Below are 144,179 nucleotides of genomic sequence, written 5' to 3' on the forward strand. Positions count from 1 at the left end.
TATACACGCAAAAAAATAATTCTTTCCTCCCAAACGAAATTTTAGACAAACAAAGTTCGTTTCTCATTTGCTTTTCGCTGTAAGGAAGTGTATTTGGAAGAAAAGTATATACTTTTTGTGATAAACGTTTATTCTTTTCCAGGATGTAAAACAATTTCATAAAGACTAACTCAAAAAAAAAGTTTTCTTGCTAATTGCATTTTCCCTCACATCTTTCTCACTTCCACGAGGTTTTTTAGTTCTTAACACCTTTTCCTGTAATACCAACAATGTAGAAGAAATTATACGATTTTATAAATTTTTAAATTTTTTTTACCTTTCGCCTGGACGGAGAATCGAACCGCGGACCATGCACTTTGTACGCCAACACACTAACCACTGAGCTATGTACCTGTTATGGTCATCAATAGATAATTATCCATATAAGTTATATTTATATAGCATAGCTTGCGGCGCCCACGAGCCGAATAAACAAAGTTTATTTAACAGAAACAAACAGTTAGTTTGGCACCGTGGAGCAGTGGTTGCTACGTCTGACTTGCATGCCAAGGGTCGTGGGTTCGATCCCTGCTTCGACCACAGTTTTTTTTTTTGTTTTTTTTGTTTTTTTTTTTTACATATATTCCAGATATGTTCGGAAGATTCCGAAAAAAGTTTGAACATTACATTGTACTATATTAAATTTTGAACTGTGAAATGTGTCTTATTAAAGACCTAAAGTCACAAAAGAACAGTGTTTGATATAAACGAAATGGACTGTGTTGTTGTTTCAAAAATAATTTTTTTTATTGAAAAAATAAAAATTTTGTAACAAACGAATTTTTTTGGTGACAAAAGTTTAAAATTTTCGAAGCAATTCAAAAAACTCTAACAAAAGAAAAACGTTTTCGGTACACGTTTTCCAAACGTTTTTTTTCTTTGCGTGTACCGATCGGCTTAGTATTACATTCTGAGTCTATTTAGCGATATCCATCTGTCTGTTTGTCTATCTGTCTGTCTGTTGATGTGTTTTTGTGTGCAAAGTCCAGCTCGCAATTTAAGTCCGATCGTCCACAAATTTGGCATAGGGTCTTTTTTCTCAAAGACTCAAAGACGATCCCTATTAATTTTGGAAAAAATCTGTTCATATTTAGATATAGGTGTCATATATATTTATAACCTATCTGGTCATAAATGACGTATTTATCAACACATCTTCTTTAAATTTCATATTACCGTATATGTTGTGAGTATCGTAGATTTTGCAATATATCAATCAAATCCGTTCAGATTCAGATATAGCTCCTATATATAGCTTTCGCCCGATTTATACTCCTATGGCCGCAGAGGCCAAATGTTTGCTCCTAGTTACGTGGAATTTTGCACTGGGAGTAGAAATAACATTATAAATATGCGTACCGAATTTGGTTGAAATCGGTACAGATTTAGATATAGCTCTCATATATAGCTTTCGCCCGATTTAAAATCCTGTGACCCTAGGTGCCAAAGTTTTACCCCGAGTTACGTAAAATTGTACACAAGGAGTGGAACTAACATTATAAATATGCATACCGAATTAGGTTGAAATCGGTTCAGATTTAGATAAAGATTGATATTTTGCACGGAGAGTTTTACCTATACTCTAATTCTTATATATCGACCTATAAATCATAAATGAAGATTTGCGAAATTTTATGCAATTTAAAAAATATTTCCAATATTTTTATACCCTGCGCCACACTGTTGAATAGGGTATTATAAGTTAGTGCATATGTTTGTAACACCCAGAAGGAGACGAGATAGACATATGGTTTATTTGGCAATAATGCTCAGGGTGGGTCCCTGAGTCGATATAACCATGTCCGTCCGTCCGTCTGTCCGTCCGTCCGTCCGTCCGTCCGTCCGTCTGTCTCTGAACACATTTTTTGATCAAAGTCTAAGTCGCACTTTAAGTCCAATCGCCTTTAAATTTGGCACATGTTCCTAATTTGGGTCAGAATAGAACTCTATTGATTTTGGAAGAAATTGGTTCAGATTTAGATATAGCTCCCATATATATGTTTCGCCCGATATGCACTAATATGGGCCCAGAATCCAGAGTTTTGTACCAATTTTGTTAAAATTTTGCACTAAGAGTACAATTAGTAGTATAGTCATGTTCGCCAAATTTGATTGAAATCGGTTCAGATTTAGATATAGCTCCCATATATATATTTCGCCCGATATGCACTTATATGGATCCAGAAGCCAGAGTTTTATCCCGATTAGCTTGAAATTTTGCACAAGGAGTACAATTAGTAGTATAGTCATGTGTGCTAAATTTGATTGAAATCGGTTCAGATTTAGATATAGCTCCCATATATAGCTTTCGCCCGATTTACACTCATATGACCACAGAGGCCAATTTTTTGCTCCGATTTAGTTGAAATTGTGCACAAGGAGTAGAATTAGCATTATTGCTATGCGTGTCAAATTTGGTTGAAATCGGTTCAGATTTATATATAGCTCCAATATATAGCTTTCGGCCGATTTACACTCATATGACCACACAGGCCAATTTTGTGCTACGATTTAATTGAAATTTTGCACAGGGAATAGAATTAGCATTGTTGCTATGCGTGGTTGAAATCGGTTCAGATTTATACATAAATCCCATATATATGTTTAACAACATTTGTAAAAACGCTACTGCTTAGTCGAAAAGTTGTAAAAATGACTCTAATTTTCCTAAACTTCTAATATATATATATATATATATATATATATATATATATATATATATATATATATATATATATATATATATATATATATATATATATATATATATATATATATATATATATATATATATATATATATATATATATATATATATATATATATATATATATATATATATATATATATATATATATATCGAGCGATAAATCATAAATAAACTTTTGCGAAGTTTCCTTAAAATTGCTTCAGATTTTAATATTTCCCATATGTTTTTACTAACATTGTGTTCCACCCTAGTGCATTAGCCGACATAAATTTTGAGTCTATAGATTTTGTAGAAGTCTATCAAATTCCGTCCAGATCGAGTGATATTTAAATGTATGTATTTGGGACAAACCTTTATATATAGCCCCCAACACATTTGACGGACGTGATATGGTATCGAAAATTTATATCTACAAAGTGGTGCAGGGTATAATATAGTCGGCCCCGCCCGACTTTAGACTTTCCTTATTTGTTTTTGCTGGGATTTGGATTGCAGAGCTCTTTGAAGGAGCAAATTTTATCGGATTCGGTTAAAATTTACTATTATGCTCTCTAACAGCTGTGCAAAAATTGGTCCATATCGGTTCATAATTATATTTCCGGATTATGATTATGATTTCCGCAGTTTCTTCGAGGTTCAAAATTCATCCAATTCGGTTAACATTTGTTACATGATGTCGATATACGAGTATGGCCTCTAACGTAATGCCATTATATCCATAATTTGGAACGTATCGGTTCATAATTATATATAGCTCTGTTGCAAGTCGAACAGGAGAAAAAGACATGTGATTTTGTTTAAGTAAATATAACAAGTGGAGTGATTTTATTGAATGAACATGGATGAAAGAAATTACAAATATAATATAAGAAAGTTAGGCGGTGAGAAGACAAATGTAACATAAAACTTAATGAATAACAAGTATATACGGCCGTAAGTTCGGCCAGGCCGAAGCTTATGTACCCTCCACCATGGATTACGTAGAAACATCTACTGAAGAGTATCATCCACAATCGAATTACTTGGGTTGCGGTAACACTTGCCGATGGCAAGGTATCTCAAAACTTCCTAACACCGTATTAAACTAAAAAAGGCCGATTAAATACGTATATAATTAAGTTTAAAGTTTCTATAGAAATAACATTTTGACAACATTTTCTATAGAAGTAAAATTTGGAAAAAAATTTCTAAAGAAATAAAATTTTGACAAAATTTTCTACAGAAATAAAATTTTAACAAAATTTTCTATAGAAATAAAATTTTGACAAAATTTTCTATAGAAATAACATTTTGACAATGTTTTCTATAAAAATAAAATTTTGGTAGATTATTTTTGGCTCGAGTGGCAACCATGATTATGAACCGATATGGACCACTTTTTGTGTGATTGGGGATCGGCTATATATAACTATAGACCGATATGGACCAATTTTGGCATGGTTATTAGCGGCCTTATACTAACACCACGTTGCAAATTTCAACCGGATGAATTTTGCTCCTCCAAGAGGATCCGGAGATCAAATCTGGGGACGGTTTATATGGGGGCTTTATATAATTATGGACCGATATGGACCAATTCTTGCGTGTTTGTTGGAGACCACATTCTAACACCATGTTCCAAATTTCAACCGGATCGGACGAATTTAGCTCCTGAAAGAGGCTCCGGAGGACAAATCTGAGGATCGATTTATATGGGGGCTATATATAATTATAGACCAATTCTTGCGTGGTTGTTAGAGACCATATACTAACACCATGTACCAAATTTCAGCCGGATCGGATGAAATTTGCCAAATCGGGGGATCGCTTTATATGGGGGCTATATGTAATTATGGACCGATATGGACCAATGGCTTTTAGAGACTATATAGTAACACCATGTACCAACTTTCAGCCGGATCGGATGAAATTTGCTTCTCTTAGAGCAATCGCAAACCAAATTTGGGGGTCCGTTTGTAAAAGTGGACCGATATGGCCCATTTGCAATACCATCCGACCTACATCAATAACAACTACTTGTGCCAAGTTTCAAGTCGATAGCTTGTTTCGTTCGGAAGTTAGCGTGATTTCAACAGACAGACGGACGGACTTACGGACATGCTCAGATCGACTCAGAATTTCACCACGACCCAGAATATATATACTTTATGGGGTCTTAGAGCAATATTTCGATGTGTTACAAACGGAATGACAAAGTTAATGTACCCCCCATCCTATGGTGGAGGGTATAAAAACAACTTGACAGTTAATGTAACATTGCACTTGTCGATAAATTTATGGCATACTTAATCTGCGCAGTGGTTCCAACTGCCCCCATAATTTGACTCATGGTTGAAAAAATTTCACCCAATCCGATTGAAATTTGGCTTTAACTCTCTAATATCGAAAATTGATATTGGATGGCAGACTTTAGTAGAACTTTCTATGCAATTAATGAACGGTACGGACCCAAGGTACGAGAAATAGCAGATTTATTCGTATTTCACCATAAACGCTTTTGGTTTTACTGGCAAATATAAAGCAATTACACTATCCCGCTGAAATGCCATCACGAATAACTTTATTTCTGAATGCAATACAGGTTGGCTGATAAGTCCCCGGTCTAACAGAGAAAAACACTTTTTTTGTCCAAATTCGTTTTTATTATTCAACATAGTTCCCTTCAAGAGCGATACAACGATTATAACGACCTTCCAATTTGTTGATACCATTTTGGTAGTACTCCTTCGGTTTTGCCTCAAAATAGGCCTCAGTTTCGGCGATCACCTCTTCATTGTAGCCAAAGTTTTTCCCTGCGAGCATCCTTTTGAGGTCTGAGAACAAGGAAAAGTCGCTGGGGGCCAGATCTGGAGAATACGGTGGGTGGGGAAGCAATTCGAAGCCCAATTCATGAATTGTTCTCAATGACTTGTGGCACGGTGCGTTGTCTTGGTGGAACAAAACTTTTTTCTTCTTCATATGGGGCCGTTTTGCCGCGATTTCGACCTTCAAACGCTCCAATAACGCCATATAATAGTCACTTTTGATGTTTTTTCCCTTCTCAAGATAATCGATAAAAATTATTCCATGCGCATCCCAAAAAACAGATGTCATTACTTTGCCAGCGGACTTTTGAGTCTTTCCACGCTTCGGAGACGGTTCACCGGTCACTGTCCACTCAGCCGACTGTCGATTGGACTCAGGAGTGTAGTGATGGAGCCATGTTTCATCCATTGTCACATATCGACGGAAAAACTCGGGTTTATTACACCCAGCTGCAAACACCGCTCAGAATCATCAACACATTGCTGTTTTTGGTCAAATGTGAGCTCGCGCGGCACCCATTTTGCACAGAGCTTCCGCATATCCAAATATTGATGAATGATATGACCAACACGTTCCTTTGATATCTTTAAGGCCTCTGCTATCTCGATCAACCTCATTTTACGGTCATTCAAAATTATTTTGTGGATTTTTTTGATGTTTTCGTCGGTAACCACCTCTTTCGGGCGTCCACTGCGTTCACCGTCCTCCGTGCTCATTTCACCGCGGTATTTTATCAAGGCGCTCTATCTCACAAACTAATTGACTTACAGACGTCAAATTTTGACACGAATCATTTGAAGGTTGGTACTATATAAAAATAATATGCATTTAATACTAGCAACGCCATCTATGTGTCAGGCCGGGGACTTATCAACCAACCCGTTAGATCAAAATTCTTTGGCAAACTTGTAAGTAATAGAACTAACAGTCAATGGAATAAATCTGTAAGCTGACAAGCGGGTTACAACTGATATCGACCTGAAATTGGTTGCTATACATACAAGCCACACTATATTGCATGTAGATATATGAACCCATTTCCTCATTAGGTCATAGAATCATCATCTTTTCTCGATATCCCTATTACTTCGAGTTTGCTTATTCTGTGTGCATTAGCGTAGTTTTAGCTAGGGGGGGGGGGCTATAGCCCCCCCTAGCTAAAACTTTATAGACTGAACTTATAGGTTCAACTAATGTTTTATTTCATAAAATTGAATAAAAAATAGACATCAAACTAACTCGACAATCAATTTATAATAAAGCAACTAAAAGTACCCTACGGAAAATTGGTGCAAATTGCCACTGACGTACCTATCACAGAACTTGTACCTGAGCTTCAGTTAGTTGCAATTTTCACATTTATTGAAATAAAATTATCAGAATAACCTTTTGTTCGACATATTTCAAAAGTTTTTATTATACCCTCCATCATAGGATGGGGGTATATTAACTTTGTCATTCCGTTTGTAACACATCGAAATATTGCTCTAAGACCCCATAAAGTATATATATTCTGGGTCGTGGTGAAATTCTGAGTCGATTTGAGCGTGCCTGTCCGTCCGTCGGTCCGTCTGTTGAAATCACGCTATCGACTTGAAACTTGGCACAAGTAGTTGTTATTGATGTAGGTCGAATGGTATTGCAAATGGGCCATATCGGTCCACTTTTACGTATAGCCCCCATATAAAGGGACCCTCAGATTTGGCTTGTGGAGCCTCTAAAAGAAGCATATTTCATCCGATCCGGCTGAAATTTGGTATATGGTGTTGGTATATGGTCTCTAACAACCATGCAAAAATTGGTCCACATCGGTCCATAATTATATATAGCCCCCATATAAACCGATCCCCAGATTTGGCTTGCGGAGCCTAAAAGAGAAGAAAATTTCATCCGCTCCGGATGAAATTTGGTACATGGTGTTCGTATATGGTCTCTAACAACCATGCAAAAATTGGTCCACATCGGTCCATAATTATATATAGCCCCCATATAAACCGATCCCCAGATTTGGCTTGCTGAGCCTCAAAGAGAAGAAAATTTCATCCGATCTGGCTGAAATTTGGTGCATGATATTGGTATATGGTCTCTAACAATCATGCAAAAATTGGTCCATATCGGTCCCTAATTATATATAGCCCCCATATAAACCGATCCCCAGATTTGGCTTGTGGAGCCTCTAAGAGAAGCATATTTCATGCGATCCGGCTGAAATTTGGTACATGGTGTTGGTATATGGTCTCTAACAATCATGCAAAAATTGGTCCACATCGGTCCATAATTATATATAACCCTCATATAAATCGATCCCCAGATTTGGCTTGCGAAGTTTCCAAGAGAAGCAAATTTCATCCAAGCCGGTTGTAATTTGGAACATGGTGTTAGTATATGATCTTTAACAACCGTGCCAGAATTGGTCCATCTCGGTCCATAATTATATATAGCCCCCATATAAAACGTTCTCCAGATTTGACCTCCGGAGCCTCTTGGAGGAGCAAAATTCATCCGATCCGGTTCAAATTAGGAACGTGGTGTTAGTATATGGTCGCTAACAACCATACCAAAATTGGTCCAATCACACAAAAATTGGTCCATATCGGTTCATAATCATGGTTGCCACTAGAGCCAAAAATAATCTACCAAAATTTTATTTCTATAGAAAATTTTGTCAAAATGTTATTTATATAGAAAATTTTTTCAAAATGTTATTTCTAGAGAAAATTTTGTTAAAATTTTATTCGATTCATAATAAAATTTTCATCATTTTCAAAATTTTATTTCTATAGAAAATTTTGTCAAAATTTTATTTCTATAGAAAATTTTGTCAAAATGTTATTTATATAGAAAATTTTGTTCAAATTTTATTCGGTTCATAATCAGGGTTGCCAGTCGAGCCACAAATAATCTACCAAGATTTTATTTTTATAGAAAATTTTGTCAAAAGTTTATTTCTATAGAAAATTTTGTTAAAATTTTATTTCTGTAGAAATTTTTGTCAAAATTTTCTTTCTATAGAATATTTTGTCAAAATTTTTATTTCTATAGAAAATTTTGTGAAAATTTTATTTCTATAGAAAATTTTGTTAAAATTTTATTTTTGTAGAAAATTTTGTCAAAATTTTATGTCTACTTTTTCAAACTGAATTATATACGTATTGGATCGATCTTTTTTGATTTAATATATACCACGTATGGACTTACATACAATTTAGAAGATGGTATTAGGAGGTTTTAAGATACCTTGCCATCGGCAAGCGTTACCGCAACTTAAGTAATTCGATTGTGGATGGCAGTGTTTAGAAGAAGTTTCTATGCAATCCATGATGGAGGGTACATAAGCTTCGGCCTGGCCGAACTTACGGCCGTATATACTTGTTTTTTATTTCGGGTTCGATTAGGAGCCCAAATTGAAAGAGATTTCTAAGAGTTTGTCCGAGACTGGTTCCTGAGGACCTGTTTATAAGTTGCTCCTGCTAAATTGTCCCAGGACGTGTCCTTTGGGATGAGTCCAAGACGCGTCTTAAAATGTGAGTTTACTCCGTCAATGACAAACCGATGTTAAAGTGGACGGTCCCTTCCATACGTTTTGACCAGAAATGGGACTGGTCCATACACAGTTCTGTGGTTGATCCATTTCCCGTAGGATAGTTCCACACTTTTCCCAACAAAAAATTGGGAGTTGTTCTAAAGGCACAACTTTAAAAGCACTTCCAAAAATGCCCTCACAAAGAAGTTAACTATTTTAACTATACAGGAAGTTTTTTACTTCACTTTTTTATATTTTAATGCGTAATTTTTTGTTTTCTTTTTTCAAATAGTTTAAAAAAAGAGTAAGAATAAATAAAATGGTACAAATTATTCTAATTTGCCACAAAAATGCTAAATCCATTATAGAAAAATCGATAATATTTGAAAATATTCGAGGAAAAACGTTTCAAACAAGCGTTAGAATGCATTAAAAATCATAAAAATTATAAAAATTATTTATTTGGGAAAATATCACAAAATTTTTAATTCACATTCAAAACACTAAATTCGGATCACACCTTAAGAAGTGATGCAAATTCATTGCATATTACATTCATCGCTTCTCCGCCAATTTTGTACCACTTTCAGACCCAAAAAGAACATTTTCACTTCTTTTTTGGCGACGCTTTTTTGCAGCATTATTAAGATATTAATTTATGAAAGAATAGTTTTAATATCAATTACTATTTTTTATTCAACTAAATCATAAGTTCAACCACAGCTTTATTTCATAAATATCAGACTTCTACCACAACCAAAGTAATTCGATTGTGCATGAAAGTCTTTAGTGGAACTTTGTGCGTTGTACGAGTATATACTTGTTTAATTTTTATAAAAATGTAAAATCGTAAATAGGTTTTCAAATTCTGGAGGGGGGAGGGCTAAAATTTTTCTGGGGGGGTCTAAGTCCCCTCCCCAGAGGCCTTCCTACGCTTATGTCTGTGTGTCTATCTAATTTATTTAAATTTTCGACAATCGACCAAGGAAAAGTTCTGAAATAAAGCAGCCCAAACTTTGAGTGTTAACCTCCAACTACAACAAATATTAAATTATGTCAGTGGGAGGCAATGTTGACAGTTGTATGTTTTAATTAAAATTTTATAAAAGAACAAAAAAACCAACGAGTGCACAACACTGTTTATTTTCAATGAAAAATATGGATTATGAGAAGACAAACAAACCTACATGGAAATCGAAATTATGCATATGTATGTGTGTGTAGGTGAAATATTATATTTCACACACACTATGGCACAATTGTACAAAAAAGAGCTACTGTTCATTTATTCATTTTTTAATGTTTTTTTTTCACATAATTATGATGATATATCATTTTTCCTTATTCATATTAAATAAAATGACTGACTTTAATAAAACCTCTCTCTCTCCTCCTTAAAGTTATTGTAAAAATTTTCCATCAAGCTCAAAAACTTTTTTTTTTGCAAATGCAATGTTCATTCATTGCTTAATTTTTATATGCTTTGTTGGGTAGAATTGTTTTAATGTTGACCACAATAACATATTCAGCAACATTCTTTTGTTAACAACAATGCCGTACACGGCCGAATTCAACTGGAAATTACAAAAGTGTTAAAATTTTACATTTCGTTTTTCTTGGCCAAAATAATGCAGTGATTTTACATATCCCGGATATGTGGAAATTGCACAAAAGCGGCACCGCTGGCAGCTAAGCAAGCGAGCTAGTGTGTCCACATATGTGGAGCGCGGTATATGTTTGAGTATTCCTGCGAGCTGGTTCAACCTCATTTTATTTTTCAAATTTGTTGCATGGAATATGCAAAAATGTTAAACAATACTTTTGGATAGAAGGATTTTGTTTTTTTTTCGCATGAGAGAAGGTTTTTAAAAATTTTTACATAATGCCCACCACAAACAGCACAGAAAAGGTTAATGTGGTTTTTGGGGGATTTTTTTCTTGTCTGTTGCATTTATTTCAAGTGCGAAATTTTCATGGAAGTTCAATGGTATTGTGTGAAATATATGAGATATTCTAATAAAAATACCTACAGTCACAAACATAAGTATTGGCACACCAAACAATTTTGATAATAACCACATGCTAAAAATTATATGAAGCTATTTTAAATTAAAAAAATATTTTAATTCGGATTGTAACTGCGTTAAGTGTCTATACCATTTTTATACGCTCCACCATAGGATGGGGGTACATAAACTTTGTCATTCCGTTTGTAACACATCGAAATATTGCTCTAAGACCCCATAAAGTATATATATTCTGGGTCGTGGTGAAATTCTGAGTCGATCTAAGCATGTCCGTCCGTCCGTCTGTTGAAATCACGCTAACTTCCGAACGAAACAAGCTATCGACTTGAAACTTGGCACAAGTAGTTGTTATTGATGTAGGTCGGATGGTATTGCAAATGGGCCATATCGGTCCACTTTTACGTATAGCCCCCATATAAGCGGACCCCCAAATTTGGCTTGCTGGTCCTCTAGGAGAAGAAAATTTCATCAGATCCGGCTGAAATTTGGTACATTGTGTTAGTATATGGTCTCTAACAACCATGCAAAAATTGGTCTATATGGGTTAATAATTATATATAGCCCCCATATAAACCGATCCCCTGATTTGACCACCGGAGCTTCTAAGAGAAGCAAATTTCATCCGATCCGGCAGAATTTGGTACATGGTGTTAGTATAGGGTCTCTAATGATCATGCAAAAATAAGTCCATATCGGTCCATAATTATATATAGCCCCATATAAACCGATCACCAGATTTGAACTTTGGAGCCTCGTGGAAGAGCAAAATTCAACCGATTCGGTTGAAATTTGGTATGTGGTGTTAATATATGGCCTCAAACACTCATGCAAATATTGGTCGAAATGGGTCCATAATTATATATAGCCCCCATATAAACCGATCCCCAGATTTGACCTCCGGAGCTCCTTGGAATAGCAAAATTCATCCGATTCGGTTGAAATTTGGTACGTGATGTTTGTACATGATGTTTAACAACCATGCCAAAAGTGGTTTATATCAGTCCATAATCATATATAGCCCCCATATAAACCGATCCCAAGATTTGGTTGTGGAGCCACTTAAAGGAGCAAATTTCATCCCAGTCAGTTGAAATTTGGTACATTGTGCTAGTATATGGCCGCTAACAATCATGCCTAACTAGGTCCATATCGGTCTATAGTTATGTATAGCCCTCAGATAAATAGATCCTCAATCACACAACAATTGGTCGATATCAAGTTCATAGTTGTATATAGCCCACACATAAGCGACCCCAATATTTCAATTCTGGCTCTCTACGTACCGTGCAAAAGTCCATATCGATTCGTAATTATTTGTAGACTTACCTATACATACCTTTTTTGTCCACGTATGGACTAACTCACAATTTAGAAAACTATGTTAAGAAGTTTTAAGATACCACAACCCAATTAATTCGATTCTGGATGACTGTCTTTCGTAGAAGTTTCTACGCAATCCATGGTGGAGGGTACATAAAATTCGGCCTGGCCGAACTTACGGCCAGGCCGATAAGTAAACAATTCAGTTTGACAAAATTTTCTATAGAAATAAAATTTTGACAAAATTTTCTATAGCAATAAAATTTGACAACATTTTCTAAAGAAATAAAATGTTGAAAAAATTTTCAATAGAAATAAAATCTTGACAAAATTTTGTATATTAATAAAATTTTGACAAAATTTTCTATAGTAATAAAGTTTTGGCAAAATTTTCTACAGTAATAAAATTTTGACAAAATTTGCTATAGTAATAAAGTTTTGACAAAATTTTCTATAGTAATAAAAGTTTGACAAAATTTGCTATAGTAATAAAATTTTGACAACATTTGTTATAGAAATAAAATGTAGAAAAACATTCTATAGTAATAAAATTTTGACAAAATTTGCTATAGTAATAAAATTTTGACAACATCTTTTTATAGAAATGAAATGTAGACAAAATTTTCTATAGAAACAAAATTTTGGTAGATTATTTTTGGCGATCGGCTATATATAACTATAGACCCATATGGACCAATTTTGGCGTGGTTGTTAGCGGCCATATATTAGCGTAATGTACCAAATTTTACCACGTACCAAATTTCAACCGAATTAGGTGAATTTTGCTCTTTCAAGGGGCTCTGGAGGTCAAATTTGGGGATCGGTTTGTATGGGGGCTACATATAGTTATGGACCGATATGGACCAATTCGTTCATGATTGTCGGACACTATATACTAACACCATGTACCAAATTCCAACGAATCGGATGAAGTTTGTACATCCATGAGGATCCGGAGGTCAAATCTGGGGATCGGTTTATATGAGGGCTATATATAATTATGGACCGATGTGAACCAAAGTTTGCATGGTTGTTACAGACCATATACTAATACCATGTACCAAACTTCAGCCGGATCGGATGAAATTTGCTTCTCTTAGAGGCTCCGCAAGCCAAATCGGAGGATCGGTTTATATGGGGGCGATGTGGACCAATTTTCGCATAGTTGTTAGAGACCATATAGTTACACCATGTACCAAATTTCAGCCGGATCGGATGAAATGTGCTTCTCATAGAGGCTCCGCAAACCAAATCCGGGGATCGGTTTATATGGGGCCTATAAATTATTATGGTCTGATGTGGACCAATTTTTGCACAGTTGTTAGAAACCATATACTAACACCATGTACCAATTTTCAGCCAGATCGGATGAAATTTGCTTCTCTTAGAGGCTCCGCAAGCCAAATCTGGGGATCGGTTTATATGGTGACTATACTTAAAAGTGGGGCGATATGGCCCATTTGCATTGCCATCCGACCTATATCAATAACAAATACTTGTGCCAAGTTTCAAGTCGATAGCGTGTTTCGTTCGGAAGTTAGCGTGATTTAAACAGACGGAGGGACGGACGGATCGACTCAGAATTTCACCACGACCCAGAATATATATACTTTATGTGGTCTTAGAGCAATATTTCGATGTGTTATAAACGGAATGACAAAGTTAATATACCCCCCCCCCCCCCCCCCACCTGTGGTGGAGGATATAAAAAGCCAAATTTTTCATGAATAAAATTATTGGCACAGGTAGTTCTGAATTAGTTTTTTGGTATATTTAGTAAACTAGCATAACATTTGACAGCATCAGGCCGTCTACACGGACGAAAAAGACTGGTTTTCATATGTTTTGGTGTAAAAATTATTTGCTTTCAACTCAAATTTTTTAACATTTTATTTTTAAGTGCAAGCATATAATGTTCATATACTAGCATAACATGTTTGGGACATATATGTTAATATGTTAGAAAATATTATGTTTGGAACATAACATCTTTGTAAATATACTATGTTTGGATGCAAAAATATATTAATTTAGAAGTAGCCTAGGTTAGGTTAGGTGGCAGCCCGATGTATCAGGCTCACTTAGACTATTCAGTCCATTGTGATACCACATTGGTGAACTTCTGTCTTATCACTGAGTGCTGCCCGATTCCATGTTAAGCTCAATGACAAGGGACCTCCTTTTTATACCCGAGTCCGAACGGCGTTCCACCTTGCAGTGAAACCACTTTGAGAAGCTTTGAAACCCTCAGAAACGTCACCAGCATTACTGAGGTGGGATAATCCACCGCTGGAAAACTTTTTTGGTGTTCGGTCGAAGCAGGAATCGAACCCACGATCTTGTGTATGCAAGGCGGGCATGCTAACCATTGCACCACGGTGGCTCCAGAAGTAGCCTATAAAAATATATGTTTTAAGAGAGATCTAGAGAGTACGCTGCAAGTAAAAGAATGGAAGTCACCAATTTGCGCCTTAGAAATATATTTACACAAAAAATTCCCTTAAACACTTATTTCTACCAGTGTATGCCTAAGGTAAAACATAATATGTTTAAAAAATACAAACGATATTTTGTTTAGGCCAATCCTGAAAATATATATATGCTTGAAGCAGAATGTATTTGGGGAATTTTTTGCGAGGTTGTAGGCATTGAATGGACTAATTTTTATACCCTCCACCATGAGATGAGGGTATATTAACTTTGTAATTCCGTTTGTAACATATCGAAATATTGGTCTAAGATTCCATAAAGCACTTATATTCTTGGTCGTGGTGAAATTCTTAATCGATCTAACGATGTCCGTCCGTCCGTTTGTTGAAATCACGCTAACTTCCAAACGAAACAAACTATCGACTTGAAACTTGGCACAGGTTGTTGTTATTGATGTAGGTCGGATGGTGTTGCAAATGGGTCCCATCGGACCACTTTTACGTATAGCCCCCATATAAACCGACACCCAGATTTGGCTTGCGGAGCCTCTAAGAGAAGCAAATTTCATTCAATCCGGTTGAAATTAATAAAATTGTCTTTAAATTTATTGTCTTTTTGCATCTTGACTACAAAGCAAACAAGTATATACGGCCGTAAGTTCGGCCAGGCCGAAGCTTATGTACCCTCCATCATGGATTGCGTAGAAACTTCTTCTAAACACTGCCATTCACAATCGAATTACTTAAGTTGCGGCAACGCTTGCCGATGGCAAGGTATCTTAAAACCTCCTAACACCATCTTCAAAATTTTATGTAAGTCCATACGTGTTATATATTAAATCAAAAAATATCGATCCAATACGTATATAATTCAGTTTGACAAAGTAGACATAAAATTTTGACAAAATTTTGTACAGAAATAAAATTTTAACAAAATTTTCTATAGAAATAAAATTTTCACAAAATTTTCTATAGAAATAAAAATTTTGACAAAAAATTCTACAGAAATAAAATTTTAACAAAATTTTCTATAGAAATAAACTATTGACAAAATTTTCTATAGAAATAAAATCTTGGTAGATTATTTTTGGCTCGAGTGGCAACCATGATTATGAACCGATATGGACCAATTTTTGTGTGATTGGACCAATTTTGGTATGGTTGTTAGCGACCATATACTAACACCGCGTTCCTAATTTGAACCGGATCGGATGAATTTTGCTCCTCAAAGAGGCTCCGGATGTCAAATCTGGAGAACGTTTTATATGGGGGCTGTATATAATTATGGACCGATATGGACCAATTCTGGCACGGTTGTTAAAGATCATATACTAACACCATGTTCCAAATTACAACCGGATTGGATGAATTTTGATTCTCTTGGAGACTTCGCAAGCCAAATCTGGGGATCGGTTTATACGGGGGCTAGATATAATTATGAACCGATGTGGACCAATTTTTGCATGGTTGTTAGAGGCCATATACCAATATCATGTACCAAACTTCAGGCGGATCGGATGAAATTTGCTTCTCTTTGAGGCTCCGCAACCCAAATCTGGGGATCGGTTTATGTGGGCGCTATATATAATTATGGACCGATGTGGACCAATTTTTGCACGGTTGTTAGAGACCATATACCAATACCATGTACCAAATTTCAGCCGGATCGGATGCAATTTGCTTCTCTTTGAGGCTTCGCAAGCCAAATCTGGAGATCGGTTTATATGGGGTCTATATATAATTATGGACCGATGTTGACCAATTTTTGCATGATTGTTAGAGACCATATACCAACATCATGTACCAAATTTCAGCCGGATCGGATGAAATTTGCTTCTCCTTGAGGCTCCGCAAGCCAAATCTGGGGATCGGTTTATATGGGGGCTATATATAATTATAGACCGATGTGGACCAATTTTTGCATGATTGTTAGAGACCATATACCAACACCATGTACCAAATTTCAGCCGGATCGGATGAAATTTTCTTCTCTTTGAGGCTCCGCAAGCCAAATCTGGGGATCGGTTTATATGGGGGCTATATATAATTATAGACCGTTGTGAACCAACTTTTGCATGGTTGTTAGAGACCATATACCAACACCATGTACCAAATTTCAGCCGGATCGGATGAAATTTGCTTCTCTTTTAGGCTCCGCAAGCCAAATCTGGGGATCGGTTTATATGGGGGCTATATATAATTATGGACGGATGTGGACCAATTTTTGCATGGTTGTTAGAGACCATATACCAACACCATATACCAAATTTCAGCCGGATCGTATGAAATATGCTTCTGTTAGAGGCTCCACAAGCCAAATCTGAGGGTCCCTTTATATGGGGGCTATACGTAAAAGTGGACCGATATGGCCCATTTTCAATACCATCCGACCTACATCGATAACAACTACTTGTGCCAAGTTTCAAGTCGATAGCTTGTTGCGTTCGGAAGTTAGCGTGATTTCAACAGACGGACGGACGGACGGACATGCTTAGATCGACTCAGAATTTCACCACGACCCAGAATATATATACTTTATGGGGTCTTAGAGCAATATTTCGATGTGTTACAAACGGAATGACAAAGTTAATATACCCCCATCCTATGATGGAGGGTATAAAAATCGTTCAAATATAGGACACGTTTTTCAACACTTTGTTTTAAAGACGTTTTTTACTTGAAACACAGCATAATTTCGACTGGAAGTCCGGTGTGAATTTGGAAAATAAAGTTGTCTTTAACTTGTTTTTAAAGGACTTTGATAGCATATCAAGAGAAAAAGCGAAAAATTAAAATTTGGTTCCTAGAGTCAAGTACACAAAACCCAATTTTAAAAGACAAATGTGTCTTAATAGTATCCTTACTTGTATTCTCCGCTTCTTTTGCTCGGAATCAATACCAAAATTGTTAAAGTAAAGACAAAATCTTTGGAACCGGGCATGTTTTTTTGTCAGACTACTACCTAGTATTAGTATATGGCCTTTAACAACAATGGATAACCTCCATATAAACCGATCCCCAGATTTGACCTCCGAAGCCTCTTGGAGGATGAAATTTCATTCGATTAGGTTGAAATGTTGTATTCGTTGTGTTGGGGTATGGCCAGTAAAAACTATGCAAAAATTGGTCCATATCGGCCCATAATTGTATATAACCCCCATACAAATCTATCCCCAGATTTGGTTTTCGCAGCCTCTTGGAGGAGCAAATTTCATCCGATTCGGTTGAAATTCGGTACGTTGTGTTTGTATATAAACCGAACCCCCCATATCTAACTTTCGGCTCTCTAATCACCGTGTAAAAATTGGTTACTATGGGTTCGCAATTATTTATAGACTCCCCTGTATATACCAGTCAATAACTGAATTATATATGTAGATATTTAATCTGCCGTTTTTGTCTATCATATACACTGCGGTTCACTTTAATAAAGGCATGCTAAAATTTTTGAAATAAATTGTTTGTGCTTACGAAAACCCTTCTAAACGCAAGTAACATTTCCGAAAATGTGTGATATGGATATTTTTCTATTCGACAATGTTCAATTCAATTCAAAATATCTTTTTACTTACCCAATAACTTAAGTTAGACCAAATTTATGAATTAAATAAAGGAAAATATTGGCTCATATAAATAAAGGCAATACAGAAAATTGGTTGAAACGTTAATTTTATTAACTTTTTTATGACTTATTCATAAAGATGAGTTTAATTAGAAACTAAATATTATATTTAATAATGTGTGTAGCCTCCATGTTGGGAAATTGTTTCGAAAATTCGGTTCGGAAGAGATGTGTATAATGCCTTTAAGTAATCCAGGGATATTTCCTCCCAAGCAGATTTTATGCCTATAATGAGCGATTCTTTATCTTCGTATTGTTTTCCTCCTTCATATACTTTCCGTGAAAGCCATCCCCAAGCATTTTCAATTATACTTAGGTCTGGGGAATAAGGCGGCCATTTCAATAACTGCACATTTTGGCTTTCAATGAATGATTTTACTTGTCGGGTTGGTTTTTTCGTGCAGAATTTAATGGAGGCTTTTTGACCAATTTCAAAAGTTTCAAGTGTCCAGCACTCAAAATTACTCGACGTACGGTGGATTTGCTAGCTTGAACGCCGACTTCGTACTTAATTTTTTAAATTGATTTTCCCGAATTAGAAGCACATCGGATGATACGCCGTCTTTCTGCTGCTGATGTTGCTTTTGATTGTCTTCCTTTATAATTTTTCCCATAGTCACTTGGATTTTTTATGTAATTGTCAACACAAGATGGACTCCGACCAATTTTTTTTCGATTTTACGATTTGTGTACCCCTCTGAATGAAGCACATCGATTTTGGTTTTCTCCACCACTGTCAAGGCTTTTCCTTTGCCCATTTTCAACAAAAGCTTGTCCTACTGACTTCATTAACTTAAAAACAGTCTTAAAATTATTTTTTTTTCACAAAAACACTTTAAACTAGCTGAAATAACCACTGCATTTATTCAACTGAACCGCTTATATAGCGTCTGTTTTCGACATTTTCTTTCTCTTGTCTTTCGAAGTACCGTTACCTTAAAACAGAACAGTTGGTAGTTGCCACATCGCTTTGGAAACTATCCAAAAAGTTCTAAAAACGTGATTTTAAAAAAATATGTGCAGAATTTTGAGGTCAAATTGCCGAAATGTACAAAAACTACCCTGCCTTTATCCATATGAACCAGAGTGTACCTCATATGGAAAGACTAAGAATTTAGAATACGATGTTAAGAATTTTTAAGATACCTTGTCATCGGAAAGTGTTACCGCAACCCAAGTAAGATAATTCGATTGTGAAATATAGCCTTTAGTAGGTTTCTACGAAATCCATGGTGGAGGGTACATAAGATCCTGTCTGGCCGTACCGGCCGTATATACTTGCTTTGTGTTATCTGTACATATATTCCCCAATTCTTCCATTGACATTGTACCAAATTGCATTAAAATCGCCCGGAATACTGCGAACCACAAAAACATGGACAGACGGACGAACAACAAGGGCTACACCGACACTGGAGGTGATTCTGAGTCGATCGGTATATATTTTATGGGGCCTAAAACCAATATTTCTAGTAGTCATATTTTCTTGCAGATACTATGTGGTTTAGCGTATAGTGAAGTGCTGTGCCAATACTTACGTGTGAGACTGTATCAACGGATTATGTTCGGCCGGGCTGAATCTTAAATACCCACCGCCATGAATAAAATATAATTGTTTTCTTTTAAAACTCTTCGTCTAGCGGACTACATGAAAATATATAGAATATATATATACACAAAAAAAAATAATACATTTATTTTATGAATAGCGTTCACAAAAATTTTCCAAACACGGGATTCATAAATTATATGAAAACAATTCATAAAATAAAAAATACAGGTTTTCATTGGCTACGAATGTATACATAATATGAATAGAGTTTTTAATATTATAAATGAAGTATACATATTTTTCGTCATTGAAAAATATGTACTTTTCCATTATATATAATAAAAACGTCATGCAATACATGTAACTTTTCCTTTAGATTTTTCCCATGATTCTTAATGCCTGCATAATTGGTCAAAATGTATGAACCCATTTACTAAAAACAGCATTATAGTCCAACCAGTAAAGAACATAATTTTAAAATATTATATATTACTTATGAGCACCAACGTTTCCATTTAATATTGTTTTTTTGTCAATTTTTTACAGCAATAAAAATTCTTCGAATTGCGACGGCGACTCAAACTGTACTGAAAAATTCAAACACACGTGTTGCCTTCAAAGCATTATGTTTCGTTTTTTTTTTGTCTCGTATTATATGCTTGTATTGTTACGTATGAGAGTAACTCTATGTTGTGGTTCTCTCACGCTAAGAGAAAACCAGTATTTTTTTATATATTAAGTAAAGTTTCATTGATTGTATGAAACCGTCCATATATATTATTAAAAAATTCATAATTTCACAACAAGTATTTACGAAAACAATATATTATGTAGGTGCACATATTTTTTATGGAAAAGTCCATAAATTTATAAAAATGTACAAATTTATGTACAAATTCATATTTTATTTTTTTGTGTGTATATATATATAGAATATAGAATATACGGTTAAAATTTAATACGACGTGTCAGTATAAGCCCTATGGAGATTATACTAAAATTGGTTCATATCGGCCCATAATTGTGTATAGCCCCCATATAAACCGATCACATGTTTTCGTATTAAATTTTCCAACATTGCATTCCCATTAGATACTTAAATGAATAATTTCGAACGATTTGTCTTTATAGGAGCCATATAATTTTTTGTGCCCTTTTTCCATTGAATGCCTCATATTGCCCAAATTTATTTTTTTTTTTTTTTTGGTTTACTCTTTTTCAATTATGTTTACGTTTTCAATAATTGAATTTAGTTTCATTTGCTGAAAATCTATTTCGAAGGCTAATTAATATTTCTGCCCATAATTTTCCATATGAATTCAAATGGAAATACATTTCATAAGTATTGTAGAGTTTTACCTGATCATTCCTGTTTTTAAAACGACTAATTAGAATTTTAATTTGGTCATTTGATTTTTATAAATTAAGTAAATCGAATCAAGCCACATGAAATAGACACAAAAGGTAATATTGAAATAATACATATTTCCTAGGGGAATAATAATCGGGTTAGGGTAATGTGGTTTTATCGTCAGCTAAGATGATGATGAGATGAGCTCAGTCGCTTTCTGGGTCCACATATCGGCCCACTAAATCTTTCGAAATAAAAACACAAATTTGTATATTTGTCGAGAGAAATATTTATTGATAGACACAATTTTTAAATCAACTTTGTGTGATATATGACAATCTCTCTAATAAGATAAGGATTCAAAGTTTGCGAAAAAGTTGGGAATTGTTTTTTTTTTTCTTATATGAAGTAAGTTGATGGAGAATTCGGAAAAGTTAAATTCGTTGGTCGGTTCGTTGATGAGAAATGCGGTTGCGTAATGGTCAGTAGTGGATAACGAACTGAGATCGTTAACGATCGACAGCTGAAGAGAACTTTAGTTCGTTGATGAAAAATTCTGTCGATGATGAAAACTTAAATTGTTTGATTACATGAGTTTACAAAACATTTTTTTTTTCATGTACATTTGATGAGATATCACTTTTTTTATATTTTGATCTGCTGAATAAAAAAAATTGAAATTTAAAAAAAATTTTTTATGGAACAGTTTTTGAGATATCCCGTTATTTTTAGTTTTTCGCTCCTTCTCTTACTAAACAAATTATATATAGAGTTAGTTTAGGTTAGGTTAGGTTATGTGGCAGCCCGATGTATCAGGCTCACTTAGACTATTCAGTCCATTGTGATACCACATTGGTGAACTTCTCTCTTATCACTGAATGCTGCCCGATTCCATGTTAAGCTCAATGACAAGGGACCTCCTTTTTATAGCCGAGTTCGAACGGCGTTCCACATTGCAGTGAAACCACTTAGAGAAGCTTTGAAACCCTCAGAAATGTCACCAGCATTACTGAGGTGGGATAATCCACCGCTGAAAAACTTTTTGGTGTTCGGTCGAAGCAGGAATCGAACCCACGACCTTGTGTATGCAAGGCGGGCATGCTAACCATTTCACCACGGTGGCTCCCATGATATGGTATTAAATGATCGACGAATAAAAGTGCGTGAAATTGCTAATATCATGGGCATCTCAAATGATGGAGTCCATTTAATTTTGCATGAAGAACTACAGATGAGAAAGCTTTCTGCAAGATGCGTGCCGCATTTGTTAACAGTTGATCAAAAACGCATAAGAATGAAAATTTCTCAAGCTTCTTTGGATCGTTTTAAGCGAAATAAAATGGATTTTAAGCGTCGTTTCATAACTGTTGATGAGATATGGATCCACCACTATACTCCAGAGACAAAAGAACAATCCAAACAATGGACTGAAGCTGGAGAAAGTGCCCCAAAGAAGGCAAAACCAATTCAAAGGTATTTTATTGATTGACTATCTGCAAAAGGGTAAAACAATAAATTCAGAGTACTATTGCAACCTTTTGAAATTAGAAATTGGTCAGATTCCGGCTATATTGACCAAGATATCACATTTTGACAAATTTGTTTATAGCTATAAAAATTTGACAAAATTTTTCATAGCAACAAAATTTTGACAAAATTTTATAGAAAAATAAAATTTACAAAATTTTCTATATAAATAAAATTTTGTTTCTATGGATAACTGTCAAAATTTTATTTCTATGGAGAATTTTGTCAACATTTGGTTTCTTAAAGAAAATTTTGTCAAAATTTTATTTCTATAGCAAATTTTGTCAACATTTTTTTAGTTAGAAAATTTTGTCAATATTTTATCTCAATAGAAAATTTTGTCAACATTTTTTTTAGTTAGAAAATTTTTTCAATATTTTATTTCTATAGAAAATTTTGTAAAAATTTTATTTCTATAGAGAATTTTGTCAACATTTTATTTCTTATAGAAAATTTTATCAGCAATTTATGTCTATAGATAATTTTGTCAAAATTTTATTTCTATAGAAAATTTGGTAAAAACTTTATTTCTATAGAAAATTTTATCAAAATTTTATTTCTATAGGAAATTTTGTCATAATTTTATTTCTGTAGAAAATTTTCTTAAAATTTTAATTCTATAGAAATTTATGGCTGTTTGGTAAGATTCAGGCTATATTGACCCAGAAATCACATTTTGACAAAGTTTTTTATATAAAAAATTTTTAAAGTTTTTATATGAATAAAATTTTATTTCTCTGGATAACTTTGTAAAAATTTTATTTCTCTGGATAACTTTGCCAAAATTTTATTTCTTATTTGTCAAAGTTTTATTTATTTTGTCAACATTTTTTTAGTTAGAAAATTTTGTCAACATTTTATTTGTATCGAAAATTTTTTCAAACATTTTTATACCCTTCACCACTACTGTGGTACAGGGTATAATAAGTTTGTGCATTTGTATGTAAGGCCAAGAAATAGTGGTCATAGACCCATCTTTTAGTATACCGATCGGCTTAGAATTAAATTCTGAGTCGATTTAGCAATGTCCGTCTGTCTGTCTGTCTGTATATGTAATTTTGTGCACAAAGTACAGCTCGGAATTTAAGTCCGATCGTTCTCAAATTTGGCATAGGGCCGTTTTTTGGGACAGAGACAATCGCTATTGGTTTTGGAAAAAATCGGTTCAGATTTAGATATAGCCGTCATATATATTTATCCCCGATTTGGTCATAGTTAGCGTGTTTATCAACCGATTTTCTTGAAATACCGTACATCCAAATATTTTATGAATCTCGAAAATCTTGCAAATTATCAGCCAAATCGGTTCAAATTTCGATATAGCTCCCATATATATCTTTCGTCCGATTTAGACTCATGTGACCACAGAGGCCAAAATTTACTACCGATCTTCGTGAAATTTTGCACAGAGGGTAGAATTGACATTCTACCAACGCTTGGTAATTTCGATTGAAATCGGTTGAAATTTAGATATAGCTCCCATAAATATCTTTCGTCCGATTTGAACTTATATGGCCACAAAACCCAGAGTTTTGCCGTGATTTGCTTCAAATTTTGCACAAGGGGTACGTTTAATAGTATCGTTAAGTGTGTCAACTTTTGTTAAAATCGGTTCAGATTTAGATATAGGTTAGGTTAGGTGACTTACTTCAAATTTTGCACAAGCGGTAATTTTAACGATACTATTGTATGTGCCAAATATGGTCAAAATCGATTCAGATTTAGATATAGCTCACATATATATCTTTCGTTTGATTTGAACTTATATGGCCTCAAAATCCAGGGTTTTGCCGTGATTTGCTTGAAATTTCGCACAAGGAGTACGTTTACTAGTATCGGTAATTGTGCCAAATTTGGTTGAAATCGGTTCAGATTTAGATATGGCCCCCATATATATCTTCCGTCCGATTTGCACTCATATGACCAGGGTGGGCAAAGTTATACTGCCATTTACGTGAAATTTCACATAGATAGCAGAATTATTATTCTAACTATACATGTCAAATTTAGTCAAAATCGGTTCAGATTATATATAGCTCCCATATATACGTACACCAGAGTTGAGGAAATATGTTATGGTAGACTGTTACACATTTTAGACCAATTTTCAATGGAAGAGGAAACAATTAACTGGATAGTGTTAGCCGATTTAAATTTTAATTCTAGAGATTTTGTAGAAGTAAAAAAATTGTCTCCTTTATATAGCTTCCAGCAAATGTGAAGTAGTTGAGATGGTAACACAAATTTTGGCCTACGTAGGGGTGAAGGGTATAATATAGTCGGCCCGCCCGACTTTAGACTTTACTTACTTGTTTTACATAGAAAAGTTGTCAATATTTTTTTCTATAGAAAATTTTGTCAAAATTTTATTTCTATAGAAAATTTTTATATGTGTGTAGGAAATGTAATTAGAATTTTATTTATACAGAAAATTTTTTCAAATTTTTATTTCTATATTTTTTTTAAATTGTATTTATGTAAAAAATTTTGTCAAAATTTTTTTTCTATAGAAAATTTTGTCAAAATTTTATTTTTATCAAAAATTCTTCCTATAAATAACTTTGTCAAAAATTCTTTCTACAAAATTGGTCAATGTACATCGAATCAGACCAAAGACCCATAGAAAACTGCAGAGACAAAACAAATGTTTTTGAGAAAAGAGATTATATCTAAAATTTTCTTTGAACTTTAAGAGTTATTTTGTAATCCTCATTAATTTCTCACATGTGGTGCAAGTATAACCCATCATCCTGACTATCAGAGGACAAAGTAATTTTCTGCTCAATTTACTAGAAAACATTTGTGGCAACCATTAGTAGTTTTGAAGAGAAGATAAGACAAAAAGTAACTTCTTCATTGACATATAACATTTGAGAAAAATTTCCAATAACTGAACATAGAGGTACCCACGACCATAAGCTCTCACACATCAAAGATATATCACAAAAGCGTAACGATACACAAAAAACAAAACTCAAAAGGAGACAAAAAACAAAAACAGGATACGAATTACATGTCTAAAGGATAACCACAAACATTAAAATAGATCGAAGAAATAGAGAAAACTCCAAAGAATTACATACTAACCATCCCAAAGAACCATGGACCATTTAAAGTTGTATCCTTTTTGACGATGACGATGATGATGGTGATGATGCAATGTGTGGCAGTTATGTAAAGCAAAGAGGTATGGCCTCGTTTTAGACATCACAAAGATAACAAGGTTTAATTAATCCTTTTGTCGAAGCGATCCCTGTTGTTTTAAATATGCTTAAAAATGTTTCGCATAATAAATGAACAACAATACATAGCCCCTCCCCCTTTCCCTTTCCATCACAGCCAATACCAAAAGGATAGAAATTTTTCAAACAAATAGAAGCATACAGACCAACTCATACTAATCATAATTAGCCAAAGGATGGAGGGCAGTGGTGTACGAAACTTCTTGGATTTATACTTCAAGTGGAAATTGCCTTCTTGGTATTCTAGTGATCCTAACTACATTCATTCCCATACTCATATGGCTGCTGCTATAGCTTATGCATCTTAAGAACTTTTGCCTCGGTATTTGGTATTCCCTTCAACAAAAAGGAAGTGGGCATATTTTCTTCTTCTACTTTTTTATGGAGTTGTCTTTCAAACATGAATGAATGTTGTTGGCAACAACTCAAGATGTAACAATAAAATGCCTAATTAAAAATTCTATACATTACTTTCGCTTTTTGTGAGTAATTTTCACTTATCCTTCAGAATCTTTATGAAGAGTGAAAGAGTTCTACTAACAAACACTCACGCAAACTCAAAACATATGAAGGAATTATAGCTAACCAACCAACCATTCATTCATCATCGTTGCATTTATACACAAATACACGTACGCACACACACACTCGTTAACACATTCATATTTAAGGACACACATGTACATTAACTTGAATTTTTTGTTTGTTTGTGGTATTTTTTATGTTCACGGTGTGTGTGTATGCGTGAAACCCCTTTCACTACACTGTTAGAAAAATATGTTTTTCATATGTTCCGATATAAACAAAATGTGTTTCGGGCACAATTTTTAAACACAATATAATTAAGTGCAAACATGTAATGTTCCTAAACTAACACTAAATGTTTGGGACACATATATTAATATGTTAGAATATATTATGTTTGGGGCATGAATGTTTCATAAAAATAATATGTGTAAATGTAAACATATATAAATTTACAAATTTCAAGTAAACATATATATGTTGTGATATTTCATTCATTTTATTTTATTCAGAAAGAGTATAGAGCAAGAAATGGAGATGGAAACCGGAAGGGTTGACGAAAGATATCAACATAACACGGCAAGAGAATCAAAAGAGAGCTATTTGTGTATGTTGTTTCGGAAAACTGTTTTATGATAAGGCCAAACATTTGATATGCTTAAGTCTAAATATTATTTAATTTGAATATTAGAATGAGTATGCGGAGTAAAGAGAATAGACATTCGGAACCAATATACATTTGAAAAAAAAAGCATGTGTTTTCGACTTGAGAGCAGCATTTTATGTATGTGTGAACATATGTTTTGTTTACCATTTTGACATTATGGGCACAATTTTTTTTCTTGGTTCCTTAAAAGAAATCGGAACGTACAAGGAGTAAGTCAAAATATTCAGGCAAAGGAAATTAAAAAAAACCGTGGAAAATATACAAAAATTACAAAGGGATCTTCATAAAAATAACGAAAGGGTACTATATTATTTTTAGAGTTGGGGCAGTAAAATGAAAAAAGGAGGAAATAGTGAAAAATGAAACAGTAAAATGTATAAAGACAAAGTTTAGTTCCTCTTTATTAATAAGTAGTCCAAGAGGAGTTGACGGACACCTTCAGATATAAAAGCGGGTATTAAGTTCGAGTTTTGCAGCTAAAGCAATTGAAAAAGTTTATTTTCTTTAAAATGAATTATTAAAGAAAAGTAAAAGGCAACACAGCGTCATTCTAGAGCGATAATGCCAATTTAATACCGGCCTTAAAGATAAAATTGAAATTAAGTACAAAACACGACAAGTTTTAAATGTAATGGTTTTAAATGCTAGTAAACAAATGTTCACGCCTAAATAAATTTATGTGTATATTATAAAATTATTTATGTATGTTTATACTCGACTCCACGTTCTTCTTTTGTTAGAGTTTTTGAATTCCATTCAAAATTTCAAACTTTTATACCAAAAACAGTTTTTTGTTACAAAATTGTTATTTTTGCAATAAAAAATAATATTTTATTCAAAAGCTCAGTCCATTTCGTTTATATCAAGCACTGTTCTTTTCTGACTGTAAACCTTTAATAGCCCACATTTCGAAGTTTCATTATAAACATGTAATATAGTATAAATATAAATGTATAAATTAAGAAAAAAAAAAAAAAACAAAAAAAAGGTGTTCGGTCGGGGCAGGGATTGAACCCACCGCCCTTGGCATGCAAGGCAGACATGCTAACCACTGCTCCACGTGGCCAACAAATATATGTTTTTGTTAAATAATATTATGTTTGCATGGGCTCGTGGGCGCTGCAAACTATGCTATATAAATGTAACTTATAACGATAATTGTCTACTGGTGACTATAACAGCTACGTAGCCCAGTGGATAGTGTGTTGGCTTACAAACTGTATGGTCCTCGGTTCGAATCTCCGTCCAGGCGAAAGGTAAAATTTAAAAAAAATCTAAAATTGAATAATTTCTTCAACATTATTTGTATTACAGAAAAAGGTGCTAAGAACTAAAAAATTTCGTGGGAGTGAAAATTATGTGAGGGAATGAGCACAATCTTCTTTGGGGAAAATTCTTCCAAGCATATAATATTTTTGGGGTGAAAATGCTTCCAAATATATAATATGTTCACATAAAACAAACATATTAATGTTTTGGCAGTATCCAATAATATATGTGCTTCCTGCAAAATATGTTTGGAACATATGTTAAAGAAGCGATTTTTTTTGAGCGTGTACTACCAAGTTGTTGCTTCAGTCAGGTATGCGTCTGCACAGAAAGGGTGTCTGGGGCATTGTGTGATAGAAATTCTAGAAACCAGACTATTATGCAAAATTTCGTTACCTTTTAATATATACAGGATCAAGTCCAGGACTATGACTATGAAACATACATGATTATACTTCATCTCAATAATAAAATTTCATCGTTCCCAACAACGCTCTTCAAAGGCCACACCCAAAAAAAGTTTATTTGGATCCAAATATTTTGACCTTCCCTTAAGTATTTTGGTATTGAATCCGAGCCAAAAATGCGGCCTTTTTAAAATAAAGACATTTTTGACAACCTATCAGGCTTTATATCTAGGATCAATAAAATTAAAAGTTGGATGCAGATCTCATTTATGGAATTTTCGTTTTCTATACAGGTTATATTAACAGGTTGGCTGATAAGTCCCCGGTCTGACATATAGATGGCGTCGCCAGTATTAAATGCATATTATTTTTACATAGTACCAACCCTGGTGCAATGGTTAGCATGCCCGCCTTGCATACACAAAGTCGTGGGTTCGATTCCTGCTGCAACCGAACGGTGAATTATCCCACCTCAGTAATGCTGGTGACATTTCTGAGGGTTGCAAAGCTTCTTTAAGTGGTTTCACTGCAATGTGGACTCGGCTATAAAAAGGAGTTCCCGGACTCGGCTATAAAAAGGAGGTCCCTTGGCATAGAGCTTAACATGGAATCGGGCAGCACTCAGTGATAAGAGAGAAGTTCACCAATGTGGTATCACAATGGACTGAATAGTCTCAGTGAGCCTGATACATCGGATGCCACTTAACTTAACGTAACCTCCAAATGATTCGTGTCAAAATTTTACGTCTGTAAGTCAATTAGTTTGTGAGATAGAGCGTTTTTTTTTTGAAGCAACTTTTGTTATTGTGAAAAAATGGATTTTGATAAAATACTGTATTCTGAAGGGGGAAAAAAACGGTGGAAGCAAAAACTTGCCTTGATAATGAGTTTCCGGACTCTGCCCCAGGGAAATCAACAATAATTGATTGGTATGCAAAATTCAAGCGTGGTGAAATGAGCACGGAGGACGGTGAAAACATCAAAAAATCCACAAAATGATTTTGAATGACTGTAAAATGATGTTGATCGAGATAAGCAAGAGGCCTTAAAGATATCAAAATAACGTGTTGGTTATATCATTCATCAATACTCGGATATGCGGAAGCTCTGTGCAAAATGGGTGCCGCGCGAGCTCACATTTGACCAAAAACAACATGTTGATGATTCTGAGTGGTGTTTGCAGCTGTTAACTCGTAATACACCCGAGTTTTCCGTCGATATGTGACAATGGATGAAACATGGCTCCATCACTACACTCCTGAGTCTAATCGACAGTCGGCTGAGTGGACAGCGACCGGTGAACCGTCTCCGAAGCGTGGAAAGACTCAAAAGTCCGCTGGCAAAGTAATGGCCTCAGTTTTTTGGGATGCGTATGGAATAATTTTTATCGATTATCTTGAGAAGGGAAAAACCATCTACAGTGACTATTATATGGCGTTATTGGAGCGTTTGAAGGTCGAAATCGCGGCAAAATGGCCTCATATGAAGAAGAAAAAAGTGTTGTTCCACCAAGACAACGCACCGTGCCACGATTGCAAAAATTCATGAAACCACCCACCGTATTCTCCAGATCTGGCCCCCAGCGACTTTTTTTTGTTCTCTGACCTCAAAAGGATGCTCGCAGAGAAAAAATTTGGTTACAATGAAGAGGTGATCGCCGAAACTGAGGCCTATTTTGAGGTAAAACCGAAGGAGTACTAGCAAAATGGTATCAAAAAATTTTAAGGTCGTTATAATCGTTGTATCGCTCTTGAAGGAACTATGTTGAATAATAAAAACAAATTTTGTTAGACCGGGGACTTATCAGCCAACCTGTTATATAGGAACTATATCTAAATCTGAACCGATTTCAACCAAATTTGACACGCATAGCGACAATGCTAATTCTACTCCCTGTGGAAAATTTCAAATAAATCGGAGTAAAAGATTGGTCACTGTGATCATATGAGTGTAAATCGGGCGAGCAATATATAACATATGGGAGCTATATCTAAATCTGAACCGATTTCAATAAAATGTGGCACACTTGACTACACTAGTAATTGTACTCCTAGTGCAAAATTTCAACCAAATTGGGGTAAAATTCTGGCTTCTGGGACCGTATTAGTCCATATCGGGCGAAAGATATATATGGGAGCTATATCTAAATCTGAACCGATTTCAATAGTACTAATTGTTCTGCTTGAGCAAATTTTTAAGCAAATTAAGGTAAAACTCTGGCTTCTGGCCATTCAATTTTTTTGACTTTTTTTGCAGGAGAATAAAGTATTTTTATAGCTTACGTATAGACATGGTAGAACCATTACAAGGTCGTAACGACCAGTTTTAGTCCGATTGTCTTAAAATTTGGTATAGGGTCCTGTTTCCTCTCAAAGACGAAAGAAAGATTTAGATATAGCTGCCTATATATTTTTCACCGATCTGGTAATAATTGGCGTGTATATCAACCGATCTTCCTCAAATTCCGTACATCTGAATATTTTATGAGTCTCGAAGAACTTGCAAAATATCAGCCAAATCGGTTCAGATTTAGATATAGCTCCCATATATAGCTTTCGCCCGATTTACACTCAATTGCCCACAGAGGCCAATTTTTTGCTCCGATTTAGTTGAAATTTTGCACAGGGAGTAGAATTAGCTTGTAGCTATGCGTGCCAAATTTTGTTGACATTGGTTCAGATTTAGATATAGCTCCCATATATATGTTTTTCTGATTTCGACAAAAATTGTCAAAATACCAACATTTTCCTTGTTAAATCGCCACTGCTTTGTCGAAAATTTGTAAAAATGACTCTAATTTTCTTAAAGTTCTAATACATATATATCGAACAATAAATCATAAATAAACTTTTGCGAAGTTTCCTTAAAATTGCTTCAGATTTAAATGTTTCCCTTATTTTTTTACTAACATTGTGTTCCACCCTAGTGCATTAGCCGACATAAGTTTTGAGTCTATAGATTTTGTAGAAGTCTATCAAATTCTGTCCAGAACGAGTGATATTTAAATGCATGTATTTGGGACAAACCGTTATATAGCCCCCAACACGTTTGACGGTATCGAAAATTTAGATCTACTAAGTGGTGCAGGATATAATATAGTCGGCTCTGCCCGACTTTAGACTTTCCTTACTTGTTTGTTCTGCATTTTGATATATGGTATAATTTATTTTTATTGGCAGTTACATGATTTCTGCGTTGGTACATTTGATGGGCAAGAGGTAAATATGGAATAATTACTTATTGTTGAAATTGAACCAAAATAGAGTGTGTAAAAATATGTGAGTTTCCTTGCACAACATTATAAATACAAATAAGCAATGAATTAGTTTATAAATAAATAAATAAATAAATAAATAAAGTTAATTTTGTGTTTTCTTTTCTCAAGTGGCGTCCTTTTTTCGACGACGAAAAAAGTTTTTTTCATAAAGATCAAAACATTTTAGGTTGTCACCATGTTCTTTTAACTGGAAGAAAAACATGTTTGACGAATACCATAAAATTTTAGATCGTGACCATTATCTTTTGATTCCAACAAAATTCTTTTTATCAATATAATAACATTTTAGATGAGGACAATTTTATTTTTCTTAGAACCATGTTCACTGAGCCAACATGGTTGCAGGTGAAAATGTTACATGGTCGCCGCAAAAATAGCTCTTATCGTATTATTTTGTTCTTCGAATATGATTGTGACAATCATGTTTCTCTGTGTGTTGGCATCACCCATATATATATAATTGTAGAAACACCGACTGGCCCATACATATTTGTTTTCTTTTTAATCACCTATCCAAATTGATTACCCTTTTGCACAAACGACACCTTCTTCATTTTATTCTTTAAATTGAACCTTACAAATTGTTAAAGTGTGAGACATATAACATATATCCTTTTCTCGAAGTAACCACTTGAGACAGTGTTTTGTCAAATTTTATTCTGAAAACATCCCAAAAATGTTTGATATCCTCTTTGGGTAAGAATACCAACATGTGAAGGTGTAAGCTTAAGTGCTAAGGTCTTTTGAGATCTTCGTCTTTTAAGCCTTTTAAAAATTAACCCGTTCATTTGTTGTTGCTACTTTCTTTGAAATTTTTCTGGAAACTACGAGTACTTAAAAGTGGTGAATATGTGTGTATATGTGCATGTATTTTATAAATGATGGAAGAGAGTTCAGAATATTTTATTTGGTATCTTCGTACGTGTCGCATGTTCTAAATCCCATGGCGACCGCATGTGCTAATGAAATCTACACTTGTCATTAGGCTGCTTGAAACCACTTTAATAAATTTTTATGAAACATCATTAAAATTAACATTAACTCCTTTTGCTTCTTTGACTTACACTGATGATAAGGATAAAGGTGTTAATATGAGAAATGAAATATTTCTTAAGGCTGAAGATGTATAAGGGTTTTTTTTTTCATATGTGAACATTATGAACAAAGGTTATGTAAATATTAATTATGAAAATTAATTTATATATTATTTTATGGATTAAGATTCTTTTAATTGTGTTCATTTTTTGGAAATATTATATCATTAATATTGTTGAAGAAATGTCTTATAATTAACATGATGATGTAACTTAACCATGACTATGTAGTACAATATTAGCTTTTCCCTATCAGACTTAATAGGGTGGAAAATTTTATATCCGATCAACAAGTTTCTGTTTTAAAATATATATTACCGTACCAACCTAAGAGGACAGGGCTTCACAAAGAATCCTAAAAAATATAAAATAAAATATTATGAATAGGTTAGGTTAGGTGGCAGCCCGATGTATCAGGCTCACTTAGACTATTCAGTCGATTGTGATCCAACATTGGTGAACTTCTCTCTTATCACTGAGTGCTACCCGATTCCATGTTAAGCTGAATGACAAGGGACCTCCTTTTTATAGCCGAGTCCGAACGGCGTTCCACATTGCGGTGAAACCACTTAGAGAAGCTTTGAAACCCTCAGAAAAGTCACCAGCATTACTGAGGTGGGATAATCCACCGTGTTCGGTCGAAGCAGGAATCGAACCCTCGACCTTGTGTATGCAAGGCGGGCATGCTAACCATTGCACCACGGTGGCTCCCAAATATTATGAATAGGTCAGTTAGAGGTGAAATTACTCCATTGGAGAATGGAAACATTTTTTTTTTGTTCAAAAGAAAGAAATTTCGGAAATATGTTAAGATCCAATATTCAAGACAGTTTAAATTTGTTCAAATTGGTTACCTTTGACACGAATTATGACCAACACAACCATCATATGCTACACGAAAGAAGCGCTGCGGAATTTCGACCTATTCTCGTCGAAGCGTTGGCTTGAGATGACACAAGGTTAGTGCCAACCTTACTCTCCAAAATTACCCAGGTGCAACAAGTCCAATGGATTGGGATCAGAAGATTTTGGGGACCATTGTGGGTTAGAAATGAAGCGAGGAACATCCTTTAAAGTCATCCTTGGTTGACACGAGGTGGTGCTAACTTCTGTTGGAATGTCCATGGTCTGCGTTCGAAATGTTTGTCTGTCCTGTCAATACTGTCCCTAGGATAATATTCGCCATTGACGCCACGGCCATTGAATAAGAAGGGGGAGCGACCATCACCCGTTATGGCAGCCCACAACCCATAAAGTATATAACATATTCTCGATTGTTGTGAAATTCTGAGTCGATATAGTATTGTCCGTCTATACGGCTTTCCGTCCGTATTCTGACTTCCAAACGAAACATGCTATCGAATTGAATCTTGGCACAGGTAGTTGTTATTGGTGAAGGTCTGGCGATGTTGCATATGGGCCATATTGGACCACCTTTAGGTAGGGGCCCCATATGAACCGACCCCTAGATTTGGCGTGTGAAGCCTCATGGAGGAGCAAATTTCCGGTTGAAATGGTTACATGCCACTACACCCAGAGAAGGAATATGATCACCTCAAACATGTTTTAAGAGCAAAATGTCATTTTTGGGTGGTGACCATGTAACATGGTTTTCTCGGAAATCATGTATCTGATTTCGGCAAGCAGGTTATATTTGACGAGAAAATAACATTTTAGTGACAAACATGTTACATGGTCACCATACAAAAATAACATTTTGCTCTTGAAACATGTTTGAGGTGATCATATTCCTTCTCTGCGTGTAGGCGAAGCAACTTCTCGGCTCCTTTCAGTCTAACAATTAGTTAACCGGTGAGCCCTTATACTTTTTGGTTATTCAATGGCTTTCGAACAAGCTTAATTTTCAATATGTATTACATCAGTTCAATATTTGTTGCGATTGCGGTTGCCACTCGTGCCAAAAATATGCTACCAAAATTTAAGGAAAATTTTAATAAAATTCAAACAAATTATTTCTATAGAAAATTTTGTTAAAATTTTTTTTTTTCTATAGAAGATTTTGTCAAAATTCTATTTCTATAGAAATTTTTGTCAAAATGTTATTTCTATAGAAAATTTTGTCAAAATTTTATTTCTAAAGAAATTTTTCTTCAAATTTCATCTACATACAACATTTTGTTAAAATTTCATTTCTATAGAAAATTTTGTTAAAATTTTATTTCTGTAGAAAATTTTTACCAATTTCTAAAAAAACAAGTAAGGAAAGTCCGACTATATTATACCCTGCACCACTTTGTAGATCCAAATTTTCGATACCATATCACATCCGTCAAATGTATTGGGGGCTATATATAAAGGTTTGTCCCATATACATTTAAATATCACTCGATCTGGACAAAATTTGATAGACTTCTACAAAATCTATAGACTCAAAATTTAAGTCGGCTAATGCACTAGGGTGGAACACAATGTTAGTAAAAAAATATGGGAAACATTTAAATCTGAAGCAATTTTAAGGAAACTTCACAAAAGTTTATTTATGATTTATCGCTGGATATTTATGTATTAGAACTTTAGGAATATTAGACTCATTTTTACAAATTTTCGACTAAGCAGTGGCGATTTTACAAGGAAAATGTTGGTATTTTGATCATTTTTGTCGAAACCAGAAAAACATATATATGGGAGCTATATCTAAATCTGAACCGATTTCAACCAAATTTGGCACGCATAGCAACAATGCTACTTCTACTCCCTGTGCAAAATTTCAACCAAATTGGGCTAAAACTCTGGTTTCTGGGACCGTATTAGTCCATATCGGGCGAAAGATATATATGGGAGCTATATCTAAATCTCAACCGATTTCAATAAAATTTGGCACACTTGACTATAGTACTAATTGTTCTTCTTGTGCAAAATTTTAAGCAAATTAGGATAAAGCTCTGGCTTCTGGGGCCATATAAGTCCATATCGGGCGAAATATATATATGGGAGCTATATCTAAATCTGAACCGATTTCTTCCAAAATATTCTTCCAATAGGGATCTATTCTGAGCCAAAACACATACTTGTGCCAAATTTGAAGTCGATTGGACTAAAACTGCGACCTAGACTTTGATTACAAAAATGTGTTCACGGACAGACGGACATGGCTATATCGACTCAGGAGCCCACCCTGAGCATTTTTGCCAAAGACACCATGTGTCTATCTCGTCTCCTTCTGGGTGTTGCAAACATATACACTAACTTATAATACCCTGCTCCACAGTGTGGAGCAGGGTATAATTAAGTTTATTTTTGCAAAGTTTTCATTTCTATAGAAAATTCTGTCTAAATTTTATTTCTATAGAAAATTTTTTCAAAATTTTATTTCACAAGAAAATTTGTTCAAAATTTTATTTCAAAAGAAAATTTTGTTAAAATTTTATTTCCATAGAAAATTTTGTCAAAATTTTATTTCTATAACCAATTTTGTCATAATTGTATTTCCAGAAACATTTGTAAAAATTTTATTTCTATAGAAAATTTTGTCAAAATTTTATTTCTATAGCAAATTTCTGTCACAATTCTATTTCTATAGAAGTTTTATTTTTATTTCTACAGAAGATTTTGTCAAAAGATTTAATTTCTATAGAAAATTTTGTTAAAATTTTACTTCTGTAGAAACTTTTTACCAAGTTTAAAAAAAAACTAAGTTTATTTTTGTCAAGACTTCATTTCTATAGAAAATTCTGTCAAAATTTTATTTCTATAAAAAATTTTGTCATATTGTTATTTTTATAGAAAATTTTGTCAAAATTTTATTTCTAAAGAAATTTTTCTTCAAATTTTATCTAACATGCATACATTTTGTTAAAATTTTATTTCTATAGAAAATTTTGTTAACATTTTTTTTCCATAGAAAATTTTGTTAAAATTTTACTTCTGTAGAAACTTTTTACCAAATTAAACAAAAAATAAGTTTATTTTTGTCAAGATTTCATTTCTATAGAAAATGCTGTCAAAAGTTTACTTCTATAGAAAATTTTGTCAAATTGTTATTTATATAGAAAATTTTGTCAAAATTTTATTTCTAAAGAAATTTTTCTTCAAATTTTATTTACGTAGAATATTTTGTTAAAATTTTATTTCTATATAATTTTTTTTAATGTTATTTCTGTAGAAAATTTTTACCAAATTAAAAAAAATTAAGTTTATTTTTGGCAAGATTTCATTTATATAGAAAATTCTGTCAAAATATTATTTCTATAGAAAATTTTTTCAAAATTTTATTTCAAAAGAAAATTTGTTCAAAATTTTATTTCAAAAGAAAATTTTGTTAAAATTTTATTTCTTTAGAAAATTTTGTGAAAATTTTATTTCTATGGAAAATTGTGTCAAATTTTTATTTTATATTTGTTGTTTTGATCTCAGCTTAAAACCATTAAAAACTACAAGAGTAGCTTAACAGAGAGAGGAAAATTTATTTTGGCAAAGTCCTATAGACTGTAAGCTAAGTTCACTCAAATCGATGATTTGACAAGGATTTTTTTTTTGATAAAAGCCGAATATCAATGACCATTTTTTCAGAAGGTTCAAGTGTGGTTCACTTTGGGTTTAGTGAACTATTCGAATTTATTCTGATAATTGGTTGATTGTTTTACTGCAAGTAGAGGATGCTGGTGAGGAATGTGGTAATTCCGAAGCCATACTCTAGCTTTGTCCATCTGGCTGTTATTATTGCTCTATTACCTCCAGTTATGCAGCTATTGTCATGAAATTTGATACTGACTCACATTTGGTCTTAGGCTGATCAAGTTTCAAGATGGTCTATATATTTGTATTTGAAGATATAGCCACCCCATAAAGGCGATCGCCCGACATAAATTCTTGATATCGTCAGAGATGGATCAGTTATTTATATGATCGAATCTAGCAAAAATTCTCATTACCAAAATAATATTGGATGTAAGTTAGTTCGAAATTGATAAGCAATTACTATTAAATGCCCCCATGACTTATGGGGAAAGTACTTCTTTGCAGCATTTTCAAGAGCTAAATGGTAAGCGCGGACGAGATGTATGGTTACCGAAACTGTCCCTTGATGATAAGTCGTTATTCCCACGCAAATGGAAATGCGGGGGGTATGAAATAAATATTTACTATGCACTTTTTCACCTCAACTACTTACCCAGTTTTTTACTTACCAATTTTGTCTAAATTATACTTCGTTTAAATAAAAGAATCAAACTATTATTTCAATGATACATAGATTCATCATTATCATTTTATTTCACATCATATTCAAGTAGATAGTAAATAAGTTTTAAACTCCGATGTTCACTGTTTTTCTTCTCACATTGTTGACTTTATATTTCTTTTTTTTTTTTAATTTAATTGTAGCACATTATTATTATTTTATTTTAACATCACCGACAAAGAAACGACTTTTGTTCTTAAAATAGGTCATACAATGAATTGGTTTTACATTTGCAATGTGATTTCTTTTGTATTTTTCTACTTCTAAATATTTCGTACATTTTATTTTCAATAATTTGTTTTATGTTTTAAATTTAAAGTAAAATCTAAAGTAAATGACTATTATATTTAATATTGACTAGATGTTGTTGTTTTAAATAGTGTTTAGTTTTTATGAAATTCCTTTTTTCTGTATTTTATTAAGAATTTAAAATTTGCCTTTAGTTTATATACAAAGTAATTTTTTTTTTATTTTTTTCATTGTCTTTGGTTTTCTTTTGACTACATGTAAACGACATTTATGTTTTTGTTATTCTTTAAATTTTCCATAGTATTTTAGATATTATATTTTTGTTATTTATTATTTATTTATTTATTTTTTTTTAACAAATAATAATTGCACATGTATTACATAAAGGAAAATATTGCAGCGTTAATTTATATACGTTTTATATATACATTTATTAGATACAATAAGAGCTAAAATCACGATTTACGAAATAAATGGGTGAATACGTCAATGCTTAAAGTTTTCGATTTTTTTTTTTTTTCAAAATTTTGGAAAATTTTACTTTTGACCAAAAAGGCCATATTTTGACCTTTTAAAAATTTTTAAAAATCACTTTTCACATTTGTGATTGCTAAAAAGTATACTTTTGACTTTTGACTTTGTGATGAATTTTTAGCATAAAAAGAGCAAACTCTCATTCCTATTCTTTCTAATTCAATTTCAATTTTTTGGTGGTGGAAAACTTTTTATATTGGTTTTACAAGTCTAGCAACATGTGGTCAAGCGTTATTGTGCTACAAAAGCAATTTGCTGTGGCCGCTTGTAACGCAATGCTCGGCTCAAACGCATCAATTGAGTTCGATATAAAGATCTTTCCGCTTAATTTGAGCAGCTCATAGCACACCACACCCATTTGGTTCTACCAACTACACGGCCTAAGCTTGTTAAATGGATATTCGGCTTTGACGTCAATCGAGTCAAAACAATGTGGGCAACACATACTGAAAATGAAACCTATGGTCAGTATTGTCTGATGCGTATATCCCGAACTATGACATCTATTGCCAATTCCGCATTACTAAATTGCGCATAAAATATTTTTTTATATTTTTTTTCACCATAGAATGGTTATGCGGTATAATAAGTTTGCCATTCCGTTTGTAACACATCGAAATATCGATTTCCGACTATATAAGGTATATATATTCTTGATCAGGGAGAAATTCTAAGACGATATAAGCATGCCCGTCTGTCCGTCTGTTGTAATCACGCTACAGCCTTCAATAATGGCGCTATCGTCCTGAAACGAGGTATTTTGGGACCATAAAGAGGTGTGTCGAATATGGTCGGTATCGATCCATGTTTTGGTATAGTCGCCATATAGACCGATCTCCCGATCTTTATTCTTGGGCTTCTAGAAACTGTACTTACTATCCGATTTGCTTGAAATTGGAAATCTAGAGGTATTATAGGACCATAAAGAGGTGTGTCGAAAATAATCCGTATCGGTCCATGGTATGGTATAGCCCCCGTATAGACCGATCTCCCGATTTTGTTTATTGGGCGTCTAGAAACTGTATTTTCTATCCGATTGGCCTGAAATTGAAAATCTAGAGGTATCTTAGGACCATAAAGAGGTGTGTCGAAAATGCTCCGTATCGGTGCATGTTTTGGTATAGTCGCCATATAGACCGAACTCCCGATTTTTATTCTTGGACTTCTATAAACTGTATTTATTACCCGATTTGCCTGAAATTGGAAATCTAGAGGTATTTTGGGACCCCAAATATGTGTGCCGAAATTGAGGTATATCGGTCCATTTTTGGTATAACCCCCATATAGACCGATCTCTCGATTTTACTTCTTGGGCGTCTAGAGACTATATTTTCTAGCCGATTTGCTTTAAATTTAAATTCTAGAGATATTTTAAGATCACAAATAGGTGTGTCGCAAATGGTGCCTAATGGTCCATATTATGGGGGCTATTCCCATATAGACAGATCTCCCGACTTTATTTCTTGGCCTTCTAGAATCCGTAGTTTTTATCCAATTTTCCGGAAATTAGAAATATAGACGTATCTTAGGACCACAAAGAGGTGTGTCGAAAATGGTCCGTATCGGTCCATGTTTTGGTATAGCCCCTATATAGACTGATCTCCCGATTTTACTTCTTGGGCTTCTAGAATTCGTAATTTTCACCCAAATCATCTGAAAGTGGAACTCTAGAGGTATTTCAGGAACATATAGAGATGGTGAGTATTGCTCCATGTTTTGGTATAGCTCCCAAATAGACCTAACTTCCGAATTTATTTCTAGGACTTCTGGAATCCGGCTGACCACAAATAGGCTAGCCGAATATGGTGTGTGTCGACCCATGTTTTAGTATAGCCTCCACATGGACCGATCTCCAGATTTAACTCCTTGGGCTTCTGGAAACCGTAGTTTTTATCCGATTTGCACAAAAATGTAATTATACTGGTATTTTAGACCCTCAAAGATCTGTATCGCATTTATTTTTACCGGTACATTTGGCAAGGCATCGATATAGACCGATTAAGCTTCTTTAGGGTACACCCAAAAAAAAATATTTTCCTCCTGAATGAAATTTTAGACAAACTAAATTCCCCTTTCGTATAAAGTATTTTCGTTTAGAGCAAACTAATCCGAATTTTTGATATGTTATGTTAACGACTGTCTCTAAAATTTGTGTCAAAAGAAAACTTTGCTTGTCTAATATTTCGTTCCTCAGAAAAGAAACACTTCTTTCAGGGTATAGCAGGCGCACTGGTCATGAAAATTGTTGCAAACTGAATGTAAAATTTAAAGATTTTACTCATCGTATTCATTTAAATAATGGGGGAAAATCTACAGATTTAAGATTTCAAATCCAGGCATTATTTCATCATATACACGATATGTTTATGATTTCTCTAAAACTTAAACAAAATTGGTTCTCATAAATCCAGAATCTGTTCTGGTCTTCATAGGTAGAATCTTTAATTTTTTTCTTCGGGAAGCGTACTGGTTGAACTGATTTGCTTGGGAGAAGATTTGTCATCAAACCCCCTAAAATGCTATATATTATCAAGTAACCCGCTACGACGAAGAGTTTTCAAAGTAAACTATTATATTTGATTCATGGTGGTGAGTATTTAAAATTCGGCCCGGCAGAACTTACTGCTTTATATACTTGTTTTAAGAAAGCTTGCTCAATGAAACTAACACAGAAAAATATAACGAAAACAAGTTATGATATCCTGGCCACTATGTGGTTTAGGGTATAAAAAATTAATGAAACTAAACCTGATGGATTGATGAAAGCTCCAGCAAGTAAGACCTAATCGACTTTTTTGTTTTAATGCCCTAAAGCACATAATGGTCATGGTATAATAAGAGTGATCTGCCACAAAATGTTCCTACCAGAAATATTGATTTTAGACCCCATAAAATATATACCGATCGAGCTCATTTACTCATTTACTAACCGATCGTCGTCAAATTTACCACAAAGTAATCTAATTCACCACCCTTTAAGCGTGCAATATTTCATCGAAATCGGTTCAGATTTAGATGTAGCTCGCATATATATTAGAGGTGTGCACGTGACACGAAATTGTCGTGACTCACGTGTGAGTGGTGAGTCCCACTCATGTCAACGGCGTGAGTGTGTGTGAGCGTGATTAACAAACCAAAATGTCGTGTGTGAGTCACAAAAACAATATCTTTGTGAGTGTGCGTGAGTAACGAATTACGCTCACGAAAATAATCCCGTTCTCCAACATAAAACGCTTAAAAGTTAAGTTCATGTGCAATTCTAGTGGCACCTAGGATGATAGGAGTTTAAAAACGCTCTCGATTTTAATCGCGCTCATAATTTCAGATACGTCCCTCAGGTAAATTACTCATAAAATTATTCGTGAGTCACGGTAGTTTTCGTGAGTCACGACATTTTTCGTGAGTCACGGTATTTTTCGTGAGTCACGACATTTTCGTGCGTGAGTGTGCGTGAGTACAAATTTTCTTTTCGTGAGTGTGCGTAAACGCGACACCTACCAAACAATATCGTGCGTGAGTGTGCGTGATTAAGATTTTTCCGTCGAGAGTGTGCGTGAGCGTGAGTAAAATATTACCTCTAATATATATGTTTCGCCCGATATTCCCAAATTTGGTCATAAGTCAGTAATTTATCAACCGATCTTACTCAAAGTTGGCTTGCCGTAATCTTCTATAGTACTAATTATATGGGCAAAAAAAATATGGAAATCGGTTCAGATTTAGCTATAGCTCCCATATATATGTATCGCCCGATTTTGCCAAATTTGGCCATAAAACCCTTATTTATCAACCGATCTTAATCAAAGTTGGCCAAATCTAATTTTCTGTAGTACTTAATATTTGTGCAAAAAATCATGGAAATCGGTTCAGATTTAAATATAGCTCCCATATATATGTATCATCCGATTTGGCAAAATTTGATCATAATAGCTTTATTTACTTTCTTACTCAAATTTAGCACAAAGTAACCTTCTGTGGTATCAACCAAACCTGAAAAATTGCATCCAAATCGATTGAGATTTAGATATAGCTCCCATATATATGTGTGTCGGCCGATTTTGAAGAATGTACCCCTTATAACCTTATTTTTGACTATAGTGGCTTCATTTATTAACCGACCTTACGTGTAGCTCTTACTCAAATATGATTCCCTAGCTTCACAAATTTGGATTTATTAGCCACACTAATTGAGCGATTTCCTATTTTCTTATAATGGGCTTAATATAAGTGGCATACTAACTCTGTAGGTGTAAAATCAAATATAGCTCCTAATATCAGACATTTCTGTCTGGAAATAATTGAATAAAAAGTCGAAAATAGCGACGACAAAAGTTGACATTTCAGTAACCGCGAAATTTAAAAACATCTAAAAATTAAATTATCGACCTTTCCAAATTTCGAAAAGGACCGAAAGACCAATTTTTTCAAAAATCGGCTTTTTTAAATTTTGAAAAAATTTAATAGTCGAAAATATGGATTAAAAATTGTTGAAAAGCCGACTTGTTTTGTGATATGAAATCAATTGATCGACCTTTCCAAATTTGAAAAAGACATAAAGTCGATTTTTTTACAAAATCGGCTTGTTTAAATTTTAAGTCGAATTTTTTACAAAATCGGCTTGTTTAAATTTTGAAAAAATTTAAAAGTCGAAAATAGGAATTACAAATTGTTGAAAAAGTCGACATTTTCGTGATATGATTTCCTCCTCAAGAACTTCTAAATCGTGACAACAGCTTCTAGATAGATTTTTTTTGCTAAGAACTTAGAAAGGAATATGTAAAGGATTACATTCGTAGGAACTTAGATGCGCTCTATAAAAGATTTTGCAAAGAGATTTGGGTTTATTATTAGACGAGGGTTTTACAATTTTGGGAAATTTATAACATTGAATTAACAATTATTTTCATAATATTATAGGATATTTTAAAAAACATATGTATACAATATAAAATAATTTTAACTAAAATCTTACTCTCGGGCAGGGGTTTTCTTTTGCTATTGGACTAATTCATTTATAGGACAATTCCTTTTATTATAATATTCACATATTTACATTTAACAACTCTCGCTCTCTCTATTTATCTCACTCTCTCACTCACTCGTTTTTTTGTTTTTAAATCTCACCACTTTGTCTCTCTTACCAGTGCTTGCTCTCAGTACCCACAGTTCCAGCAGTATTCTCTTCCTGGGGATTCTCGTAACACTATAGGACTGCCGAGCCGCACCATAGCACCTGACCTCAATATGGCCTCCAAACGCTTCCATTGTCCCCAGGATTATGATGACCACGATGAGCAGCCAAAGCGGTGAGTTGACGATTGGTATTACCATCTTCAATATTCCTTACCGAGGCTCCACAGTTGCCAATTAAGGTCAAATCTCCAGGATGAGTTCCCACACCGCCAGACATGATGTTATGCTGCTGACGTACCCCAACATTGCTGATATGGTCCATGACACTTTGTAGTTCTCCATGTACCGTGGAATTGGGCGATGTATGAGAGGGTAGGGAATGTGAATGGAAACCATGCGATTGATTAGCTGCTGTATACAATTGAGAGTATAACAAACTGGCGGGCAAAACGGGATACAAGGAACCATTGCAACCCGCCCCAGTGGCTCCACCATGACCTCCTCCCACCCCAGCACCAGCAGCAGCTCCATAACCAGCCGGATTTTGACTTTGATTTACAAGATTTGTAAAATTCGGATTTGAACCAACCAATGAATTATTAGCTGAACCATTGGAATTGCTATTGGCTCCACCATTTGTGGCTGCATTACCATTTGCTCCACCTAAATTTGGGGTATTTGTTGACAAGAGATCTTCTTGGACCGGTGATTCTGCCTGTGACGAATCACTTAAACTCCGGGGACCATTTTGGCTGGAGTGTACATTATATTCGTTGTTCGAATTATGATAACGGGGCACTAGAATTGAATTGGCTGTGGCTCCTGCAGCACCATTTACAGTCGATGATATTGCTGTTTGACCTGTGGATCCCAGTAGGCTATGATGTGTCATTTGTCCCGTTGTGGAGCCTACTAGACTGCTTAAATGTTGATCCAAATCAGAAGCAGTTGAATCCGGTAACACTGTAAAAGGGAATTGCCAAAAAACACACCGAAAAATCAATATTATGTGGAAAGAAAGTATGGTTATAGAAATCTTAGTTTTTCTTCAAAATTGTATTGCATACTTTTAGGCTGGTAAATAGAGTTTTTATTATAAAACTACCATACATCGATATTATTAAGGAAAAATCCGTTTTTGATGCTAAAAATAAAAAAGAACTTACTATAGTGTGGTCAATACTGTAGTGATTTAACGCCAATTAGTTTTTCTTAAGTTTTATTTCGTTTTTGTTTTTATAAGAAATAAAATTTTCGTAAATGGTCACTAAAAATCTAAAAATGTCTGTAAAAAAAAACAACATTCTTTTCCATTTGTGAAGTAATTGATTTGAATTAGATACTCGTAATTACAAAAAAATCTTAAATCTTTTTAAAAATTTAATAGCACACTTTTAGGGTTATTAAAAAAACGTATCAAATTTATTAGTCGTCAAAAGTTTATGTATAACATTGTCTTCACTTTCAATTTCCGAACCATACATTTATTGAAGATGGTATCGATTGTTTCAGATTGTTTCAGGTACTGATTGTTTCATGTCCGCCTTCATTAAAGTTATGATGCTAAAATTTGACTTGTTAAAAAAATTAATAATAAAAATGATCCGCCCCTGGTGAGAGTTACAATTGTCATTTTATTTTTATTCTGATAATGTCTTATTTGCATCTGGACGTCATGCAAATTTGGTGTAAAAGCAATGAATTTAGCATAGGATTATCAACGGACGGAAACCCCATTTAACAGCCTATGCCAATTTATTAAAATAAAACAAGTATAAACGGCCGTAAGTTCGGCCAGGCCGAATCTTATGTACCCTCCACCATGGATTGCGTAGAAACTTCTACGAAAGACTGTTATACACAATCGAATTACTTGGGTTGTGGTATCTTAACCCTCTAATGCCCCAATTTTTTGCCAGCTGATTACATTTTCAATGTTAACGATCCAAAAGCAAGAGAACTAAGCAAGAAAAATGTATACCGTAAAATTCTGCATATGCTGTAAAGCCTCTTGAATAGTTTCAAATAAGTTTTCTTTTTATTTTGCCTATTTTGGTTGTCTTAAGGTGTGTTTTACTAAAAGCTTCCTTATTAAATGAAGCCCGCCTAAAGGGTAAATCGTTTTGTGAGTTAGTCCACACGTGGTATATATTAGACAAAAAGGTATGTAAGTCTACAAATAATTAAAAATCGATATGGACTTTTGCACGGTACGTAGGGAGCCAGAATTGAAATATGGGGGTCGCTTATATGGGGGCTATATACAATTATGAACTTGATATGGACCAATTTTTGTGTGATTGGGGATCGATTTATATGAGGACTATATATAACTATAGACCGATATGGACCTAGTTAGGCATGGTTGTTAACCATAGGATGGGGGTATATTGACTTTGTCATTCCGTTTGTAACACATCGAAATATTGCTCTAAGACCCCATAAAGTATATAAATTCTGGGTCGTGGTGACCTGATTCTGAGTCGATCTAAGCATGTCCGTGCGTCTGTCGAAATCACGCTTACGAACGAAACAAGCTATCGACTTGAAACTTGGCACAAGTAGTTGTTATTGATGTAGGTCGGATGGCATTGCAAATGGGTCATATCGGTCCAATTTTACGTATAGCCCTCATATAAACGGACCCACAGATTTGGCTTGTGGAGCCTCTAAGAGAAGCATATTCCATCCGATCTGGAATTTGGTACATGGTGTTAGTATCATATTCATATCGGCCCATAATTATATATAGCCCCCATATTAAGCGATTCCCTGATTTGACTTGCGGATCCTCTAAGAGAAGCAAATTTCATCCGATTCGGCTGAAATTTGGTACATGTTATAAGTATATGGTGTCTAACAACCATGCAAAAATTGGTCCACATCGGTCCATAATTATATAAAGCCCCCATATGAACCGATCCCCCGATTTGTCTTGCGGAGCATCTCAGAGAAGCAAATTTCATCAGATCCGGCTGAAATTTGGTACATGGTTTTGGTATATGGTCTCTAACAACCATGCAAAAATTGGTCCACATCGGTCCATAATTTTATATAGCCCCCATATAAACCGATCCCCCGATTTGGTTTCCGGAGCATCTAAGTGAAGCAAGTTTCATCCGATCCGGCTGAAATTTGGTACATGGGGTTGGTATATGGTCTGTAACAACCATGCAAAAATTGGTCCACATCGGTCCATAATTATATATAGCCCCCATATAAACGGATTGCCAGATTTGGCTTGCAATGCCTCTAAGAGAAGCAAATTTCATCCGATCCGGCTGAAATTTGGTACATGGGGTTGGTATATGGTCTGTAACAACCATGCAAAAATTGGTCCACATCGGTCCATAATTATATATAGCCCCCATATAAACCGATTGCCAGATTTGGCTTGCGGAGCCTCTAAGATAAGCAAATTTCATCCGATCCGGCTGAAATTTGGTACATGGGGTTGGTATATGGTCTGTAACAACCATGCAAAAATTGGTCCACATCGGGCCATAATTATATATAGCCCCCATATAAACCGATTGCCAGATTTGGCTTGCAATGCCTCTAAGAGAAGCAAATTTCATCCGATCCGGCTGAAATTTGGTACATGGGGTTGGTATATGGTGTGTACGCTTATTTAACCCCAGAAGGGGTTAAATAAGCGTAAAGCTGGCCAATGTCATTATGAACTCATCTATAAAACTTAATGCTAAAAGGGCCAATGTCTACTTTGGCCCTTTTATAAACGTCAACTGTGGACATTTAACCTTACCATCTACCAAACGATGGGAAGAAAATCATCTTCTATATGCTACGTATGGAATGAAACAGTGACCGCTGTAGTTAAAATAGTTTTTGTTAAAACATTCAAGTTCAATTATCTCAAAACTGAATATTTTGACATTGGCCTTTTTGGCACCAAGCCACAGATATGGTCTCTAAAATCCGATCCGGTTCAAATTTGGAACGTGGTGCTAGTACATGGCCGCTAACAACCATACCAAAATTGGTCCATATCGGTTCATAATCATGATTACCACTCAAGCCAAAAATAATCTACCAAGATTTTATTTCTATAGAAAATTTTGTCAAAATTTTATTTCTATAGAAAATATTGTCAAAAGTTAATTTCTATAGAAAATTTTGTTAAAATTTTATTTCTATAGAAAATTTTGTTAAAATTTCATTTCTATAGAAAATATTGTCAAAACTTTAGGAGGTTTTAAGATACCTTGCCATCGGCAAGCGTTACCGCAACCCAACCAATTCGATTGTGGATGGCAGTGTTTAGAAGAAATTTCTATGCAAATCACGGTGGAGGGTACATAAGCTTCAACCTGGCCGAACTTACGGCCGAATATACTTGTTATTATATATATTTTTTTTTTTGTTTATGTATTTTATTTTTTATTTACATGTTTAACTTGGTTAGTTTTTGTTTTACCCTATTTTATACACCATTCAATTTTTTTTTATAATATTGTAATTTTTATATCAAGTTAACTTGAATCGTATATTTTGAGTTTTGATTTAACTACTTCATATTTTATATATTTTTTTTTTTTCTAATTTTTTTCCCTTTTCCATTTTTATATATGTTAAACTTTTTCTTCATGGAACTTTGGAATCTTAATATCAAATGTAAATTTACCAAAACTTAGGTATATAATCCCAGCAAAAAAAGCGTCGCCAAAAACGTAATGAAAATGTTCTTTTTGTTCGGAATGTTCGGAAGTGGTGCAAAATTGACGCAGATGCGATGAATTTAACATGGGCTTGTCATAGGCCGGAAGTCCTCCATTTTAACAGCCGTTGCACTGAATTTGCGTGGTGTGATTCGAATTCAATGTTTTGGATGTAAATTAAAAAAATTCTGTGATATTTTTTGTTAAATAAATAATTTTAATTAATTAATTTTTTCTAATTTTCAATGGATTCTAATGCTTGCCGGAAACGTTTGAACTCAAATATTTTTAAAAATTCATAATTTTTTCAGATTGGATTTATCATTTTTTTTTCACAAAATTTAAATGATTTGAATTCTTACTCTGTTTTTAATCTATTAGGAGCAAAAAAAATTAAAATTACCCAATAAAAGTATGAAAAAACCAAGTTATTAAAAATTGAATTAAAAGAACTTCCTGGTGAGTTAAAATATAGAACATCATTGGGAGTGCATCTTCCGGAAATGCTTTTAAAGTTGTGCCTTTGGAAGAACTTCGATTTTTTTGCTGGGATGTTAATATTTTATATTAAATAGATAACTGTAACCTGTACTGTTATTATAAGAATAACTTCAATAAACTTTAACACTTTCAAAAACTCGAAATTTTTCTAGAAATAATAGATCATTTTGTGATTTTTTTTGTATTAATTTCATTGAGTGCTTGAGTCATTTCCTTGGATCAGGTTTTAAGACAACGATATCCCACTTTCTGACCTTTATAATCCAGATCCAGCTTTCATTAAAAAATATATTTGATATATTTGTTTACGATTTTCATTACATTGGATTGTTCGAATTAAACCGCTTGTTTTCCCCTTAGTTTCAAGGGTATGTAAAATATTAAGTTTTATTGATCCCAAAAGTATGCAATATTTTTTGTATTGAAAATATTTTCATTATCAAATTTTGATCATCGTATACTTACTTGGCACACAATCCCGATTTGAAGCTCCTGTAAAATCTTGATTATTCGCCTGCTCATTTGATGAACACGAGAAGCCCAATGCTGGATTATTAAATTGCGCTGATGTTGGTGTTGTGCACGACGACAATCCACTGCTGGCCAAATAGGGTGAATATGCTGTAGCCGATCCATATCCCCAATGTGTATTACTGGCACCTAAAATAAATTGTGAGATATCTAGATGTGTTAAACATTTTATTTTGTATGTTTTAAATTTATAATATTGAATATTAAGGTGTAGAATAATTTATATTTAATATAAATTGAAAACGTCAATTAATAATGGAGTTTAAAATTATTATAAAATATAATAAATATATTATTATTTATAATAAAAACTTTGTGAAAATAATAAGTAAAATTGGTAAAAAAAATGTCTCTTCTTGGGATTTTTTTATAATTTTATTTCCATTGGATTGCTTCTAAGGCTATGCAAAGGATCCGAATACTTAATTAATAATGGAGTTTATAATATAATCAAAAATGTTTGTTTTTCACTCTTTATTAAATATAAAAAATAATAAGTAATATTGGAAAAAAATGTTTTTCTTGGCCTTTTTTATAATTTTATTTCCATTGGATGGCTCCTAAAGCTATGCAAAGGATCCGAATACCCTGTACTCTCTTCCCATGACAAGCCCATGTAAATTTCTTTGGAGATAATGCAAATTTAATATCCTTGCACCAAAACCACCCCGGAAAGGTACATTTTGCTTGGAAATTTTGTGCTTTTATTTTTCGATGAAAACACCATATTAATATTAAGGAGATGATTTTTTGTTTTGATCTGAGATAATTTGTAGTAAATAAATAAATTGGTATAAAAAATTTGAGTGTCACAGAAATTCTCATTAAATTTAGAACATTTAAAATAATTTTCCACATTAAATTTGTTTTAAGTCAATAAGAATATTAGAGAGTCATTAGATTCACCATGCATACATAAAAACATACAATCATTACAATGCATCCATGCAATCATAAATGCCAAAGTCCTATAAAATATTCGAAAATGATTTTGCATACATAGGAATATCCTTACTAGTATGTATGGGTGTATATATGTGTGTATGTGTTTGTGTGCTTTTGGGATACGCATTGTATTTATAGATTCTCGTCTACGGTCGTCAATAAAATAAATGTGGGCCGCTAATTATGCCAATATGGTGTACATACTGGACAAGCTACTATGGATATGGTGATGTGAGTGTGTGTATGTGTGTGTATCTACTATGGTCCTGTATTTTGTGTAATTTTAGTGTAAATGAATGACAACCATTATGCGGGTTTTTGGCTACTGATTGGATACAGACGAAGGACCATAAACATATAGGGGCACACACGCACACACACACATAAGGATACAGCATTCATGTGCAGCTTAAATGCAAATGCACTAATGTAAGTGTATGCAAAACATTATTCTACGCATTTTTCCAAACGGATATCTATGAATATAAACATGGCCATGACCAGCGACTGTTTATAGTATATCCTAATGGCTGATGCAGCATTTGGCTTTTGTATTTTTCTATCGAGAGAAACTAATTGGTTGGCAAATTTACTAGAATGGAAGGTGGAGTAATGGAAGGCTACATGCAGCTACAATTGATATGCTACATTTGTTGTTTAAACAGGCTAAAATCTTGTGTTTATTTTAAATCGTTTATTTTTTTTTTTTGTGCAAATTACCATCAACATAGTGAATGCTTAAGCCATTCGCTTACTTCGATCGTAGGAGATATTTTACACTCAAAAAATTTTATAATTATAAATAATCCATTTGGAGAAATATGCCCATATGCAAAACAATTTATTGACAGTTTATCGAATGAATTTGTATGGCAAAAGTAGGCTTGAAATTTTCTTTAACTTTTTTGCATATGGGGATTAAACTCTAAAGTTAGGGAGAGCAAATTAAAAATGTGGGATTTTCAAATATTTGAGAATATTATATTGTCCATCGCTAACTTGTACTTTTCCCCATCTTTTTGGCAACGAAAAAACACACGTCTTTTGGCTCAATTCACAAATCGACCCAATTTTTCGCTTCCGCATGCGTCATCCATCAAAACCAGTGACAATCAAAGGAGCAATGACTGGGCTTTGCAGACGGTGGGTTAGAGCAACTCAGGTGAGTTTTTCCAAATAAGTTTTTAAGGTTTTCACAACAAATGGTCGAACGCTATCGCATTGAAAAAAAAAAAAATGCCCGCTTCCAAATATTTTGTCTGATGATTTTGGTAGTGATTCCGAGCCAAAGAAGCGTAGAATTGAAACAAGGACACATTTGAGACACAATTATCTTTTAAATTTGAATTTTGAGTACTTGATTCTTGGAAACAAATTTAAATTTATTAAGTTATTCAGATTTATTAATGTGCTACTACACTGAAAAAAAAGCATGCCCGGTTCCAAAGATTTTGTCTTTACTTTAAAAATGTTGATACTGATTCCGAGCCATAGAAGCGAAGTATACAAATAAGGATACTTTTAAGACACATTTCTGTTTTAAATTTGGGTTTTGTGTACTTGCTTCTAGGAAGCAAATTTTAATTTTTCAATTTTTCAGCTTTTTATACCCACCACCATAGAATGGTGACGGGGGTATAATAAGTTTGTCATTCCGTTTGTAACACATCGAAATATCGATTTCCGACTATATAAAGTATATATATTCTTGATCAGGGAGAAATTCTAAGACGATATAACGATGTCCGTCTGTCCGTCTGTCTGCTTGTATGTTGTAATCACGCTACAGTCTTCAATAATGAAGCAATCGTGTTGAAATTTTGCACAAACTCGTCTTTTGTCTGCAGGCAGGTCAAGTTCGAAGATGGGCTATATCGGTCCAGGTTTTGATATAGTCCCCATATAAACCGACCTCCCGATTTGGGGTCTTGGGCTTATAGAAATCGTAGTTTTTATCCAATTTGCCTGAAATTTGAAATCTAGAGGTATTTTATGATCATAAAGAGGTGTGCCAAAAATGGTGAGTAGCGGTCCATGTTTTGGTATAGCCCCCATATAGACCGATCTCCCGATTTTACTTCTTGGGCTTATAGAAACCGAAGTTTTTATTCAATTTACCTGAAATCTAGAAGTATTGTAGGACCACAAATACATGTGCCAAAAATTTGAGTATCGGTCCATATTTTAGTATAGCCCCCATATAGACGGCTCTCCCGATTTTACTTCTTTGGCTTATAGAAACCGCAGTTTTTATTCAATTTACCTGAAATTGGAAATCTAGAGGTATTGTAGAACCACAAATACGTGTGCCAAAAATCCAGTCCAGGTTTTGATATAGTCCCCATATAAAACGACCTCCCGATTTGGGGTCTTGGGCTTATAGAAACCGTAGTTTTTATCCAATTTGTCTGAAATTGGAAATCTAGAGGTATTTTAGGACTATAAAGAGGTGTGCCAAAAATGGTGAGTATCGGTCCATATTTTGGTATAGCCCCCATATATACCGATTTCCGATTTTACTTTTTGGGCTTCTAGAATCCGAAGTTTTAATGCCTCCATATAGACCGACTTCACTTATTGAGGGTGTACAAGGCGCACAGATCATGAAAAATGCTTGAAACTCAATGTAAAATTTCCAGATTTTACTTCTACAGATTTAAGATTTCAAATCAAGACGTTATTTTATAATTTTCTTGCACACTTACAAGAGACGTTAATGATTGCTCTAAAACTCAAACAAAAATGGTCCTTATAAATCCAGAATCTGATATAGTCCTCATAGGTGAAATCTTTAAAATTTATCTTCGGGTAGTGTCCTCAAATCCTCAAGCCCTCCTGAAATTTCATGGTGGTGGGTATTTAAGATTCGGCCCGGCCGAACTTAGTGCTTATATACTTGTTTTTCTTCATATACTATAAAAGTCCTTTAAAAACGAGTTAACGACAACTTTATTTTCCAAATTAAGACTCGACTTCCAGTAGAAATTATGTTATGTTTCAAGTAAAAACGTATTTAAAATAAAGTGTTAAAAAACATGTCCTATATTTGAACGATTTTTTGCTTTGTAGTCAAGATGCAAAAAGACAAAAAATTTAAAGACAATTTCAATAAATTTCAAGAATTGTTCTGAACGATTAAAGTCAAGTTGACCTTAGCCTAAATATTTTTTCTTTCATTTTAGCATACTCATTTTTAAGTGAAATCACTTAATTATAAGGACAACACGAATTCATTGAAAAGTTTATCGACATTTTGGACAAGGAAAACAACTTTATATTATAGAAATGCTTCCTCTATGCTAAGCAAAATTTGCATTCGTATTTTAAAGATATGAAATCTTTGACCTCACGACAATATTTTTATCAGTGTATGTGGCATTATACGCATGCCAAAACTAGCTTGGAGAACGTCCCTTTTTAACTGGTTCTATACAGTGGTAATAATACCAACAGGAACATGCGGATACAACGTCTGGTGGACCATTACAAAGTGAAACACTGAACTCATCAGGAAGACAAATTTTGGTTAATTTTAGAAAATTTTCAGCAATTTTTAACTAAAAACAATTTAATTTCTATAGTAAATTTTGTCAAAATTATATTTCTATAAAAAAATATGTGAACATTTTAGTTCTTTACAAAATTTTGTCAAAATTTTATTTCTATTGAAAATTTTGTCAAAATTTTATTTCTATAAAAAAAATTTGTAAACATTTTAGTTCTTTAGAAAATGTTGTCAAAATTTTATTTCTATACAAAATATTGTCACAATTTTATTTCTAAAAAAAAAATTGAGAACATTCTAGTTCTTTAGAAAAGGTCATCAAAATTTTATTTCTGTAGAGAATCTTTTCAACATTTCATTTTTATAGAAAATTTGTCTAAATTTTATTTAATCATTGTTGTTTTTTTTATTTAAGCTGGAATCAAAAAAACAACAACAATGATTACAGAACAAAAACCAACAATAACAAAACAAAACCGATGAAAAAAATAAATTTTATTTCTATAAAAAAAAATTGTCAAAATTTTATTTCTATAGAAAATTCTGTCAAAATTTTATTTCTATAGAAAATTTTGTCAAAATTTTATTTCTATAGAAAATTTTGTCAACATTTTATTTCTATATAAAATTTTGTCAACATTTTATTTGTACAGAAAATTTTGCAAAAATTTTATTTCTATAGAAAATTTTGAAAAAAAATTTATTTCTATAGAAAATTCTGTTAAAATTTTATTTCTTTAGAAAATTTTATTTCTATAGAAATTTTTGACAAAATTTTCTTTCTATATCACATCTTATCAAAATTTAATTTTTATAGAAAATTTAGTCAAAATTTTATTTCTATAAAAAATTTTGTCAAAATTTTATTTCTATAAACAATTTTCTCAAAATTTTATTTCTAAAAAAAATTGTGATTATTTTAGTTCTTTAGAAAATGTTGTCAAAATTTTATTTCTATAGAAAATCTTGTCAAAATTTTATTTCTATAGAAAATTTTGTGAACATTTTATTTCTATAGAAAAGTTTGTCAAAATTTTATTTCTGTAGAGAATCTTATCAACATTTCATATTTATAGAAAATTTTGTCAAAATTTTATTTCTATAGAAAATTTTGTCAAAATTTTATTTCTATAGAAAATTTTGTCAAAATTTTATTTCTATTGAAAATTTTGTCAAAATTTTATTTCTATTGAAAATTTTGTCAACATTTTATTTCTATAAAAAATTTTGTCAAAATTTTATTTCTATAGAAAATTTTGTCAAAATTTTACTTCTACAGAAAATGTTATGAAAATTTTATTTCTATGGAAAATTTTGTCAAAATTTTATTTCTATAGAAAATTTTGTAAAAATTTTACTTCTTTAGACATTTTTGTTAAAATTTTATTTCTACAGAAAATTAATTTTCAATATAACTGGCAAATAGAAATTATTCACAATGCCATAAATGAGATATGATATCAATTACACAGAAAAAGTAAGCTGCAGAGAAAAAAGTAAAATGGGGGGTGGTGAACTATTTCGTACGAAAATTTAACTATATTGTGAACCATAATACGTTGTTAAAATAAAAAAAAATTTACATTTTTATATTTCAACTGCCTTTCAAAGGATTCGCCCTTCTCATAAAAAAAACAAATTATCTAAAAGTATATTATAGAAACTTAGGGAGCTTTGAGGAAATAAATTTATTATAAAGACTTTCAAGAAAATTTGGTTCTGAATTCGAAGTTAAATTTGAAATTTATAACATTATATTTTAGGTCGGTTAAATTTCTTATCTACACAGAAAAAATCAAATTTCTTACTTTCAAACTAATTGATCCAAATAATTTGTAATTGAATGTTTCAATTACAAATTTTAATTTCAATTATTTAATTAAATTTCAGTTATAAAATTAATGGTTCCAATTAAATATTTAATTGATTCATTTAACACAAACAATATAAAAAAACATTTTTTATCTTCAATCACGAAATTAATTGATCCGTAACTTTCAGTAGGTTAAGCTTTCTAGGGTTAATTGGAAAATTTTTCGTGATTTTTTTTTTTTTTGTGAAGGGGCTATATTAGAAAAAAACACCAATATTAATAATATATGGCAGTTTTTTATATCGAAACGTTAACAAATAAAAATAACATTTGGCATAGCTCTTTTTGGATCTAAAATCCCGTATGATTCCATACCCTCAAGGAGTCAGATCGAGAGATCAGTATATTGTGGGATATTTCAAAACAGGGTTCGATATTAAACGAATTTTGCAATTGTCTTCATGGACCTAAAAAACCTGTAGATTTTGAATTTCAGGAAAATCGGATACAAATAGCGGATTTTATATTTTTCGATTAATTCAAGAAAACTTATTAGACGTAATTATTTATTTATTTATTTTTTTGAAGGAAACAATTTCATATTTATAGAAAATTTTGTCAAAATTTTATTTCTATAGAAAATTTTGTCAAAATTTTATTTCTATAGAAAATTTTGTCAAAATTTTATTTCTATAGAAAATTTTGTCAAAATTTTATTTCTATAGAAAATTTTGTCAAAATTTTATTTCTATTGAAAATTTTGTCAAAATTTTATTTCTATTGAAAATTTTGTCAACATTTTATTTCTATAAAAAATTTTGTCAAAATTTTATTTCTATAGAAAATTTTGTCAAAATTTTACTTCTACAGAAAATGTTATGAAAATTTTATTTCTATGGAAAATTTTGTCAAAATTTTATTTCTATAGAAAATTTTGTAACAATTTTACTTCTTTAGACATTTTTGTTAAAATTTTATTTCTACAGAAAATTTTGCGAAAATTTTATTTCTATAGAAAATTTTGAAAAAAAGTTTATTTCTATAGAAAATTATGTCAACATTTTAATTCTTTAGAAAATTTTATTTCTATAGAAAATTTTGTCAAAATTGTATTTCTACAGAAAATTTTGCCAAAATTTTTCTTTCTATATAAAATCTTATCAAAATTTAATTTCTATAGAAAATTTTGTCAAAATTTTATTTCTATTAAAAATTTTGTTAAAATTTTATTTCTAAAAAAATTTGTGATTATTTTAGTTCTTTGGAAAATGTAGTCAAAATTTTATTTCTATAGAAAATCTTGCCAAAACTTTATTTCTATAGAAAATCTTGTCAAAATTTCATTTTTATAGAAAATTTTGTCAAAATTTTATTTCTTTAGCAAATTCGGTTATAATTTTATTTCTATAGAAAGTTTTGTCAAAATTTTATTTCTGTAGAAAATCTTATCAACGTTTCATTTTTATAGAAAATTTCGTCTAAATTTTATTTCTATAAAAAATTTTGTCAAGAAGTAAAATCGGGAGATCGGTCTATATGGGGGCTATACCAAAATATGGATCGTTACTCACAATTTTTGGCACACGTATTTGTGGTCCTACAATACCTCTAGATTTCCAATTTCAGGCAAATTGGATAAAAACTACGATTTCTATAAGCCCAAGACCCCAAATCGGGAGGTCGGTTTATATGGGGACTTTATCAAAACTGGACCGATATAGCCCATCTTCGAACTTGACCTGCCTGCAGACAAAAGACGAGTTTGTTCAAAATTTCAGCACGATTGCTTCATTATTGAAGACTGTAGCGTGATTACAACAGACAGCCAGACAGACAGACAGACAGACAGACAGACGGACATCGTTATATCGTGTTAGAACTTCTCCCCGATCAAGAAAATATATACTTTATATAGTCGGAAATCACCCGTCACCATTCTATGGTGGTGGGTATAAAAAAAATTGTGAACATTTTAGTTCTTTAGAAAATGTTGTCAAAATTTTATTTCTATAGAAAATCTTGTCAAAACTTTATTTCTATAGAAAATATTGTCAAAATTTCATTTTTATAGAAAATGTTGTCAAAATTTTATTTCTTTAGAAAATTCTGTCAAAATTTTATTTCTATAGAAAATTTTGTTAAAATTTTATTTCTATAAAAAAAATTTGGGAACATTTTAGTTCTTTAGAAAATGTTGTCAAACTTTTATTTCTGTAGAAAATCTAATCAACATTTCATTTTTATAGGAAATTTTGTCAAAATTCTATAGAAAATGTTGTCAAAATTTTATTTCTATTTCTTGTCAAAACTTTATATCTATAGAAAATCTTCTCAAAATTTCATTTTTAAAGAACATTTTGTCAAAATTTTATTTCTTTAGAAAATTCTGTCAAAATTTTATTTCTATAGAAAATTTTGTCAAAATTTTATTTATATTTCTGGATAATTATCGTTGACCTTTTTATAAAAAAAAAATTGGGAACATTTTAGTTCTTTAGAAAATGTTGTCAAAATTTTATTTCTATAGAAAATCTTGTCAGAATTTTATTTCTGTAGAAAATATTGTCAAAATTTTATTTCTTTAGAAAATTCTGTCAAAATTTTATTTCTATAGAAAATTTTGTCAAAATGTTATTTTTATAAAAAAAAAATTGGGAACATTTTAGTTCTTTAGAAAATGTTGTCAAAATTTTATTTCTTTAGAAAATTCTTTTAAAATTTTATTTCTATAAAAAATTTTGTCAAAATTTTATTTCTATAAAAAATTTTGTCAAAATTTTATTTGTATAGACAATGTTGTCGAAATTTTATTTCTATAGAAAATTTGGTCAAAATTTTATTTCCATTGAAAATTTTGTCAAATTTTTATTTCTATAGAAAATTTTGTGAAAATTTTATTTCTATTGAAAATTTTGTCAAAATTTTATTTCTATAGAAATTTCTGTCAAAATTTTATTTCTATAGAAAATGTTGTCGAAATTTTATTTCTATAGAAAATTTTGTCAAAATTTTGTTTCTAAAGAAAATTTTTTCTAAATTTCAAAATCTACCAAACAGTAAAAAATCTACCGTTATTGCTAGGATTCTACCAACTGTGGCAACCATGGTTATAATGTGGATTTTTAAACTGACTTTTATTTATACACTAATGGCTTTGTTCATATATCGCGAAAAGAAAATGAAAATTCGATAAATGGGACCTTTATCCAAATTTCAATTTTATAGTGCCTAGATCTAAAGCTAGATTACTCTCTTAAAGAAGTCGCATTTTTGGTTCGAAATCAATACCAATCATAGGTATGGTCAAAATCTTTGAATCCAATTAGACCTCTTTTGAGTGCAATGTAATGTTGCCATCGAAATAACAAAAATTATTTGTAACGTGTACCCCTCAATCGAAACCTTCATCACCACTACTACAGAAATTCTTCACTGGGCCTTAGTTCATGTATCGTCATTACACATGGGTTTTGTACAAATCCTTGATATACAGTGTCGCCACCTATAAACTGCAGGCCTCTATGTACTAAATTGAATATGTGTGTAAATTTATGGCAGATATTGTTTTTCTCTACATTTTATATTTTTACTAACATATCATAATATAGAGGAGCAAAAAAATCTATAGCATATAAGTACTGGGTATAATCATAGCAAAGCATACATAAAATATGAGCTAGCCATCCAGTTATCCAGGCAACCATGATAAAATTGGCCATACCAACAGTGGCCACTTACACGCACGTTTGCAACTACAAAATCATCATTTACACATACGAGTATGCATATACATCTGATTTCATATGGGTGTAAATATGTGTGTGTGTGTGTGTGATTGCGTTTGTATATAATAATTAGGCTTAATTAATAGACCATTCGGAAATTATTAATTAGTTTTTATAGGCGAGCGCGCGGTACCAGTTTAAATGGTGAATATTGATTTTGTGGTGGCTTTATTAATGCTATTGGCTTAAACATTTTCTACCTCCTTTAATTATGTGGCTTTGTTGTTACCAAACAAAAACACTGGCATTCACCAAAGCTCTCCCAAACACACGCACACACACGCACACACACGCACACACACGCACACACACGCACAAAGCTCTCTTGCCAGTAAACCAGGGTAATAGCAATGGGTGTTGGGGTTTTTAAGTGTACGTGTGTGTGTGTGGGTAAACATTCATATTTTGTTTAATATTTTGATATTCGTCGTGTGTATGTATGTGTGTGTGTTTATTTTTTGCACAAATTTCCAATAAACAAAATCTGTTGTAAATTCTTTTGTGTGCATATTGAACGGGGGAGAAATTGAACATTCATTTACACATTCTGATATTAATAAAATATTTTTTTGTTTGATTTTTGTTTGCGAATGTATGAGTCTGTACTGAGCAGCACTTCGTTTGCTGTTGTGGTGGTTGGTAGTAGGATTAATTTCAATAATTATGTTCATATTCGCATATTCACATTCATACATTGGTGGATATGTATCGGTAATTAAGTCATGTGGGTTTAGCTTAATAAAATATTTAAATAAATTAAAAATATCAATTTTGATTTTTCAATGTTATCTCTCAATTGGTTGCAAATCACAGCTGTATGATTGTTAAGGGTGTTGTGGAATATAATTTAATTTTCAATATAACTGGCAAATAGAAATTATTCACAATGCCATAAATGAGATGTGATATCAATTACACAGAAAAAGTAAGCTGCAGAGAAAAAAGTAAGGGGGGGGAGGAACTATTTCGTACGAAAATTAAAAAAAAAAAACACATTAACTAAAAGTATATTATAGAAACTTAGGGAGCTTTGGGGAAATAAATTTATTATAAAGACTTTCAAGAAAATTTAGTTCGGAATTCGAAGTTAAATTTGAAATTTATAACATTACATTTTATGTCGATAGGAAAATTTTTTGTTTAATCTCTAGGAGAGGTTAAATTTCTCGTCTACACAGAAAAAATAATTCTTAGTTTCAAATTAATTCATCCGATTAATTTTTAATTGAATGTTTCATTTATTAATCTTAATTTCATTAATTAATTTTGTGTGAAAAGTTTTTTCTGTGAAGATTTGTGATTGATTTTAATTTTCGTTAAAACAATTGAAGAAACTAATTATTTATTTAATTTTTTAATTGACAATTTTTTCCAATTCAAATGCAATAGCGATAATTGAATAAAGTTTTGAAGCAAAACAAGTATATATGGCCGTAAGTTCGAATCTTATGTACCCTCCACCATGGATCGCGTAATAACAGCCGCTGCACTGAATTTGCATCACTTCTTTAGTTGTGATCCGAATTCAATGTTTCGGATGTAAATTAAAAAATTCTGTGATATTTTGTCAAATAAATAATTTATATAATTATTAATGGATTGTAACGCTTTTGGAAACGTTTGACCTCAAATATTTTCAAAAATTCAAAATTTTTTCAGATTGGAACTAGCATTTTTTTCGACAAAATTTAAACGATTTGTACCACTTTATGAAGTCTTACTCTGTTTTTAACCTATTTGAAACAAAACATGTAAGGAAAGTCTAAAGTCGGGCGGTGCCAACTATATTATACCCTGCACCACTTTGTAGACCTAAATTTTCGATACCATATCACATCTGTCAAATGTGTTGGGGGCTATATATAAATGTTTGTCCCAAATAAATACATTTAAATATCACTCGATCTGGAAGAATTTGATAGACTTTTACAAAATCTATAGACTCAAAATTTAAGTTAGCTAATGCACTAGGGTGGAACACAATTTTAGTAAAAGACAAGTAAGGAAAGTCTAAAGTCGGGCGGGGCCGACTATATTATACCCTTCACCACTTTGTAGATCTAAATTTTCGATACCATATCACATCCGTCAAATGTGTTGGGGGCTATATATAAAGGTTTGTCCCAAATACATACATTTAAATATCACTCGATTTGGACAGAATTTGATAGACTTTTACAAAATCTATACACTCAAAATTTAAGTCGGCTAATGGACTAGGGTGGAACACAATGTTAGTAAAAAAATATGGGAAACATTTAAATCTGAAGCAATCTTAAGGAAACTTCGCAAAAGTTTATTTATGATTTATCGCTCGATATATATGTATTAGAAGTTTAAGAAAATTAGAGTAATTTTTTCAACAATTCGACTAAGCAGTGGCGATTTTACAAGGAAAATGTTGGTATTTTGACCATTTCTGTCGAAATCAGAAAAACATATATATGGGAGCTATATCTAAATTTGAACCGATTTCAACCAAATTTGGCGCGCATAGCTACAATGCTAATTCTACTCCCTGTTCAAAATTTCAACTAAATCGGAGCAAAAAATTGGCCTCTGTGGTCATATGAGTGTAAATCGGGCGAAATCTATATATGGGAGCTATATCTTAATCTGAACCGATTTCAACCAAATTTGGCACGCAAAACTACAATGCTAATTCTACTCCCTGTGCAAAATTTCAATTAAATCAGAGTAAAAGATTGGCCTCTGTGGTCATATGAGTGTAAATCGGGCGAACGATATATATGGGAGCTATATCTAAATCTGAACCGATTTCAACCAAATTTGGCACGCAAAACTACAATGATAATTCTACTCCCTGTGCAAAATTTCAATTAAATCAGAGTAAAAGATTGGCCACTGTGGTCATATGAGTGTAAATCGGGCGAACGATATATATGGGAGCTATATCTAAATCTGAACCGATTTCAACCAAATTTGGCACACATGACTATACTACCAATTGTACTCCTTATGCAAAATTTCAAGCGAATCGGAATAAAACTCTGGCTTCTGGGTCAATATAAGTCATATCAGGCGAAAGATATATATGGGAGCTATATCTAAATCTGAATCGATTTCAACCAAATTTAGCACGCATAGCGAAAATGCTAAATCTACCCCCTGTGCAAAATTTTAACCAAATTGGGTCAAAATTTTGGCTTTTAGGACCATATTAGTCCATATCGGGCGAAAGATATATATGGGAGCTATATCTAAATCTGAATCGATTTTAACCAAATGTGGCACGCATAGTTACAATGCTAAATCTACTCCCTGTGGAAAATTTCAACCAAAACTCTGGCTTTTAGGACCATATTAGTCCATATCGGGCGAAAGATATATATGGGAGCTTTATCTAAATCTGAACCGATTTCAATCAAACTTTGCGCACTTGACTATACTACTAATTGTACTCCTAGTGCAAAATTTCAACCGAATTCGGCCAAAAATCTGGCTTCTGGGGCCATATAAGTCCATATCGGACGAAAGATATCTATGTGAGCTATATCTAAATCTAAACCGATTTCAATAAAATTTGGTGCACTTGACTACACTACTAATTGTACTCCTAGTGCACAATTTCAACCAAATTGGGGTAAAACTCTGGCTTCTGGGACCGCATTAGTCCATATCGGGCGAAAGATATATATGGGAGCTATATCTAAATCTGAACAGATTTCTTCCAAAATCAATAGGGTTCTATTCTGAGCTAAAACACATTCTTGTGCCAAATTTGAAGTCGATTGGACTAAAACTGCGACCTAGACTTTGATTACAAAAATGTATTCACGGACAGACGGACAGACGGACATGGCTATATCGACTCAGGAGCCCACCCTGAGCATTTTTGCCAAAGACACCATGTGTCTATCTCGTCTCCTTCTGGGTGTTGCAAACATATGCACTAACTTATAATACCCTGTTTCACAGTGTGGCGCAGGGTATAAAAACGCTATGCTGTATTAAATTTCATAAAATTTAAATACGTACGAATTTTTTTCCTGGTTTTATCTTAAAAGATGCAGTGCGCATTTAATGGTTAAAAGATTATTCCTTTAGTTAGTGCTATAGGTTAACTTCTAATCTCTATTCAAAATATATTAACATAAATAAAGAGGTGAACTAACTATAACATTATGTTATTACACAACCTAATATTGATGAGAGATGTCATAAAAAAAAAAAATAATAATAATAATAACAACCATATCTACAATTAGATTCCTCTAACTCATGTGTATACTTAAATATCTAATAAATTCCCATAAAACTTCAAAAGCAAATGGCATTTAAATTTCCTAAAAAAAAATGAAACAGCCATTCTTATTTTATGGGAAAATATGGCCAATAATATTAACGATATGTGACCACTATCCTTCGATTTATTATTGAGAACATATAATACGCGGGAAAAAAGGCACTCATAAAAGCATCAACAAAATGACAACAATAATTTTTATCATACTCCTACTAAACCTCCAGATAGTACTTAAATTAATTCATAAATTATTCCTACAAAAAAAATTAACTCAAACTTATTTAACAAACAAAAAGAAAAAAAAAACAACAACAAACAAATGGTTTTTATGTGGATTTTATGCGGCTTTCTGAGGTTCGATTTGTGGTGTCTGACAGTGGTATTTGATATGGCAGTTTGTCCATGAGATTTAGTTGTAGTTGTTGCTATTTTTGTATGTAATTCTGTTTTTTCGCAAATAGTTTATTAAACATATCTAACTCATATAAAAGGGCAAACACTTTAAATCAATTTGTTATTAATAATAATATTATTAAAAATATTAAAATTAACTTTACAATAAAATACGAAATGAAAAAAAAAAAAATAAAATAAAACCATACATGCAATTATATTTTATGAGATTTGTTTAAATTTTTTTTTTGTATTGCCAATAGAAAGCTTTTGCTTTTGTTAATTATAATATTAAATGTGTGTGTTTTTTATTTGTTTTTTTTTTCGTTCTATACTTACTTTGACAGTTACCAATGGGCGGCATGCGAAAACCCGATAAAGGATCCGTGGAAAAATGGAACGGTCTTTGGCCAAAGGCAAAATGGAACTGCTGTTGTTGTCCTAAAATAGATAACACTGTGTTTTGAATGCTTTTTTAATTGGCTGTCCTTAATTAAGTTACGAATGGTACTGTAATGTGAATGATAAATTGTGGTTGAGATTTGTGTATTTTTGGGGTAAGGGGTTTGGATTTTATAGTAAAAGGAATTCATTCAGGCTGAGGATACTATAATGTATCATTGGATTTCTCATAGAAAAGGCTCATTTACGTACAGTGAAACCTCTCAAAAGTGGACAGCCACGGTCGCCTAACTTTTGTCCACGTTCGGGAGGTGTCGAGTAATCAGAGCTTTTTTTATTGTGTTAATTCAGCAATCGTCTCACGACAATTGTCCACTTTTGAGTGGTGTCCGGTTTTCAGAGCATCCAAGTTTGTGAGGTTTCACTGTATTTGTTATTATTATTTTTATACCCTCCACCATAGGATGGGGGGTATATTAACTTTGTCATTCCGTTTGTAACACATCGAAATATTGCTCTGAGATCCCATGAAGTATATATATTCTGGGTCGTGGTGAAATTTTGAATCGATCTGAGCATGTCCGTCCGTCCGTCTGTTGAAATCACGCTAACTTCCAAACGAAACAAGCTATCGACTTGAAACTTGGCACAAGTAGTTGTTATTGATGTAGGTCAGATGGTATTGCAAATGGGCCATATCGGTCCACTTTTACGTATAGCCCCCATATAAACGGACCCCCAAATTTGGCTTGCAGATCCTCTAAGAGAAGCAAATTGCATATGATATCTAACAACCATGCAAAAATTGGTACACATCGGTTCATAATTATATATAGCCCCCATATAAACCTATCCCCCGATTTGGCTTGCGGAGTCTCTAATAAAAGCAAATTTCAGTCGATCCGGCTGAAATTTGGTACATGGTGTTAGTATATGGTCTTTAACAAACATGCAAAAATTGGTTCACATCGGTCCATAATTATATATAGCCCCTATATAAACCGATCCCCAGATTTGGCTTGCGGAGCCTCTAAGCGAAGCATGGTGTAAGTATATGGTCTCCAACAACTATGCAAAAAATGGTGCATGCCGGTCTTAATTATATAACCCCCATTTAAACCGATCCCCAGATTTGACCTCCTGAGCTATTGGAGGAGGAGCTATTGGGTTCGATTCCTGCTTCGACCGAACACCAAAAAGTTTTTCAGAGGTGGATTTTCCCACCTCAGTAATGCTGGTAACATTTCTGAGGGTTTCAAAGCTTCTCTAAGTGGTTTCACTGCAATGTGGAACGCCGTTGAGACTCGGCTATAAAAAGGAGGTACCTTGTCATTGAGCATAACATGGAATCGGGCAGCACTCAGTGATAAGAGAGAAGTTCACAAATGTGGTATCACAATGGACTGAATAGTCTAAGTGAGCCTAATATATCGGGCTGCCACCCAACCTAACCTAACCTACCAAAATAGAAAATTTTGTCAAAATTTTATTTCTATATAAAATTTTGTCAAGATTTTATTTCTATAGAAAATTTTGTTAAAATTTTATTACTATAGAAAATTTTGTCAAAATTTTATTTCTATATAAAATTTTGTCAAGATTTTATTTCTATATAATTTAGTCAAGATTTTATTTCTATAGAAAATTGTCAAAATTTTATTTCTATAAAAAATTTTGTCAAAATTCTAGTACTATACAAAATTTTGTCAAGATTTTATTTCTATAGAAAATTTTGTCAAAATTTTATTTCTATAGAAAATGTTGTCAAATTTTATTGTTATAGAAAATTTTGTCAAAATTTTATTTCTATAGAAAATTTTATCAAACTGAATTATTTACTTATTTAATCGGTCTTTTTTGTTTAATATATACCCCGTATGGACTTACTTACAATTGAGAAGACGGTGTTAAGAAGTTTTAAGATACCTTGCCATCGGCAAGTGCTACCGCAACCCAAGTAATTCGATTGTGGATGACAGTCTTTAGTACCAGTTTCTATGCAATCCATGGTGGAGGGTACATAAGATTCGGGCTGGCCGAACTTACGGTCGTATATACTTGTTTGTGATTTTTGAGTGTCACATCTTTAGCAACTATGATCTGCATGCCAAGACTCGAAGTAAATATAGTCGTCTTATATTTCAGATTATACAAAACAGTCGATTTTTATTTTTGGATGGGGACAACATTTTATACTTGGCGAAAACTAAAGTTTTAGTTTGAAGATCTAGAATATTTGGATTCAAGTTTTTTTTTTTTTTTTTTTTTTTTTAATTTGTGAACGTGAATAGCTTCATTTATATACCGTGAAAAGAGAATGAAAATTATATAAATAAGATCGGTATCCTAATTTTATTTTTATTGATCCTAGATTCATAGTCAGATTCGAAAATCCTTAAAGCAAGGTCAATATCTTGGGATCCAAGTACACATTTTTTTGAGTGTGGAAACTTGCAGTACAACGATGAAAACTGGACTGCGAAGACAATACACCTTTTTTGAAAACTCATTTTCCATGGAATAAGGAATGAAATATTAAGTATTGTAACCAAAGAGAACGTTAAATGGCCTATAGACAGTTTCGGTTCATATAAATCTCTAGGCTTAGGCAGAGTTTACCCATGTAGGCTTCAGGAGTTTTTCGATCTCCCGAGCGGAAATTATGTGGAGTTAATGAACGCATCAATGCAATTTGGATACATATCAAAGGCCTGGCGAAAGGTTAAAATAATCTTCATTCCAAAAGATGGGAGCCTACACGGACGAAAAAAGACTGTTTTTCATATGTTTGGATGTAAAAATTATATGTTTGGAACTCAAAGTGTTTAACACAATAGTTTTAAGTGCAAGCATATAATGTTCATAAACTAGCATAACCTGTTTGGGACATATATGTTAATATGTTAGAACATATAATGTTTGGGATATAAAAAAAATTAAATATTATTGTATTAATTTAGAAATAGCCTTTAAACATATATGTGTTTAGAAAGAGAGACCTAGAGAGTAAGCTGCAAGTAAAATAATGGAAGTAACCAATTGGCGCCTTAAAAATATATCCACACAAAGAAAATTTCATTAAAGAAAATTTCATTAAAAATACTACCTGTGTATGCCCTAAGGTGAAACATAATATGTTTGAACAATACAAAAAATATTTTGTTTGGACCAATCCTGAAAATATATATGCCTAAAGCAAAATGTATTTAGGGTATATGTTACAGAAGCGATTTTTTTTTTGAGGGTGTAGTTCAAAAGACAACGAATGATTTTCGAACCATAATACTGTCATTCTTCTTGTTAAAGAGTATAGAGACGATATTAAATAGACATATAAGAAATCAAATGAGCAACATTTATAGAAAAAATTACGTTCCAAAATCGTGAACGGACGGTAACGAAATGAAACGGAAGCGTTCAGGAAAAATCAAAAGGGAATATTCACGGTTTCCTCGGCTGTTAACGCGTGTGAAGCAGACAATCGGTTTCGTGAACGCTGGTTGTTATTTCGACAACGCATGGTGTCATTTAATCATTGTGAAAGTGAAACCGCCTGTTATCCGTTTGACACCACATGTGTGTTGATTCAATTTCACGAACGGATCATTTTGAAATGGGAACGCCCTTCATGATTTTTCTGTGAGTGTATGTTTGAAAGAATGTTTCGCTTATCGTTAATCGTTATGGTTGTGTTTAAATACTATAGATTTTTTTTTAATTTTATAAAGAATTTGTAAATTTCCCTTTAGTCAGAATTTGGTAAAATCACACTATAATAGCTTGATGAATTCTTCCTTGATCTCTACTATCTCATTGTAGAAACTCCCTTACCGGAAAACTTTTAAAATTAAAATAATAATAAAAAGGGAATAGTAACAACAATAAAAACAATGACACAACTTAAACGAGATAAATCATTTTGTGGAAAGTCAAGAGAAAATGAATAAAAACAATAGAGTTTTGCAGCATAAAGGACAATGAAGTACATTAGCAGTGGATGTTGTTGTAGTAGTAGTCGTAGTAGTAGATGGGCTAACTTCCTTCGACATTTGCACAGATAGTGCTAGCTTACAGTAGCTACTCTCGTACTAGAGTATGAGTATGGAATATGATATTAGGAATTTTTACAGATGACTGTGTATATGTGTTGATACCAACAGTTGCCATTGTTAAACAAAAAAGGAGCTTAACATATGCAAAATGTAATATATTTGCATCTTTATAAATATTTCAAACTATGCAAAATGGACGATTTGTCCTAGTCGTTTGTGTAGCATTGTTGTAAAATAGGTGGAGTAGTAGACCGACAGTCTGACTGGGCCACCTTGTCCCATTGTCCATGGTTGGATACATGGTTGCTTCCTGTAACAACCCTTTTTACTTTTTGTTTCTGTGCATTTTGTAATGTTATTTAGCATTAATGAATATTCTTGAAAGATGAATTGTTTTTCTGCTCTCCATATTATCGACTGACTGTATGCTGCTTCTCTATTGACAATGGCTAGCAACAGCCAGCAGCAGCCACAAAAGACAAACGGAAAGTTTTTGTTTTCTTCTATGTCCAGAGGCTATAAACTATCTTCTGATTCAGAAATTACTACCACAGACAATGTTATAATGTGGAGAATGGAAAAGAATGGCATATTTGAGGATGCTATCTACTGTGGAAAGACAGTGGTAGAAAAATTTGGAATTATGTGTAAAAGAAATTTAGACAAGTTTATCACCTATCTACACCCAGAAGAAAATGCCCTCGAAAATAAAGGGAAATAATTTCATCAATTAAATGTATCCACTTTATTTCTAGATTAAATGGAGTAGGCCTCTTGATTTCACCAAAATCAGCAAAGACTCTAATTTAAACCGTGCTGTCCCTGACCGTATAAAAACTGCACGCTTCAGATCCAAATTACGAAACATAAAGGTACTACAGTGCTACACTCCAACTGAGCCATACGACGAAGAACTTTAAGCCAATTTCTATGAGCAGCTAGAAGCGTCACTGATATCCATACACAATGGAGACATTAAAATAGTAATTGGAATTTGGTTCAACTTTGCGCAAAACATAGGAGGAACAAAATTCATCCAAAACAAGTAAGGAAAGTCTAAAGTCGGGCGGGGCCGACTATATTATACCCTGCACCACTTTGTAGATCTAAATTTTCGATACCATATCACATCCGTCAAATGTGTTGGGGGCTATATATAAAGGTTTGTCCCAAATACATACATTTAAATATCACTCGATTTGGACAGAATTTGATAGACTTCTACAAAATCTATAGACTCAAAATTTAATCGGCTAATGCACTAGGGTGGAACACAACTTTAGTAAAAAACAAGTAAAGAAAGTCTAAAGTCGGGTGGGCCGACTATATTATACCCTGCACCACTTTGTAGATCTAAATTTTCGATACCATATCACATCCGTCAAATGTGTTGGGGGCTATATATAAAGGTTTGTCCCAAATACATACATTTAAATATAACTTGATCTGTACAGAATTTGATAGACTTTTACAAAATCTATAGACTCAAAATTTAAGTCGGCTAATGCACTAGGGTGGAACACAATTTTAGTAAAAAAAAAATATGGGAAACAATTAAATCTGAAGCAATTTTAAGGAAACTTCGCAAAACTTTATTTATGATTTAGAAGTTTAGGAAAATTAGAGTCATTTTTACAACTTTTCGACTAAGCAGTGGCGATTTTACAAGGAAGATGTTGGTATTTTGACCATTTTTGTCGCAATCAGAAAAACATATATATGGAAGCTATATCTAAATGTGAACCGATTCCAACCAAATTTGGCACGCATAGCTACAATGCTAATTCTACTCCCTGTGCAAAATTTCAACTAAATCGGAGTTAAAAATTGGCCTCTGTAGGCAAATGAGTGTAAATCGGGCGAAAGCTATATATGGGAGCTATATCTAAATCTGAACCGATTTCAACCAAATTTGGCACTCATAGCTACAATGCTAATTCTACTCCCTGTGCAAAATTTCAACTAAATCGGAGTTAAAAATTGGCCTCTGTAGGCAAATGAGTTTAAATCGGGCGAAAGCTATATATGGGAGCTATATCTAAATCTGTACCGATTTGGCTGATATTTTGCAAGTTTTTCGAGACTCATTAAATATTTGGATGTACGGAATTTGAGGAAGATCGGTTGATATACACGCCAATTATGACCAGATCGGACCAGCTATATCTAAATCTGAACCGATTTTTGAAATCAATAGGGATCGTCTTTGAGCCGAAACAGGACCCTATGCCAAATTTTATGACAATCGGACTAAAAGTGCGAGCTGTACTTTGCACAACACACAGACAGACGGACAGACAGGAGGACATCGCTAAATCGACTCAAAATTTAATTCTAAGCCGATCCATATACTAAAAGGTTGGTCTACGATTACTCCTTCTTGGCGTTACATACAAATGCACAAACTTATTATACCCTGTACCACAGTAGTGGTGAAGGGTATAAAAGTATACATCAAATTGATCACATTTTAATCAGAAAATTATTTTGTGGATTTCTCCTTGATGTGAAAATGAAGAGAGGTGCTAATGTCGACATTGACCATAATATACTTAATATACATAATATACATAATATACCTTAAATCTCTAAAAGAGACCATACTGTCACCAAAGTGCAGCCTTGGCACTGAGAGAGGAACCCAAAAACCATGGATAAATGACGAGGCCATGCGTGAAATAACGAATATAAAAAAGGCTAAAGAACAAAATGTCTACCATACGAAGACGCCGTCTATCAAAGCAGTAAAAAATATCGACAATTAGCAGTGAAGGTCAAATACTTGGCTCGAAAAAACCGCAAATAGTATCTTGATAAAAGATCTGCAAAGGTGTAGAAGTTCGCCACAAATTGCACAATACGATGTTGGACGTAACACTTTCATCAAATTAACTTCGACAGCTCTCCAAAATACTAGCATGAACTGATTTAATAATAGACGACTCCCAAGAAAGGATATCTCGACTTCAAAACCGACGTTCTCAGAAATATTAAGCGCTCTGCCAAACATGAAAAATTCAAAATCCTCTGGGCCCTATGGGCAACAAACCCTCTGAACTAATGCGATACGATATAGAAGTGATTCCAGAAGCTCGGACACCAATAATCGTCTATGTGTGGAAACAAGAAATGATAATGGATTGCTGAAACGATGGCGTAGTTGTTAATAACTCAAAAAAAAAAAAAGAGATCTCAAAGATTGGAAGGGCTATAACACTGCTGAATGCACTCAATAAACTGCTGCCGACGATATTACTTCATCACATAACTTCAGCGGTAAACACCATACTTAGGAACGAACAGACATGGTTCAGACCCGGAAGATCGTATGCAGATCATATAAATACGGTTAGAATTATTATAGAACAGTCCATTGAATACAACTGCAATGCATACCTCCTATGTGTTGGCTATAAATGCACGTGAGAAACTGTATCCCGTCCGGCACTGTGAGATGCTCCAAGTATCAAAGCCTTACCGCCGATAGTAGTCGTCTTAATACGGGAACTTTAAAGAGGCGCAAAATGCAAAGCAGAAAATGGAAGGAAGAATTCGAGACAGAAACAGGCGTCTAACGGGGTTGAGTCCTATTACCCACCCTATTTCTCCTACTCCTACCAGGTTGGCTGATAAGTCCCCGGTCTAACAAAGACAAACACATTTTTTGTCAAAATTCGTTTTTATTATTCAAAATAGTTCCCTTTAAGAGCGATACAACGATTATAACGACCTTCCAATTTTGTGATACCATTGTGGTAGTACTCCTTCGGTTTTGCCTCAAAATAGGCCTCAGTTTCGGCGATCACCTCTTCATTCCAGCCAAATTTTTTCTCTGCGAGCATCCTCTTGAGGTCTGAGAACAAGAAAAAGTCGCTGGGGGCCAGATCTGGAGAATACGGTGGGTGGGGAAGCAATTCGAAGCCCAATTCATGAATTTTTGCCATCGTTCTCAATGACTTGTGGCACGGTGCGTTGTCTTGGTGGAACAACACTTTTTTCTTCTTCATATGGGGCCGTTTTGTCGCGATTTCGACCTTCAAACGCTTCATAATAGTCACTGTTGATGGTTTTTTAATTCTCAAGATAATCGATAAAAACTATTCCATGCGCATTCCATGCGCATCGCCGCTTTGCACACCGATTTGAGAATATAAGGTTAGGTCAGGTGGCAGCCCAATGTATCAAGCTCACTTAGACTATTCAGTCCACATTGGTGAACTTCTATCTTATCACTGAGTGCTGCCCGATTCCATGTTAAGCTGAATGACAAGGGACCTCCTTTTTATAGCCGAGTCCGAACGGCTTTCCACATTGCAGTGAAACCACTTAGAGAAGCTTTGAAACCCTCAGAAATGTCACTAGCATTACTGAGGTGGGATAATCCAATAATCTGAAAAACTTTTTGGTGTTCTGCCGAAGCACCACGGTGGCTCCCTTTGAGAATATTAAGAAGAAATTGGAAGCAACAACGACTCACACCATTACCATAGATGAAGGCTTACACGTTAATATAGCGGGCAGAATAAATAAAACCAGAAACATCTCGAATGCGAATTTTCGACAGAAGCGTTAAATCGATCCTTCTATACGAATGTTCCAGCTGGAGTATTACACAAAACTCTTGCAGAAAGCTTCAATCATTTCACAACAAATGCCTGAAACAAATACTTAAAATCTTCTGGTCAATTGGATCACAAACACGGTTGCCACTCGAGCCAAAAATTACCTACGAAAATTTGGAGAAACTTTTATCCAAAAAACTACCATCGTACAAAATCTTATTTTCCATATTTTATTTCTATAGAAAATTTTATCAACAATTTATAGGAACTTTTTAAAAAAATAATTTCTATAGAAAATTTTCTCAAAATTTGATTCTATAGAAAAATTTCTCAAAATTTTACTTCTATGGAAAATTTTGTCAAATTTTAATTTCTATGGAAAATTTTATCTCTATAGAGAATTTTGTCAAAATTTTACTTCTATAAAAAATTTTGTCAAAAATTTATTTCTATAGCAAATTTTGTCAAAATTGTATTTCTATAGAAAATTTTGTTAAAATCTTTTTTCTATATACAATTTTGTCAAGATTTTATTTCTATAGAAAATTTTGTCAAAATTTTATTCTGATAGAAAATTTTGTCAAAATTTTATTTCTATAGAAAATTTTGTCAAAATTTTATTTCTATAAAAAATTTTGTCAAAATTTTATTTCTATAGAAAATTCTGTCAAAATTTTATTTTTATGGAAAATTTTGTCAAAATTTTATTTCTATAAAAAAATTTTGTCAAAATTTTATTTCTATAGAAAATTTTGTCAAAATTCTATTTTTATAGAAAATTTTGTCAAAATTCTATTTCTATAGAAAATTTTGTCAAAATTTTATTTCTATAGAAAAATTTGTCACAATTTTATTTCTATAGAAATTTTGTCAACATTTTATTTCAATAGAAAATTTTGTCATAAAGTTATTTCTATAGAAAAATTTGTCAACATTTTATTTCAATAGAAAATTTTGTCACAAATTTATTTCTATAGAAATTTTGTCAACATTTTATTTAAATAGAAAATTTTGTCATAAAGTTATTTCTATAGAAAATTTTTCCAAAGTGATATTTCTATAGAAAATGTTGCCAACATTTTATTTCTATAGAAAATTTTGTCACAATTTTGTTTCTATAGAAAATTTTGTCAAGTTTTATTTCTATAGAAAATTTTGTCAAAATTGTATTTCTTTAAAAAATGTTTTAAAACTTTATTTCCTTAGAAATTTTTTGTCAAAACTTTATTTCTACAGAAAATTTTGTTAAAATTTTATTTCTATAGCAAATTTTGTCAAAATTTGCTTTAGAAATTTTTGACAAAATTTTATTTCTATCAAAATAAAATTTTGACAAAATTTTCTATAGAAATAAAATTTTGACAAAATTTTCTATAGAAATAAAATTTTATTTCTATAGAAAATGTTGTCAAAATGATATTTCTATAGAAAATTTTGTCAACATTTTATTTCTATAGAATATTTTGTTAAAATTTTATTTCTATTGAAAATTTAGTTAAAATTTTATTTCTATAGAAAATTTTGTCCAAATTTTATTTCTATAGAAAATTTTGTCCAAATTTTATTTCTATAGAAAATTATGTCAAAATGTTATTTCTGTAGAAAATTTTGTCAAAATTTTACTTCTATAGAACATTTTGTCAAAATTTTACTTCTATAGGAAATTTTGTCAAAATTATAGTTCTATAGAAAATTTTGTCAAAATTATAGTTGTATAGAAAATTTTGTCAAAATTATAGTTCTATAGAAAATTTTGGCAAAATTTTATTTCTTTTGAAAATTTTGTCAAAATGATATGTCTATAGAAAATTTTGTTAAAATTTTATTTCTATAGAAAATTTTGTCCAAATTTTATTTCTATAAAATTTTGTCCAAATTGTATTTCTATGAAATTTTGTCCAAATTTTATTTCTCTAGACAATTTTGTCAAAATTTTATTTCTATAGAATTTTTTGTCTATATTCTTTTGAAAATTTTGTCAAAATTTTATTTCTATAGAAAATTTTGTCAAAATTTTATTTTTATAGAAAATTTTGTCAAAATTTTATTTCTATAGAAAATTTTGTCAAAATTTTAATTTTATGGAAAATTTTGTCAAAATTTTATTTCTATGGAAAATTTTGTCAAAATTTTATTTCTATGGAAAATTTTGCCAAAATTTTATTTCTATAGAAAATTTTGTCAATATTTTATTTCTCTAGAAAATTTTACCAAAATTTTTTCTCTATAGAAAGTTTTGCCAAAATTTTATTTCTATGGAAAATTTTGTCAAAACTGCTTGTGATAGCCAATGGAAGCCGATGTAAATTTTTTTTTCTATAGAAATTTTATATTTATAGAAAATTTTACTTTTATAGAAATTTTTACTAAAACTTTATTTCTATTGAAAATTTTACCAATATTTTATTCCTGTAGAAAATTATATAAAAATTTAATTTCTATAGAAAATCTTACTTCTATAGAAATTTTTATTAAAATTTATATCTATAGAAAATTGTGTCAAAATATTATTTTTATAAAAAATTTTGTCAAAATATTATTTCTATAAAAAATTTTGTTAAAATTTTATTTCTATAGAACATTTTGTCAAAATTTTATTTCTATAGAAAATTTTGTCAAAATTTTATTTCTATAAAAAATTTTGTAAAACTTTTATTTCTTAGAAAATTTTATCAAAGGTTTATTTCTATAGAAAGTTTTTTCAAAATTTTATTTCCATAGAAAATTTTGTTAAAATTGTATTTCTATAGCAAATTTTGTCAAAATGTGCTTTAGAAATTTTTGATAAAATTTTATTTCTATAGAAAATTTTGTCAAAATTTTATTTCTATAGAAAATTTTGTCAAAAGTATATTTCTATAGAAAATTTTGTCAAAATTTTATTTCTATAGAAAATTTTGTCAAAATTTTATTTCTATAGAAAATTTTGTCAAAAGTATATTTCTATAGAAAATTTTGTCAAAATTTTATTTCTATAGAAAATTTTGTCAAAATTTTATTTCTATAGAAAATTTTTCCAAAATGGTATTTCTATAGAAAATTTTGTCAAACTTGTATTTTTTGAAAAATGTTTTAAAACTTTATTTCTTTACAAAATTTTTGTCAAAATGTTATTTCTATAGAAAATTTTGTTAAAATTTTATTTCTATTGAAAATTTTGTTAAAATTTTATTTCTATTGAAAATTTTGTCAAAATTTTATTTCTATTGAAAATTTTGACAAAATTTTATTCCTATGGAAAATTTTGCCAAAAATTTATTTCTATAGAAATAAAATGTTGACAAAATTTTATTCCAATGGAAAATTTTGCAAAAATTTTATTTCTATAGAAAATTTTGTCAATATTTTATTTCTCTAGAAAATTTTATCTCTATTGAAAGTGTTGTCAAAATTCTTTTCTATGGAAAATTTCGTCAAAACTGCTGTGGCAATGGAAGCCGATGTAAAATTTTTTTTCTATAGAAATTTTATATTTATAGAAAATTTTACTTTTATAGAAATTTTTATTAAAACTTTATTTCTATTGAAAATTTTATCAATATTTTATTTCTGTAGAAAATGTTATCAAAATTTAATTTCTATTGAAAATCTTTCTTCTATAGAAATTTTTATTAAAATTTATATCTATAGAAAATTGTGTCAAAATATTATTTCTATAAAAAATGTTGTTTAAATTTTATTTCTATAGAACATTTTGTCAAAATTTTATTTCTATAGAAAATTATGTCAAAATTTTATTTCAATAGAAAATGTTGTCAAAATTTTATCAAAATTTTATTTCTATAGAAAATTTTGTAAATTTTTTTTTCTATAGAAAATTTTATTAAAATTTTATTTCTGTAGAAAATTTTGTTAAATTTTTTTTTTCTATAGAAAATTATATTTCTATAGAAAACTTTGTTAAAATTTTATTTCTATAGAAAATTTTATTAAAATTTTATTTCTATAGAAAATTTTGTCAAAATTTCATTTCTATAGAAAATTTTACCTCTATAGAAATTTTTATTAAAATTTATATCTATAGAAAATTGTGTCAAAATATTATTTCTATAAAAAAATTTTATTTCTATAGAAAATTTTATCAAAATTTTTTTCTATAGAAAATTTTGTCAATTTTATTTTTATAGAAAATTTTGTCAAAACTAGTATCGATAGCCAACCCTATGGACATGAATTGGTAAGGAGAAAGCAGGAGTTCATGACCCAAATTGATCAATTTGAACCGAAAATGGAAATGTATAGAAAATTTTCTTTTAAAATATTCCGTTTTGTTTCACTGTCTTGAGAAATTACACAAATTTTGTTATCACCAAAAAACATATCTAATGAATTGTATTTTATTTAAATGTGTTCCTGGGGCTCTTAAATGAAATCTTGTGTTCTGTCTCTACTCTTTAAGGATTTATGAGCATTTTCGAAAAGGACCTTTAGTAGATGTAGTAGTTTTGGATTCAAAATAAATTCACATTTATTAACAATGTCTGTTACAGATTTAAGGAGATGTAATTTAAAAACGAGAATGCGAGAGAAAGAGGGAGGCAGAATTGTATTTTAATGTGAATATTGTTATAAGGATGGGTGAAGGCATGAGTGTGTGTGTGCTGATGAATATGTATGGATGTGTATGAATGTGAATGGTAAAGATTAATGATGCATGGTGTACTTACTGGTTTTTGAACGTGGCTCTCGAGGTCCATCGACGGTTACCTTAATGGCCTTGTTGTATGTGGCAATATGTGGCGGATTTGTCGAAACTGTGATTGTTAGGGTGAAGCTTTTCCCTGAAAAATAAGACATAAAAAATATTTATTTGTTAATTTATTGAAAAGAAGAGAATTCGTTTAACTTATGAATATGACTAAGATTTTAAATTTAATTATATTTCAAATTCAAAACGTAAACAAGTTAAACAAGTACATACGGCCGCAAGTTCGGCCAGGCCGAATCTTATGTACCCACCACCATGGATTGCGTAGAAACTTCTACGAAAGACTGTGATTTAGTCCATACATGGTATATATTAGACAAAAAGTTATGTATAGTTAAGTCTACAAATAATTACGAATCGACTTTTTGTACGTAGAGAGCCAGAATTGAAATATGGGGGTCGCTTATATGGGGGCTATATACAATTATGAACTTGATATGGACCAATTTTTGTGTGATTGGAGATCGATTTATCTGAGGGCCATATATAACTATAGACCGATATGCCTAACTACATGGTTGTTAACGACCATATACTAGCACAATGTACCAAATTTCAACTCCTCCAAGAGGTTCCAAAACCAAATCTCGGGATCGGTTTATATGGGGCTATGTACGATTATGGACTGATATGTACCACTTTTGGCATGGTTGTTAAATATCATATACTACCACCACGTACCAAATTTCAAGCAGATCGGATGAATTTTGCTTATCCAAAAGGCACCGGAGGTCAAATCTGGGGATCGGTTCATATGGGAGCTATATATAATTATGGACTGATAGGAACCAATTCCTGCATGGTTGTTGGATACCATATACTAACATCACGTACCAAATTTCAACCGAATGGCAAGAATTTTGCTCTTCCAAGGAGCTCTGGAGGTCAAATCTGGGGATCGGTTTATATGGGGCCTATATATAATTATGGACCGATATCGATCAATTTTTGCATGGGAGTTTGAGGCCATATATTAACACCACATACCAAATTTCAACCGAATCAGATGAATTTTGGTCTTCCAAGAGGTTCCGGAGGTCAAATCTGGTGATCGGTTTATATGGGGGCTATATATAATTATGAACCGATGTGGACCAATTTTTGCATGGTTGCTATAGACCATATACTAACATCACGTACAAAATTTCAGCCGGATCGGATGAAATTTGCTTCTCTTAGCGGCCTCGCAAGCCAAATCGGGGGATCGGTTTATATGGGGGCTATATATAATTATGGACCGATGTCGACCAATTTTTGCACGGTTGTTAGAGACCATACACTGACACCATGTGCCAAATTTCAGCCGGATCGGATGAAATTTGCTTCTCTTAGGGGCCTCGCAAACCAAATCGGGGGATCGGTTTATATGGGGGCTATATATAATTATGGACCGATGTGGACCAATTTTTGCATGGTTGTTAGAGACCATATACTAACACCATGTACCAAAATTCAGCCGGATCGGACGAAATTTGCTTCTCTTAGAGGCCTCGCAAGCCAAATTTTGGGGTCCGTTTATATGGGGGCTATACGTAAACGTGGACCGATATGGCCCATTTGCAATACCATCCGACCTACAGCAATAACAACTACTTGTGCCAAGTTTCAAGTCGATAGCTTGTTTCGTTCGGAAGTTAGCGTGATTTCAACAGACGGACGGACGGACGGACGGACGGACGGACGGACGGACGGACGGACGGACGGACGGACGGACGGACGGACGGACGGACGGACGGACATGCTCAGATCGACTCAGAATTTCACCACGACCCAGAATATATATACTTTATGGGGTCTTAGATCAATATTTCGATGTGTTACAAACGGAATGACAAAGTTAATATACCCCCCATCCTATGGTGGTGGGTATAAAAATCTCTCTCCTATATTAAGCCAACGGATTCCCTTCATGTTAGCAAATACCATCCAAAGTGAATAAAGAAACGGAAAACAAAACATGCAACAAAAGGCCCACACTAAATGGTGCAAAAAAATGTTTGTGGCCTCAGTGCTGATAATTGTTAAAGGCGAACTAAAACCTAGGACAGTAAACCACCCGTATCCTTGCATCAGCATCAGCATCACCATCCCTGAGCACCAACTGAACGTAATAGATAACCAGTGATTTTTTTCATCCTGTGAGCGATGGATTCAATTTGGTTGGGGTTGATTCATTTGGCACGTTTACCTCTCACTCTGCCCTTGCACATAGATCAACATGGGGTAAAACTAAAGTGAATTTGATTCCCGGTTATTCAAAATAGTTTTCATCTCTCGCTTCTCTCTCCCTTTCAATGATACAAAGGCCATGGATGCAATGGAAAACAAGGAAGTTCTGGTCACAAAAATCAAAACTCCCGCCATCATAGACCCCCAGAGATGAATTTGAAATAGCGAAATCAACAAAGTGTTGAACAATTGAATTGATTGTGTGCAAATGTGTGTGTGTGCTTGTGGGAGAAAGAATGCCTGTCTGAGTGTGTATGTGTGCGGATACGGATGCCTAAAACTATGCATTGAACATCAACAAACAAAACATTTCTAACATTGTCACCACAGCTTTGAATGATTCTATCCGCGAATGTTTCTGACCATGTGTGGCCCCAGAAGGCTACAAATAAATGCGCTTGTAATTCTCCAAATAAACTACAAACAAAGTTCGTTCCATTTCAATTTTTAGCCAACAGCTTTTGTGTCATCATACCGCCATGGGTATCATACCAAAAAGCTTTAGAATTTTGGCGTTTTTATGTAACAAAGAGATTGGATGGTAATGGGGTTTGGGGTTTATATTTGGAAGGAGGTTCCAAATTCTGTGCCTTTTTGCTCTGCGAAAAATTGCTTTATTTGAATAAACGCACAATGCTGTGGTTTCTATACCACCAAAGTATTCAAACAATAGCTTCATCGAATGTTCCAAGATTCGATGGTGGTGATAGCCATCAAATGGTCGATATCAAACTACTTTTTCGGATAGGAATTTCACCAAATAGTGTTTGGCTATGGCCCTTTGGCAATTTTATGTCATGAAGAACATTATGTAGCCATGAAACATGTGGGATTTGGCTCCTATTCATTAAAGTAAGAATATTCCTTAGGGGCAAGTCGTCTACTCTCGAGGATATTGTGTATTTTTGATACTATAAACAGAGTCACAGATCCCTTAATAGTGAACGACTCATAGTCACGGTTGCCACAGTTAGTAAATTTAACCATAAATGGTTGATTTTTTTATTGTTTGGTAGATTGGTACACTGGTAGATTATTATGTTAATGCAATGTGTCATTAAAATTGAGCCAATTAAACAATTTCATTGATATAACGAAATTTTTCGTTATTATAACGAATTTTCTGTTAGGCAACGAAACTTTTTCTATTATTAACGAATTTTTTGCATTGTCTTAATGAAAATGTTTCGTTGTATCAATGAAAAATTTTCATTGGCTCAAATTTAATGAAATTTTCTTTGTGTGTAGAATTCTTGATATTTTTGGTAGATTTTCCAAAATATTCATCTCCAACTAAAAAGTACTGCAAAAAAATTTTTTGAAACAAAGAAATTTTTTCAAAACTGTTCTATAGAAACAAACTATTGATAAAATTTTCTATAGAAATAAATTTTCGTTTTATAAAACGAAAATTAAAAAAAAAAAAACAATATATTCTGTTAATATTAAATTTTGCGAAATTTTTATAATAAAATTTTGATCAAGTGTTCTATAGAAATAAAAATTTTGATAAAAAACTTTTTACAGATATACTATTTTTATAACATGTTCCTATAGAAATACAATTCTGAAAAATTTTCTAAAGGAATAAATTTTGAGGAAATTTTCTATAGAAATAACATTTCGATCAAATGTTCTATATAAAACAACCCAGCAAAAAAATTGGGAAGTTCTTCCAAAGGCACAACTTTAAAAGCACCTCCAGAAGATGTACTCCCAATGATGTTCTTTATTTTAACTACACAGGAATTTCTTTTCATTCATTTTTTTATAATTTAATTTTAACTTTTTTGTTTCAAATTGGTTAAAAACAGTTTAAGAATTCATATAGTGGTAAAAATTATTTAAATTTTGTTGAAGAAAATTTTGAATTTTTGAAAATATTTGAGGTCATACGTTTCCAACAAGCGTTAGAATCCCTTAAAAATTATAAAAATTATTTATTTGGCAAAATATCACAGAATTTTTTAATTTACATCCAAAACATTGAATTCGGATCCCACCTCAAGAAGATGCAAAGTCAGTGCAACGGCTGTTAAAATGGAGGACTTCCGTCCTATGACAAGCCCCTGTTAAATTCATCGCTTCTGCGTCAATTTTGCACCACTTCCGGATTCAAAAAGAACATTTGCATTACTTTTTGGACGACGTTTTTTTTTGCTGGGAAATTGATAAAAACTTTCTATAGAAATACAATTTTGACAAAATTTTTTATAGAAATAAAATTTTGACAAAATTTTCTGTAGAAATAAAATTTCGACAAAATTTTCTGCAGATGAAAAATTGCGACAAAATGTTGTATAAAACGAAAATTTTGAAAAAAAAAAATTCTGTTAAAATTAAATTTTGGCGAAATTTTTTTCTAATAAAATTTTGATCAAGTGTTTTATAGAAATAAAAATTTTGATAAAAACTTTTTATAAAAATACAATTTTGACAAAATCTTCTATAGAAATAGCATTTTAACAAAATTTCTTTTAGAAATAAAATTTTGGAAAAATTTTCTATAAATATAAAATTTTGGGGAAAATTTTCTATAGGAATAAAGGTTTGATCTAATGATCTATACAAACAAAAAAGTTTGATGAAATTTTCTATAGAAATAAAAATTTTAACAAATATTCTATAGAAATAAAATCTTGATAAAATTTTCTACAGAAATAAAATTTTGACAAAATTTTCTGTAGAAGTAAAATTTTGGCAACATTTTCTCTAAAAATAAAGTTTTGACAAAATTTTCTATTAAAATAAGATGTTGACAAAATTTTCTATAGAAATAAAATGTTGACAAATTTTTCTATAAAAGTAAAATTTTGACAGCATTTTCTATAAATTTTGAAAAAGTTTCTATAAAAAGAAAAATTTGAAAAAATCTTTTATATGAATAAACATTTGATCAACTTTTCTATGGAAATAAAATGTAGACCAACTTTTTACATAGAATAAAATTTTACAAAACTTTTTAAAGAAATAAAACTTTAATACAATTTTCTATAGAAATAAAATGATCTATAGAAATAAAATATTAAAACCATGCATTGACTAAACTACAAGAGTAGCTTAACCAACAGAGGAAAAGAATGTTTGTCAAATTTATTTGGGAAAAGCCCTATAGACTGCAAGATGGTTGGATGGACGCACGTTTCGGAGTTACCACATTCCTCATCAGCATCCTCTACTTGCAGCAAAACTAGAAACAAATTATCACAACAAAATCTGGTACTCCACCAAACCCAAAGAGCACCATACTTGTACCTTCCGAAAAAAGGTTTATGATAGTGGTCTTTTGCCGAAATAAATCTTTGTACAATAATTTCTCTTATCCTTTGCCAATTTCAAATCATCGATTTGAGTGCAGTTGGCTAGGTTTATTTCGAGCGTGTTTCCTCTTTCTTCATTCGTTTTGTTTTACTTCATTTTAAGCTACTCTTGTAAAAAAAATTGATAAAAATTTTCTATAGAAATAAAATTTTGATACAATTTTCTATAGAAATAAAATTTTGGTACAATTTTCTATAGAAATAAAATTGATAAAAAATTTCCTATAGAAATAAAATTTTGACAAAATTTTCTATAGAAATAAAATTTTGAAAAAATTTTCTATAGAAATAAAATTTTGACAAAATTTACTATAGAAATAAATTTTGACAAAATTTTCTATAGAAATGAAATCTTGACTAAATTTTCTATAGAAATAAAATTTTGACAGAATTTTCTATTGAAATGTAATTTTAACAAAATTTTGTATAGAAATAAAATTTAAAAAAAATTTCTATAGAAATAAAATTTTGACAAAGTTGTCTATAAAAATAAAATTTTGACAAAATATTTCATAGAAAAAAAATTTTAACAAAATTTTCTATAGAAATAAAATGTTAACAACATTTTCTATAGAAATAAAATGTTAACAACATTTTCTATAGAAATAAAATTTTAACAACATTTTCTATAGAAATAAAAAAATGTTCTATAAAAAATGGATAACATTTTCTATAGGAAAAAAATTAGACAACATTTTCTATAGAAATAGAATTTTTACAAAATTTTCTATATAAATCAAATTTTAACAAAATTTTCTATAGAAATAAAATTGTTACAAAATCTCTATATATAATTTTGATAAAATTTATAGAAATAAAATGTTGATAAAATTTTCTATAGAAATAAAAATTTCTACAGAAATAAAATTTTGACAAAATTTTCTACAGAAATAAAATTGAGACAAAATTTTTTGCAGATAAAAAAATGCGACAAAATGTTTTATAAAACGAAAATTTTGAGAAAAAAATATTCTGTTAAAATTAAAATTGGCGAAATTTTTTTTTATAAAATTTTGAAATAAAAATTTTGATAAAAACTTTTTATAGAAATATAAAGTACGAAATATTTTGTACTTTTAATGAAAAGTTTCTTTGGTTGCAAAACAATGACAAATTTCGTACTTTTAATGAAATTTTTCGTTCTTTTTACGAAGAAAATTCTTTCGGTGCACCTGGTCGCGGAGGGGGACCTCCCCTTTGTCGGACTTTTTGAAAATTGGACCAAAGTTGACCGATTTGCTTGCAATTTTCATTGAAGGTTGGGTTTGGTATCTAGAAAAATATCCACTACTTTATATTTCGATATTTGGTGGCGGAGGGGGACCTCCCCTTTGTTCGACTTTTTGAAACTTGGAACAAAATTATGCGATTTGCTTGAAATTTTCATTGAATGTTGGGGTTTCCATCTGGACAAAAATCCGCTACATTATTTTTCGATATTTGGTCGGGGAGGGGGACCACCCCTTTGCCCGACTTGGTTGACTAAGTTTTGACAAAATTTTCTATAGAAATAAAATTTTGAAAAATTTTCTATAAAAATAAAAATTTGAAAAAATCTTTTATAGGAATAAACATTTGATCAACTTTTCTATGGAAATAAAATGTAGACCAAATTTTTACATAGAATATAATTTTGACAAAATTTTCTATACAAATAAAACTTTAATAAGATTTTCTATAGAAATAAAATTTTGAACAAATGTTCTATAGAAATAAAATCTTAATAAAATTTTCTACAGAAATAAAATTTTGACAAAATTTTTTTATTAAAATAAGATGTTGACAAAATTTTCTACAGAAATAAAATTTTGACAAAATTTTCCATAAAAATCAAAATTTGAAACAAATCTTTTATAAGAATAAACATTTGATCAACTTTTCTATGGACATAAAATGTAGACCAAATTTTTACATAGAATAAAATTTTAAAAAATTTTCTATAGAAATAAAATTTTGAACAAATGTTCTATAGAAATAAAATCTTGATACAATTTTCTACAGAAATAAAATTTTGGCAAAATTTTCTGTAGAAATGAAGTTTTGACAATATTTTCTATAAAAATAAAATTTTGACAAAATTTTTTATAGAAATAAAACTTTGAAAAATTTTCTATAAAAATAAAAATTTGAAAAAATCTTTTATAGGAATAAACATTTGATCAACTTTTCTATGGAAATAAAACGTAGACCAAATTTTTACATAGAATAAAATTTTACAAAATTTTCTATAGGAATAAAATTTTCAATAGAAATAAAATTTTGAACAAATGTTCTATAGAAATAAATTCTTAATAAAATTTTCTACAGAAATAAAATTTTGACAAAATTTTCTGTAGAAATAATATTTTTGCAACATTTTCTATAAAAGTAAAATTTTGACAAAATTTTCTAATAAAATAAGATGTTGACAAAATTTTCTATAGAAATAAAATTTTGACAAAATTTTCTATAAAAATAGAATAGTGAGAAAATTGTCTATAAAAATAAAATTGTGAAAAATTTTTTATAAAAAGAAAATTTTCTATAAAAAAAAAAAAAATTAAAAATTTTCCATAGGAATAAAAATTTGATCAACTTTTCTATGGAAATAAAATGTAGACCAAATTTGTACATACAAAATTTTCTATAGAAATAAAAATTTTACAAAATTTTTTGTAGAAATAAAAATTTGAAAAAATTCTTCTATAGGAATAAAATTTTGACAAAATTTTTTTTATAGAAATAAAAGTTTGATCAAATTTTATATAACATTATATTTTGAAAAAATTTTCGTTAGAAATAAAAATTTTAATTCTATTGAAATAAAAATTGATTTCAATGAATTTTTTTTATAAGTAAAAAATTTTGACGAATTTTTGTTAGAAATAATATTTTGAACTATTGAGTCAACATCTTAATTTTCGTGTTAAATCATTTTGATACGGCCAAAGTCTATCAAAATCTATTTATGTTCTACCTTTTTGTAGAAGTAATAACTTTCCCTGGTAGTTGCAAGCTAATGCATGTAAAATTTCCGCACATTTACAATTCAAGGGATATTTATTTATACACAACATTTGTCATTACATTTGTCGCTATTAAGGAAAGTTATAATAAAATTGCAAATATTGAAATAAACTTATAAAAGAAGAAAGAAAGAGAGCATATTTGTTTTCTGTCATACCAACAACCAACATTTAATCAAAAACTTAAAAATGAGATTTTTAATTTGGTAGATTATTGGTTGATTTTAATTGAAATTTTGATTGATTGTTTTAGGCTCGAGTGGCAATCGTGCTCATAATGGACTTTATATGATATTTTTTGTTGACTAATATCGACAAAATATTTTTATAGGCTGTAAAAATCAAAAATCATATAGACACATTATATGGTTAAGTACACACATCTATTTGCGGATCCCAAAATATCTCTAAATTTTCAATTTCAAGCACATCGGATAAAATTTACACTGAAAAAAATATTAACCTAATATGAAAGTTTATGCAACTTAAATTTTATAACAAAATATTTGCCCTATTTCCTTTAAATTTAGGACACAATTTTTTTGAAATTTGACTCTAAAGAGCTAAATAGTTGCTTCGCTGGCACAACGAATGTGGGGTTTTCCTATGAGCAGCCTTCGCTCTCAGCATGTGTCAACCATGTGTAGCTTAGAAAGATGGTTACTTGCCCAGTTTCAAGCGCACAGTGGCCACCAAAATCTTGGGATCTCAATATGTTGGACTTGTGCGTCTCGCGCTTTGGGGGAGTAAGTTTGGTACTAAAAAGATGCCAAAGTTTCGATAATCTCAGGACGTCGCTTCGCCAGGAATGGGCTTAAATACCGCAGAGCCATTTTCGTGCAGTGTATGATGTCGGCCGCTTGTATTCATTGACCATGGTGTCAACGTAATTGTCGAATATTATTATGCCCGCAAATGATGGACTTACCAACAGCATCTCCTATCGCACTCAGCCCACTCAAAATAAGTCTTAGACTATATTTGAAGCATTTTTATCTTAAATCTAAAAATTTAATATTTCAGTTTATTTAAGGACGATTTATTTAAAGACTTTCTTTACTATAAAGAAAATTTGCCTTAATTCAAATACAAATACTCCAAGGGAGGGATGAAAGTTTTCAAAATATGTCTTAAATTTAATAAATAAAATTTTTTGAAGCAAAATTAGAATATTTCTTAATATTAAAATTTCACTATTTTAAAGAAATTTGTCTTAAATATTGTGTAAAATTTATGTGTCTTAAAATTTATGTTGCAAACTATTTAATACCAATTGTTTTTTTCAGTGTTGTGTAAGGCGGGCTTTGCAATCAGTGGTTCTCCAGATTAATAAATAAGCCTATTACCTCTCCTATCCAAATCTACACTGAAAAAAATGTTGACCTAATATGGAAGATTATGCAACTTAAATTTTAGGACTCAAAATTTACGCATTGCTAAGGACAAAATTCTTGAAAACAATGACATTTTAATTAAAATTTTATTAATTTATTACTCTTGCTTCAAAAATTTTTTCATTGAATTTAGGACACAAATCTTGAAATTTTGCGTCTTTCTGTGCTGAAGTTGTAGATCTTTGAAGTAAGGCAAATTTTCCTTAAAATAAAGAAAAACATTTTTGGATTTGGATTTTTAAATTCAAGATAAAAACGCATCAAATATAGGCTAAGACTTATTTTAAGGATTTGCATCTTTGGTTTAATATTTTTTTCTTAGCATTAAGAAGACTGTTTTTACTTTGAAGTACCTGGAATAAATTGGATTTTGAAATTGGAATTTGTTTGTACATAAATACCTTTATTAATATATCTCAAAAAGAAAATAAAAACTCGATGAATGAGATTTGTATCCAATTTTAATTTTATTTATCCAAGATTTAAAGCCAGGAAGATCCGTAAAAATTTCTTTATTTTAAAGAAGCCACATCTTTGGCTCGGAATCAATACCAAAATCATTAAGGGAAGGTCAAAATCTTTGGATCCATGTAAACTTTTTTTTTTAGTGTAGATTCTCCCTTCTCACTGTAGTCCCTTAAGTACCCTTCTTTGAAAATAAGAAAATCTATTTGTTTGATCTTTTTTGCTGTGACGATACTGCTCCAATTCTCCACAGATATTTAAGAAAAAAAAAACGCTGACCAAAAAATGCACTCCAAAGTTCATAGTTGTTGATTGGAATTCCAGCAGTTGTGGGTCTTCACTTGTCTTTCCTTGTTAAAAAAAAAGAAAATATGTCTATTTTTTAACTTTAGTTATTTAATTTTTCTCCCATACGAAACCAGATAAAGTTTTTTTCACATAGCACGACTTCATTTTTTTTTTTTGTTTTCCCCATTTTTTTGGTCCTATTTTGTTGGTCAACACTTAATGAACTTTTGTGATAAGAGCGAAAATATTTTTTATTTGTTGTCCGACAATAACCATCATCAACTGAATTACAATTAAAAACAAAAAGAACAGCAAGGCTAGAACGGCCTGAGCAGATGGTAGAAAAATAAAAAAAAAAGTAGAGAAAATTCAGACAAGTTGGACTGTTGAATCGAAGGGTCCCTAGGAAGAGAAAAAAAGTGTAAATTGCTGCGTGTTATTTTGTTGTTAAAAAACAAAGCTTGGAAAAAACACTTGGTGGTCGTTTTTTGTAGTATTGGACTGTAATGCATCAAGCAAACAATAAAAAACAAAAACGAAAACACCAGAACTCTTGTTAACCCGGTTGGAAATCTACAAAGAATGAAGATGGTCAAGTATGGCAGTCCAACACAATAGAAAAAAAAACTTTTAGAACATTACAAAATATTCGTATATGGTATTTCCAAGGACTGGGAAATTTTGTTTATAGCTTCAACTAAAATTGTTTTGTGTATTTTTTCCTATTTGGGAGTATTTAAGTGTGTTTTGTATTGTTAAAGTGAATTTTGATGAATTTTCTGCAATGGCAAAAATGACCCCAACACTGAGTACTGAAACATTTTGGAGAAAACTTTTTAAGTGGTCTTCTGTTTTTTGTTTGTTTTTTATTTTGCAAAAGAGGAAAAATTAAAAGTAATTTCATCAACAATTACATGACAATGCAACATTTGCTCTTCATTCAACTAAATTGAGTTGTCCACAAAGTGCTATTGTAAGCTAATGAGCTTGAAGTGCAGAAGAGGTTTTAGATTTTTTTTTTGGGAATTTTAATTTATAAATTTAGGTCGTTTAAGGGAGACACCGTGGTGTAATTGTTAGCATACCCGTCTTGCATACAAACGGTGCTGGATTCAATTCCAGTTTTAAACAAATGTTCAGTGTGTGATTTTCTCCTCTCAATAACGCTGGTGATTTTTCCGAGAGTTTCAGACTTTTCTAAGTGGTTTGGAGGAGGTCCTTGTCATTGAACTAAACATGTAATCGGGCAGGACTCAGTGACAAGAGAGAAGTTCAGCACTGTTGTATCACAGAGGATTGAATAGTCTAATGAGTCTGAAATAACTGGCTGTCACTATACTGAAACAAGTCTAACCTAACGTATTTTTGAGAGATGTAAATATTGCACATTGATGATTTAAAATCGGTTCTAAATTTTATATATAATTTATTATTTATTATATTAATTCTCTGAGGGTCCCTGGGGACTTTTTGGGCTTTTATTTCATACATAAATATGTCTTTTTATATGATTTTAAATATCACTTCCTGTAGTAATTAGTATTGGTAGTCATAAACTATCTTGTTTGAGGTCAGGTAGTCCACGGGATATTTTTATATCCTCCACCATAGGATGGGGGTATATTAACTTTGTCATTCCGTTTGCAACATATCGAAATATTGCTCTAAGACCCCATAAAGTATATATATTCTGGGTCGTGGTGAAATTCTGAGTCGATCTGAGCATGTCCATCTGTTGAAATCACGCTAACTTCCGAACGAAACAAGCTATCGACTTGAAACTTGGCACAAGTAGTTGTTATTGATGTAGGTCGGATGATATTGCAAATGGGCCATATACGTCCACTTTTACGTATAGCCACCATATAAACGGACCCCCAAATTTGGCTTGCGATTGCTCTAAGAGAAGCAAATTTCATCCGATCCGGCTGAAATTTGGTACATGGTGTTAGTATATGGTCTCTAACAAGCATGCAGAAATTGGTCCATATCGGTCCATAATTACATATAGCCCCCATATAAACCGATCCCCCGATTTGGCTTGCAGAGCCTCTAAGAGAACCAAATTTCATCCGATCCGGCTGAAATTTGGTACATGGTGTTGGTATATGTTCTCTAACAACCACGCAAAAATTGGTCCACATCGGCCCATAATTATATATAGGCCCTATATAAACCGATCCCCAGATTTGACCTCCGGAGCCTCTTAGAGGAGCAAAATTCATCCGATCCGGTTGAAATTTGGTAAGTGGTGTTAATATATGGCCTCAAACACCCATGCAAAAATTGGTCGAAATCGGTCCATAATTATCTATAGCCCCCCCATATAAACCGAACCTCAGATTTGACTTCCGGAGCCCCTTGGAAGACCAAAATTCATCCGATTCGGTTGAAATTTGGTACGTGGTGTATTATACGATATTTAATAGCCATGCCAAAAGTGGTCCATATCAGTCAATAATCATATATAGCCCCCATATGATTATGGAGGAGCGAATTTCATCCGAGTCAGTTGAAATTTGGTACATTGTGCTAGTATATGGCCGTTAACAACCATGCCTAACTAGGTCCAGTTCGGTCTATAGTTATGTATAGCCCTCAGATAAATCGATCCCCAATCACAAAAAATTGGTCCATATCAAGTTCATGATTGTATATAGCCCCCATATAAGCGACCCCCATATTTCAATTCTGGCTCTATACCACGTATGGACTAACTCACAATTTAGAAAACGATGTTAAGAAGTTTTAAGATACCACAACCCAAGTAATTCGATTGTGGATGACAGTCTTTCGAAGAAGTTTCTACGCAATGGTGGAGGGCACATAAGATTCGGCCTAGCCGAACTTACGGCCGTTATATTTTTTTTTATTTTAGCTTAAAATCTTTTGTACACTAAACTACAAAATTATCCCAACAAAAAAGAGCTTCCAAAAAAGTAGTTTGGATCCCCAATTTGTGAACCAGAAGTAGTGCAAACTTGGATCATATCCAATGTATTGTATTTGGGCCTGTCGTAGGATGGAAGTACTACATTTTTGAATCCTTTTGCATTGATTTAGAAGTTGTGGATTGGATTAAGTAATTAAAAAAAAACACTAAAAAACAAACCTTTTTCTCCAATTTTTTTTTTATCGGTATACTAGTGTAACCCGGCCCGCTTCGCTGCGCTTTCCGAAGCGTATTTGTAGGAACATTTTGCGTTAACTTAGTCAACCCTATCCTTCGTGCTGAAAACAAATTCGAAAACATTTGAATTCTTTCAAACAAATCGGACTACCTGCTTTTTCGTTTATAGGTACAAATACGGCGGATATGCATATGTAAAACGGTTCGTCTTAAAAAATGTCGGGAGACGGTGTACCCTTTCCTCCAAATTTTTTAAAATCTGAAAATTAAGCACTATATTATAAAAACATACAATGAATTACTGTTTCCCATTCAATAAATCGGAAAAGAGCAAAAGTAGGAAAAAATTTTACCACATTAACATTTGCAAAAATTTTGGAAAATGATGCACCCTCTACGTTGGCTGCCAATTTCATGTAAATTTAATTTCTTTACTAAAAAGAAGTCTGCAGAAGCCTGTGCAAAAATCATAAAATTATGTACCGAATTCCCATTTACGGACAACCCTCTACTTTCAATTTAAGAGAAAAAATAACGGACAAAAGGGAACCTCTCCCCACCTTCGCTCCACTACGACCTGATATCGGACAATTACGTACAACTACTCACAACTACTCAATGGTCCCTATAAATTCTATCGAAGTAAATCGACAAAGTTTATTTCAATTTTTCCCTTCCCCAACCAGATATCGAAAAATCATATACTAATTTAAAAATCATGTATAAATTTAATCACCTCCTCCCACGTTCCCTGTAAATTTTGCTCTATTGTTTTAAAGGGATGTCACTTTCCCCGATACAATATCGACAAACAACGTAGTGAATAGCACCCCTAACCTTCCCTGAAAATTCTCCTTCAAGTGCACAGAAAATAATTTCACGAAAAATTTTGCAATTAAAATTTTAATTGAGTTTTAAAAAATATTCAATTAAAAATTTAATTGAATCAACAATTTTTTAATTGAAACAAAAATCAATCACAAAAATTAATAGTATCAATTAATTTTTTAATAGGATCAATTAATTTTTTAATTGTCCTTCAATTAATATTTTAATTGATACTATCATTTCTGTGATTGAAGACATTTCAATTAAAAAATTAATTGGATCAATTAATTTCGTGATTGAATCATAAAATAAATTTGTTTTGTGTGTGTGGGGCAAGGAAGGTTGCCTCTTCGTTCATAACCTTCCCCCACTGCCTTTGCACAAAAAACTTAAGAATTTTTTTCAGTTTTAGAGGAAGACCAGCTCCCCGACCAAATATCGAAAAGTGATGTAGCGTATCTTTTGAAAACGTCCCAGAAAATGTCAAGCAAATTATAAGCCTGAAGAGGCGGCCTCTCTTCCGTCCAAATATCACAAAATCAGGTATCAACTACACACAAAAAAATTTTTTTCTGATTCAATCACGAAATTAATTGATCCAATTAATTTTTTAATTGAAATGTCTTCAATCACGAAAATGATAGTATCAATCACAGTTTTAATTGGGCATAGAAAAAATTCTTGATTAAAAAATTAATTGATTTCATTGCCATATTTCAATTAATTTTTTAATTGATTCAATTAAAAATTTAATAGATGTTGATTGCAAAACTCAATTAATTTATTTATTAAAAAAAGGTAACTATTTTCAATTAAATTTTGAATTGGCTTAGAATTTTTATTTGGATTAACAATTGATTGTTTGAAAAAAAAATTAATTAAAAATTTAAAAAAATGTTCATCATCATCATAAACTGACTTAGTCTTCCGAATTTGATTAAAAGTTTATTGTATCAATTAACTTTTTAATTAAAAATTTTAAAATTTTCAATTATTGACTTAATTAACTTAATGTTTCTATCTTGATTAAAAAGTTAATTGTACCAATTAATTTATTAATTGAAAAAAATTTCAAATTCAATTAACTTTTTAATTGGAAATATTTTGGTGATATTTTTTTCTGTGTATTAATATCGTAACCTCTCCCCAGTTCTCTGTAAATTTCAAGTAACTCGGTAAAGTTGAATTGTTTCTCTGTATGTACTTAAGTGAAGCGGATGTCTCCCATAGCCCTTTTATTTTTATTAAAAATTCAGGAACCTGATATACATTTCATAACCTCACCCATTTTTTCCGTAAAATTTCAGTCGGAGGAGTTTAGTTATGTTTTCACTGTACTTTACAAAAAAGTCGTGTAAAGGGGTCACCCCCCTCCCCGACCAAATATCGAAAAATAATGTAGTGGATTTTTGTCTAGATGCCAACCCCAACATTCAATGAAAATTTCAAAGCAAACCGCATAATTTGTTCCAAGTTTCAAAAAGTAGGGCAAGGGGAAGGTCCCCCTCCCCGTCCACATATGAAATCATCAGGAACCCAATAATAATTCCATAAATTCACCGCATGTTCTCTGTAAATCTCAGATAATTTAGAGAATTTTAGTTTTTTCACTGTACTTTAAAAAAAGGCGAACAAAGGGGAGGTCCCTCTCCGCCACCAAATATCGAAATATAAAGTAGCGGATGTTTGTCTAGATGCCAACACCTACCTTCATTGAAAATTTCAAGCAAATCGGTATTCTCCGCTTCTTTGGCTCGGAATCAATATCAAAATTTTTAAATTAAATACAAAATCTTTGGAACCGGGTATGCTTTTTTTCATTGTGAATAAAAACAAATTCGAGAAAATAAAATTTTTGCGACAAACATGTTACATGTTCACCGTCCAAAAATAACATTTTTCTCTTGAAACTTGTTTGAGGTGATCATATTCCTTCGCTGTGGCCAGAAACAGTTTTGCTTTATGAATTTCCATTATTGCATGTAACATAGAGATTGTAAAAGAATCACACAAAATGTGATTTTTTTCACCATAGTTAAATCAAAAATAATTATGTTTATTTGCTCTGTATATAAATTTCACAATATCCTTTTAATATTACCAAAATAACCATCTTACAAATATGTGCTGTAAGATTTGTTCAATGGTTCCATGTAACTACCTCCCAATTATTTTTAATCACTTTCCCTAGATTCTCCGTCTCGTATGTATTATTATAGGGCTGTAGTAACTCGTGGAAATGATTAATGTTCGTTTTTTATACTATCTGATTGTTTGTTAAATAAAAACTCTGTCACAGGCTAAATTTCCACGGTAATTTCGTTTTAATTAAAACATTTGTGCTGTTGGTGACAAGAACAAGAACACATGGACGTGAAACTCATACGCCACACATAAGTGGATGGATACGAATTCGAAATTCTTTTTATTTCTACATTCAAATGAGTTAATTAAATTTTGAAGCAGCAACAAAAAAAAAAAAATACGAGTTTTCCACAAACCGTTTGTCTTGTACCCAACTCTTTACAAAAGAAAAAATGATGATAAATCTTTTCTAAAACCACTGCATAAATATTTGTTAGGGGGAAAAAGTTTTTAGCCACTTGAGTTCATATCTTAAGGATCTAAGACAACAAATGCTTTCCCTTGAAAGAATCTTTATTTCTCATAAGGTAAGATCAATTGTTAGTATGAGGTACTTTAAGGTAATTTTTTGTTCTCGGACTTTTTCTGTTCTCTAGAAAAAGAAAAAAACTTTTCCAAATCTCATGGGACATTTGAACTAATTTAATACCACCTTAGCCATAGTTTCGAAAGCATTTAACAAAGTGCTTTATTTAATTATCTTACATATGCTCCAAACATTGGATTGGATATCATATGAGTCTACTTATGAATAAGGCCAAATTTAAACGAAAATATATTCGAATGCCATGACGATATAAGAAATCGTTGTAGAGGTAAAAATCTTATCTAAAATGGACAGCTCAATTGTTTGTAACAGATTACAAAAGCATTTTGATCAATGACATTCAAAGGTATTCATGATGGAATTTCAACGTTATAAGTACACAATTTTTATATACTCCACCATAGGATATATATACTTTGTCATTTGGTATATTAACTTTGTCATTCCGTTTGTAACACATCGAAATATTGCTCTAAGGCCCCATAAAGTATATATATTCTGGGCCATGGTGAAATTCTGAGTCGATCTAAGCATGTCCGCCCGTCCGTCTGTTGAAATCACGCTAACTTCCGAACGAAACAAGCTATCAACTTGAAACTTGGCACAAGTAGTTGATATTGATATAGGTCGGACAGTATTGAAAATGAGCCATATCGGACCACTTTTACGTATAGCCCTCATATAAACCGACGCTCAGATTTGGCTTGCGGAGCCTCTTGGAGGAGCAAAATACATTCGATCCGGTTGAAATTTGTGCATGGTGTTAGTATATGGTCTCTCATAACCATGCAAAAATTGGTCCAAATCGGTCCATAATTATATATAGCCCCCATATAAACCGATCCCTAGATTTGGCTTGCGGAGCCTCTAAGAGAAGCAAATTTTATCCGATCCGGCTGAAATTTGGTACATTTTGTAAATATATGGTCTCTAACAACTATGCAAAAATTGGTCCATATCGGTTCTTAATTATATATAGCCCCCATATTTATTTATCATAATTATATATAGCCCCCAGATTTGACCTCCGGAGCCTCTTTAGAAAGAAATTTCATCCGATCCGGCTGAAATTTGGTTCATGGTGTTAGCATATGGTCTCTAATGACCATGCAAAATTTGGTCCATATCGGTCCATAATTATATATAGCCCCATATAAACCGATCACCAGATTTTACCTCCGGAGCCTCCTGGAAGACCAAAATTCATCTGATTCAGTTCAAATTTGGTTCGTGGTGTTAATATATGGCCTCAAACACCCATGCAAAAATTGGTCGAAATCGGTCCATAATTATATATAATTATATATAGAAAGAAATTTCATCCGATCCGGCTGAAATTTGATTCATGGTGTTAGCATATGGTCTCTAATGACCATGCAAAAATTGGTCCATATCGGTCCATAATTATATATAGCCCCATATAAACCGATCACCAGATTTGACCTCCGGAGCCTCCTGGAAGACCATAATTCATCTGATTCAGTTCAAATTTGGTTCGTGGTGTTAATATATGGCCTCAAACACCCATGCAAAAATTGGTCGAAGTCGGTCCATAATTATATATAGGCCCCATATAAACCGATCCCCAGATTTGACCTCCGGAGCCCCTTGGAAGAGTAAAATTCATCCGATTCGGTTGAAATTTGGTACGTGATGTTAGTATATGGTATCCAACAACCATGCAGGATTTGGTTCATATCAGTCCATAATTATATATAGCCCCCATATAAACCGATCCCCAGAATTGAGCTCCGGTGCCTTTTGGAGAAGGAAAATTCATCCGATTTGGTTGAAATTTGGTACGTGGTGGTAGTATATGATATTTAACAACCATGCCAAAAGTGGTGCATATCAGTCCATAATCATATATAGCCCCCATATAAACCGATCCCGAGATTTGGTTTTGGAGCCTCTATTTCAATTTCCATATCGATTCGTAATTATTTGTAGACTTACATATACATAACTTTTTTGTCTAATATATACCACGTATGGACTAACTCGCAATTTAGAAAACGATGTTAAGAAGTTTTAAGATACCATAACCCAAGTATTTCGATTGTGGATGACAGTCTTTCGTAGATGTTTCTACGCAATCCATGGTGGAGGATTCGGTCTGGCCGAACTTACGGCCGTATATACTTTTTTAAATTGTTGTTGACATTTTGTACTAACTTAGTAACCATTGGATTTTACTAAATGAATTGATTTTTTAAAAATTAATTTATTTCTTCACAGATCTTAAATAAACACTACGCATTGATTTATGCATTGGAAAGCCCGACGGAAAACAATCTGGCCACAAAAAGAGTTTTTAAAAGTTTCTTGTATCGCGGTACAAGCTACATCATTCTATGTATAATGTAAGTTTTCTCTATTCCAAAACTACTAACACACCAGTACTATAAATACCGATTAATGGTAATAAATATACATATAAACAAACAAACAAACAAAAAATTACATTCGGCAAGGAAAATATGACATTTTATTGTCATATTTTTTTGGTTAAACTCTAGTATTTATGACACTATTGCATGTCAAGCTATTTGGCAACACCAGGTAAATGTTTTGTGATGTTATGCCCAAAAACCATTAATGTGTTATTTGTTTTCCTTAATAGTTTGGTTAACTATCTTGTATCAGGGTGTTAAATAAACAATTGAGAAATTCTTCATAAAATGTTAGTGGTAAACCTGATTGGGAAACATTTATAGGCCTCTATTTTATGATAATTCTTGAGTTACATGCAATTGCGTGCATTGTACCACAGCTAAAAAAAACAACAATAATAATAATTTATTTTTCTCAATGTTTGGTAAAAATGTCGTGGCACAATAAACAAATGAACCAAGATTTGTTGGTTGCGTAAAAAAACAATAATTTACGGTTATAGTAAATAATTTTTCATCGAATTAAAATGTATCATACGTCATATTATCGAAAATGGTGGCGTATACAGATTTCAATTGAAATTCTGTGAATCATACGCCACCCGATAAAAATGTGTGAGCTCATGGAAATTATACCATACGTTAGGCGATTTTAGAAATTTCTATTAATTACTACAAAACATAGGTAAATAACACTGTACGAAAAAAAAAACAGTACATACGGTCAGGCCGTTTCATAAATACCCATAAATTGGGTATATACGATGATGTTGATTGCAAAACTCAATTAATTTCTTGGATTACAAACGTAACTATTTTCAATTACTTTCTTATCTGACTTGTGTTTTTAGTTTGATTAAAAAAACTTGAAATAAATTTTTATTTAAAAATTTAAAAAAAAAAAAAAATCCATCACTTTTTAAACTGACTTAGTCTTCCGAGTTTGGTTAAAACGTTATTTGTATCAATTAATTTTTTAATAAAAATTTAAAAAAATTTCGATCATTAACTTAAGGTTTCTATCTTGATTAAACAGTTAATGTATCAATTAATTTATTAATTAAAAAAAGTTTCATCTGCAATCAACTTTTTAATTGGAAATATTTCGATGATATTTTTCTGTGTATATAGATGGGTATAATAAATATACTCATTGTTATTTAGAACAAGATATACGGCCGTACCCTCTACCATGGATTGCGTAGAAACTTCTACTAAAGACTGTCATCCACAATCGAATTAACATACTTGGGTTGCGATAACACTTGCCGATGGCAAGGTATCTTAATACTTCCTAATACCAAATTGTAAGTTCGTCCATACGTGGTATATATTAAACTAACAAAAAGGCCGATTAAATACGTATATAATTCAGTTTGACAAAATTTTATACGGAAGTAAAATTTTGACAAAATTTTCTATAGAAATAAAATTTTAACAAAATTTTCTACAGATATAAATTTTTTACATTTTTCTATAAAAATAATATTTTAACAAAATTTTCTATAGAAATAAATTTTTTATAAATTTTTCTATAAAAATAAAATTTTGACAAAATTTGCCATAGAAATAAAATTTTGATAAAATTTTCTATAGAAATAAAATTGAGACAAAATTTTCTATAGTAAAAAATTTAGACAATTTGGCTCTAGTGGCAACCATGATTATGAACCAATATGGACCCATTTTTGTGTGATTGGGGATCGGCTATATATAACTATAGACTGATATGGACCAATTCTGGCACGGTTGTTAGAGACCATATACGAACATCATGCACCTAATTTCAGCCGGATCGGATGAAATTTGCTTCTCTTTGAGGCTCCTCAAGCCAAATCTGGGGATCGGTTTATATGGGGGCTATATATAATTATGGACCGATGTAGACCACTTTTAGCATGGTTTTTAGATACCAAATACCAAAACCACGTACAAATTTCAACCGTATCGGATGAAATTTGCTTCTCTTAGAGGCTCCGCAAGCCAAATCTGGGGATCCGTTTATATGGGGGAGCCACCGGGGTGCAATTATTAGCATGTCCGCCTTGCATACACAAAGTCATGGGTTCGATTTCTGCTTCGACCGAACACCAAAAAGTTTTTCAGCGGTGGATTATCCCACCTGGTGATATTTCTGAGGGTTTCAAAGCTTCTCTAAGTGGTTTCAGTGCAATTTGGAACGCCGTTCTGACTCGGCTATAAAAAGGAGGTCCTTTCTCATTGAGCTTAACATGGAATCGGGCAGCACTCAGTGATAAGAGAGAAGTTCACCAATGTGGTATCACAATGGACTGAATAGTCTAAGTGAGCCTGATACATCGGGCTGCCACCTGACCTAACCTAACCATGGGGGCTATTTATAATTATGGACCGATGTCAACCAATTTTTGCACAGTTGTTAGAGACCATATACTTACACCATGTACCAAATTTCGGCCAGATCAGATGGAATTTGCTTCTCTTTGAGGCTCCGCAAGTCAAATTTGGGAATCGGTTTATATGAAGGCTATATATATTTATGGACCGACTTGGACCAATTTTTGCATGGTTATGAGAGACCATATACTAACACCATGTACCAAATTTCAACTGGATCGGATGAGTTTTGCTTCTCCAAGAGGCTCCGCAAGCCAAATCTGAGCGTCGGTTTATATGGGGGCTATATATAATTATGGACCGATATAGACTAATTTTTCATGATTGTTAGAGGCCATATACCAACACCATGTACCAAATTTCAGCCAGATCGAATGAAATATGCTTCTCTTAGAGGCTCAGCAAGCCAAATCTGTGGTCCGTTTATATGGGGGCTATACGTAAAAGTGAACCGATATGACCCATTTGCAATACCATCCGACCTACATCAATAACAACTACTTGACAAGTTTCAAGTCGATAGGTTGTTTCGTCCGGAAGTTAGCTGAATGACAAAGTTAATATACCCCCCATCCTATGGTGGAGGGTATAAAAACTAAATTTAAATTGTAATTAATAAAAAATTATACTTCACATAGTTGATAATGGGGCGTATACAGAATTTAATTCTATGAGTCATACGTCACCTGAGTATTTATCAAAGTTTATATAAATTATACGCCTCCTATAATGATTAAAAGTACTTTCAGCTAGAAATTAATTATTATAACGCCAGTATGTACCTTCAGCTAGAAATCTATAATGTTTACGAAAATCTATGGGATTCTTAAAGCAAATAAATAATTCATGTACTATATACAAGTATATACCAAACTCCCTATTGGACTTTGTTTTATTATTATTTTTTTTTTTCATTTTATTTATTGCGTATAAAATGTAACATATAATGATGTAAGGAATCCAAAGATTTCAACTCTTTATTCTTCAAACATTTTCACAAATTTTCATAGAAAATTTTGCAAAGTTGTTGATCGAGAATTATTAGTAGTATGTAAGGTGAAAGACGCGAAAACCTTTGAAATGTTAATGTTAGTCATCCTTTTGTAGATTTATGGTGCAGCTAGTTCATTTATTTTGTAGTACTGGGAGTCTCTGCACTTTTCCCTAAAATTTTCGGTTTGGTTCTCAATCTTATTTTTAATTAAATCGAGGCCAGTTAGGTCGTGAAGACTTTGAGTCGAATACATCCGTGGAAGGTTGTAGATCATTTTTCTTAAATCTTAATAAATTAAATGAATTACAATTCATAAATAAAATGAAATACAAATGTAGCTCAAAAACCTTTGTTTTTAGCACCTAATTTTGTATATTTATTTTCGTAATTTATTATGATTGTAAATGTTGTAATAAATAAAAAAATATTTGCAATTTTTTTAGAGCCAGTTAATTTTAATTATTACGAATTATACGCCTCATTGTTGAAAACGGAATTGCATTCTATTAATCATACTGAGTATTTCTCAAAGTTTATATAAATGTATACGCCCACTATATTTAAATTCCAATTTAATTATTATAACTCATACGCCAGTATGTAATTTCAGTTAGAAATATCTAATTAAAAAAAATATATGGGCTTATCAAGAATTAAATATTTCATGAATTATATAAAAGTATCAAACACGCAGATATTGGTCTATGATTTCTTTCAATTTTTTGAAAATTAAATAAAAAATATTGTTTTTTAGAAAAACTAAATTTAAACTTTAATTAATACGAATTATAGCCCACAGTAGTTGAGAATAGAGCTTACTCAGTATTTCATTCTATGAATCATACGTCACCTGAGTATTTATCAAAGTTTATATAAATTATACGCCCCCTATATTTATATTTCAAATTAATTATTATAACTAATACGCCAGTATGTACTTTCAGTTAGAAGTCTATATTTTTACGAAAATTTATGGGCTTCATTACATAAAAAAATTAAATATTGCAGGTATTATATAAATGTATAAAAACCACTTTCTATACGATTTCGTTTTCTATAATTCACTTAAGAAGCAATTATTAATTTGCATAAATTTCATATCGATGTGCTACACTCATATTTTGTTATACCCATACTTACCTCTACCACTTCGCCCCACAAATCGTAAATCATTGAATTTTGCCACTTGATTCTTCATGACCGCTGTCGAATTTCTCAATTCGGCACAATAGTTTTCATCATTGCCAGCCCGCACCGTTACCATTGTCCCATCCATGATGTCACCCAATGAGACAACTTTAAAGGCCACCGGCAATGTTTTATTCGAACGCCAATGTGGCGGCAGAACGGTACACACAAACAATGGACTACTGGTGCGGATCAATTCGCCCGGATGTTCGGTTAGAAAATCACCCAATGTTCGCTCGGCTAAAATATCCGAAGTCATTTTTGTGTAGGCCTCATTGAGCAGCTGGGCTGCTGTGGGCGGAGTATTTTGTTCGGTGTTGCCATTCGAACTGTTGTTGTTGTTGTTATTGCCATTTGAATTACTCGAACTTGTGTTGTTGTTATTGTTTTGAGTATTTGAATTATTATTATTGTTGTTGTTGGAGGCGGCCGTATTGTTATTATTATTGGCCGTACCTCCTCCATTTGTAGTCGTTGTGAGATGCATTTTTGCCTCAAAGTTATTCACTTTGTGGTTGGGTGTGGCAGCAGAGTTTGCAGCTGTATAATGGGCGTTGTGTTGCTGATGGTGGTGGGTAGTTTGGCCGTAATTGGCGGCAACGACTTGTTTGAAGCGCACAATTTTTGTAGATTCTCTGTAACGGTATGGGTGCAAAAATACTTTCCAACAATGTGATTTCTTCTGAATTTATTTAGTTAGGTTTTTTGTTTAGTTGTTTGCATCTACGATGAAGCCATCTGTAAAAAAAAATGTATATAAGTAAGAAAAATGAGACAAAAGTAAGAAATGTGACAATTGGTTGAAAAATTTAAATGTTGGAACAAACTAAATAAATTTAAATTCATTTTCACTCATTAATTTATTTCATCTGGACGATTTGTTGGTTTGTTTCCAACTTTTCAATGTATGCATTTTTTTATTTGAAGAACTATTTAATGAAAATTAACTATTTATTTCCTTTTTTGAAAAATCCCCAGTTGTAGCGGGTTACATGATTTTGTAAATTCGATTAAAAAAAAAAACAAGTATATACGGCCGTAAGTTCGGCCTGGCCGACGCTTATGTACCCTTTACCATGGATTGCGTAGAAACTTCTAATGAAGACTGTCATCCACAATCGAATTAAAGGGTGATTTGTTAAGAGCTTGATAACTTTTTTTTTTAAAAAAACGCATAAAATTTGCAAAATCTCATCGGTTCTTTATTTGAAACGTTAGATTGGTCCATGACATTTACTTTTTGAAGATAATTTCATTTAAATGTTGACCGCGGCTGCGTCTTAGGTGGTCCATTCGGAAAGTCCAATTTTGGGCAACTTTTTCGAGCATTTCGGCCGGAATAGCCCGAATTTCTTCGGAAATGTTGTCTTCCAAAGCTGGAATAGTTGCTGGCTTATTTCTGTAGACTTTAGACTTGTCGTAGCCCCACAAAAAATAGTCTAAAGGCGTCAAATCGCATGATCTTGGTGGCCAACTTACCGGTCCATTTCTTGAGATGAATTGTTCTCCGAAGTTTTCCCTCAAAATGGCCATAGAATCGCGAGCTGTGTGGCATGTAGCGCCATCTTGTTGAAACCACATGTCAACCAAGTTCAGTTCTTCCATTTTTGGCAACAAAAAGTTTGTTAGCATCGAACGATAGCGATCGCCATTCACCGTAACGTTGCGTCCAACAGCATCTTTGAAAAAATACGGTCCAATGATTCCACCAGCGTACAAACCACACCAAAAAGTGCATTTTTCGGGATGCATGGGCAGTTCTTGAACGGCTTCTGGTTGCTCTTCACTCCAAATGCGGCAATTTTGCTTATTTACGTAGCCATTCAACCAGAAATGAGCCTCATCGCTGAACAAAATTTGTCGATAAAAAAGCGGATTTTCTGCCAACTTTTCTAGGGCCCATTCACTGAAAATTCGACGTTGTGGCAGATCGTAAGTCTATTCATGATGAAATGTCAAAGCATACTGAGCATCTTTCTCTTTGACACCATGTCTGAAATCCCACGTGATCTGTCAAATACTAATGCATGAAAATCCTAACCTCAAAAGAATCACCCTTTATTTGGGTTGCGGTAACACTTGCCGATGGCAAGGTATCTTAAAACTTCCTAACACCGAAATATATTAAACTAAAAAAGACCGATTAAATACGTATTAATTAAGTTTAAAGTTTATATAGAAATAAAATTTTGACAACATTTTCTATAGAAGTAAAGTTTTGACAAAATTTTCTATAGAAAAAAAATTTGGAAAAAATTTTCTATCGAAACAAAATTTGGAAAAAATTTTCTATAGAAATAAAATTTTGACAAAATTTTCTATAGAAATAACATTTTGACAAAACTTTCTATAGAAATACACTTTTGACAAAATTTTCTATAGAAATAACATTTTAGTAGATTATTTTTGGCTCGAGTGGCAACCATGATTATGAACCGATATGGACCAATTTTTGTGTGATTGGGGATCGGCTATATATAACTATAGACCGATATGGACCAATTTTGGCATGGTTATTAGCGGCCTTATACTAACACCACGTTGCAAATTTCAACCGGATCGGATGAATTTTGCTCCTCCAAGAGGCTCCGGAGATCAAATCTAGGGAACGGTTTATATGGGGGCTATATATAATTATGGACCGATATGGACCAATTCTTGCATGTTTGTTAGAGACCACATGCTAACACCACGTACCAAATTTTAACCGGATCGGATGAAGTTTGCTCCTCCAAGAGGCTCCGGAAGACAAATCTGGGGATCGATTTATATGGGGGCTATATATAATTATGGACCGATATGGACCAATTCTTGCATGTTTGTTAGAGACCACATGCTAACACCACGTACCAAATTTTAACCGGATCGGATGAAGTTTGCTCCTCTAAGAGGCTCCGGAGGTCAAATCTGGGGATCGGCTTAAATGGGGGCTATATATACTTATGGGCCGATGTGGACCATTTTTTGCATGGTCATTAGAGAAAATATACCAACACCATGTACCAAATTTCAGCCGGATCGAATGAAATTTGCTTCTCTTAGAGGCTCCGCAAGCCAAATCGAGGGATCGGTTTATATGGGGGCAATATATAATTATGGACCAATGTGGACCAATTTTTGCGTGGTTGTTAGAGACCATATACTAACACCATGTACCAAATTTCAGCCGGATCGGATGAAATTTGCTTCTCTTAGAGGCTCCGCAAGCCAAATCGGGTGATCGGTTTATATGGGGCCTATATGTAATTATGAACCGATGTGGACCAATTTTTGCATGGTTCTTGGAGACCATATACTAACACCATGTACAAAATTTCAGCCGGATCGAATGAAATTTGCTTCTCTTAGAGCAATTGCAAGCCAAATTTGGGGTTCCGTTTATATGGGGGCTATACGTAAAAGTGGACCGATATGGCCCATTTGCAATACCGTCCGACCTACATCAATAACAACTACTTGTGCCAAGTTTTAAGTCGATAGCTTGTTTCGTTCGGAAGTTAGCGTGATTTCAACAGACGGACGGACATGCTCAGATCGACTCAGAATTTCACCACGACCCAGAATATATATATACTTTCTGGGGTCTTAGAACAATATTTCGATGTGTTACAAACGGAATGACAAAGTTAATATACCCCCATCCTATGGTGGGGGGTATAAAAATCATGTGAATTTGATGAACCATGCTACCTCATGAAGATCGGTTCAAGTGGAATGTTATTCGAAGTTACATAGTGGAATCTTAAAAATTTCATGTGAGGATGCAAGAAAAACGGATGACTCCTTTCATAAGTTAATCAAATGAGAACGAGGAGCAACATCGAAAAATTTTACTTCTGCTTTCAGCCAATTTGAGTGATCAATGCGACTCTTAACCTATCAAGAATTAAAGGCCGTTATAAAGGAACTCTTACCGATATACACCAAATTTGACATACTTTTGTATGGACAGATTCCCCCAAAAAATAAAAAAAGCTGTTCTATGGAAAAAGTGAACTACCTTGTGGTGACATTAAATTGTGCTCGACTTTTTGAGATTTCTACATTGCAAAAAGCAACGACTTTTTAACTACAATATATGAAATTACACCCTCTCCTAGAAGAAACAAGTAAGAAAAGTCTAAAGTCGGGCGGAGCCGTCTATATTATACCCTTCACCACAATGTAGACAAACATTTGTGTTACCATCTCAACTACTTCAAATTTGCTGGGGGCAATATAAAGGTTTGTATTTCCAGATACAAATACTTTTAATGGAGACAATTTTTGGTGCTTTTACAAAAACTCTAGAATTAAAATTTAAATCGTCTAACGTCCTGGGATGAAACGCAATGTTAGTAAAAAAAATATGGGAAATATGAAGCGAGAGAAATTTCAATGCAATTGTACAAAAGAGATTTTATGATTTATCAGGCGATACATGTATTCGAGATATAGGAAAATTTTAGTAAAATTTACAATTTTTGATACTCATCAGTGGCGATTTTACAAGGATATCGGTTAGATCTCGCCAAGATATGTGGTCACGTTTGGGTTGTGATATATTATTTGGTCAATTCGGGCGACTTGGAGCCTTATTTAAAACTCAACCGTTCTGTGGAAATTCTGGCATTACAGTGTGCGACTCAGAATTCAATTCTAAGACGATCGGTAAACTAAACGACTTATATTATACCCTGTACCACAGTGAAAGGTATAAAAATTAACCATGATCATTTCAACCATACCACAGTACAATCTTACTATTTTTGGGAATCATAGCCAAATTTTCTTTAGTTTAGTTTACATTGAACTTTATACCCACATTTCAATTTTTGGGACATACTTGGGATAAGGAAAATTTCATTGGGCTGTGAGAAATTTCGAGAAAAATAATAAACTTACAAAACTTTCAAAAAATATTTTTTCATTGAAATAAAAGTAAGTTAAATTTAGCATTAATTTAAATTCGGACGGTTTTTCTGGGGTGTCTAGATGTCCAAGAGTCCAGATTGGCAGATTTCAGATTTTCAATTTCAGGCAAATCGGATAACATCTACGGTTTCTAGAAGTTCAAAATGTGAAATTGGGAGATCGGTGTATTTGAGAGCTATACCAAAAAATGGTCCGATATACTCCATAATTGGCTTACCTATTTGTGGACCTAAAATGCCTTCAGATTTCTAATTTGAAGCAAATCGGGTGCAAATTGTGGTAACTAGAATCCCATGAAGTCAGTTAGGAAAATCGGTTTGTGTGGGACTGTATGATCAGAGCCGGTCCCCGAGTCGATCTAGTCTGTCTCCCAACACATTTTTGTGATCAAAGTCTATGACGCAGTTTTAGTCCAATCGATTTTGATATAGGTATGTGGTTTAGATTTTGAGGAAAATGGCATAGATTTAGATATAGATCCAATATATCGCCCAATATGCACTTATATGACCCCAGAAGTCAGAGTTTTATCTTGTTTTCCTCTAAATTTTTCACAAGGAGTACAATTAATATTGTCGTAAAGCTTGTAAATCCTAGCTTTGCATGGCAATTTTGGTTTAACTTTTCAAATGTAGATATAGCTCCCATGTATCTTTTGCCCGATTTACACTCATGTGAGCACAAAAGCCATAGTTTTACTCCGATTTATTTTACTAATATTGTGCATCGTCAATTTACATTTAAAGTCTAAAGATTTTGTAGAAGTTTTACAAAATTTTGCATACATTTTAGATTACCATAATCTCTACTCACTGAACTTTCCCCAAGTTGGCGTTCAATGTTAAATAATCTTTCTTCAATATCATATGAATATCGATTTCCATCCTTTGTATTTTGGTAGACACACCTTAGTTCTCATTCTGTGTTGTCGGAAATAAATAAGGGTCAAGTATTTTAATAATATTTGATTTTTTTTTGGCATACACCAGACTTTTGGTTATTAAACCAGTTATTAAACTTTTTATGTTACCAATTTGCATGGAGAACAAACAAAAAATGTCTAGGAATTAACAACACATGTGGTATGTACTCCTTTCTAAATAACTGTGCAAAATATTCCAAAGGACTGACGATAAAAAATGGCAAAGACCAAAGTCCAATTAAAACTTAACTACATCAGAGTGAATGGAGGATAGTAGAAAGCGCAAAAATCGGGTGCTTTACAAACGAGACAATAGAGCTGAATTCTAAAACAATAAAAAACCAAATTCTATATCACGTCCATGATTTTCTGCAAAAAAAAAAAAAAAACACATATCCTCATTCCTTTTTCAAAACCTTTTTTCGGTTGTCCACACAAAAAAAAGCACAAAAAGCGAGCACAGAACAAAAACCTCCAAAAATGTCAACGTAGTAAATTGATACCACTTCCGTGGCCAAAAAAGGAGAGCCATTTAACACTGCTACATGCAAATTTACATCAATTCTAACGAACGGAAGTCACAAAACCATCAATTTTGATTTAACAAAGTCAAAGTGTCCACAAGAGCTATGTTTGGTGGACCCCTCTCAAACTAACTAACTTTTCATTACAATGGCAGGTTAGGAATGGCATTTAGGGCATTTTTAAGAGATAGGGGATTTGCTTTTTAATATTGCCAAACGAACCAAAAAAAAAAGAAAACTACCAATCAAACAAATCTTATTTGTCAAAATTTTATTTCTTTAGAAAATTTTGTCAATTTTTTTTATTGAAAATTTTGTCAAAATTTTATTTCTATAGAAAATTTTGTCGAAATTTTATTTCTAATTATACAATTATTATTCGAGCTTTATGGACAGATATAGATTAAGGAACATGGTTAATAGAGCCATTGAAAAGAAAACGCCAGATACAAATCTATACACGCCTGGACTGTACATGTTTCGGTTCGGGCGAATGAACCTTTCCACAGCCTTTAGTATAGATCTGGCTGGGAGAGATAACTCAATATAGAAAATTTTATTTCTATAGAAAATTTTGTCAGAATTTTCTTTCTATAGAAAATTTTGTCATAATTTTATTTCTATAGAAAATTTTGTCAAAATTTTATTTCTATAGAAAATTTTGTCAAAATTTTATTTCTTTAGAATACTTTGTCAAAATTTTATTTCTATTGAAAATTTTCCCAAAATTTTATTATTATAGAAAATTTTGTCAAAATTTTATTTCTATAGAAAATTCTGTCAAAATTTTATTTTTATAGAAAATTCTGTCAAAATTTTATTTCTATAGAAAATTTTGTCAAAATTTTATTTCTATAGAATACTTTGTCAAGATTTTATTTCTATAGAAAATTTTGTCAAACTTTTATTTCTGTAGAATATTTTGTCAAAATTTTATTTCTATAGAATATTTTGCCAAAATTTTATTTCTATAGAAAATTTTGTCAAAATTTTATTTCTACAGAAAATTTTGTCAAAATTTTATTTTTATAGAAAATTTTTTCAAAATTTTATTTCTACAGAAAATTTTGTCAAAATTTTATTTCTATAGAAAATTTTGTCAAAATTTTATTTCTATGGAAAATTTTGTCAAAATTTTATTTCTGTAGAATATTTTGTCAAAATTTTATTTCTATAGAAAATTTTGTCAAAATTTTATTTCTATAGAATACTTTATCAAAATTTTATTTCTATAGAAAATTCTGTCAAAATTTTATTTTTATAGAAAATTCTGTCAAAATTTTATTTCTATAGAAAATTTTGTCAAAATTTTATTTCTATAGAATACTTTGTCAAAATTTTATATCTATAGAAAATTTTGCCAAAATTTTATATCTATAGAAAATTTTGCCAAAATTTTTTTTCTATAGAAAATTTTGTCAAAATTTTATTTCTATAGAAAATTCTGTCAAAATTTTATTTTTATAGAAAATTCTGTCAAAATTTTATTTCTATAGAAAATTATGTCAAAATTTTATTTCTATAGAATACTTTGTCAAGATTTTATTTCTATAGAAAATTTTGTCAAAATTTTATTTCTGTAGAATATTTTGTCAAAATTTTGTTTCTATAGAAAATTTTGCCAAAATTTTATTTCTATAGAAAATTTTGTCAAAATTTTATTTCTATAGAAAATTTTGTCAAAATTTTATTTCTACAGAAAATTTTGTCAATATTTTATTTCTATAGAAAATTTTGTCAAAATTTTATTTCTATGGAAAATTTTGTCAAAATTTTATTTCTGTAGAATATTTTGTCAAAATTTTATTTCTATAGAATATTTTGCCAAAATTTTATTTCTATAGAAAATTTTGTCAAAATTTTATTTCTATAGAATACTTTATCAAAATTTTATTTCTATAGAAAATTTTGTCAAAATTTTATTTCTATAGAAAATTCTGTCAAAATTTTATTTTTATAGAAAATTCTGTCAAAATTTTATTTCTATAGAAAATTTTGTCAAAATTTTATTTCTATAGAATACTTTGTCAAAATTTTATATCTATAGAAAATTTTGTCAAAATTTTTTTTCTATAGAAAATTTTGTCAAAATTTTATTTCTATAGAAAATTCTGTAAAAGTTTTATTTTTATAGAAAATTTAGTCAAAATTTTATTTTTATAGAAAATTTTTTCAAAATTTTATTTCTACAGAAAATTTTGTCAAAATTTTATTTCTATAGAAGATTTTGTCAAAATTTTATTTCTATGGAAAATTTTGTTAAAATTTTATTTCTGTAGAATATTTTGACAAAATTTTATTTCTATAGAAAATTTTGCCAAAATTTTCTATAGAAAATTTTGTCAAAATTTTATTTCTATTGAAAATTTTGTCAAAATTTTATTTCTATAGGAAATTTAGTCAAAATTTTATTTCTATCGGAAATTTGAAATTTTGAGTATCTTAGTTGAAAATTATAGTATCTCTTAGTTGGAGAGGCGAAATCTACAAAAACATCAACAATTTTATCAATCTACCAAACAGTAAAAAAGTTATCATTTTTGGTAGAATTCTACCGACTGTGGCAACCGTGGTAGGATGTCTTAAAATCTCATAAAAATATATATCGAATTTTATTTTAGGATTATGATTGCCTATAATTTTAAGGTTAAATTCAAATAATGAAATTAAAAAATATTTAATTTTTGTTAAAAAAAATATTTAAAATTCTTAAAGTCATAGGTCTTTGAATTAAGGCAAACTATCTTTGAATTCAACAAAAATAATTTTGATTTATTCAATGGCCTTCCAATTTTTTCTATCTCCATTGACATCCCTTGCATACAAGTTTTGTTACCTAAGCCTAAGTGATAGGCAAGTGTGGTACTCTTAAACACAGGCATCAAATCAAAAAGGTGACAAACCGCGTTTCCCACTTTGTTTTGTCGGTTTTGTGATGGCGCGATTCATCGACAGGATTTAGTGGCATGGACATACCGTTTTTCAAAATTGACACTTTTAATACCATTTTACATGGGGTCATATGTGCTGCTCAATGATCTTGGGTGCTATAAACCGTAAGGTATCACCAAACAATAAAGTATTTTACCAGCTAAACTCTTCATGGATATTTGTGCCAAAAAAGTACGAAAAAAAAAACAACTGAAAAATTGGAAAAAATAGATACCCTTATCCCTGAATCTTTAAATTGAGGTTTGATTCCAAAAGAACCATTTAATATATTGTGGTATGTTGATGCTATTTTTGTTGTTGAGCAATATTCATGGACATGTTGCCAAAGGCAAAAAACATTTTTTTTTGTTAGCTAGACAGACATGACTTTACATTAGGAGGATTTATGGTGGACAAACAAATATAGAAATGTAAGCATTTTATGTTTTTGCTTTGATCTTCTGGCTTTTTTTTATTACCAACAGAAAATTGAATGTTTTTTAGTCATTTGTTGGCCAAAAATCAAACCAACAAATGTGGCCAAAAAAGTTTTTAATTTTTGCATTGAGCTTATATCAAGAAATGCTAAAAGGTCATAGAACAACAAAGACAGTCAATACAGTACGAGTAGAGAAATAATAATATAGAATATCAATAAAAATTTCATTTCTATAAGAACTTTAGTCAATATTTCATTTCAAAGGAAATTTTACATAAAAAATTTTTGTCAAAACTTTATTTCTATAGCGAGTTTTGTCTAAATTTCATAGGAAATTTTGTCCTAATATCATGTCTATAGGAAGTTTTTCTAAAATTGTCGATAGGAAATTTTTTCAAAATTTAATTTTTATACGAAATTTTGTAAAAATTTCATTTATATGAGCAATTTTTTGAAAACTTAACACATTTCTGTAATAAATTTCTTCAAAATTTCTGAGGATTTTCTTCAAACTTAATACATTCAAAATACATTTCTATAAGAAATTTCGTCAAAATTTCATTTATATAGGAAATTTTGTCAAAACTTCATTTTTATACGAAATTTTGTAAAAATTTCATTTATATGAGAATTTGTTTCAAAACTTAATACATTTCTATAATAAATTTCTTCAAAATTTCTGAGAATTTTCTTCAAACTTAATTTTGTCAAAATTTCATTTCTATAGGAAATTTTGTCAAAATTTTATTTCTGTAGGAAATTTTGTCAAAATTTAGTTTCCATAAGAAATGTTGTCAACATTTCAGATGCACAGAAAGTTTTATCCAAATTTTATGCCTAAGGAAAATTTTTTTTTAAATTGCATGTCTACAGTCCAATTATGTCCAAATTTCATTTCTAAAGGAAATTTCCCAAAATTTTAATTTTTATAGTTCCAAAAACTTAATGTATATAGGAAAATTTGTCCTTACTTCATGCCCATAGGAAATTTTGTCAAAAAGCCATTTGTAGCAAAAATATTCCCCAATTTTCATGTCTATGGGAAATTTGGCCAACATTTCATTTCTATAGAAATTTTTTTCACATTTTTATAGGAAACTTTATCAGATCTTAAATTAAAAAAAAAAAATTGTTAAAATTTCATTTTAGAAAAAATTCTGTCAAAATTTCATGTCTATAGGAAATTTTGTCAAAATGTATATGGTACAGGAAATTTTGTCCAAATTTAATTTCTATAGAAAATGTTGTCAACAATTTTATTTCTATAAGAAATTTTGTCAAAATTCCAATATTTTAAGAAATTCCCTCAAAATTTCATTTCTATTAAAAAATTTTGACAAAATTTCATTTCTATAGGAAACATTCTCAAAATATAATTTCTATAGATAATAGAAATCATTCCTATGGGATATTTTGTCAACATTTCATTTCCATAGGAAATTTTGCCCAAATTCCATTCCTACAGAAACTCATTTCATAATTTTATTCTATAGGAAATTTTTGTACAAAGTTTATTTCTAATTTTTGTCCAAATTATACTTCTTTGTCAAAATCTTTCTCTAAAGGAAATGTTGTAAAAATGTCATTTCTATAGAATAATTTTTCACAACTGTATTTCTATACAAAATTTTGTTTCATTTTTAAAGGAAGATTTGTTAAAATTTCGTTTCCATACAAAAAATATCTAAATTTCATTTTTATATGAACTTTTCTAAAAATTTCATTTCTACGAGAAATATTATCAACATTTCATTCCTATATCAAATATTGTTAAAATTTCAATTCTATAAGAAATTTTGTCAACATTTTATTTCAACAAGAAATTTTGTCAACAATTGATTTAAACACTGACAAAATATTGACCTAATATTGAAGATTTTGCAACTTAAATTTCAGGAATCGAAATTTACCCAAAGTTAAGGACAAAATTCTTTAAAATAATGACATTTTAATTAAACAAAAGTTTATAATCCTTGCTTCAAAAATTTCTTTCATTAAATGTAGGACACAAATCTTGAAGTTGTAGATCTTTGAAGTAAGGCTAATTTTCCTTAAAATAAAGAAAAACATTTTTAATTTAAAGAAATCGTTTTTAATTTAAGATAAAATCGCTTCAAATATGGGCTATGACTTATTTTAAGGATTTGCATCTTTGGTTTAAAGTTTTTTTTACATTAAGAAAACTTCGAAGTACCTGTCATAATTTAGATTCTAACCCTCTAATGCCCAAGCCCGCCTTTAGGCGGGCTTCGTTTAATAAGGAAGCTTTTAGTAATACACACCTTAAGACAATAAAAATGGGCAAAATAAAAAGAAAACGTATTTGAGGCTTATCAAGAGGCTTTGCAGCATATGCTGAAGTTTACGGTATACATTTTTTTGCTTAGTTCTCTTGCTTTTGTGTCGTTAACATTGAAAATTTAATCAGCTGGCAAAAAAATTGGGTCATTAGAGGGTTAAATTGGATTTTTTTTGTATATAAATACTTTTATTAATATATCGCAAAAAGAGGATAAAAATTCGATGAGTGAGATCTGTATGTAATTTTAATTTTATTTATCCTAGATTTAAAGCCAGGGAGGTCCGTCAAAGATGTCTTTATTTTAAAGAAGCCGCATCTTTGGCTCGGAATCAATACCAAAATCCTTAAGGGAAGGTCAAAATCTTTGGAAAGTATAAATTTCATGCATATAGAAAATTTTGTCACAAAATTTATTTTCATATGAAATTTTGTCAAAACTTCAAATTTCTTCAAAATTTCATTTTTTATAAACAATGTTCTTAAATTGGTTTTTCTATAGGAAAAATTTTCAAAATTTTATTGCTATAAGAAATTATCTCAAAATTTTATTTCTGCAAGGAATTTTCTCAAAATTATATTTCCATAGGAACTTTTGGCAAAATTTTATTGAAATTTTGGTACAAAGTTAATTTGTAATGTGTCTTATTTTTTTTCTATAGGGAATTTTGCTACAAATTTTATTTCTATTAAAAATTTCTTCTTGGTGAAAGAAGAAAAATTTTGGTTAATTTTAGAAAATTTAAAAAAAATTTAAAAATTTCATTTCTATAAGAACTTTAGTCAATATTTCATTTCAAAGGAAATTTTACATAAAAAATTTTTGTCAAAACTTTATTTCTATAGCGAGTTTTGTCTAAATTTCATAGGAAATTTTGTCCTAATATCATGTCTATAGGAAGTTTTTCTAAAATTGTCGATAGGAAATTTTTTCAAAATTTAATTTTTATACGAAATTTTGTAAAAATTTCATTTATATGAGCAATTTTTTGAAAACTTAACACATTTCTGTAATAAATTTCTTCAAAATTTCTGAGGATTTTCTTCAAACTTAATACATTCAAAATACATTTCTATAAGAAATTTCGTCAAAATTTCATTTATATAGGAAATTTTGTCAAAACTTCATTTTTATACGAAATTTTGTAAAAATTTCATTTATATGAGAATTTGTTTCAAAACTTAATACATTTCTATAATAAATTTCTTCAAAATTTCTGAGAATTTTCTTCAAACTTAATTTTGTCAAAATTTCATTTCTATAGGAAATTTTGTCAAAATTTTATTTCTGTAGGAAATTTTGTCAAAATTTAGTTTCCATAAGAAATGTTGTCAACATTTCAGATGCACAGAAAGTTTTATCCAAATTTTATGCCTAAGGAAAATTTTTTTTTTAAATTGCATGTCTACAGTCCAATTATGTCCAAATTTCATTTCTAAAGGAAATTTCCCAAAATTTTAATTTTTATAGTTCCAAAAACTTAATGTATATAGGAAAATTTGTCCTTACTTCATGCCCATAGGAAATTTTGTCAAAAAGCCATTTGTAGCAAAAATATTCCCCAATTTTCATGTCTATGGGAAATTTGGCCAACATTTCATTCCTATAGAAATTTTTTTCACATTTTTATAGGAAACTTTATCAGATCTTAAATTAAAAAAAAAAAATTGTTAAAATTTCATTTTAGAAAAAATTCTGTCAAAATTTCATGTCTATAGGAAATTTTGTCAAAATGTATATGGTACAGGAAATTTTGTCCAAATTTAATTTCTATAGAAAATGTTGTCAACAATTTTATTTCTATAAGAAATTTTGTCAAAATTCCAATATTTTAAGAAATTCCCTCAAAATTTCATTTCTATTAAAAAATTTTGACAAAATTTCATTTCTATAGGAAACATTCTCAAAATATAATTTCTATAGATAATAGAAATCATTCCTATGGGATATTTTGTCAACATTTCATTTCCATAGGAAATTTTGCCCAAATTCCATTCCTACAGAAACTCATTTCATAATTTTATTCTATAGGAAATTTTTGTACAAAGTTTATTTCTAATTTTTGTCCAAATTATACTTCTTTGTCAAAATCTTTCTCTAAAGGAAATGTTGTAAAAATGTCATTTCTATAGAATAATTTTTCACAACTGTATTTCTATACAAAATTTTGTTTCATTTTTAAAGGAAGATTTGTTAAAATTTCGTTTCCATACAAAAAATATCTAAATTTCATTTTTATATGAACTTTTCTAAAAATTTCATTTCTACGAGAAATATTATCAACATTTCATTCCTATATCAAATATTGTTAAAATTTCAATTCTATAAGAAATTTTGTCAACATTTTATTTCAACAAGAAATTTTGTCAACAATTGATTTAAACACTGACAAAATATTGACCTAATATTGAAGATTTTGCAACTTAAATTTCAGGAATCGAAATTTACCCAAAGTTAAGGACAAAATTCTTTAAAATAATGACATTTTAATTAAACAAAAGTTTATAATCCTTGCTTCAAAAATTTCTTTCATTAAATGTAGGACACAAATCTTGAAGTTGTAGATCTTTGAAGTAAGGCTAATTTTCCTTAAAATAAAGAAAAACATTTTTAATTTAAAGAAATCGTTTTTAATTTAAGATAAAATCGCTTCAAATATGGGCTATGACTTATTTTAAGGATTTGCATCTTTGGTTTAAAGTTTTTTTTACATTAAGAAAACTTCGAAAACTTTTAGAAAAAATTCTGTCAAAATTTCATGTCTATAGGAAATTTTGTCAAAATGTATATGGTACAGGAAATTTTGTCCAAATTTAATTTCTATAGAAAATGTTGTCAACAATTTTATTTCTATAAGAAATTTTGTCAAAATTCCAATATTTTAAGAAATTCCCTCAAAATTTCATTTCTATTAAAAAATTTTGACAAAATTTCATTTCTATAGGAAACATTCTCAAAATATAATTTCTATAGATAATAGAAATCATTCCTATGGGATATTTTGTCAACATTTCATTTCCATAGGAAATTTTGCCCAAATTCCATTCCTACAGAAACTCATTTCATAATTTTATTCTATAGGAAATTTTTGTACAAAGTTTATTTCTAATTTTTGTCCAAATTATACTTCTTTGTCAAAATCTTTCTCTAAAGGAAATGTTGTAAAAATGTCATTTCTATAGAATAATTTTTCACAACTGTATTTCTATACAAAATTTTGTTTCATTTTTAAAGGAAGATTTGTTAAAATTTCGTTTCCATACAAAAAATATCTAAATTTCATTTTTATATGAACTTTTCTAAAAATTTCATTTCTACGAGAAATATTATCAACATTTCATTCCTATATCAAATATTGTTAAAATTTCAATTCTATAAGAAATTTTGTCAACATTTTATTTCAACAAGAAATTTTGTCAACAATTGATTTAAACACTGACAAAATATTGACCTAATATTGAAGATTTTGCAACTTAAATTTCAGGAATCGAAATTTACCCAAAGTTAAGGACAAAATTCTTTAAAATAATGACATTTTAATTAAACAAAAGTTTATAATCCTTGCTTCAAAAATTTCTTTCATTAAATGTAGGACACAAATCTTGAAGTTGTAGATCTTTGAAGTAAGGCTAATTTTCCTTAAAATAAAGAAAAACATTTTTAATTTAAAGAAATCGTTTTTAATTTAAGATAAAATCGCTTCAAATATGGGCTATGACTTATTTTAAGGATTTGCATCTTTGGTTTAAAGTTTTTTTTACATTAAGAAAACTTCGAAGTACCTGTCATAATTTAGATTTTAACCCTCTAATGCCCAAGCCCGCCTTTAGGCGGGCTTCGTTTAATAAGGAAGCTTTTAGTAATACACACCTTAAGACAATAAAAATGGGCAAAATAAAAAGAAAACGTATTTGAGGCTTATCAAGAGGCTTTGCAGCATATGCTGAAGTTTACGGTATACATTTTTTTGCTTAGTTCTCTTGCTTTTGTGTCGTTAACATTGAAAATTTAATCAGCTGGCAAAAAAATTGGGTCATTAGAGGGTTAAATTGGATTTTTTTTGTATATAAATACTTTTATTAATATATCGCAAAAAGAGGATAAAAATTCGATGAGTGAGATCTGTATGTAATTTTAATTTTATTTATCCTAGATTTAAAGCCAGGGAGGTCCGTCAAAGATGTCTTTATTTTAAAGAAGCCGCATCTTTGGCTCGGAATCAATACCAAAATCCTTAAGGGAAGGTCAAAATCTTTGGAAAGTATAAATTTCATGCATATAGAAAATTTTGTCACAAAATTTATTTTCATATGAAATTTTGTCAAAACTTCAAATTTCTTCAAAATTTCATTTTTTATAAACAATGTTCTTAAATTGGTTTTTCTATAGGAAAAATTTTCAAAATTTTATTGCTATAAGAAATTATCTCAAAATTTTATTTCTGCAAGGAATTTTCTCAAAATTATATTTCCATAGGAACTTTTGGCAAAATTTTATTGAAATTTTGGTACAAAGTTAATTTGTAATGTGTCTTATTTTTTTTCTATAGGGAATTTTGCTACAAATTTTATTTCTATTAAAAATTTCTTCTTGGTGAAAGAAGAAAAATTTTGGTTAATTTTAGAAAATTTAGATTATTTTTAGAAAATTTTAACTACATAGTATTACAAACGCCGACATCACGCCGATATCTCAAATAAAGTAAGTATTTTTCAATAAAGTCAAGAAGATTTATTAGACATACTTAATTTTTTTCACTTGTTAATGACTATTTTGTAGTTTGAAGGAAAAATTGGATTTCAAAATCGCAAGAATGTCTTTAGTGTCATTCGAAATTCAAGAAGGGCGCATTTGTAAATTTTAGTTTTAAAGGAATTTTTTCAAAATTTCATTTCTATAGAAAATTTTGTTTCTGTAAGAAATTTTCACAAAATTTCATTCATAGGAAATTTTCCCAAAATTTCATTTCTATAAAAAAAATTCTTAAAAATGTTATTTTTATAAAAAATTCTTCAAAATTTAATTTTTATAGGAAATTTTGTCAAAATTTAATTTCTATAAAAAAATTCTTAAAAAATGTTATTTTTATAAAAAATTCTTCAAAATTTAATTTTTATAGGAAATTTTGTCAAAATTTAATTTCTATAGGAAATTTTCCCAAAGTTTAATTTCTATAAGAAATTTTCCCAAGATTTAATTTATATAGGAATTTTTGTTAAAATTTCATTGCTAAATTTTCCCAAGATTTCATTTCAATAGGAATTTTTGTAAAAATTTCATTGCTAGAGAAAATTTTGCTACAAATTTTATTTCTATAGGAAATTTCTTCAAAGTTTCATTTAAAAAAAAATTTTAGTTTTAATTATATTACATGTTAGCCTGATACCGAAACAGGCAATTGACGTCCAAATGCATTATATCTAATTATACAATTATTTTTCGAGCTTTATGGACAGATATAGATTAAGGAACATGGTTAATAGAGCCATTGAAAAGAAAACGCCAGATACCAATCTATACACGCCTGGACTGTACATGTTTCGGTTCGGGCGAATGAACCTTTCCACAGCCTTTAGTACAGATCTGGCTGGGAGAGATAACTCAATTTTGGGCCCTTTATGCTAACTCCTTATGGAGAAAACATTTGGGAAATTTCCTCTTACAAATTGAATCATCTTTTCTCCCACTGTACATCATCTTTTCATATAACTTACAAGTCCCTTAATCTTATTTTTTATTTCGTTTTGTTACATAGTAATGCAACAACACGAAATTTTTATTTTTAGAAAGCTAATTTGTTAGAATTCACCCAAGTGGTGAACAGTCGAACAATGCTTATTGTTTCTACAGTCAACTACAACATATGACAATTAACAGAAACTGGTTTCCAGGATACAACAACAATTCTAACGCGTACATTAGTCGTGTTTTTCCTAGTTTTACGACGGGCTCATCGTTGCTTATTATATTACATGTTAGCCTGATACCGAAACAGGCAATTGACGTCCAAATGCATTATATCTAATTATACAATTATTTTTCGAGCTTTATGGACAGATATAGATTAAGGAACATGGTTAATAGAGCCATTGAAAAGAAAACGCCAGATACCAATCTATACACGCCTGGACTGTACATGTTTCGGTTCGGGCGAATGAACCTTTCCACAGCCTTTAGTATATCTATATCTGTCCATAAAGCTCGAAAAATAATTGTATAATTAGATTTTAGTTTTAAAGGAAATTTTTTTTCAAAATTTCATTTCTATAGAAAATTTTGTTTCTGTAAGAAATTTTCACAAAATTTCATTTTTATAGGAAATTTTCCCAAAATTTCATTTCTATAAAAAAAATTCTTAAAAAATGTTATTTTTATAAAAAATTCTTCAAAATTTAATTTTTATAGGAAATTTTGTCAAAATTTAATTTCTATAGGAAATTTTCCCAAAGTTTAATTTCTATAAGAAATTTTCCCAAGATTTCATTTCTATAGGAATTTTTGTTAAAATTTCATTGCTAGAGAAAATTTTGCTACAAGTTTTATCTTTATAGGAAACTTCTTCGAAATTTCATTTTACAAAAAATTTTAGTTTTAAAGGAAATTTTTTCAAAATTTAATTTCTATAGAAAATTTTGTTTCTGTAAGAAATTTTGTCAAAATTTCATTTTTATCTGAAATTTTCTCAAAATTTAATTTCAATAAAAAAATTCTTAAAAAATGTTACTTTATAAAAAAAATCTTCGAAATTTAATTTTTATAGGAAAGTTTGTCAAAATTTAATTTTTATAGGAAATTTTCCAAAAGTTTAATTTCTATAAGAAATTTTCCCAATATTTCATTTCTATAGGAATTTTTGTAAAAATTTCATTGCTAGAGAAAATTTTGCTACACGTTTTATATCTATATGAAATTTCTTCAAAATTTCATTTTACAAAAAATTTTAGTTTTAAAGAAAATTTTTTCAAAATTTAATTTCTACAGAAAATTTCGTTTCTGTAAGAAATTTTCTCAAAATTTCATTTCAATAAAAAAATTCTTAAAAAAATGTTATTTTCATAAAACAAAAATCTTCAAAATTTAATTTTTATAGGAAATTTTGTCAAAATTTAATTTCTATAGGAAATTGTCCCAAAATTTAATTTCTATAAGAAATTTTCCCAAGATTTAATTTCAATAGGAATTTTTGTAAAAATTTCATTGCTAGAGAAAATTTTGCTACAAATTTTATTTCTATAGGAAATTTCTTCAAAGTTTCATTTTAAAAAAAAATTTTAGTTTTAAAGGAAATTTTTTTCAAAATTTCATTTCTATAGAAAATTTTATTTCTGTAAGAAATTTTCTCAAAATTTCATTTTTATAGGAAATTTTCTCAAAATTTCATTTCTATAAAAAATTCTTAAAAAATGTTATTTTTATAAAAAAAAATTCTTCAAAATTTAATTTTTATAGGAAATTTTGTCAAAATTTTATTTCTATAGGAAATTTTCCCAAAATTTAATTTTTCAAAATATCAATAGGAAATTTTGAAAAATGAAATCTGGGGTAACAATTTCATTTCTATAGGAATTTTTGTAAAAATTTCATTGCTAGAGAAAATTTTGCTACAAATTTTATTTCTATAGGAAATTTCTTCAAAGTTTCATTTTAAAAAAAATTTTAGTTTTAAAGGAAATTTTTTTCAAAATTTCATTTCTATAGAAAATTTTATTTCTGTAAGAAATTTTCTCAAAATTTCATTTTTATAGGAAATTTTCTCAAAATTTCATTTCTATAAAAAATTCTTAAAAAATGTTATTTTTATAAAAAAATTCTTCAAAATTTAATTTTTATAGGAAATTTTGTCAAAATTTAATTTCTATAGGAAATTTTCCCAAAATTTAATTTCTATAAGAACTTTTCCCAAGATTTAATTTTTCAAAATATCAATAGGAAATTTTGAAAAATGAAATCTGGGGTAACAATTTCATTTCTATAGGAATTTTTGTAAAAATTTCATTGCTAGAGAAAATTTTGCTACAAATTTTATTTCTATAGGAAATTTCTTCAAAATTTCATTTAAAAAAATTTTAGTTTTAAAGAATTTTTTTTTAAAAATTTCATTTCTATAGAAAATTTTGTTTCTATAAGAAATTTTCTCAAAATTTCATTTTTATAGGAAATTTTCTCAAAATTTCATTTCTATAAAAAAATTCTTAACAAATGTTATTTTTATAAAAATATTCTTCAAAATTTAATTTTTATAGGAAATTTTATCAAAATTTAATTTCTATAGGAAATTATGCCAAAATTTAATTTCTATAAGAAATTTTCCCAAGATTTCATTTCATTTTTCAAAATTTCAATAGGAAATTTTGTTAAAATTTCACGTTGATAGAAAATTTTGTCAAAATTTAATTTCTATAGGATTTTTTTTTTTTTTTTAAAAATTTCAAATATAAATACATTTTTTTATTATACCTAGAAGGTTCTTTTTGCTTTAGCAGTGTCTCACTTATCAAACCATAAATTTAGTTTTCTAAGAATTTGATAAATATATTTGCTTCCCCACATTCATCTTTTTCAGAAGCTTCTTTTGGGGACCAACAATAAATTGCCAATCTTCATTAAAACTTTGTCTAACTACTAAATCATTAGAAAAAATGATAAATTTATCTTAAACATAAACTGAAACAATCAACTCTTCGGGTTCTGATTAATGACCAAAATGTTAGCACCCAAAATGTTGACCCAAGTAGGCTACAAAAACAAATTTACAAACAAAATTTGTTTGAAGGCATTATCATACTGTTGCCCATAGATGGTAACGATGATGATGATGATCTTGTTAAAACCTGACAAGTCCATACACATAAGTGTGGTTAGCCCATAAAGACGAATACAAACACACAGACTGGGTTAATCGGTCGAAGAATGAAAAAAATGCAAACATATTTTTGGGTAACCGAACAATGTCCACACACCGATGCAGAGGTATGGAAATCTAGCAAATGCACTTTGTTGCATTTTAGTCTCTCACAAATTACGACCATTTAAAGTAGCCTGTCTGGACGATGTTGTTTTCTTGTTTGGCCAAAGATTTAAAACCTATGTTAGAAATTGTGTTGTCCTTATCCTGATGTAAGCTGAAAACTAGATTGAGATTTTTACCAGGAGATACCCAGTAAAGTCCTTGAGTCTTTGGGGGGTAGTGGGTAAAATAAGAGAGTAAAGTTAGTGCGTAATGCGTAAAAACCCTAAATTGCCATATTAAGTTTGGTAATTGCAACATTTCTTTGGGGGCCTAGCCATTAAATGCATTTCCACTATACAATGAGAATGGGATCCTTGCTAGGCCTGGGACCCACACATACATACACACATGTCCAACTTACGCCTATAGCCAAGCAAAGGGTGATTCTTTTGAGGTTAGGATTTTCATGCATTAGTATTTGACAGATCACGTGGGATTTCAGACATGGTGTCAAAGAGAAAGATGCTCAGTATGCTTTGACATTTCATCATGAATAGACTTACTAACGAGCCACAACGTCGAATTTTCAGTGAATGGGCCCTAGAAAAGTTGGCAGAAAATCCGCTTTTTTATCGACAAATTTTGTTCAGCGATGAGGCTCATTTCTGGTTGAATGGCTACGTAAATAAGCAAAATTGCCGCATTTGGAGTGAAGAGCAACCAGAAGCCGTTCAAGAACTGCCCATGCATCCCGAAAAATGTACTGTTTGGTGTGGTTTGTACGCTGGTGGAATCATTGGACCGTATTTTTTCAAAGATGCTGTTGGACGCAACGTTACGGTGAATGGCGATCGCTATCGTTCGATGCTAACAAACTTTTTGTTGCCAAAAATGGAAGAACTGAACTTGGTTGACATGTGGTTTCAACAAGATGGCGCTACATGCCACACAGCTCGTGATTCTATGGCCATTTTGAGGGAAAACTTCGGAGAACAATTCATCTCAAGAAATGGACCGGTAAGTTGGCCACCAAGATCATGCGATTTGACGCCTTTAGACTATTTTTTGTGGGGCTACGTCAAGTCTAAAGTCTACAGAAATAAGCCAGCAACTATTCCAGCTTTGGAAGACAACATTTCCGAAGAAATTCGGGCTATTCCGGCCGAAATGCTCGAAAAAGTTGCCCAAAATTGGACTTTCCGAATGGACCACCTAAGACGCAGCCGCGGTCAACATTTAAATGAAATTATCTTCAAAAAGTAAATGTCATGGACCAATCTAACGTTTCAAATAAAGAACCGATGAGATTTTGCAAATTTTATGCGTTTTTTTTTTTAAAAAAGTTATCAAGCTCTTAACAAATCACCCTTTATATCCTTTGCTAAAACCGGATGGAATCTTGGTAGCATGTTCGGAAAGATGTTTTTCTCTTGTGTTTGACTTTGTTGTCAACATACCGGAAGTTCCTGCGAAGCATATGGGGGCTTTGGTATGTGAGTGTGTGTGTGTGTGCCGCTTGTATGTGTCTCCAATGGGATTTTCATTGCTGGTGACAGAGCTGGCTTTGGTTTTTGTGGTAATAACCTTGATGCTGAACACTTTTATACCCCCTGACATGTGTGTAAGACCCAAAGCATTGCCATATGGATGGATGGTATATATGGACCCAATGAAACTTGTCCGTCCTTATGGTTAAATATGATTGCATGTCTCGGTCTTGTTGCAATGGCCTCCTTAATGTCCACCTTTTTACTTCACCTACTCCTTCTCCCTACGCTTTCCTACTTGTAGCCCCTGGTAATGAATGTTTTCCATTTCTTTTGGCTGAGGGTGTAAAGTCGGTCTCTCGTTGCCAAAATCAACTGGACCTTTTGGTCAATTCGAGGTTTTGTGCCTGTCACTTTGTTCCTCTAGTCTTGCAACATGATGACCAGGCATGTCTTTGGTTGCGAAGGACTCCTTCTACAGAAATGTCATTGCCTCTACTGGCCTCTACGATTGCCACCGATTTGGTGGTCGCGTCTAGATGCCGCATTTAAGCTGCATTGTGGCAACATTGACAAACACTTTATGGTCTTTGTGGCAATCTGGTGACTGAGTGGGTGAATGAATGAGTGACGAAGTCCCTTCATTCTAGTAGGCCAAAAACATTTGAATAGTCCAGAGGCCTAAGGATGTCTCTCCCACATATCATTGCCTCGCAATGAAAGGACAGACGAAAAAAAAAACGGATCAGTTAACCCAAAGAGATGGTCAGCCAGAGCCTAGACCCAAAACATAGACATCCTTTAGTTCCGTTCATTGCCAGTTTGTCAGCTGCAATAATGTTTGGATTGTGAGTAACATCTTTGGCATTTTTCATTTCTCTATGCAAGTGCATTGCTTGCAACGTGAATGGTCCCTATGGCTTGAACAAGGACTTCATCGTCATCATAGTCGTAGTCGTCGACGACGAGAATGAGGTCCTTGTACGCACACAATTAAGATTTTTAGAACTTAATTGTTTTTTGTTTTCACATTTGGTTGCCTACTTACGGACGATTGAGAGAGAGTGAGAGAGATTGAATGAAATTGTGTGTGTGTTTTTCGTTTCATTTCAAGGACCTATTGCAATGAAAATGCAATTTTCATTTGACTCTGGGATGCGAGTGCATGCCACTGATGACCTGCTGAAAATTTTCTAAATGCACTGTGGTTTATTTTTATTTTTCAAAGGATAGTGGTAATATTTTTCGAGTTTGGAGTTTCTACGCATTATATTATGATTTAAAGTTTGGAATGAAATTTTTCTTCTTTTCAAAAATTTTAACAACTCCGACTTCTGCAAGAGTCGACTTTTAAATTAAGACATTGGAATTGATTTTTCGAACTTTTGACTTAAAAAATTCAATTTGTAAAATTTGCAATTATTGAAAATTCGCCTTTTTTACTTTCGACTGGATAATTGTAATTGGACTCTGTGTTCCTTTACCCGAAAACGGACATCGACTGCCGCAAATCTCTCAACGAGATGGTTGAGCAGTATAATATTCACCTAATATGGGTGCCTGGCCATAGGAACATATCGGGGAACTGTCAAGCAGATGAGTTAGCAAGGCTATGAACTACCTTACATATTCCAGGGGAACTAGAAGCTGTTGGTATGTCTCTGGCAACCTGCAAGCTCTTACTGCGTGAGAAGGCCGTCATGATGGCCACCTCAGTAATGCTGGTGACATTTCTTAGGGTTTCAAAGCTTCTCTAAGTGGTTTCTCTGCAATGTGGAACGCCGTTCGGACTCGGCTATAAAAAGTAGGTCCCTTGTCACTGAGCTTAACATGGAATCGGCCAGCACTCAGTGATAAGAGAGAAGTTCACCAATGTGGTATCACAATGGACTGAATAGTCTAAGTGAGCCTGATGCATCTTGCTGCCACCTAACCTAACCTAACCTAAGACGTTAGATATCACTTCTGATATCTGCTATAACGGGTCGCTGTCTGATAGGCAATTTTGCAAAAACTATTGGCGCGAAGTAATGACTACTGATGCGGAGGAAAAGGAATCAATAAAACACCTCTTGTGTGAGTGTCCTGTATTTTGTGTAAGGCGTAAGCAAATTTTAGGGGCATATAGCTTCAGATTACTGGCGGACCTGGAAAACGATAACTTAAGCAGTCTGCTAATGTTTTTGGAACAATCTGGTTGGTTCAACAGAAGAAAATAATCGAGAAGGTTCAGCGGTTAAAATTAGAAGTGCCCTTATGTAATAGGTACTTTTAGTTAAATGTGGTATCACAATGGACTGAATAGTCTAAGTGAGCCTGAAACTTAATCGGGCTGCCTCTTTAACCTAACCTAACCTAATTTGAAAAAGTTGAATTTTGGACTTTTGAACAAACACAGCCAGCGGAACTCAAATCGATTATTTTACATTGACAAAGGAAAAGTGAAATGTTTTTTTGTTTTAATTTAAGAAGGCAAAGTCGACTATCAAAATTTTTTCGGGAGGTTTCAATGTAATTCACATTGTGTTTAGTGAATTATGCGAATTTATTCTGATAATTGGTTGGTAGTGTGATGGTTGTAGGAGCAACACCATTCTAACATTTTCACTTTGATTAAAGCTAATTTTTGTTTCTTAAAAATTAATTTTTCAAATCAAGTTACCTTAGACTTTTTCACTTTGCTTAAAAATAATTTTACTTCCCAGCAAAAAAAGCGTCGCCAAAAAAGTAGAGAAAATGTTCTTTTTGGATCCGGAAGTTGTGCCAAATTGACGCAGAAGCGATGAATTTAACATGGGCTTGTCATAGGATGGATGTCCACCATTTCAACAGCCGCCGCACTGAATTTGCATCAGTTCTTAATGTGTGAGGCAATTCAATGTTTTGGATGTGAATTAAAAAATGTTATGATGTTTTGACAAATAAACAATTTTTATTTTTTTTTATGATTTTTAATGCATTTAACGCTTGTCTGGAACTTTTGTGATCAAATATTTTCAAAAATTCAAAATTTTTCTACAAATGATTTAGCATTTTTTTTCTAAATTTAAATAATTTCTACCATTTTATTAATTCTTAATCTGTTTTTAACCTATTTGAAACAGAACAAATAAATGTTCCATTAAAAATATGAAAAAAGCGAGTTATAAAGATATTGACTCAAGTTAACTTCCTGTGCATTTAAAATTAAGAACATCTTTGGGAGAGCATTTTTGGAAGTGCTTTTAAAGTTGTGCCTTGAGAAGAACTTCCATTTTTTTTGCTGGGTTGTTAAAAAAATTTCGAATGACAATTAAAATTTTTTTCTTTGTCTATATCTCTGAATAAAAAGTCAAATAGGTAACTCAATTTGCAGCAGCACTGTAAGTACACTGTAAAAATATTGATATAATATATAAGATTATATTTTTGGTTACACAATAGTATTATGGACAAATTTCTTTAAAATAACGAAGTTAAATTTAAGCCATAAATCTTGGAAATTTGTGTCCCTTCCTAGAAGTCGTATGTATTTGAACTAAACAAATTTGGAGTTAAAAAAAAGATTTTTACTTTGAAGTATCTGTTACAATTTGGAATTTTAGACTGGCAAGTGAATAGCTTTATTAATATGTATATTGCAAAACGAGAATAAAAATTCCATAAATGATATCTGTATCGTAATTTTAATTTTATTGATCCTAGATTTAAAGCTAGATATCTTTGGTCAATGCAAAAACTCTTACTGGAAGATCACATTTTTTGAATCCAAGTAATTTTTTTTTTTTTTTTTTTTGATAGAGACGATGCTGCACTGAAAAATGTAATTTTAGTTAATTTTAGAAAATTTAGTTTATTTTTGGAAGATTTTAACTAAACATTATTGCAAATGTTGACATCATGCCGATATCACAAAAATAAGTGAATATTTTTCGACAAATTCAAAAAAAAAAAAAAAACATAATTAATTTTTTTCACTTGTACTCGAAAAAGCGAACCCTCCATATCACTAAAGCCAATTTAACTTTACTATAGTTAATGGAATTATTATTTTTGGAGAAATTTTCCTTGCCTCTAATAATTATTTGCGTACGTTAGATAAATGAACTAAAAACGGGCAAAAAAAAATTATACACAAATACAGCATAAAAATTTACTAAATTCGTACTTCTCGCAACATAGTTCAATATTTCCTTAAATTTGTAAATTTTGCTATAAAGGCGCCTGTCTTGAACTTCGTATGGCACTAAATACATTCTTGCAATTTTGAACTACAATTTTTCGTTCTAACTACAAAATTTTCTTTAACAACACTGTGACGCAAAAAATTCAACTCTTTGACTCCAAACAAAAAATCACTTATCCCAGCCGAAACTACTCGATGAGAGGAAAAAAGTAGTTTCTGCATGCAAAAAAAAAAAGTTTACTTGGATCTAAAGATTTTGACCTCCCTTTAAGGATTTTGGTATTGATTCCGAGTCAAAGATGCGGCATCTTTAAAATAAAGACATTTTTAAGCGATCTATCTGGCTTTAAATCTAGGACCAATAAAATTAAAATTAGGATACAGATCTCATTTATCAAATTTGCATTCTCTTTTCGCCGTATATTAATAAAGGTGATCACGTACAAACAAATACCAGTTCAACAATCCAACCTATAACGGATACTTCAAAGTAAAAATTTTTTTCTTAATTCCAAAAAAAAAAACTTTAAACCAAAGACGCTTAATCCTCAAAATAAGCCTTGACTTGACTTGGGTACGATCATTTTATTATAATTTCCGCGATTAAAGCAATTTCGATTAAAAGACAAAAAAATATATTTTCAGTCGAATTAATTCAAACCACTGTTCTCTACAAATCCATATAAAGTACTCGTAGCAAGGACTAAAATTCAATTTATGCTAGCCATCAGTCTTGTTCACACTGAGTGTTTGATTATCATGGACTTAAAGCTTCAAACAGAAAAAAAGGAAGATGCATTTGAGTTGCATTTGTTGCTTTGTTTTTTTTTTTTTTGCTTCCTTTTGTCCAGTGCAAGAGCTAGGATATATGTGACTGGCAACTAAACGCCAGGTTGAATGTTCGTTTGGCTAGAGATGCATCTATGCGTTGAGTATTTCTAATTTTTCTGCAGCTGCAGCAGTAGCAACCAACGAACAACAAACTCTCTCCATTCTAACAAATGAATGAATAAATGAACCCTAAAGTGGCATAATAACATTTTGGAAGTGTTGAAAATTCCTCGAAGGCTTTTCTTCTCTAGGCACTTTAGTGTTTTTTTTTTTCTGTCTTCTATCCTTGGGATACTTTATTCAAAAAGGCAAAGATAAATCACTTTTCAAACAAAGTGACTTGGCATGAATGAGTGAGTGCATCATCTATCGTATTTGGCCATAGGTTTTTAGTAAAAGCCATTTTTCTAGGCCAATATACAAGAAGACAAAGTCTAAGTTAGTGTTAAGGATGAATATGTGTTTGTGTGTGTGTGTTTCTGCTAATACTCTTGTATCGGTGTGAATGTGGACTTCCACATATTCTCCACAAAAAGAGTTTATTTGTGGTTGTTTTTGTGGAACAAATGATTAAAATTGTTTTGGGAAAATTTAAGTGTTGATTAGGGTTTCATGTTTTCAATGGTGTGTTTTTTTTCTTTTGCTCTGATATTGCAGTTCATCTGCTTTCGAGAAATCTTTGTTGGTTACCACACAAACTCATGCACACGCACACACACACTCACATCAATCGTGATAGATGAATGAATGAATGCTTTTGTGAAAAATTGCTATTTAAGAATGTTTTGGTTACAAATAGGCCACATTGATTTAATCGACTTGGTTTGATTGTAAGCAACACTGGCAGTTGCATTGCAATTGCAATTTTCTATGCTATGCCATATGGCAAGACACAAACATGAATAATTTAAGAAAATTTGATTAACATTTGATTTTGTGGCCAATTTAATGCAACAAAAAAAATATCACAGAAAATTTGATTTTATTATACCCTCCACCATAGGAAGGGGGTATATTAACTTTGTCATTCCGTTTGTAACACATCAAAATATTGCTCTAAGACCCCATAAATTATTTATATTCTGGGTCGTGCTGAAATTCTGAGTCGATCTAAGCATATCCGTCCGTCCGTCTGTTGAAATCACGCAAACTTCCAAACGAAACAAACTATCGACTTGAAACTTGGTACAAGTAGTTGTTATTGATGTAGTTCGGATGGTGTTGCAAATGGGCCATATCGGTCCACTTTTACGTATAGCCCCCATATAAACGGACCCCCAAATTTAGCTTGCAGACCCTCTAAGAGAAGCAAATTTCATCCGATCCAGCTGAAATGGCGTTAGTATACGGTCTCTAACAACCATGCAAAAATTGGTCCACATCGGTCCATAATTATATATAGCCCCCATATAAACCGATCCGCCGATTTGACCTCCGGAGCCTCTAAGAGAAGCAAATTTCACCCGATCCGGCTGAAATTTGGTACATGATGTTAGTATATGGTCTCTAATGACCATGCAAACATTGGTCCACATCGGTCCATAATTATATATAGCCCTTATATAAACCGATCCCCCGATTTGGCTTTCGGAGCCTCTAAGAGAAGCAAATCTCATCCGATCCGGCTGAAATTTGGTACATGGTGTTAGTATATGGTCTCTAATGACCATGCAAAAAATTGTCCACATCGGTCCATAGTTATATATAGCCCTTATATAAACCGATCCCCCGATTTGGCTTTCGGAGCCTCTAAGAGAAGCAAATCTCATCCGATCCGGCTGAAATTTGGTACATGGTGTTAGTCTCTAATGGTCTCTAATGACCATGCAAAAAATTGTCCACATCGGTCCATAGCTATATATAGCCCCCATATAAACCGATCACCAGATTTGACCTCCGGAGCCCCTTGGAAGAGCAAAATTCATCCGATTCGGTTAAAATTTGGTACGTGATGTTAGTAAAGAGTGATACGGTCAAAATTTGGTCAATGTAAACTTGACGTATTTCTTTCAATTTTGCATTTAAAACACCTGATTATCCCTTATTTTGAAGGTGTGTGTGTGTAGAATGTTGCTCCTATTTTGGTTTTGGAATTCACTCTTCAGTTGTCAAAATGCCATCCAAGCAAGAAGAGCAGCGTATCAAAATTTTGCTCGCGCATCGCGAAAATCCGAGCTACTCGCACGAAAAGCTGGCAAAATCGCTAAAATTTGCCAAATCAACCGTTACAAATGTAATTAAAGTGTTTGGGGAACGTTTGTCGACAGCCAGGAAGTCTGGATCGGGGGGAAATCGAAAACCGGAAGCCGCTGAGATGACAAAGAGAGTTGCCGGTAGTTTCAAGCGAAACCCTAACCTCTCTCTCCGAGATGCCGCAAATAAGCTGGGTGTATCGTCTACAACCGTGCATCGAGCCAAAAAACTAGCCGGACTATCGACTTACAAGAAGGTAGTGAATCCAAATCGCGATGATAAACAAAATACGACGGCCAAAGCGCGATCCCGGAGGCTGTACACGACGATGCTGACGAAGTTTGACTGCGTGGTAATGGACGATAAAACCTACGTCAAAGCCGACTACAAGCAGCTTCCGGGACAGGAGTATTATACGGCAAAAGGAAGGGGATATGTAGCAGATATTTTCAAGCACATAAAACTGTCAAAGATCGCAAAGAAATATCTGATTTGGCAAGCCATCTGTACCTGTGGCTTGAAAAGCAGCATTTTCATAGCTTCCGGGACTGTCAACCAAGAAATTTACGTGAAAGAGTGTTTGAATAAACGTCTGCTGCCTTTCCTGAAGAAACACGGTTGTTCCGTACTGTTTTGTGCCGGATTTGGCATCTTGCCATTACGGTAAAAAGGCCATGGAGTGGTACGCCGCCAACAACGTGCAGGTGGTTCCCAAGGACAAGAACCCTCCCAACACGCCAGAGCTCCGCCCAATTGAGAAATACTGGGCTATTGTCAAGCGGAACCTAAAGAAGACCAAAAAACTGCTAAGGACGAGCAGCAGTTCAAGGCAAACTGGCTTTCTGCGGCGAAGAAGGTGGACAAGGTGGCTGTACAAAAACTGATGGCAGGTGTCAAGCGTGAGGCCCGGCAATTCGGATTTGGAAAAGCGAAAGCGTAACTGAATATTTTTCCTGAATTTTATACTAATTCAACTTGAAAAATAAATTTAATTTGATTTTTTAAATAAACGATTTCACCGATTTAGACGCGTTTTCCCTTGACCAAATTTTGACCGTATCACCCTTTAATTATAGTTGGAGTGTCAACATTTAATTAATCAATTTTTATACCCGGCGAAGCACTGTGGAACAGGGTATTATAAGTTAGTGCATTTGTTTGCAACACACAGAAGGAGACGAGATAGACATATGGTGTCTTTGGCAATATTGCTCAGGGCCGACCTCTGCCGAAGAACAATTAGTACTATAGTCAAGTGCGTCAAATTTTATTGAAATCGGTTCAGATTTAGATATAGCTCCCATATATATCTATCGCCCGTTATGGACTAATACGATCCCAGAAGGCAGAGTTTTACCCCAATTTGGTTGAAATTTTGCACTAGGAGTACAATTAGTAGTGTAGTCAAGTGCATCAAATTTTATTGAAATCGGTTCCGATTTAGATATAGTTCCCATATATATCGTTCGTCCGATTTACACTCATATGACCACAGTGGCCAATCTTTTACTGCGATTAAATTGAAATTTTGCACAGGGAGTAGAATTAACATTGTAGCTATGCGTGCCAAATTGGGTAGAAATTATTTGTAGACTTACTTATACATACCTTTTTTGTCTAATATATACCACGTATGGCCTAACTCACAATTTAGAAAACGATATTAAGATGCTTTAAGATACCACAACCCAAGTAATTTGATTGTGGATGACAGTCTTTAGTACAAGTTTGTATGCAATCCATGGTGGAGGATACATAATATTCGGCCTGGCCGAACTTACGGCCGTATATACTTGTTTTTGTCTGAAATTTTTCTATTTTGAGATGACTTTCTTAGGAATTGTATCGGAAAATAATTTAGATTTTTATAATTAAAAAAAGAAACGGACAGAAGTAGCCAAATATTTCGAGTTTTTTTAACCTAAACCAAAGGAGTTATAGTGGTGCAAAGGATAGCCTGGCATATAAAGGCTCATGGTTAGGTTAGGTTAGGTGGCAACCCGATGTATCCGACTCACTTATTATTAAATTATTTGCCATTTGATCGCCTCCTTAGTCAGCCGAAGTCGTCCATTGAGCTTGCAAAAGGTGACTTTATTCCTTATTTGTCGCCGAATTATTTTATATTCATCTCATCCTCCAATTAGGAAGGAATTCGGAGGAATGTAAAAAGAGATACGGGTTCATAAGATATAATGCAATACAAGTTACTTTGAAATCTTCAAAAGCATGTGGTTTTCTACATTCTATTTTGTGCCACTAACTTAATTGTGTCATTTCATTTTGTTCTGCTTCGTTTTTTGTTGATGGCAATGCTAGAGAAATTGCATCAAATTTCGATCAAATGCCGTGATCCAAACTTTTAATCGTATCGACAATTTTTTCGATACGATTATGAATTTGATATCGAATGCCGTGATTAGTCTCCAGTTGTTATATCTATTTGGACACAATCAAAATGTAGTGATGTCAAAAATATACCCTGTCTACGTAATGATTCTATCCATATAGACCTATATAAGGATATGAAAATCTTCCAACACAGCATACACCACAATTGAAATTGAATAAAATATTGTCATAAGTCCATAGACGATGGATTTGTTTAAACATTCAAAGAGTCATAAAAACGGATCATTAAAAAATCACACGCAAACAGCATCCTAAGACCCAATACGCTCAACATCAGACGACGGCAATAAAGAAACATATGATGAACATGCAGACAAGCAGGCAAACACAGATATACTCTAGAGCACACATCAGCCTAATCCATTTCGGCTAGTATATCAAAGGGTTAGTAGCGCAGGCGCGTGCTTCTTAATGACGACACAATTAAATGTCGTGAATAACAACACATCACACTGAGTGAATGGGGGATGATGTGTGTGCAATCATTCTTCGCTAATCATCAGACAAATTATTGGCCTGTTTGTTTACATTTTTTAATATAAAGATCATAAAATTTCGTTCTATTCTTTTTATTATAAACTTCTCGGCCAAAAGGGTGGATGAATTGATGGCATTCCAAATGAGATTCGTATGGGTGGTCTTTTGGGTGGTCCATGATCCGATGTCTAGTTTATTTTTTAATCTATCATGAAATGATTAATATTTGTTTTGTTTAGTTGATGATATGTCAAAGAGAGGAAGAGAGAGAGAAAGAGCTAGAGAAAATAAAAATGATACAGTTTCCTTAAAATAATGACAAGCTAAAGAAACAAAAGCTGAGAAATAGAAAAAACAAGTATATAAGGGCGTAAGTTCGGCCAGGCCGAAGTTTATGTACCCTCCACCATGGATTGCGTAGAAACTTATACTGAAGACTGTCATCCACAATCGAATTACTTGGGTTGCGGTAACACTTGCCGATGGCAAGGTATCTTAAAACTTCCTAACACCGTCTTCTAAATTACAAGGTAGTCCATACGTAGTATATATTAAACTAAAATAGGCCGATTAAATACGTATATAATTAAGTCTAAAGTTTCTATAGAAATAAAATTTTGACAAAATAAAATTTTGACAACATTTTCTATAGAAGTAATATTTGGAAAAAAATTTCTATAGAAATAAAATTTGGAAAAAAAATTTTCTATAAAAATAAAATTTTGACAAAATTTTCTAAGGAAATAAACTTTTGACAAAATTTTCTATAGAAATAAAATTTTTACAAAATTTTCTATAAAAATAAAATTTTTACAAAACTTTCTATAGAAATAAAATTTTGACAAAATTTTCTATAGAAATAACATTTTGACAATGTTTTCCATAAAAATAAAATTTTGGTAGATTATTTTTGGCTCGAGTGGCAACCATGAATATGAACCGATATGGACAAATTTTTGTGTGATTGGGGATCGGCTATATATAACTAACAAAATTACAAAATTTTCTATAGAAATAAAATTTTGACAAAATTTTCTATAGAAATAACATTTTGACAATGTTTTCCATAAAAATAAAATTTTGGTAGATTAATTTTTGGCTCGAGTGGCAACCATGAATATGAACCGATATGGACAAATTTTTGTGTGATTGGGGATCGGCTATATATAACTAAAGACCGATATGGACCAATTTTGGCATGGGTATTAGCGGCCTTATACTAACACCACGTTGCAAATTTCAACCAGATCGGATGAATTTTGCTCCTCCAAGAGGGTTTATATGGGGGCTATATATAATTATGGACCGATATGGACCAATTCTTGCGTGTTTGTTAGAGACGACATTCTAACACCATGTTCCAAATTTCAACCGGATCGGATGAATTTTGCTCCTCTAAGAGGCTCCGGAGGACAAATCTGGGAATCGATTTATATGGGGGCTATATATAATTATGGACCGATATGGACCAATTTTTGCATGGTCATTAGAGAATATATACCAACAACATGTACCAAATTTCAACCGGATCGGATGAAATTTTCGTTTCTTAGAGGCTCCGCAAGCCAAATCGGGGGATCGGTTCATATTGGGGCTATATATAATTATGGACCGATGTGGACCAATTTTTGAATGGTCATTAGAGAACATATACCAATACCATGTACCAAATTTCAGCCGGATCGGATGAAATTTGTTCTCTTAGAGGCTCCTCAAGCCAAATCGGGGGATCGGTTTATATGGGGGCTATATATAATTATGGACCGATGTGGACCAATTTTTGCATGGTCATTAGAGAACATATACCAATACCATGTACCGAATTTCAGCCGGATCGGATGAAATTTGCTTCTCTTAGAGCGATCGCAAGCCAAATTTGGAGGTCCGTTAATATGGGGGCTATATATAATTATGGACCGATGTGGACCAATTTTTGTATGGTTTTTAGAGACCATATACTAACACCATGTACCAAATTTCAGCCCGATCGGATTTAATTTGCTTCTCTTAGAGCAATCGCAAGCCAAATTTGGGGGTCCGTTTATATGGGGGCTATACGTAAAAGTGGACCGATATGGCCCATTTGCAATACCATCCGACCTACATCAATAACAACTACTTGTGCCAAGTTTCAAGTCGATAGCTTGTTTCGTTCGGAAGTTAGCGTGATTTCAACAGATGGACGGACTGGCATGCTCAGATCGACTCAGAATTTCACCACGATCCAGAATATATATACTTTATGGGGTCTTAGAGCACCCCCATCCTATGGTGAAGGGTATAAAAATGAAAAAAAACCCAATTGGCGCCTTAAAAATATATACACACAAAGAAAATTTCAAGCTATATTCCAAATATTATCGGAAAAATATCCTAAAGACAAACACTTTCGACGTAGAACATGGTATTACACATAACTCAGTACCACGGCACTCAGGTCGAGTCAACGAAGAATGACTTTAAACGGACCAAAATCTACGAAATAAATTGCACAAAAGTATTTTGAAGAGTACGATTAACACTAAACAACATTAAAATGTCGATCATCTGAAGAGGATGCTTCGAATGGACCCAAATACAGCAGAGCTACTTTGTTTGGGAGCCACCGTGGTGCAGTGGTTAGCATGCCCGCCTTGCATACACAAGGTCGTGGGTTCGATTCCTGCTTCGACCGAACACCAAAAAGTGGATTATCCCACCTCAGTAATGCTGGTGACATTTTTGAGGGTTTCAAAGCTTCTCTAAGTGGTTTCACTGCAATGTGGAACGCCGTTCGGACTCGGCTATAAAAAGGAGGTCCCTTGTCATTGAGCTTAACATGGAATTGGACAGCACTCAGAGATAAGAGAGAAGTTCACCAATGTGGTATCACAATGGACTGAATAGTCTAAGTGAGCCTGATACATCGGGCTGCCACCTAACCTAACCTACTTTGTCCCAAAGGCAGTATTGAAACTTTGGCAGATAAATATTTCGGCCGAAGTCCATGGGTATTTCAACAGAACATCCAGTACTAACGCATTCAGAAGGCGTTAACCAAAGAAGATTCTTCGTTTCATTTCTACGGAAATAAAGCAGTCAATACTCAGCCAAAAAAATCCAAAATAGGCCATTACCATTCGGTTTCTGCTGTCGATTATTTTTATAAAGAGATGAGACTTTCAGCTAACCAAGTTTCAACACCATCAAGTTTTTCGTTTCATTTCTACCGCACAATGGCCACAACAACCGTCGAATCTCATTTCGCTGGACCTAGGGCATTTTAGAGAGTAAGTTTGGCAAAGTGTCGATCATCGCAAGACGCCATTTCGCCGAAATAACGCAGAGGCATTTTCGTTTCGTTCACAATTCTTGTCACAAGTAGCCAATTTTAATCTGCCTTTGAACAATGAAATTAAAAAATATAGCGATTTACTTTGTTGCATGACTTGTCAGCAACCCTGTATATATGAGAGGGTTAACAACATTTTACCTCATTTAATTGAAGCAGCATTCATCCATGTGGCAAAGCATTCGTCGATTACAAATTCCATCAAAATTGGTTAATAATTGTGACCAGAATCTTGCGAACAACAAATACATGAACAGATAGATGTACGGACTAACGCCAAGGGTTAGATGAACTCGGAAGGTCGATCGGTATAAATTTTATGGGGTCCAAACTAATATTTCTGTTAAGCGTAGTTTCTTGCAAATCAAATATAAAGGGTGATACGGTCAAAATTTGGTCAATATAAACTTGACGTATTTCTTTCAATTTTGCATTTAAAAAACCTGAACACCCCTCATTTTGAAGGTGTGTGTGTGTAGAATGTTGCTCCTATTTTGATTTTGGAATTCACTTTTCAGTTGTCAAAATGCCGTCCAAGCAAGAAGAGCAGCGTATCAAAATTTTGCTCGCGCATCGCGAAAATCCGAGCTATTCGCACGCAAAGCTGGCAAAATCGCTAAAAGTTGTCAAATCAACCGTTACTAATGTAATTAAAGTGTTTGGGGAACGTTTGTCGACAGCCAGGAAGTCTGGATCGGGGGGAAATCGAAAACCGGAAGCCGCTGAGACGACAAAGAGAGTTGCCGTTGCAAAGAGGGTTTCAAGCGAAACCCTAACCTCTCGCTCCGAGATGCCGCAAATAAGCTGGGTGTATCGTCTACAACCGTGCATCGAGCCAAAAAACGAGCCGGACTATCGACTTACAAGAAGGTAGTGACTCCAAATCGCGATGAACAAAATACGACGGCCAAAGCGCGATCCCGGAGGCTGTACACGACGATGCTGACGAAGTTTGACTGCGTGGTAATGGACGACGAAACCTACGTCAAAGCCGACTACAATCAGCTTCCGGGACAGGAGTTTTATACGGCAAAAGGAAGGGGAAAGGTAGCAGATATTTTCAAGCACATAAAACTGTCAAATTTCGCAAAGAAATATCTGGTTTGGCAAGCCATCTGTACCTGTGGCTTGAAAAGCAGCATTTTCATAGCTTCCGGGACTGACAACCAAGAAATTTACGTGAAAGAGTGTTTGAATAAACGTCTGCTGCCTTTCCTGAAGAAGCACGGTTGTTCCGTACTGTTTTGGCCGGATTTAGCATCTTGCCATTACGGTAAAAAGGCCATGGAGTGGTACGCCGCCAACAACGTGCAGGTGGTTCCCAAGGACAAGATCCCTCCCAACACGCCAGAGCTCCGCCCAATTGAGAAATACTGGGCTATTGTCAAGCGGAACCTAAAGAAGGCCAAAAAAACTGCTAAGGACGAGCAGCAGTTCAAGGCAAACTGGCTTTCTGCGGCGAAGAAGGTGGACAAGGTGGCTGTACAAAATCTGATGGCAGGTGTCAAGCGTGAGGCCCGGCAATTCGGATTTGGAAAAGCGAAAGCCTAACTGAATATTTTTCCTGAATTTTATACTAATAGAACTTGAAAAAAAAATTTATTTGATTTTTTAAATAAACGATTTCACCGATTTACACGCGTTTTCTCTTGACCAAATTTTGACCGTATCACCCTTTAGGTTAGAGAATACCTTGCGCCAAGTTTTTATGATCTAAAGCACAAATTCAAGACTATTCTTTCTTTAAAATTAAATAACAAAAACTCTTGGGAATCTATTTCGAATATCTCATTGTGGTAGAGCAATTGAGTGCTAGACCAATATTTTAATGTTTTACGAATTGTATAGAAAATTGTGTAGAAAAAATTTTTAAATTTTTTTTATATTTTACGTCTATTTTTTATAAGAAGAAGTAAAGATTTTTAAGTAATTTTTTGAGAAGTAAAAAAGTGTATTAATTATGCATCATACATGCGAAGTTAATATGTTAATTTTAATCAATCCAAACTTAATTTTCTAGTGTTTCTTTAATTCAATGTCTCGATTTTGGTCAACACAAAACTAATTAGAAGATTTTGTAATATTCGACTTTATATAAAATAGATTTCTTATGTCATGTATCATTCGAGTAAACACCTCTAACATTCATCTAATTTATATGCCAATTCCATTTCATCTCTATATCCAGTGCACTTTTCATTACAATTTATTACATGTCTCAATCATCAAATCAATTTGTATTATTCTTGCCTAAATTCAGCAACAAATTTGAGCAACTTAACACTTTGTTGCATTCATTCTTCAATTTGTAGGATTTGCAAAGTTGGATCCTTGGTCAGGTTACTCTTTATAAGTATAAGTGTATGTGTCTGTGAGTAATTGTAGTGAACTCCTACCTTTTTTTGCCGTTCACTGGTGCACATTGTAATTTGCTTATTGCATTGAAGGCTTGAGTGTTGTCATATCCTGAGCAATTAAAATGAATTTTCCGGTTACTTGACACATTACATAATTTGCACTTCCGTTCGGCATAGATGCACAATCAAGTGAATATCATAAGGACGAGTTCAGTAAATGGACAGTTATGCATAAGGATGAACGCGTTCAATTTAATGGGGAAGGTATCCTCATAAGAAATTTTTGAAATTAAAATAACAAAATTATTTTTTTTAAATATATACGGCCATTTTCATTTAGATCCGTTAGGCTTTAACTTTAACAGAAAGTGAATTGCAAATATCTCTTCTCCAGTTAAATTTAACTGAAAATTTCTAGCAGTTAAGCTCCTAACTGGCACATATAATGTATATACAAGTTGACAGATATGTCCATAGATCGGTTTAAAAGTTAGTTAGCTAACGTAGCACTAACGAAGCTTCATGAAAATGGGGGATATACGAATTAATAGTAATCATCGGTTGATAAGTCAATACTCAGCAAAAAAATAATTTTTCGAAATAGGCAATTGTCATTCGATTTCACCAATCGATTGTTTTTATAAAGAGATGAGACTTTCAGGTGATCGAGATGACCAACTTTCAACGTCTACAAGTCAGCCGTTGCAAATTTTGTATTTCTAAATCAAAAATGCTTTTATGCTGATTATTTGCTTCTTAACTCAATAAAATGTTTTCATTTTTTTTCAAAAAATTCTATAATTCAGATTTGACATTTTCATTTCGATTGGCTATGCTTCCCCCCGTTTGATTTGTAATAACACCCAGAATAGGTATTTTCCACAAAACCAAAACATAACTCCAATCAATGCCTAACATGACAAAATTAGTGCTAAAAATCACAAACTGTTACAAATAACCTGAAAATATCGAATGAAAGTGCAATACGTCTAGTCAACACAAAAGGGTTTACAAGTAGGGGGGGGGTTGGGACCCACTCTCCGGTACTAAGAAATCGAAGGACCCCAACAAATCGAAGTACTTTAGAGTTTAAACCATCAAAGACCAAAGGATGGTTATGGTGACATGTAATGTCAACATACATAACTTTCATTGCAACAACAACAACAACAACAAGAAAACAACGAAACCGATGGAGAGAGGAGAATTGGGGGATGCTTAAAATATCCTTAAACTTGTTGTTGTAAGAACACCAACAACTAACCGCAGACATACATATGCAATAAGAACGTGTTTGCTACTGTATGCAAATGATGATACTGTTGAGAACGATGGTCATGATGATGACAATGCAGGGTAAGATGCAACTCAAACTATCTGCATTTGAGTCTTGACAGGACACAAATAATTTTCAGATATCCATGTAGGTATGTAAACATAAGAAACACAATGCATTTTCCCATTCCCCGATTCCCCTTTGTGAATATTTGTGCACAATCCCTAAAGCATTTTGGACAGCTTCTTGAAAATTTAACAAATTAAATGACTTTCCATTTCTGAGGCTTATGAAGAGAGGGTAGCTACTTTTATTATAGAGCTGAATTTATTTGTTCCTATATTAGTTGTGTCCACACTTAGCCTGTTCGGTACATTGTAATCACGGTTGCCACTCGATCGAAAAGCAATCGTATCAAAATTTCTATAGAAAATTTTGTCAAAATTTTATTTCTAAAGGAAATTTTTTTAAAATTTTATTTCTATAGAAAATTTTGTCATAAGTTTATTTCTATAGGAAATTTTATTAAAATTTTATTTCTATAGAAAATTAAAAAAAAAATTTATTGGAAATTTTGTTAAAATTTTATTTCTATAGATTTTTTTTTTAATTTTATATCTATAGCAAATTTTGTCAACATTTCATTTCTGTAGAAAGTTTTGTCAAAAATGTTTTCCAAATTTTATTTCTATAGAACATTTTGTCAAAATTTTATTTCTATAGATTTTTTTTATAGAAAAATTTTTATTTCTATTGAAAATTTTGCCAAAATTGTTTTTCTGTAGAAAAATTTGTCAAAATTTTATTTCTGTAGATTTTATTTCTATACAAATATTCGTCAAAATGTTATTTCTATAGAGAATTTTGTCAAAAATTCCATTTTTATAGAACATTTTGTCAACATTTTATTTCTATAGAATATTTGGTAAAAATTTTATTTTTGCAGAAAAATTTCTCAAAATTTGAATTCTATAGCAAATTTTGTCAAAATTTTATTTCTATTGAAAATGTTGTCAACATTTTATTTCTATAGCAAATTTTGTAAAAATGTTAGTTTTTTAGAAAATTTTGTCAAAATTAAATTTCTATGGGAAATGTTGTTAAAGTTTTACTTCTATAAAAAATGTTGTCAACATTTTATTACTATAGAGAATTTTGACAAAATTTTATTTCTATAGAAAATTTTGACAAAAAACAAAACAAAACAAATGAAAATTTTATTTCTATAGAAAAGTTTGCAAAAATGTTGCCCAAATTTTATTTCCATAGAAAATTTTGTCAAAATTGTATTTCTATAGAAATTGTTTTCGAAATTGTATTTCTATAGAAAACTTTGCCAAATTTTTTTTTTTTCTATAGGAAATTTTGTCAAAATATTATTTCGCTAGTAAATTTTGTCACAATTTTACTTTTATAGAAAAGTTTGTCAAAATTTTAATTCTAAAGAAAATTTTGTGAACATTTTTTTTTTTGAAAATCTTGTCAAAATTTTATTTCTCTAGAAAATTTTGTCAAAATTTTACTTTTATGGAAAAGTTTCTCATAATTTTAATTCTATAGAAATTGTTTTCGAAATTGTATTTCTATAGAAAACTTTGCCAACTTTTTTTTCTATAGAAAATTTTGTCAAAATGTTATTTCTTTAGAAAATTTTGTTAAAGTTTTATTACTTAAGAAAATGTTTTTTTAAATTTTATTTCTTTAGAAAATTTTGTTAAAGTTT

General features: G+C 31.8%; 1 protein-coding gene across 2 annotated transcripts; it reads right to left on the reverse strand.

Moving 5' to 3' along the window:
• Nucleotides 1–44,608: 44,608 nt before the first annotated feature.
• On the reverse strand, nucleotides 44,609–103,434 carry RunxA (RUNX family transcription factor Runt related A). 2 transcript variants are annotated; one of them, XM_075300816.1, is made up of 5 exons: nucleotides 102,900–103,434; nucleotides 78,605–78,718; nucleotides 65,261–65,362; nucleotides 50,148–50,342; nucleotides 44,609–45,465 (listed from the first exon to the last, which is right to left on the reverse strand). In XM_075300816.1, the coding sequence occupies exons 1-5, from the start codon at nucleotides 103,432–103,434 to the stop codon at nucleotides 44,609–44,611; spliced, it is 1,803 nt and encodes a 600-aa protein (XP_075156931.1). The 2 variants fall into 2 exon arrangements, with proteins under 2 accessions (XP_075156931.1, XP_075156930.1); XM_075300815.1 differs by having other exon boundaries at nucleotides 65,261–65,377.
• Between the last annotated feature and the right edge of the window lie 40,745 nt (nucleotides 103,435–144,179).

Source organism: Haematobia irritans, chromosome 3 (assembly GCF_050003625.1).
Source record: "Haematobia irritans isolate KBUSLIRL chromosome 3, ASM5000362v1, whole genome shotgun sequence".
Classification (NCBI taxonomy): Eukaryota; Metazoa; Arthropoda; class Insecta; order Diptera; family Muscidae; genus Haematobia; species Haematobia irritans.

What these genes read in the sequence shown, in the direction of transcription:
- RunxA (XM_075300815.1), bottom strand. Translation starts at nt 103,434, where the DNA reads ATGCATCTCACAACGACTACAAATGGAGGAGGTACGGCCAATAATAAT. An exon ending in TGTGGGGCGAAGTGGTAGAG is followed by an intron (nt 78,719 to 102,899) that starts GTAAGTATGGGT and finishes CTTATTTTTCAG; the next exon opens with GGAAAAGCTTCACCCTAACA. An exon ending in AAATCGGGATTGTGTGCCAA is followed by an intron (nt 45,466 to 50,147) that starts GTAAGTATACGA and finishes TCCCTTTTACAG; the next exon opens with TGTTACCGGATTCAACTGCT.